At 54.2% G+C, this 115,877-nt stretch overlaps 7 protein-coding genes across 14 annotated transcripts; 4 read left to right on the top strand and 3 right to left on the bottom strand.

Annotated features, from left to right (window-relative positions):
* Window positions 1-730: 730 nt before the first annotated feature.
* Window positions 731-17,672, bottom strand: LOC117652562 (xanthine dehydrogenase-like). Its single transcript, XM_034397583.1, has 23 exons — window positions 17,197-17,672; window positions 15,958-16,015; window positions 14,193-14,289; window positions 13,668-13,903; window positions 13,085-13,323; window positions 12,552-12,785; window positions 11,265-11,406; window positions 9,186-9,359; window positions 8,695-8,771; window positions 8,051-8,439; window positions 7,626-7,739; window positions 7,148-7,277; window positions 6,763-7,059; window positions 5,881-6,000; window positions 5,305-5,657; window positions 4,783-4,957; window positions 4,296-4,450; window positions 4,001-4,183; window positions 3,409-3,715; window positions 2,767-2,894; window positions 2,052-2,421; window positions 1,397-1,564; window positions 731-1,012 (listed from the first exon to the last, which is right to left on the bottom strand). Exons 1-23 carry the CDS (start codon window positions 17,239-17,241, stop codon window positions 962-964), a joined length of 4,242 nt encoding a protein of 1,413 aa, XP_034253474.1. The 5' UTR covers window positions 17,242-17,672; the 3' UTR covers window positions 731-961.
* Window positions 17,673-19,022: 1,350 nt separating this feature from the next.
* LOC117645553 (protein amnionless-like) lies at window positions 19,023-26,015 on the top strand. The gene is made up of 13 exons (XM_034385843.1): window positions 19,023-19,271; window positions 20,045-20,204; window positions 20,346-20,464; window positions 20,571-20,779; window positions 20,980-21,126; window positions 21,562-21,746; window positions 22,258-22,408; window positions 22,756-23,102; window positions 23,505-23,592; window positions 23,629-23,727; window positions 24,152-24,437; window positions 25,804-25,908; window positions 25,983-26,015. The coding sequence occupies exons 1-11, from the start codon at window positions 19,178-19,180 to the stop codon at window positions 24,389-24,391; spliced, it is 1,839 nt and encodes a 612-aa protein (XP_034241734.1). The 5' UTR covers window positions 19,023-19,177; the 3' UTR covers window positions 24,392-24,437; window positions 25,804-25,908; window positions 25,983-26,015.
* Window positions 25,527-26,147, top strand: LOC117645545 (histidine triad nucleotide-binding protein 1-like). The gene is made up of 3 exons (XM_034385830.1): window positions 25,527-25,646; window positions 25,804-25,908; window positions 25,983-26,147. Exons 1-3 carry the CDS (start codon window positions 25,527-25,529, stop codon window positions 26,145-26,147), a joined length of 390 nt encoding a protein of 129 aa, XP_034241721.1.
* Window positions 26,148-26,324: 177 nt separating this feature from the next.
* Window positions 26,325-32,120, bottom strand: LOC117654528 (NAD kinase 2, mitochondrial). Of its 2 annotated transcripts, XM_034401222.1 has the most exons (9): window positions 31,768-32,120; window positions 30,957-31,015; window positions 29,586-29,931; window positions 29,265-29,475; window positions 29,077-29,189; window positions 28,869-28,971; window positions 28,673-28,784; window positions 28,419-28,589; window positions 26,325-28,326 (listed from the first exon to the last, which is right to left on the bottom strand). In XM_034401222.1, exons 3-9 carry the CDS (start codon window positions 29,870-29,872, stop codon window positions 28,091-28,093), a joined length of 1,233 nt encoding a protein of 410 aa, XP_034257113.1. In that variant the 5' UTR covers window positions 29,873-29,931; window positions 30,957-31,015; window positions 31,768-32,120; the 3' UTR covers window positions 26,325-28,090. The 2 variants fall into 2 exon arrangements, with proteins under 2 accessions (XP_034257113.1, XP_034257111.1); XM_034401220.1 differs by lacking the exon at window positions 30,957-31,015.
* Window positions 32,121-32,502: 382 nt separating this feature from the next.
* Window positions 32,503-81,396, top strand: LOC117654527 (CLIP-associating protein 1-A). 7 transcript variants are annotated; one of them, XM_034401215.1, is made up of 31 exons: window positions 32,503-32,653; window positions 33,398-33,751; window positions 49,147-49,252; window positions 49,746-49,917; window positions 50,353-50,529; window positions 51,253-51,329; window positions 70,382-70,416; window positions 71,112-71,205; window positions 72,074-72,139; window positions 72,379-72,536; window positions 72,611-72,720; window positions 72,848-72,974; window positions 73,051-73,304; window positions 73,390-73,604; window positions 73,718-73,843; window positions 74,308-74,457; window positions 74,638-74,649; window positions 74,811-74,897; window positions 74,984-75,230; window positions 75,317-75,434; window positions 75,582-75,716; window positions 76,268-76,330; window positions 76,683-76,850; window positions 76,955-77,118; window positions 77,206-77,563; window positions 77,648-77,940; window positions 78,077-78,272; window positions 78,363-78,468; window positions 78,543-78,901; window positions 78,990-79,196; window positions 79,294-81,396. In XM_034401215.1, exons 2-31 carry the CDS (start codon window positions 33,554-33,556, stop codon window positions 79,504-79,506), a joined length of 4,791 nt encoding a protein of 1,596 aa, XP_034257106.1. In that variant the 5' UTR covers window positions 32,503-32,653; window positions 33,398-33,553; the 3' UTR covers window positions 79,507-81,396. The 7 variants fall into 7 exon arrangements, with proteins under 7 accessions (XP_034257106.1, XP_034257104.1, XP_034257109.1 ...); XM_034401213.1 differs by having other exon boundaries at window positions 75,317-75,449; XM_034401218.1 differs by lacking the exon at window positions 72,074-72,139 and having other exon boundaries at window positions 75,317-75,449.
* A 933-nt stretch (window positions 81,397-82,329) lies between these two features.
* On the top strand, window positions 82,330-85,613 carry LOC117649155 (chymotrypsinogen 2-like). The gene is made up of 5 exons (XM_034391630.1): window positions 82,330-82,453; window positions 82,797-82,848; window positions 83,459-83,621; window positions 83,709-83,881; window positions 84,899-85,613. The coding sequence occupies exons 1-5, from the start codon at window positions 82,412-82,414 to the stop codon at window positions 85,216-85,218; spliced, it is 750 nt and encodes a 249-aa protein (XP_034247521.1). The 5' UTR covers window positions 82,330-82,411; the 3' UTR covers window positions 85,219-85,613.
* An 11,458-nt stretch (window positions 85,614-97,071) lies between these two features.
* On the bottom strand, window positions 97,072-98,599 carry LOC117645536 (homeobox protein CHOX-7-like). Its single transcript, XM_034385820.1, has 4 exons — window positions 98,545-98,599; window positions 98,030-98,096; window positions 97,792-97,936; window positions 97,072-97,473 (listed from the first exon to the last, which is right to left on the bottom strand). Exons 1-4 carry the CDS (start codon window positions 98,597-98,599, stop codon window positions 97,072-97,074), a joined length of 669 nt encoding a protein of 222 aa, XP_034241711.1.
* Window positions 98,600-115,877: the final 17,278 nt, after the last annotated feature.

The raw sequence follows: 115,877 nt of genomic DNA, 5'->3' as shown, positions 1-115,877 counted from the left end.
ATTGACTTCCCGAAGCTCCGCGGTCAAACGCATGCCGTGTGACTACTTCCCTCAAGAAAGTTTACCGCTCGCCGAATCGCTGCCATTTGTGTCCGAAAGTTGGACGGCGCACGGTGGGCCAGAAGACCGGTGAAGGCGGCCAAAATTCTAGGCGCGTTTTGCGTTCTCGAGTTGCTAAATGGGACTCGAACCGAACGTGTGACCCCACCAATAGATTCCTCGTCCGGAGAACAGTTCATTGGTGGGGTTCGAGTCCTGTTTATCGATTCAAGCTCAAAACGCGTCTAGAATTTTGGCCGCCTCCACCGGTCTTCTGACCCACTGTGCGACGGCAGAGAGCGCCTGGCGGTACGCAGCCCATCGCGCACGCGCCTCTGGTCGGTGGGCCGCCGGGCCCGCCCGCCCTTGAACTTGAGCTTGGAAGGCTGGACCACAATTGATCTATGCCATTTCGGGACCTGCCCATGCCGGGCGATTCCGAAGTTGTTTCGCCGCTCTCTCCCTCCCCATTAGTGCAACAGAGACAGAGCGACGAAACGATAACCTGAATCAAGCGGCGCGAGCAGCAAAAATCAAGAAGGCGGGAAGACAGCGTAGATAGCGCACTGTTCCAGAGGCGTGCTCAGAAATTTTCGAAGGGGTAGTCTTGCCATGTTTTTTGCCATCGACGGAATATGTTGGACTTTGTGGACTCGTGGATCTCTGCTTGTTGTTTGCTAGCACATCAAACTCGGTTTTCCAAAGTATTTTTATTTCACATATAAATAACAAAATACTGATCTTAAAATACACACACTGGACTGGACTTTGTCTAACAAACCGCTCTCTAACTCCATTAATTAATATACCTTAAAGTAACGATTTTTTTAAAATAAAACGACTACGCGACGACATCGTTTTGTCGGAGTAGTAATTAAGTGACTCCCATCATTGTTATTTCCATAGAGATGCCAGCTCCAATTTACACTCGAATGTTCCACGGAGTAAAAGTCCCCTTCGCCGGCTCTGGAAACTGTGGGAGGAAAGAAGCACAATTTAGCAGAAACAATATAAAGTTCAATAAAAAAGTCAATATATGTCAAAAAAACATTTTTTTGGTGCATGCACTGAAAATTAATGTTAACTGAGTATACACGCAAATCACTAAAGTGTGCTCTGGGTACAAGTGTGTGCTCAGTACACACTTAAGTGGACCAGAAGACCGGCGCACGCGGCCAAACCTCTATTCGCGTTTTGAGCTCCAGAGTCGCTAAACAGGACTCGAACCGAGCGTGTGACCCCACCAGTGAATTCCTCGTTTGGAGAGCAATCCATTGGTGGGGTCACACCTTCGGTTCGAGTGCCATTTGGAGACTCTGGGGCTCTCCTGGTTTCCTGGTTCACTGTGTAGCCTTACCCGTTTGGTGTAGCGGTCCTCGCAGGCCAGGCGGATGGTGGCGGCGGTGGCGGGCGCGTCCAGGTGGAACCACCCCCGCAGCCCCTCCTCCTCGCGGGCCGCGGCCACGGCCTCGCGCAGGGCGAACAGCACGGAGCAGGCCAGCAGCAGCGGGGGCTCGCCCACGGCCTGGAACACGCGTCGACAAAAAAAAACAGTCAAGCGCCGTGACGCCGCCGTCGGGAATCGAATTAGGAACGTCACTGGCACACGCCTCCACTGTCAAACCAAGTGTGGAGAACTCCTCACTTCCTGGTGCGGAGTGATTCTGCGTACTTGGGACTCGTGGAGTTTGCAGTCTCCACACTTCAAGTGTGGAGTAGCTCACATGGCATGGAGCAAATGCACAGTGGGACGAAAGACCGGTGGTGGAGGTGGCCAAAATTCTAGTGACCCCACCACTGGATTCCTCGTTCGGAGAGCAATCCATCGGTGGGGTCGAGCGCTTGGTTCGAACCCTACGTCGCGAATCTGGAGCTCAAAACGCGTCTAGAGTTTCGGCCGCCTCCACCGGTCCTCTGGCCCACTGTTAAATGTGGGGAACCCCACACCTGCGGAGACTGCAAAGTCCACGCCTCCGCATGTCAAGTACGGCGACGCGGCGTTCTTGGTGCACCTTGGACGAGTAGATGGCGTGGCGGTTGCTGCTGCCCTTGAGCAGGGCCACGTTGAACTCGGCGGGGATGTCGCCGAAGCCGGGGATCTTGTAGGCGCCGGGGCCCCTGGACAGCAGCGCGCCGTTGGCGGCCACGACGGGCTCCTCCAGGACGTAGTTGCCGTAGCCCTGCATGAAGCCGCCTTCGATCTGGCCCACGTCGATGGCCGGGTTCAGGCTCTCGCCCAGGTCCATGACGATGTCCGTGCTCAGCACCTTGTGGTCGCCCGTCAGGCAGTCGATCTCCACCTCGGAGCAGGACGCGCCGTGCGAGAGGTACGCGTAGGCGCGGCCCGTGTTCTCGCGGAAGTTGTAGTTGATTCCCTCAGTCCTGCGGAGTAAAGTTTGACACGTTTATTTTATGGCCTTCTGCTTCGAAACAGAGACCGAAAGGCATTGGGGGCACAGTGGACCAGAACACCGGTGGAGGCTTTGAACAAGGGGGAAACAACTTGAACTTTAGTGTTCGTTTCCCGTGAAAACACGTTGAAATAAAGCGAAATAATCCGCAATAACATGAAAAAACGCGAATTAAAATAACGGTGTACAAAAATTTTCGAAGTTGTTTGCCTCTTACTCGGCTCTAAACGGCTTTCGGGCCTGAGAGAGCCCCAAACGCCGGCCTCTGCTTCCAAAAGCACGGAAAATCGGGAAAGGCGCTAAACCGGCAACTTACGTGTAGTAGCCAGTGGCGGACAGGCTGACGGTCTCGAAGTACGCGGCCCGCACCCAGTCCTCCCAGCGGCCCGTGGGGTTGGCTTCGCGGAACGGCCGCAGCCGCTCCAGGATCTTCTCGCACGCTTGCTGCGCGAGCAACAATCAGCCTCAAGAACTCAGTTTACGTCGTACACGCTTTTTAGGGTGTGCGTACACTGCACAGCGTGCGGGCCACAAGACCGGTGGAGGCGGCCAAAACTGCAGACGCGTTTTGAGCTCCAGAGTCGCTAAACGGGACTGGAACCGAACCCCACCAATGGATTCCTTGTTCGAAGAGCAATCCATTGGCGGGGTCATACGTTCGGTTTGAGTCCTGTTTAGCGACTCTGGTGCTCAAAACGCGTCCGGGATTTTGACCGCCTCCACCGGTCTTCCAGCTCACTGTGCACTGCAAAGAACGGTATACATGCCACAAGTAAACGAGAAATGACAGTGTCCGTGACATTTGCACGCCAAATGTGGCAGGTAAGGGTGCGTATTATGGACACCCTAATAATCGTTCACTGTGCACACTCCACGTAATTGTCGTGTGTTATGTACCCTGATTATAGGGTGCTTTTCTCCTTGAACACTTTCCTAGAGTGCACCCCTCGAGCCCCACCTTGATGGCCATGCCGTTGAGGTCTGACGAGAAGCTGGCGGCCGTGGCGCTGGTGTTGGGCACCTTGTCCGTGGCCGTCTCAGAGATGTGGATGTTGGAGGCGTCAACGCCGAGCGCGCGGCTTGCCACCTGGATCATCTTGGTGTGCAGCCCCTGACCCATCTCGGTGCCGCCGTGCGTCAGCAGCACCGACCCGTCCGTGTACACGTGCACCAGGGCGCCGGCCTGGTTCAGGAACTTGACGGAGTAGGCCACGCCGTACGTCAGCGGCACGGCGGCCAGCCCGCGCTTCTTGTAGCGGTGCTGCCTGCGGGCAAGAGCATCGTCACGACGTTCGGTTTTCTCGGGACATTCGTGCAAGCATCGCCCAGTGGGCCAGAAAAACGGCGCAGGCAGCCATAACTCTAGACGCGTTTTGAGCTCCAGAGTCGCTAAACAGGACTCAAACCGATCGTGTGACCCACTAATGGATTCCTCGTTCGGAGAGCAATCCATTGGTGGGGTCACACGTTTGATTTGAGTCCCATTTAGCGACTCTGGAGCTCAAAACGCGTCAAGAGTTTTGGCCGCCTGCGCAGGCCCTCTGGCCCACCTGTTGAACTGCTGCACGTCGTGGAGCCTCTGGCGGTAGAGTGCCTGCTGCAGCATCTCGTCCCAACAGCGGCGAACCGTGCACTCCTCGACGCGGTGGTGGTACAGCGTCTCGTGCCCGTCGCGCAGCATGTTGAGCTCAGCCACCTGCAGCGGGTCCTTGCCTACCACATTGGCGACGTGCCTGCAAACAAGTGCACTGTTAGTGCTTCCACGGCGACCCCTATCTGCCGAACGCTACTATTTCCTGCCAACCGCTACCCTTTCCTGCCAACCACGACCTTGACGAACAGTACCTGATGATGGTCTCCGCCACGAGGATGCCCTGCGGGCCGCCGAAGCCCCTGAAGGCGGTGTTGGAGGGGAGGTTGGTCTTGCAGCAGTAGCCCGTGAGGTGCACGCTGGGGACGTAGTACGCGTTGGTGCAGTGGTGCATCGCTCTCTCCAACACCTGCAACCAGAGCCGTTCGTCTATCTCTCTCACACTCATGGGGCGTCCCGTATAGGTGCGAGAGAGACGAACTGCCGCCGCACAGAGGGCCAGACGATCGGTGGAGGCGGTCGAAGTCAAAACTCTAGACGTGTTTTTAGCTCTAGAGTCGCTCAATGGGACTGGAACCGAACTTGTGACTCCACCAATGAATTGCTCTCCGAACGAGAAATCCATTGGTGGGGTCACACGTTCGGTCCGAGCCCTGTTTATCAACTCTGGAGCTCAAAACGCGTCTAGAGTTTTGGCCGCCTCCACCGGTCTTCTGGCCCACTGTGCGGCGGGGGACTAACCGCGAACGTGAGGTCCTCAGAGCAGCCGCCGTTGGTGTACATGTGCATGCGAAGGCCGAGCAGCCGGCCCTCCTTGTCGAAGGCCACCTTGTAGCGGGTGAGGAACGGGTGCCGTTGCCCCGTGGTAGCCATGTCCTCGTCGCGGTCTAGCATGAAGCGCACGGGCCGCCGGTACCTGCCGGGCAGGGGGGCGTGAGGGGCGGGGACTGAGAGCTGAAGCGCCTGCGGGTAGCCCGCCGCCACGCAGTGCAGGGCGGGTCGGCCTACCTCGACCATCGCAGGCGCTTGGTCCAGCACACCGCAAAACGCTCAAGAGAGTCTAGCAACGACTCAAACTGAGCGTTTGACCCCACGAATGGATTCCTCTTTCGGAGAGCAATCCATTGGTGGGGGTCACACGTTTGGTTCGAGTCCCATTTGGCGACTCTGGAGCTCAAAACCCGTCCAGGACATTGACCGCCTCCTCCGGCCTTCTGGCCCACTTTGCGGCCCCTCGGAGCACGGCGGAGCACGGCGACGTACTTGTTGGCGGCGACGGCGCAGAGCGTCGCGAAGGGCACGGCGCGGACCTCCTTGCCGCCGAAGCCGCCGCCAAGTCGCTTGACTCTGACGACGACGCGGCTCTTGGGCACGCCCAGCACGCGGGCGACGGTGTCCTGCAGGCCGGTGGGGGACTGCGTGGACGCCGTCACCTCCATCTCGCCGTCCTCGCCGGGCACGGCCACGGCGGCCTGCGTCTCCAGGTAGAAGTGCTCCTGGCCGGGGCTACGGACCTCGCCGTCGGCCACGTGGTCGGCCTCGGCCTCGGCCTTGTCCACGTCACCCACCGCCAGCACCGCGGGCGGCACCAGGTACGAGTCGGCGGCGATGGCGTCCTGCGGGGGGGAGGGAAAGGACCGTTTTAAAAACCAAAACAAAAAAAACAGTGTGGATCCAGGAGAGGAGTAATAGGAGTACAAAATAGGAGCCTTGACTACTTATTAAGCCGCCTGGAAGGTAGGCATAAAGCAATGCTTCGCCACCTCCTTGCAAAACTCCTGGATCTTCGCCTGAACAAAATACTGTCGTAACGTTGAAATTAGCAGTGGAGGCACGCACCTCTATCGTGAGGACGGCGGGCAGGTCCTGGTACTCCACCTTGACGAGACCGGCCGCCCTGCGCGCCACGCTCTGCTCCGTGGCCAGCACGGCCGCAACGAGCTGTCCGTGGCACAACACCTGCAGAAAAAAGAAATAATAATGAGAAAATGGGATTGAACCAACGACTTGATGTATGCACTGGTAAAACGGAAACGGAATTGTAACTACGCTGCACATTGGGACAGAAGAGCGGTGGAGGCGGCTAAACCTCCGGATGCGTTTTGAGCTGCAGAGTCTGCAGAGTCGCTAAACCGGACTCAAACCGAACGTGTAACCCAACCAATGGGTTCCTCGTTCGGAGAGCAATCCATTGGTGGGGTCACACGTTAAGTTTGAGTCCCATTTAACGATTCTGGAGCTCAAAACGCGTCCGGGATTTTGGCCGCCTCCACCGGTCTTCTGGCCCACTGTGCGCTGCAAGAATTTACGCTTGAAGCCAAGCGCACACTTGAAGACACGCGTAAAAGTGCGCTTCACTTCTGCCAAGTCGACGCGTCCTAATAGAATAATCCTAACTGTCAGTGCTGATCCAAGACAATCCTCACTGCTCAGAGGTTTCAAAGGAGGCTAAAACTGCTCATTAGCTCTCTTCAGTCCAAGGCAGCGAATCATGATATCACTAAAATACAGCTTCCACGTTTGTATGCAAGGTTTATACTTTTTAACAAGTCCATTGCCAAGAAATTTGAAGCAGCATGTTGGCGTCACAGAATTTTTATATCTTTTTACGTCGTACAATCTGCGCTGACAGCTAGGATTGTCTTGGATCAGCACTGACAGTTGGGATTATTCTATTAGGAGGCGGAGGCGTCGAAGTGTGCTCACACTGCCGCCACTCACCTTCCCGGAAGCGAGGATCTCCTCGTCGAGGTTGATGGCGCCGAACTTGTTCTGGTTGGCGGGGAGGTCGGCGGCGGTGAGCACGCCGGCGACGCCGGGCACGGCCAGGGCGGCCGACGCGTCCACGGCCAGCACGCGGGCGTGCGCGCGCGTGCTCATGACGGGCGACAGGTAGAGCTCGCCGTCCAGGGGGCGGATGTCGTCGCAGTACACGGCCTCGCCCGTGGCCTGCTTGTAGGCGGACTGGTGCACGATGGGCTTGCCGACAAAGTCCGTTCGCGCCTGTGAGCCGGGCACCTGACGGAAACACGATCTCCATTATTTTCACCTGCTTCTGACTGAGCTGGCCGAACGGAATGTTAATAATTGCGGCTTTACTTCTTACCGTGGTGAAGTACTGCGCGCTGCTGAGCGGTTTCTCCGTGAGCGGCTCCGCCGCACTCTGGAGGCGACTGGACAGCATCGGCGAACGCGGCGTCTGGCTCGCGATGTTCAGGAAGGCCTTGACCAGCAAGCTGCCGGACAGAGAGCCAGGACCAAGGGGTTCAACACTCGCACTCCTCGCGTTTGAGTCTCTGGCAGCAGCCACATTCTCTATCCCACTGCACAGTAGGCAAGAAGACCAGTGGAGGCGGCCAAGATCCGGGACGCGTTTTGAGCTCCAGAGTCGCTCAATGGCTAAATGGGACTTGAACCGAACGCATGTGACCCCACCAATGGATTGCTCTTCGGTCGAGGAATCCATTGGTGGGGTCACACGTTTGGTTCGAGTCTCATTAGCGACTCGGGAGCTCAAAACGCGTTTGGATTTTTGGCCACCTCCACTGGTCTTCTGGCCCATTGTGCGACGCCTCAACACTGACCTGAGTGCGAGGGCCTGTCGGTAGCGCACCATGCCGCCGGGGGCGCCGGGTGGCAGAGGAAGGTCCTGCGCGAGGGCGGAGCAGGCGAGGTCCAGGGTGTCGCTGTCCAGGGACCTGCAGCAGAACGCGGAGTTGCTGTGTCACGATCAGAGACGACGAAAATGGCCTTTCCCAGGCAGGATCTAGGGTGTTCCCAAGGAGGCGGAGAAGCCGCGCCTTATGCCTACCTATAGGCACAGTAGTTGTGTGACCCCACCAATATGGACTGCTCTCCGAATGAGGAGTCCATTGGTGGGGTCACACGTTCGGTTCGGGTCCTGTTTAGCGAGTCTGAAGCTGAAAACGCGTCTACAGTTTCGGCCGCCTCCAGCCTCCACCGGTCATCTGGCCCACTGTGCTATCTAGTGCCAGCACGGCCGACTCACCCTTCAGCCAGGGCCTTGGCGGCGCCCTGCGCCAGCACGGAGGTGGGCGCCATGCCCCCCACGGCCACGGCGGCGTCCTGGATGGCCAGCCCGTCGTCGCGCAGCCGCAGCCGCAGCGCCAGGTTCACGATGGCGATGTCGTCCTCGCGACGCCGCGCCTGCTTCAGCGCGCAGAGGTACTCGGCCTCCTCGGTGAAGGGCAGCAGCACGGACACCAGCACCTCGTCGGCCAGCACGGCGTTGCGGCGGTAGCCCGTGAAGAAGCGTTGGTCCATGCGCAGCCGGCGGACGCCGCGCGAGCTGCGCAGATCCAGGACGCAGCCCGCCGCCAGGAAGATGGGGTTCAGATCGGAGATGGGGCTGCCCGTCATGATGTTGCCGCCGACGCCCTGGCGGACACAGCAGTGGTGTCATGGCACTGCTCTTCAAATTACAGTGTGTGCTTGCATGCACACTGTTCCTAAGCGTGGGCTTGTCATGCACATTGTCACAGACCGGGACAGCAATGCTGCCAAGCACACGCTCAGGAACAGTGTGCATGCAACATGCAGACATGATCAAGGTGGAGTGAGCCATGCACACGCACAGTCAAGTTTGAAGAGTGAACATTAAGGCCACACTCCTCCCACGCCCGCTATACTCACTGCGACGTTACGAATCTGGTTCCCGGCGAACCACCGCAACATGCTGCTCAGAGCCTGCAAGGTCCTCGTCTTGTGCTCTGCAGGGGACAAAAACAATGACAAGTCACCACAACAGCACTTAAATGCGGCAGTGTTGGTTGGTTGGTTGCACTGTTTTTTTTCAACGAATGTGACGAAATTCACATTCTAACGAATATGACGACGCACAGCGGGCCAGAAGAACGGTGGAGGCGACCAAAATTCTAGACGCATTTTGAGCTCCAGCGCTACATGGGACTCGAACCGATCGTGTGACCCCACCAATCCACGAGATCCGCTGGAGGAATTGATTGGTGGGGTCACACGTTCGGTTCGAGACCTGTTTCGGTACTCTGGAGCTCAAAACGCGTCTAGAGTTTTGGCCGCCTGCACCGGTCTTCTGGCCCACTGTGTGTCGTCACACTCATTGAACGACCGTGCAGGCCTGACGGCGAGCCTGACGGTGTACTCACGGGGCAGCTCCTTGATGAGCTTGCGCAGGGCCTCGTCGACCTGGGTGAGCGGGCAGGCCGCCCCCACGCGCAGCCCCTCGGCCGCCGCGTCCACGGCCACGGCCTGGAGCTCGGGCACGGCGGAGGACGAGATGAGCACCGGGTACAGGCACGCCTTGAACTTGGTCTCCACGCCTGCAAGCAGTGCAAGGAAGAGTTAGAGGTCAATTTAGCGCAGCGGTTTTCAACCTTGGGGTCGTGATAGCAAGGCGTCTCGCGAACGCCGTGCCACCGCACAGTGGTCCAGAAGACCGGCGAAGGTGGCCAAAATTCTAGACGCGTTTGCAGCACAAGAGTCACCAAACAGGGCTCGAATGACCCCACCTATGGATTCCTCGTTCGTAGAGCAATCCATTGGTGGGGTCACACGCATGGTTCGAGTCCCATTCAGCGACTCTGGAGTTCAAACCGCTAGAGTTTTGGCCGCCCACCGGTCTTCTAGCCCACTGTGAGCGGGTCCCGAAACGCAGGGCATGTCGAGCCGGGCGGCCGGCTTTCTTATTCCCGGCCCGTTTCGCAAGCCTCGGCAAGCCTGCTGCCATCGACACGTCGGCGATCCGTCCGACCCTTCCCTTCTCTGGGGCGACATGGATACGCCCAGTGGCGTGGCGCCCAGCGCTCCGGCCACTCCCACGCCGCGAACGCGTTGGAAAGAAGTTTGAAAACCCCTTGGCCCAGATCTGCGAGGAGCTAAGGTTCTGCCCGCCTCTGGAACGGCGGCCGCAGACTGATTCCGAGAGTCGTTTTCGTCGTTCTGTCTCTCTCGCACCTGCACGGGACGCCCCATGAGTGCGAGTGTGGTCTCCTTCGACCTGGTCGACGTGCAACCGGATAGGCCGGCGTGCACTCCGTTTTCACCGCTGACGTAAAGTGGAAAACATAAAAGGAAATGGGCCCACCCGCACTGCGCGCACTGCAGAGTGCAGCTGTCTGGCCTCGAACGTGACAGATGTGCCGTTCTGTGGCCGCCAAGTCGCCGCACGCTTCAAGCCAGCGGCCAGTTGAACACCTGGCTGACGACTCGATCACTGGTAAAACCTAAGTATTAGGGTCAGTTGGTGTACTTTAGGGACGGGTAAAAATGAGACAGCTGTTTCCTGGTCAAGATTTGACATATTTTAGAACCCATGCCTTACCAAATGCTATTTTCACAATAAAAGCATCGCATCTGCCGTGGCATGAAAATGAAATTGGCCGTATCCTATGTTCTCAAGCGTTATGACTTGACGCTTGAAATCGAGCATAGGCTCCTCTGCAAAGATTGCCCCAGCTAAATGCATGGGAGAGTTTCTAGTGTATGCCTCATTTCAAGCGTAACGTCTTCAAGCGTAAGTCTCGAGCATAGAGCTGCGCTTTAGTTTCACCAGCGACCGATCGACTCGCAACGCAGAGGTTCGTTTTGACTCCACCATTTTCGGACTTCATACTACTTTCGTTGCGGATCTTCGATTTCTTAAGCTAGCGTGATCCAAAAAAAGAGAACGTGAAATCCCTGAAATCTCAGGACGTTTAGATTCGTCGAGGTATTGTTTCACAGCATGGTTTTAGCGGCCGCGCGTCTTATGCACCCTGTAGCGCCTGCGAGGTAGGCCACAGGCCCGTCCTGCAACACACAGCCGTGGAGGCGGTGGCCCACCTCGCCCCTGTCGCCTTCACAGGGGCGAGGTAGGCCACCGTCTCCACATCTGTGTGTTGCAGGACGGGCCGGTGGCCTACCTCGCAGGCGCTACAAGCGAAACAGGGCATGAGCAAGCGATGCTCTCGGAGGACATGAGGGCGGCTATACTACACCCACATGATGCAACAGGGCTTGTGTGGGCACAACATTGCTCCCACAAGCAGGGACGTTCGGGACAGGGTCACAGGCCGACCGTTTAGCAGGTGGTTCCATCGATTCCATTCACCGTCGAGGCGACAGCTGACTGAAAACAAACCAACGCCGCGGGAGGATTCGAACCCTCAACCTGCGGCCCAAAGCGTCGGCGCTCCAACCCACGCGACCACGCGGCCGTTCCAACAGAGAGTCGACGTTGTCCTCACCCACTTCGGTGTTGCCCGCGATGATCCTGGCCTGCGGGTGCCGCTCCTTGAGTAGCACCAGCTGCTGCAGGCTGGTGGGCCGGAACCACGTCACCCTGGGCCCCACGATGCACAGCGCCTGCTCGTCCAGGGCGGCGCTCTTCTGCGGAGAGCCAGAGGACAGTGGGTCAGTTGCAAGCGGTTTCAGGCGGTACACAGGTAAAAGTGAGGCATAACATGGCGCCTCTCGCGAAGCCTTTCCGCGCGCCGTTCTTGAAGTGCAGAAAAGCTCATGCACTCCTTTCTTCTCATCTAAATGCATGGGATTGTCCGAGGAGGAAACTGCACTTGAATTTTGGTTTGCCTTGAAGCTAAGCCGTACGCTCTCCAAGAAGTGCACACGGTCTTCTAGCGTAATTGTACACTTGAATGAAGTGTACATCTACGCTTTAATTTCACCAGAGTCGAGAGGAATATTCCGATCTCGCACCGTTGTAGCACCGGGACGCAACTTTGTGACCACAACACAACAAACTCGAAAGTGTACATTACAACATGTTTCAGGTTGAAGCGTTGACTTTGTAGAAAATGAAGATGTCGGACTTGTTCCATTTTGGTCCCCGAACATGCGGGAGACGGTCAAACCTGTTGGCGGAGTCAAGTTCAGTGACTCCTTCGGACGCCCGACGGGGTCGGGACTTTGGGATTGCGTCCTCTGTTGCCTTTTTCGTGTTGGTCAGACGGCCGTGTTAAAGGGTACTCTAGAACTTGGTGCCCGCCTCAATCACTCTCGAAGCCTTACAAAATATGTTAGGCCTCTCAAAGAAAAGTAACTTGCCCAAACAAAAAGTTCTGATCATACCTACACTGAAAATCCACCGGCAAGTTTGCTTGCCACAAAATTGGAAAGCCTTGGCCTGAAATTTTCAACAGCTTGGCAAAATTTGGCGCTTTGGTTTGCCTGCAATGCCAAATTTTTGACAGACTTGCCAATTTTGGCCATTCGAAACGACTTGCCAATTCTGTGGCAGGCAAACTTGCCACCGGCGTTGCAGTATGCTAACAAAGACAATACATCGTAATTTACAAACTATTTCTTAGCATAACAAACTAAATAGTTTGTACCACACACATGCTCGAAGTACTTCGTGAGGTTTGAAGCGTCCCAAGGAGCACGAAACACTCACGAAGCAGTCAAAGGTTGTCAACACGAAGTCAAATTAACTCTTTTTTCGTCGAAATTTTGACTGGCCAAATTGACATCTAATGATGTCACGCTGAGCGTTTCGTGTTCTTGGGGGTGCTGACCTTGAGTTCTGGCGGAAAGATGGGCTCCTGGGAGGGGTCGTAGGGCGCGAACGTCTCCACGCTGAAGAACTTGTCGTCCGTGGAGGTCTGCTTCACGGCGCCCGGCGCGTCAACGCCGCCCTGGTCGGCAAGCACCGGCACACCGTTGACGACGCGGTCACCGGCAGGGGCGGCATGGCCGTTGGCGGTGCCATTGGTGGCACCATTGGTAGCGCCGTTCGAGACGCCGTTACACTGGTCAAACAAATACCACATCAAATAGAACAAAACTACGCCCTCAAGCAAGCCACCGCACAGTGGGCCGGAAGACCGTTGGAGGCGGCCGGAATTCTGGACGCGTTTTGAGCCCCAGAGTCGCGAAATGGGACTCGAAACGAACGTGTGACCCCAACAATGGATTGCTCCCCGAACGAGCAATCCGTTGGTGGGGTCACACGTCCTGTTTAGCAACTCTGGAGACTTTTGGCCGCCTCCCTCCACCGTTCTTCTAGGCCACTGTGCGCCGGTTTTGCAGTGTTGTGCCTCCGTTTTACCAGTGCGTCCACGCCGTTGACGGTGCCGTTGACGGTGCCGTTGGCAGGGCTGCCGCAGCCGTTGCCGCCGTTGACTTTGCAGCAGTCCTTCCCCATGGGGCAGCCGTTGGCCACACCGTTGGCCAGGCCGTTGGGGAGTCCCTGGGTGCGGCTGGCAGTCTGCAGGGCCTCGTAGTCCTCCGTGAACGTGCGGAAGCCTTCCAGGATGGGGCGGTACCCCGTGCAGCGGCAAAGGTTTCCTTGGAAAAAGTCATGCGTTCTTTCAATTTTCTCCTACATAGTGGAGCCATGGCGACAAAGAAGGGAAATGTGCCCAGGATTGAAGGCTTGCCTCCGATTCATTTGCAGCCCTTCAGCCACCCTACAGTAGCTGTTACAAAGAGCACCAGGGTTACCAACCTCAGCACGCCAAGTAGGAGACTAAACTTCTCCTTTGAGAGTGAGGCGAAGAAGGCAGGCTGAGGTTGGCAACACTGTCCCAAAGGGTTTGGCCCCAAAAGGTACGCTTAAGTCCGAAGGTACCTTAAGGTTTCATGCGCCAAAGGGCATAAACTTGATGCCGTTGGGTTGTCCAAAGTTTTACCTTGCATGGCGAGCTCCAGGTCGTGCATGGAGGGCTTGGGCAGGGTCCGCAGCAGCGCGTACATGGACATGACGATGCCGGGGGTGCAGAAGCCGCACTGCGAGCCGTGGGCCTTGGCGATGCGCTCCTGCACTGGGTGCAGCCGCGTGCGCGTTGACCCGATGCCCTCCACGGTGGTCACGGCCAGCCCGTGCATCGCGCACACGGGCGCCAGGCACGCGTTCACGGCCAGGTGCCTGCGTGGGTCAGACAGTGGACGCAAACTGCTTGGATGTCACGTGGCACAGTGGGCCAGAAGACCGGTGGAGGTGGCCAAAACTCTAGACGCGTTTTGAACTCCAGAGTCGCCAACCAGGACTCGAACCGAACGTGTGGCCCCACTAATGGTTTCCTCTTTCGAAGAGCAATCCATTGGTAGGATCACACGAACGGTTCGAGTTACATTTAGCTACTCTAGAGCTCAAAACGCGTCTAGAATTCCGGCCGCCTTCCACCGGTCCTCTGGCCCACTGTGCGTGTACTTACCGTGTCTTGCCAGTGCCCCTATCCACCCTGGACACCATGACAGTGCAGGCGCCGCAGCCGCCCTCGGCACAGCCCAGCTTGGTGCCACACAGGCGGACTGGAAAAGACAAAAGACAAAGGCTGTCATAAATGTTCAGTTTCATGACTGGTGAGACATCTCACCCTTCACACGGTGGGCCATATATCTGTTATCTGTGCTAGAATGAGGGAGCTGCTAAAATGAATGACCGCAAAATGACACGTACTTCGATGTACGAACAAAAGTGACGATCCAAATTCTCACAGTGTAGTGACGTCCCATAGCGACCAGGCCAAACGGCTCGGCATGGAGTCACATTGCGAACGGACAAGTCGAATGCCGTTGGAACACGTCGGTAAGCTGGCACCTCTGGCACCGCGTCCGCGCGTCCACTAGGCAACTGACTCTTATGTAAAATGCAAGCGGCATCCCTGCAGCATGCCTGCAGCCTGGAATAAACCTGGGTCAGAGTCCTCGCCCGGGATCACGGCTGGCGCTGGAGGCACACTGGAGGCACACTAGGCACGCTGGAAGGCCCGAGGCGACGACGCGGCTAACCAACCATTTCCCCCGATCTCTCGGACGGCCAGGTAATGAATGAAAAGATAACAAAGGGAACAAAAGTCACACCATGACGCTATCATGAATCTTCTGGGCCCCTCTGGCCGAGAACAGGTGTCCGCACTCCTCAAGTTAACTGGATTCCATTTGGAGTTTTTTTAAGGTTTTTTTTAGTACACTATTCGAAGTTTGTGAGAAGTTTCGACGGTAATTTCTTTGGCGCCTTGAAGAGGTTCATGAATGAACGGGCTGGAGGTTTCTTCTCTTAGAATAGATTGAAATTCTCAAGTTTTCGACGATTTTCAGTAATAAGTAGGTATGAAAGTTGATAAGTATTATCTGCTTAACATAGCTGTTGACGTTAGATAATTTGTACAAAGGTTGAATGAATTTTGGTGAATTTTATTAACTTTGTTTGCCATATTTCCGACAGCTCGACGGGGCGCCTGGACTTCTCTAAACTTCTCCCAGCCGAACTCCCAGGCCCAGGCTCGCAGGCCCAGCAACAACAACTGTGGCTAATTTGTGAGAAAATGCAGCCTCTCGTCGTGCCAGTGCCACCGGGCTGTGCGGCGTCACCTTACGTAAGCCGTGCGCGCTAGGGGGACCCGGCCGACTACAGCCTCCATGTGCCAAAGCCCCCCTCCCCTCCCCCCTCCCCCGTATCGGTTTGCACGACGTTCGGCGGTCACGGCCGGAAACTAATACGAGCGAAAGGAGGACAAGCCTCTCCGCAAAGATTCGGAGACTTTGGAGGTGGCCGACCACCCACGTGACACTGTGAAATCAAGTCCGAATCAATTTTAAAATCAAGTCCAAGCCGACTGGAAATCAAGTCCGAATCGAATATGGAATCAAGTTCGAATCGATTTTAAAATCAAGTCCAAGCCCACTGAAGATCAAGTCCGAATCAAGTCCGGCTTTGCTGTGGAATCAAGTCCGAATCGAATGCCTTGAGGCTGCCGACGGGACCGACCACGTGGTCGACACTGTGAAATCAAGTCCAAATCGAAGAACTGAGTCAAGCTGCTGCTTGCCTGAGTTGTCATCCTGTATCAACTCAATCATGTTTGTTTTTACTCACAAACAGCAAGGGTTAAATTGATTTCTTTTTTAAAATCGAGGAGTTTGGTATCGCAATCAGCTGTTACGTGATGAGTTGCTGGGGATCATGTTGGAACTTACGTTTGTTTCGGAGGTAGTAAAGAAGCGTCCATTCTGGGTCGACTCCACTGTCCACGACCTGGAAGATGGAATATGGAATAGAAACTACAGCGTCACGTGATCACTGCGAAGTCTGCAGCCTGCGTTGACAAACAAGTTACGGCATGACCTCCATGGTTCTTGTTTGTTTGGTCGATTCACCAAAAAAAGCTAACTTTCTTCAAATCTTTTCAAACAAGTGTCTTTCAGTTTCTTACTGCGCAAGTCACCTTTCAAAAAGGTGGCCAAAACGGTGCGCGCCACGGTAAGATTTGCCACTGTATCAGTACAGTATACTGTTTGGTACGGCAACCACGTGCATCCCGTCTTTCCTCTCTAACACAACAACACATCCATGCACCTCGCACTAACTCACTACACTTCATTTTCAGCGAGAACAAAACGACGAACTTGTTTCAGGTTCATCTGGACCGACACAGCAAAAATTTCTGCCCATTCTACATAATTCTACGTGCTGCCGTCGAACGCGACGCTACTTTTTGCGTAACGCGAGTCACTGCAGACTGATTCCAAGAGTCGTTTTAGTCGCTCTGTCTCTCGCACTCATGGGGCGTCCCGTGCGGGCGCGAGAGAGACAGCGCGACGAAAACGACTCTCGGAATCAGTCTGCAGATGCAAGTTCGCGAGGGAGCACAAACATGCGCTGGATGTGTTTGCTACCGTTGCCGACAGAAAAATAAATCAAGGTAGGCCTTCTATCTCCTTCTCTCATGCCTAGATCGGCCTTGAGTGCTTCTGGTCCACACCGCCACAGTTCATAATCACACTGTGCTTAAAAACCTTAAAGTCCTTCGGAGTGTTTCTCACGACGCATGTTTCTACGCGTCGCGCTAGCCGCTGTGCCATTTGAGTAAACAAACCCACGCGTCGGAACTGACATTAACTCAGAAGTCGTTTGAAGCAGCGTCCGCCAAGGACCCTGTTACGCTAGTTCCAGGTTCAAAACCTCCCTCCCCACAGTGGGCCAGAAGACCGGTGGAGGCGGCCAAGACTCTAGACGCGTTTTGAGCTCCAGAGTCGCTAAATGGGACTTGAACCGAACGCATGTGACCCCACCAATGGATTGCTCTTCAAACGGGGAATCCATTGATGGGGTCATACGATCGGTTCGAGTCCCATTGAGCGACTCTGGAGCTCAAAACGCGTCTGGAGTTTTGGCCGCCTCCACCGGGCTTCACTGTGCTCCTCCCTCGCGAGTACCTTCTTGCCGTTGACGAAGAACACCAGTTCCTTGCTGCCCTCCATGACCCCCGCCGAGGTCCCCGACGACGAGGACTCCACCGTGGATCGCTGGAGGACGCTCGCTGGACGAGCTGCTGGGGAAGCCGGGAGGACTCGCTGGAGTGCCCGGCGTCGCCCGCCGCTGCTGTGGTGCCCGGAGGACTCACAGGGAGAGCGAGAGAGAGGGTCAAATGGGGCAAATTTGGGCGGCGCGACGCGTGGAGCGGGACAGGCGGTCCGAGCGTAGGCGCACGCTCTCTTGACCAGCACGATCGGAAGTACGAGCTTGACTGGGCAGCCCGACGACGACGTCGCGTCTGAAGGCGTCTCACTCGCTCAGCCCCCACTCCGTACACTCCACGCCGCCCAGCGCAGCCCGTTTCACTGTCTCACTCCCACTCCTCGCGCCTCTCCACTCCGTGCCACTCCGAGCCGCGGCGTGCTGGCGTGCCCGACATTGCCGCATGCATCGCCCGGCAAGGCTGCGTGCTGCGCCACTGCGGTTCAACGGCCCTGTTCACACCGCCCCACCGAAACACTCCCCCCCCCAAGCAGCCGGACAATAAAGTCTCTCTTAGCGCCTCTCTGTCTGTAGAGAGCCCGCCTGTCTGTCTCTAGCCCTTCTGCCTCTCGTGGAAATCCTTGCTGTCTGCATTGAGCATATGTAGCTCTAGAGAGCATCTCTGTCTACTGAGAACCTCTCTGTCAGTACAGAGACTCCGCCCCGCTCTCTGTAGGGGTCATACCTGTCTCTAGCCCTTCTGTCTCTCGAGAGCTCCTCGGTCTCTTGAGAGCCTCTCTGTTATTGAGCACCTCTTACTCTCCAGAGCGTCTATGTCACTCGAGAGCCTCTCTGTCTAGCTCTGTCTACAGATCCCTTCTGTCTAGATAGAGCCTCCCTAAGTCTGAAGAGCATATCTGTCTCTGGATAGCATATCTGCGTCTAGAGATCGTGTCCACCTCTGAAGAGCCTGTCTGTCCCTGTAGCCCTTCAGTGTCCATTGAACCTGTCTGCCCCTCGCGAGCAGCCCTCTGTCCTGCACTGTCTCAGGAGAGACTCTCTGGCTCTAGCCTCCTGTCTCTCACTGTTTTTGGAGGAGCAGCAGAGGAGCCTCTCTACTGAGCGATACCTGCTGGACGAAGTCGCAATGGCGCTCGCCGAATGCGGTGCTTCGTAGCAAACCCCACGGACTCGGAGAACCTTGAGTGAGATGAGTGACGCGGAGGGACTTGTGCGACGCATTACGCCAACGTCGTTGCACTCGTTGCACTCGTTGGCGTTGTCTCTGTCGCACCTTGGTCCTAGATAACGCCGCCGTGCGTCGAGCGAGATACTGTTCCGACACACACGCATCGGGAAAAAGAAACGCAGTACTGAAAGTAGGCAGCGGCGGCCCGAAAGGGGTCGACTTGGCCGAGTGCAAATACTGCACACTGGTTCCGAGAGTCATTTCCGTCGCTCGGTCTCTATCGCACTCATGCGGCCTGCAGTAGGTACGAGAGAGACAGGGCGACGAAAACGACTCTCGGAATCAGTCTGCTGCACAGAGCCGACACCGTCACACAGTAGGCCAGAAGGCCAGAAGACCGGTGGAGGCGGCCAAAACTCTAGACGCGTTTTGGAGCTCTAGAGTCGCTAAACAGGACTTGAACTGCACGTGTGACCCCACCAATGGATTCTTCGTTCGGAGAGCAATCCATGGGTGGGGTCACGCGTTCAGTTCGAGTCCCATTTAGCGACTCTGGAGCTCAAAACGCGTCTAGAATTTTGGCCGCCTCCACTGGTCTTCTGGCCCACTGTGCGTCATGGCAGTGCCGTGCCTGGCGTTCGTCAGCCACACGCCCCCAAGTCCGGACCCGTGTCGCGTCCCTGTCAGCATGCTGTCAGTGCGCCCCTCCCGCTGTGGGCACACTGTGGGTCCCCACACTGCGGGCCCCACGCAGTCACGCAGTCAGAGACATGAGGCGGGCGTCGCTGCTGCTGCCGCTGCTGCTCGTGGTGGTTAAGCTGCCACACTCGTCCGCCGCCGAGGACCCCAACGAAAGCACGGAATGTAAGGCATTTTCTCGTCACCAACCCGACCCTCACACTGTAAAACATTTTGATGTCACTTAGCCGCAAGTGGATGACGATTTTATCACAGCTCCCATTCTTGTAGCATAGGCGTGACAACAAGGTCATCAACTGGTTCGGAAAATCGGCCTTGACATTGACATTGTCATCAAGTGACAAAAGTAAAACTAAATATTCACAGTGCACACGACAGATTATCGAATGCAAGGAGGGCTGCTCTGGTGGACGTTTCTTCGCCCGAGCTGTCCCGTCGCTCTGTCTCGCTCTCCCACCTCCCCCACGAGTGCGACAGAAACAGCAGACTGCTTCCGAGACTCGTTTTCGTCGCATCGTCTCTTTTGCACTCGTGGGGCGTCCTGCATTGGTGGCAGTGGGAGAGGGACAGCGCGACGAATCAGTCGGTATCAGTCTGCCGGCCGATTCCGAGCACAGCTTGTTGCTGTCTCTCTCGCACCTTTGCGGGACGCCTTATGAGTGCGAGAGAGACAGAGCGACGAAAGCAGTGCTCGGAATCAGCCTGCTTGCAGGGTGCCGAAAACGGGAGGCAACCTTATTCGGACACAGTGTGACAGTGTACCAGTCAAAGGGACTTCTGCCCCCACCCCTTTTTTCGGCCACTAGATAGCCGCCTGAAAGGTGGTCAAAAGGCTATACTTTGCCCCAGCAAGTTGGCAAAAACTGCTACTTTGCCACCTCCGTATTCCCCAAAAGGCCGACTCTGGATCCGCCACCGCAAGAGTGTGCTTGTTGCAGGGATCCCGGCGCTGCGGCGCAAGGTGTGGCGGCGGTACGCGCTGTCCAGCGACGCGGCCAACTGGGAGGGCGGCGTGGCGCCGTGCCAGGGGGACGCCGTCGAGTTCCCCCGGGACATGCGCGGCGCCACGGCCACCCTGCAGGACGCCGACAGGCCGAGGTGGGGAGGGCGGTGCGGAGGCGGCAAAAACCCTAGACGCGGTTTGAGCTCCGGAGTCGCTAAATGGGACTCGATCCGAACGTGTGACCCCACCAATGGATCCCTCGTTCGGAGAGCAATCCGTTTGTTTGTTGTTGGCAGTGAGCTGGTGAGGCTGCGCGCCGTGAGGCTGCCCTGGAAGGGCGTGGTCAGCCTGCCCCTGACCGGCGGCGTCGTCCTGGGCGGCGAGGACTTCCGGGGCAGCGCCTGCCCGGGCAGAGGTGACGTCGGCGTCGTTCGCGCCTTCACGCGGAGCGTTAAGAAAACAATAACAACAACAACAACGCAGTGGCGTGTCTGGAAAACAAAAGCAAAATTGTGCTGCAGACTTGCGGTGGCGCGTGCCGAAGAGCAAGCCCGCCTGGCTGGACCCCGCCAACTGGGTGACCGCCGGCGTCCTGGACGGCGACATGGAGGCCGTGCCGCACCTGCAGCGCATCCCCTGCGGCCAGGACGTCGCCGACTTCCAGCACCTCGCCGTGGACATCGCGTTCCCCGAGACCCACACCGCGGTGGGGCTGGTGCTGCTTGACGGGGTGGGTCATCGGAGTCCAGTAGCGTGTGCAGTGGGCCAGAAGCCCGGTGGAGGCGGCCAAAATTCTAGCCGCGTTTTGAGCTGCAGAGTCGCTGAATGTGACTCGAACCGCACGTGTGACCCCACCAATGGATTACTCTCCGAACGAGGAACGTTCGGTTCGAGACATTTAAGAGTGTCGCGGCGACTCGTCCGTTGCAGGCCGTGATCCGCTCCAGCATCGAGTTGGCCCTGGAGCACGTGTCCGCCTTCTCAAACCTGTTCGTCATGGACTTCCTCACGTTCAGGGCGACGTCCCTCCGCGAGGTCGCCACCCTGGAGGAGCAGTGCGGCTTGGTGCCCGGCGCGGTAAGCTCAGAGGCCGGTTTGTCTCTCTCGCACCTTTACGGAGAACCCCATCAGTGTGACAGAGACAGAGCGATGAAACGACTCTTCTGAATCGCCCCTGGAGGAGCACAGCATTACCCAGCCACCCAGCCTCTCCTTGGAAGGACCCTGGATCCGCGGCTATCCGGAGTGCGACGGCGACGCACAGTAGACCCGAAGACCAGCGTTGGCGACCACCCCACTCGCGTTTTCAGCTCCAGAGTCGCTAAACAGGGATCGAACAGAGCGTGTGACCCCGCCAATGGATTCCCCATTCGGAGAGCAATTCATTGGTGGGGTCACACGTTCGGCTCGAGTCCCATTTAGCGACTCTGGAGCTCAAGACGCGTCCAGGGTTGGCAGCCTCCGCCGGTCATCTGGCCCACTGAGTGACGCGATCCTCGTTGTCCTGTGCAGTGGACGCGCGACGCCGCGCAGGCCGCCGCGGACGACCTGCAGCACGCCGTGTGCAGCCACGTGACGTGCCCCCCGCCGGCGTGCGCGCGCCCCGTGCGGCCGCACCACCACTGCTGCCACGTCTGCGGTGGGTCCTGCATCGCCTCGTTGCTCTGTCTCTCTCGCCCCCATGGAGATCGCCTTGAGTGCGAGAGAGACAGACTGACGTAACATCCCATCATGATCAGGCCGCTCCATCAGGTGTAGTTGCCTGACCTCCTACCTGAACCGCCACTTTATGACTCCTCTACAATGAGTGAGGTCTGTGATATGCTTGGAATGCAGGAGTGGCCATGCTGGGCGCGAAATGGCAAACGATCTATTAAGGTGCAGCGTGCAGCCTTTAAAGTTCAAGTTCAGGTCCCGTTCAGGTCCTCGCTGAGAGACCGCGTCTGGACTGAGTCGTGGGTTGCCTACCGAGACGGCGCTTCGCGGGTTTAACCCGGAAGTCGGAATCGGAGTCCTCTGTTTGTAAATGGGGAAGGGGGAGGGGTAGACGCCCCCCGCCCCTCGCATTCTAGAATTTTTGCCGCCTCCATCGGTCCGTGGCCCACTGTGCGTCGCTGTGCGTTCACCCCAACCCTCTGGCCTTGCTGCAGGCACGGTGCTGGAGCTGCGGCCGGCGGGCTCGGCTCTGCCGTCGGCCTCGGCGGTGGCGGACGTGCGCCGCGTGGTGGCGTCCGAGGCCACGCGCTACGACGTCCGCTGGGGGCAGCGGCCCGCCGTGCACGTGGGCGTCGTGCCCTCCCCGCGCGGCGAGCCGGCCGTCGTGCAGGTCGTCATCCTGGGCCGCGACGCCGAGGACCTGGCCGCCGCCATCGAGGCCCGCCTCGCCAACGGTGCGCACCCCGCACAGTGGGCCAGAAGGCGGCCAAAATCCCGGACGCGTTTCGAGCTCCAGAGTCGCTAAATGGGATTCGAACCGAGCGGGTGTCACTTCACACGTTCGGTTTGAGTTCCATTTAGCGACTCTGGAGCTCAAAACGCGTCCGGGATTTTGACAGCCCGCCAGTGCTCCACCGCTGTCTCTCTGGCAACCCGACGGCGCGCCCGACGGGGAGTGAGAGAGACACGGAGGGCGTCCGGTAGAGGTGCGAGAGAGACAAAGCGACGGTGACGTTTCAAGCAGTTTGATTCCTCGTCGATGTGTCTCCCTCGCACCCTGACAGGGGGCGCCCGCTCTGTGGGTGCAAGAGAGACAGAGGGGCGTATCAGCAGGTTGTTTCCGAACAGCGCCCCGTCGCTCTGTCTCTCTCGCACTCCCATGGGACGGGGCGACGAGAGCATTGCATTGTTCCCGAGCCCGGTTCTACGTCACCGCTTGCCGCAGAGCTGTCCGGCTTGGCGGCGTCCTCGCAGCAGTCCGGCGCGGCCATGGCGCCCGCCACCGCGGCCTCGGTGCTCGGCGTGCTGCTGGGCACGCTGCTCCTGGCCGTCGTGGCCATCGCCGTGCTGCTCTACTTCCAGGACCGCAGCCTCCCCATAGCGACGCGCCTGGCAGAGTGAGCATCCGCGCAGTCAGCAGACTGATTCCGAGAGTCGTTTACGTCGCTCTGGCTTTCTCGCACTCATGGGGCGCACAGGCCAGAAGACCGGCGGAGGCGGCCAAAACTCAAGACGCGTTTTGAGCTCCAGAGTCGCTGAATGGGACTCGAACCGAACGTGTGACCCCACCAATGGATTCCTCGTTTGGAGAGCAATCCGGCGGGGTCACACGTGTGGTCCGAGTCCTGCTTAGCGACTCTGAAGCTCCAAACGCGTCAGTTTTGGCCGTCTCCACCGGTCTTCTGGCCCACGGGGCGTCCTAGCGAGACAGACAAAGCGACGAAAACGACTCTCGGAATCAGTCTGCAGCTTCCTGTAGCCCTCTGAGTCCAGCCGGCTCATGTTCTCGCTCGTGGCAGCTTGCTCGGCGAAAAGCAGTCGGCGTTCCTCTTCGCGAGGTTCGAGAACACGCCGGGCGAGGAGGACAACGGCGTCGTGGTCAACGTGGTCGGCAAGCAGGGCAAGCAGGGCAAGCAGGGCAAGCAGGGCAAGCAGCCCGCCCCCGGGGTGCGGTCGGCGCGCGGTAGCTGGTCGGCGCGCTCCTTCAGGAACCCGCTCTTCGAGGAGGAGCACCCCGACGAGGTGAGGGGCCCAAGTGCTTCGTCGCTCCGTCTCTCTCGCACTCATGGGACAACGCCCTAGGTTACGAGAGAGACAGAGTGACGCTCGGCTGATTCCGAACGGTGCTCAGTGGGCCATGAGACAATGGAGGCGGCCAAAATTCTAGACGCGTTTTGAGCTCCACAGGCTGAATGGGACACGAACCGAACGTGTGACCCCATCAATGGATTGCTCTCAGAACGAGGATTCAATTGGTGGGGTCACTTGTTCGGTTCGAGTCCCATTCGGCGACTCTAGAGCTCAAAGCGCGTCTAGAATTTTGGCTGCCTCCACCGGTTTTCTGGTCCACTGTGCGGTGGTTCGTCGATGTCTCTCTCGCATCCGCAGGGAATGCCCCATGAGTGCGAGAGAGACGGAGCAAAAATGCTGACACTGTGGTGCCCAGCAGGACGTGCTGCACCGCGAGAGGGCCGCGTCGCGCGGCGTGACGCACGAGAACCCCCTCTTCTCCGAGCTGCAGCGGCGCGCCGGCCCGGCGGGCCCTGAGGACCGCGTCGACGAGGACGGCGGCGTCCTGGAGCTCGGCGAGGAGCAGGCCGGAGGCGGCAGCACGACGGAGGCCTTGGCGGAGACTGCCCCTGCTGCGGAGGCCGCGGCGACAACCCTGGTGGACGTGACACTGTAGGCCGCAGGGCGCGGCGGCGCGACACTGCAGGGCACTGAACTGCACGGTGAGGGGCGGCAGCTCGTCGTTTGCAGGGACGTGTTGGGCCAGTTGGACAGTGTAGCACTGCGGAGCGCCTCAGAGAGCTTCGGGCTGTACGGAGATAACTGCCATACTGCCGGGCGATTCAGAAGAACGGTCTGTCTCTCTCGCACCCTTGTAGAGAGCCCTATGAGTGCGACAGGGACAGACTCACGAAACGACTCATGAGACCGCTCTCGTCGCGGTCTCTCTCGCACCCACAAGGCAAGCCCCATGAGTGCGAGAAAGACAGAGGGAAGCAGACAAGGGCTCGGAACCAGTCTGCTGCTGCAGTTATCTGCACATGCACTTTAAACTCCTATCGGCATCTCATGTCAGCGGCGAGGGCTCGACAGCGCAAAACCCCTCTAAAATGACTACAAATAAAAACATTTTTCAGAGTAAAATTTGCTTATTTAAATAGTGCTCCAGGCACGATTAAGTTTTGCTCCCTGTCGTTTGGAGTGGAGAGGATGGCGTGCCGTGCAATGTTAGAGAGCCTGCTGACTCTCCAGGGGCTGCACAGTGTAGGACTCCACCCCGGCCCATGGGCTTCTCGTGCCAACCCCCAACGTTGAAACGGCCATTTGAAACTCGCACTGAATCCAACGTCATCCGACAAGCCTGCTTGTTCGACGTTTGCTGCTGTTTCTTTTTCGGAATCGCCTTTTGGTACGAATGCAAAGGAACTTTTGAACAGGCAGTCGAGCAAGTCATCCATCACTCTTCATCCCCTCTGCCCCCAGCAGCCCCAGACCAACCCCCCACTCCCTTGAGGCTACCCCCCCCCCCCTTTCCCCGCCCGAGCCCCAGCCCCAGAGCTCTTCCCCCACCACTGGCAGTTCGCACCACCTGTTTGCGAGGCGAAGTCAAGTCGAGTCAGCGTTAACCCTTTTGCAGACACTGCGTCTAGTGGCGACTACACCCGTCCGGCCGGCGAGCGCGGCCAGCCCGGCTGTTTGTCCCAAGCAGAAGGAAAATTGGACTGGGTGCACGCACAGTCGGTTGGTCCTCTCGTCTTCGAAGTTCGTGTTGAGTGGGCGCCCATTGCACAAGATTGCACCTAACAATAACAATGTGCTTTAGATTTATGGCGAACGGCTCGCAGCAGAGAAACTTGTGTGGTGGTGACACCGTTTTCGGTGAAATTATTCGAAAAGAAGCTCCGGCTGACATCCTGTATGAAGACGAAGAGGTGACTGCCTTTGACAGCCGTCTGCTAGGTCTCGCGCGTCTCGCGCTGGTTTTGAGCCTTTTGGGAGGAGTCTGTGGAGTTTGATTGTTGACACTCCAGGTTCAGGGTTCCCTTTGTTGCTCTCTGTGTATAATGGCACCTCTCTGTGTGATTCCAGTGCATGGCCTTCAATGATATTGCACCTCAAGCCCCGGTGCACTTCTTAGTTATACCTAAGAAGCCAATTCCTTCCCTTTCTGCAGCGGAGGACAGCGATGAAAGGGTTCGTCTCTGTTCACTCTTCTCTATGATTGTTTGCAGCTCGTACATTATGTTGTCGCTTTAATTTCCTTTCAGTTGTTGGGACATCTTATGATCATTGCGAGACGCCTTGCACGCCAGATGGGTCTAGCTCAGGGCTACAGAATTGTTGTAAATAACGGGCCTCAGGCGTGCCAAAGTATATACCACCTCCATCTCCATGTTGTTGGTGGTCGTCAACTTAGGTGGCCACCATATTAATTGCCAAAATTATTTTGACTAAGCATGTCTTGTCGCTACATTATCTTTTTATATTAATGACATTTGCTCTGAACGAACTTATAATTTGTATATAACTTTAGGTCCTTGATATACATGACTTTTGCTTTTATCATGTCGTTCCAATTTTTGAAATAGTTTATAGGGACGGAAAAACAATTTCCCAAAACATGTCTTTTATTTATTATATATTCAGAAATATACATTGTACAAGTTGTACAAGAATCTGTAAATGCATCAATTTAAAAGAAAATATATGAATGATTACCAATGGCAGATCTACTGTTATAACTTAGGCTTCAGCAAACAGACATACTGCGATATGAGTTGTTAGTTGTTATGGACAGAACCATCAAAATGTTGAGCGTGTTGAAACAAAGGTTTACAAGGATAGAACATTACACGTAGACTATAACAAAATAACACCTAGATGTTCTGCTCATTCTAATGGCAAAGGTACTAAAACATCACAAATTTAAAGAGTACATAATTATTTTTAACAAAATCTCACTCAATCCAGTCAACACATTTTGGTAGATTTTATGTCTTCCTTGTGCATTTTCCTATGTAACAAGAATAAAACATAAGTCTGACAATAAATATTAATAATGTTCTTCTGAAATATTGAAACTACTTTACATTGTTCGTCATATCACAATCAACCAATGAAGGTTCAATAGAAAAATAGTCCCGTTAGACTACAAAAATACAATACCTAACAAAAAACCATGACGTAATATCAGTCATTAATCAATGGGAAGATGAGAAAAATTAATTGCATTGGACCATTCATCTACTATTTTAGGCAGTGAAAATAATTTTCAAGGTACTAGTATTTCACTCGGACAACATTGCTCAAATATCAGATTCAGTTCAAATTGTCAGGTCATGAATACAACTGGTTCTTCCGTTTACCCTGCATCCGTAACATGAAAAAAATTGTAGGACCTTCTCCAGCAATATCAGTTTGGCAATGAAATACAGGATCCTAATTTTAAAAAGACAAAACAGGGGCTGTAGAAAAGATTCGTGAATGTCAGTCTGTAAATGTAAATGTATTCAAAACCCATAATGCAGACAGGATTTATCAAAATCATATTAGCTTACATTGTTTCAAAAATATTTAACACTAGAACCTAATGATAAGATGCTGCGGAAAAACAAAGATTAAACATGGGTGTTTTGTTAACATGATTTCCTTTTCCATCACAGAACAATGGGGATGATCTGAGAGTTGATCACTGGACAGGTTAATTAGTAACTTACTGTTTACCAAGCAGATTCACACACGTTTTCTACCCACACCACCCCTTTCAGTTGATAAACGAGGGTCAGTTGAATCCAAGAGAAAAACAAAAAACAAAACTGGTGTTACAAGCGACTTAGAAAAATTTCCCATAAACACAAGACATTTTGTTCAGGAAATTCTCTAACTTAGTTACAACAAGGAGAAAAAAAATCGAAAAAACGAGAGTAGAATAGAGCAAGAACAAAAACATTGGAGCTTATCAAACTAGTCAGAATATTAAAATAAACCAGCCCCATTATAACAAACAAAAAGAACCCATTAAGGACAGTAATAAACCTAACAATAATCATGCACTTCCATGCAAAGGAGCTGTTCTACACTCGGCTGATAATAATACATATAGTAAAACAAGATAATAGAGATAATGTTAACCGAGTTTACTTAAAATTCAAAAATAGAAACCAATTGAAATTATGCAGAAAATTTAAAAAAAATGCAAGGACTTTACAAAGCAGCCTAAGAAAGTTTAATAAAATTCCAACTATTGGAGACTTAAAGACTGCCCAGAAAAGGAGCAGATAATTTATAAGCACAACACACGTAAAAATTGCCAAGACATAGGCAAATCTATGTGGTACAAAATGTGATCAAAATGTAACTTGTATAACAATATGCATTATGGCTCATTCAGATCAACTGTCCGTAGAGCATCGCTTTCGTGTATCTCAAGTATGGCAACTGTTCCATCATTAAAACGGAATGACAATCCTCCATCAACAACAAGTCCTGCATCCAAGCAGCGAGACTTGACTTCAATACGGGATGCAAACCCTCTAGGCTCAACTCCTTTTGGCTGAGGCCACACACCCGCAGATATGAGGTCTCGGATAGTGTAGCCCATCCTTGTATCTTCTGTAATGATGTGAAAAAGAAGACCAATGAGTAAGAAAGGACAGCTTTCAGTAATGGAAATGTACTTGATCAGTTAGGTCCTCATTACTAACCTGCAGAAAATACAAGGCTGCTGTTAAATTCATCAGCCAAGTCTTGTACCAATGCTGACTCATGAGTCAAAGCAGGAAGGAGTTCTGGCCTTTTCTCTTGCAAAAGACGTAGCACCTCTGATACTGATTGTTGGGTCAGTCTATTGATGCTAAGATTCCATGAAGTTGAGCCTATCCGACAGAGATTATCATCATTGTCATGATCGAATTGAAACATTATCATAAATTATACGATTTTCTAACAGCGATCTTACCAGTTCCAGTGGTTACACAAAGCCCAGAGCTTTTAATCTTAGTTCTTGGGCCATCATTCATTCGCATTTCATAATAGGATACCCTGGCAGAGAGATTCTCTCCTATAAAAACCTAAAAACACAAACGGGAAAGCTTTAAAATTGACCTAAGAAAGAAGTAAACCAAATAAAACAGAATTGTGACTTTCTGGTTTACCTCATTAAGGGCCAGCACAGGTAGTCGCCTTTGTTGCACATTTGTTTCAGCAGGACTAACAACATTGGACTCCAGGCGACTCTCAGGAACCGCACTAAAAAATCTATTGACAAAAAACATTACAATAAGCATTTTCTGAAATAAAATAAAATAAAAAAGGGAACAAGAGACAAATTTGATAAGAATATCTTAGGAAGATTGTATCAACCTTTGATTTGAACCAAGAAGTTCCTGCTCGTGCAGTTCAACAGGATCTTCATGAACGTTTTCACCGCACAATATTATCCTGATTCTATTCCTAAAGCGCCATTTGAATTCACCCTGTGAAAATGAAGAAAAGTTAAGTACAATTTCAGATGATTTTAAATGGACTGGATTAATTAAGTCTAGACCGACCTGTTTCAGCTTCCGCACCGCTTCTTCAATATTAGTTGAGTACTTTTTGTTCAGACTTAAATATCCTTCAGATCGACGGGGATCAGAATTAAAACCAATGACTGGTTTTCTATTGTCAGTGACACGACCGGCAGCTAGTAAGAATGTGCCGTCCCCCCCAACTGCACAAATCATGTCAGCCCAGTTGATTTTGTCCATAGTGTAATCAAACCTAAAAAAACAAATAATTAAAAAATGTAGGTTAATAACTAATGCAAGCAGAAAGTTATGTATGGGATTTATTATCACTGTTGTTTTGGGATAAATCAAATAAAATCTTACCTGTTCACAACTCGGGCTTCGATACCAGCATCTTCAAAAGCTTTCTTGACATTCTGCTCAAATTCTTTGTGCAGTTTGTGATTTTTGATCAAAGAATCATAATCTGCACCTCTCTTCCGCAATGCCACTTCTAATTCTGATTCCGTAAGGTCGACATGTCTGCAGCGCTCAAAGTCATAGCGAGAAAGCTTTGAGACAAGAAGTAATTTACTCAGCTTGACAGAAGTTGGGGGTTCAGATGCCATGGTTGTTTGGGTTGAGAAACATTCAGTCTTTCCTTGAAACATTGGGGAGTGCTGCTTTGTCACAGTTAAAGGTTCCCAACGGCAGAAGGTTTTGCAATAAACTGTAAAAGAAAGTAGTGCTATAGTATCATCATTCAAATGCAGACAAAAATATGAAAAAAATGATGCAAATGATTTTTACACAATGAGATGAAATAGGAAAAAAAAAAAAACCTTAGAGAACAAGCTTAGTGATGACCAATCCTATCACCAGCAACACCAATGCATCATGGGATGAGGGATCTAGCCCTATGTCAGCGTGTTTCCCCAAACACAATATAACACAAACCATTCAGGAAAAAAGCTAGACAAATGAACCATGGATGACAATTCCATTTACATGAAGTTTGACTGTTCTGGGTAAGTCACAAGCAAGGCAAGTTATTGAAAATAAAAATTGGAAGGTGGTAGATACAGTAGAAATCAGAGGGGACCATGGCAATCTGAGAAACAAGAACAGCAATGTATGAAGAGAATCCCAAGATGACAGACAACAATGGAGCGATGAAATTGTAACTCTTTTTAAAAACAGAAATATTGCCACAATTAAAACTACTGTTAAGAAGACAGGTCCACTGCCATCTGTTATGGGGCACAAACCCAGTGCTCAATATGAGTGATCACACAAAACAGTGTAAAAAAAGTAAGATTATTAATTACTGCCAACACACATACATGAAAAGTATTTGTCAGGTGCAGAAGCAGAACATTGATGATTTGATCTAAAAGTCATAATTATTTCAAACTTTTCATGCAAGTGTTTGAAGATGTTGTGAGTCAAACAGCACTGAATTACATGTTTCAGAGACATGAATTATGAGAGTACACTGTACTGACTTGTAGTACAGTGGAGTAAACGAAGGAACTCTTTTATTTTTGTTTGTGGTTGCACAATGATGAAAGCTTAATCTTATTAAAAGCTAAACAAAGAAAAAGCTTGATAGATAAAATTTTCCACCTCTCTTCCCAACCAGAAAACAACAGACATTTTGTGTAAATGTGATTTAAAACTCTCAGTCCATTCCTTTTGAACAATGAGGTGCATTAACAAATGAGAACTCAGCCTGTTAAGATGTGCGACACACACCTCTCTTCTCACCACACCTAATGTTGATAGCAGCTACCACGATTCAGTGCCGATGAAATCTGTTGGGAAATGAGAAATGATTAGCCCTGATTAGCCGTTGCCCACAGAGCATAATGAAATGCTTCTCAGTACATGTTACTGCACACATTTATCAATTTTCAACATTTTCATGAATATTTAGTGCTCTTAATTATAAAAATTCAGAAACTAATATATTAGCCATTGTATTTCATATGTTTGAATCAAAGCCAACAACTAGCATTAAAACAGACTGTAAAAGACATACAACAACATGACATGAGAAGAATTTCTCTTCTTCAGCATTACTTTCACTTCAAGTAGGCTAAGATCCACATCATCAATGGAATGTTGTCAATTCCAACAATAAAATAAGAGGTGGAGATAAAATACGAATGTTACGATAGAACTGGATCACACTCGACATCCTTAAATCTACAGAACAGTAATTCAGTGAAATATGGCTCGGTACAGAGGTCCATGTGTGTCATGACACTGACCTATGGGTTGAGAATGGTACCCCCGTACCCCACTACCCGGTGATACACGCATAAAATTGTTCCAGAGATACAACTTGAAACTATTTGATGGTTAGGAGTAAACCTTCCACAGGACAAAATATACGACGATAAAGGACACACTCCGCGCACAGACACTCACAAAGCACAAGCACGTCATGAAATTCAATGGATATTGAAATTTTTGTGATTAGAAAAAAAATTTCAGCCTGAATGGGGTTGAGCAAGACGACATGCGACGTGGATGTCAATTCCACTTTTCATTCGTTCCTTACCACGACCGACGTTTTTCAATATCAGGTGCTTGGAAGACATTTCAGACACGAACTCTGGACGGATCACGTTCTGCCAGGGACCATAGTTGTCATCTAATATGGTTGAATACTGCACAGACCGCGAGTTTAATGTTTGTGATTTTTTTTATCCGTGTTGTTTGCACAGCGCGTTTCTGCTAGCGGGCAGAGAAACTGCGGCCTCAACAATTTTTCATAACCCGGATGGAAGAGCGCGATTTTCCAAACACTTTCAAACTGGTTCGGGGAAGGAGCCCACTGGACATCGATGACGATGACGCTTCAATCAGTCAATTGATCGAAAAAGACTGTCCTGTGCTGTAGTGTGATTGACGATCCAAATACTAATGGGCTCAGGAAGCGGTAAGGAATGTGAGAGCTCCTTTTCGCGCAGTTGATGGTTTTGATAACGCAGGGTGGCCGTTTCAACACATGCCCTAGGTCATAGATTAATTAAACTGCTTCTGATCGACTTATCGCAATTACTGCAGTATGACGCAACAGGCTAATCATTTCGAGGTCCTTATCAGTCGAAAATGGAGGGAAGCTAAAGGTGGGAAATGAAGTTTGACGCGGAGTGCGTCGTTTCTCTGAGTGGTAAAGAAGCATACAGTGTAACAAAAATGGTGACACCTGTTTTGTTTGATAAAGCCGAAAAAAGAGAGAAATGAATGAAGAAGCTGGCTGAAGAAGACATGGGGCTTAAAGCTCATGGAAAGAAGAACACAGGAAAGAAAAAGAAGTGGCCGACAGTAGCGCGCCCTAGCGGCCGTAGCGGAAATTAACCTCAGTTTATCGTGATCCAAAATGGCAGTTTGCGGTGGGTGACAGTTCGGAACATAAAGTTCACCAAGTATTTGCGTTTATTGTAAGTTGAATATTATTTGTCTTCATTCAAAAGTTGCGTCGTAAAGTTGTCGAGTGGAATGTGTACTTATAGTGGGCGTACTCAGAAAACGTGATATCTTAATCGTTATTGTGTAGTCGTCCAGGAACTCCTTTGAAAATTTCGAGGGAAATAAACACCCAATGCATTCGTTTCTGAAAAAAAAACCCCAAAAATTTTAATGCAATTTTCTGAGGTATCAAAAGTTTTTGCCATTAACATTATGATTGTAAACAACATTTGCCGTGGCCTTATCTATGCCAATTGTTCCATCATATTTGGGGCACTACACTTTAGTACTCTCTGTTCTTTGTGATTATTTGTGTAGAACCCTTCCGAAGTGGTCTTTAATCCTTCACGATTGCCCTTTCATGGTATTCCGTGTCTGTAAACATATTTTCCGAGAGTTGTACTGCCCACCCCTTTCCAAGTTGCCAATGTACCAGCCCAATGCAAAGTTACCTTGCAAGTGTTTACATTTTTGGTTTGTCTGTTGCAATAGCAGAGATTTTAGTGGCACAGTACATGCTATTAATTTCATGTCAGCCCAATTTTCACTTTAGTTTTCTGAGAATGTTCTCTTCACAACATTGTCTAAATATGTCAACATGTTCTGTGTTCATGGTTATGTGGTTATGGCTCCTACCCATTTTGTGTGTGAAACTTTTCACTAATGGTCTATTTTTTAAACAAGTCCTAAGTGTTTCTTTTTGTCTTTTGTTTCAGGAATCATGGAGCCAATTATTCGATTGTGTTTTAATTATACAGTGCTGTTGTCCTGACAGTAGTGTTCTACGGGCGACAGTTCCGGAACTGTTTGTCAGACTTTTAGTGCATTTAATTAAGTGATTACATTAGTGTTGTGAAAGTGAGCCAGCAAGAATGGCACGACAACCACCACCTCCGAGGGATTTGGACGGCTTCCAGCCTCTCCTCTCGACTGCAGACACCAAGCGGAAGCTGCAGATAGGCAATGATCTCATTACCTATCTCGGAGATCCCAGCAATCACATTGACTGTTTGGATATTGGTCTCTTCATCGATGGACTGATCCCTTGGATGCATAGCAACAACTTCAAGGTAAGTTTACTCTGTCTTTACTTGTCTCCTCTAAAGAATGAAAGAAATATCTTCAAATATAACATTTTACCGCTAAGTATCTCAATGAGGTCACCCTTTAATTTTTAATTGAAGATTTTGTGATGATTGCAAAGAGAGGGGTTGCGTGATTTATTGCGCTCTTTCTACATAAATAGATCGCAATAACTGTTCGAACCCTTTGCCTGTTGAAACGGGGCCTTCCCAGTTGAAACCGCATCTGTCAAAATGTGAACCCAAAGCGACTTTGATTTTGATTGGGTATGATTTGTGTAAATTGAACCAGAGGCAGAGGGCGCTCGTCTCGTCCGCGTTGCGCTGTGCCATGCTGTGCCCGGCAGACTGATTCCGATAGTCGTTTTCGTTGCTCTGTCTCTCTCGCACTCATGGGGCGTCCCGCTTAGGTGCGAGAGAGTCAGAGCGACGAAAACGACTCTCGGATTCAGTCTGCTGTTGCACGTAGGGACGTGTGCTGAGAAACGAGATCGTGGGAGTGAACCTCCTCTCCTCCCCCGCCGCCGAGCCGCCACGCCCCTCTCCCCCTTCCCTCACCTTCCATCCCCCCCCCCTCCAGTCCGGGCGGCCTGTGTACGCCTTTCACCGCTGAGGCGAGGCGAGGCGAGGCGAGCGGGGCGAGCGGTGGTCGGGTTGAGGCTAGGACATGCTCAGCCCCCCGCCCCCCCGGCGGCCGCGGCCCCGGACCGGACATGCCTCACCAGCGCACTTATTAAAAGTACTCGCCACGACTTGCACCCTTCACCCTCGCCTAGGCACGCCTAGAGGTCTCTAGGTCTCTAGGCACGCCTCGGGGTGGTCTGATCCTACAGTGGTCAGGGGAAATCACTGTGAATTTTGGTAAGCAAACTAAATGAATATCAGTCGATATCAGTTGAATTTCTGCCAAAAACTACTGAATTTTGAGAAGAATTTGGATGAATTTCAAAGAATTTCAGAGTTTGGTGAATTTTGGTGTACAAAGTTGGCTGGAGTTGTTTCCCCTTGGTCAGTAACTTTGCGTTTGGCAAGGATGGATTCGTCATGGAGGTGCTGAGAATTTTTACTCACTCGAGGAACAGTATGAAGGAATGTAATCTTCATTCGCGTCTCGTTGCCTCCCCCTCCCCTCCCCCAAAGGTTCCACCCCTCGCGTCGTGGTCACTCACAGTCTGTGAGACGTGATGACATGGGGCGGTAGTTTCAAACATGTGCCGTGCTCAACTGCACTGTCAAGCCACCTGTTGTAAACGACTGGGCGGCTAGCTGTGCTGTGCCGGTGCCAGGAACTGCTAGGGACTGCCAGCAGACTGATGCCGAGAGTCGTTTTCGTCGCTCTCTGTCTCTCTCGCACTCATAGGGCGTCCCGTGTGACTGCTAGAGAGTCAGCGACGAAACCGACTCTCGGAATCAGTCTGCAGGGATTTGGTTGGCAGAGTACAGCCGGCCGGCCGGTGCGCGCAAAGCGCTAAGCGCGAAGCGACGCGAAGCGCAAGGGAAGGCCTTATGGAAACGCATCCTGGGGCCTGGCTGCTGGGCTGCTGGCTGCCTGGCTGCCCGGGCCCCGCTGCCTGGCTGCCCTGGGTGCCCTGGCCCCGCGCTGGCTGCCCGCGGCCGCCTCGCGATCCGAACGCGCGCTTGTCTCTCTCGCACTCGTGGCATGCTCGTGGGGCGTCCCGTAGGACCGTAGGGGTGCGAGAGAGGCAGAGCGACGACAGCGCCGTTCGCCGTCTGTCGGCCGCGGTGCTGCGCGCTGCGGTCAGGTGCGCCCGGATCAGTGATTAGGATCGCGCTGCGTTCGAACGGGACGCGATCGAAGCGGGCGAAGCGGGCCTGGCTACACCGCACTGCACCGCACAGTGGGCCAGAAGACCGGTGGAGGCGGCCAAAATTCTAGACGCGTTTTGAGCTGTAGAGTCGCTTAACAGGACTCGAACCGTACGTGCGACCGGATTCCTCGTTCGGTAGGGTCACACGTTACATCGGTCGTCACGTCGCATGGTTCGTCACGTTGCGTCGTATGTCACTTTGAATTCCTTCGTCGATTTGAATTCGTTCGTCGCGTTGCATCCGCGGCGTCCCGGCTGGCGGCGCGACGTTCGCCGCGCGGAAGGCGTGAAGCCGTGCAGGTGGGAAAGTGAAATTGGCACGGAAACGGCCAAACGGCCGTGCCGTGTGAAGGAGTTATTACTTGCCTCTCTATCCGCGTCTGGGTCGTCCTTGCAAGGACGCCAGGGCGACCGACCGGGTTGGGGTCGGGGTTGGGGTTGGGGTTGGTTGTGCCGGGAGGGGTGGGGGGCTCGGGTTGGGGTTGCTCACACTGCAGGGTTGCCGCTGGCGCGACTTTTTCGCACGCGACGCGGCTCTCGGCCTGCTGATGTCCTTCGTGACCCCCCTCCCCCTCCCGTCGCCAAGTTTACCCCCACCCCACAGTGGGCCAGGAGACCAGCGCAGCCGGCCAAAACTCGAGACGCGTTTTGAGCTCTAGGTTCGCTAAATGAGACTCGATCTGAACGTGTGACCCCACCCATGGATTGCTCTCCGAACGAGGAACCCATTGGTGGGGTCACACGTTCGGTTCGAGTCCTCCACCGGTCTCCTGGCCCACCGTGGGTGCGCACCCCTCTCCCCTCGACCATCGCCGCCTTTCCCGCGCTCGCCTCCTGGGGCGGCCGCGGAGGGCCACCCCCCGGACTGATTCCGACAAACAAAATGTTTTCGTCGCTCTGTCTCTCTCGCACCCCTACCGGGCGCCGCGCGAGTGCGAGACGGGGGTGACGAGAGCACTGCTATTCGGAAGCGAACTGCTGTGCGCGTGTGTCGCCTCGATTCGCATTCGCACGCCGGCCGAAAGTCGGTCTAGTCGCGACAATTGCTCTTTTATGCGAGTTTTCAAGTCGCAGCGGGTTTCTATTTGGCCCTCCCCCTCTCGCTTGCCTCCCTCCTCCCCACTCCCCTCCCCCCTCCCCGTGGCAGCCCTCCCCCTCCCCTCCCCTCTTCCTGCTTCGCGCACGCATTATCTTGAGGTGCAAACTTGGCGCGTGTTTGTTCCTGTACAGTGTATACCGCCGCGGCGCGGCTAGCGCGGCTATAGCGTCTCGCGGGTCGCGTCTCTCTCGCACCCCTTGCGGGGCGCGCTGTGAGTGCGAGAGAGACGGACAGAGCGCTGCCGAAAGCGCTGCTCGTCCTGCCCCGTTGGCTGACGAGGGATTCAGAAGATCGGTTCGTCGCTCTGTCTCTCTCCCACCCTTGAGCAGGACGCCATGAGTGCGACAGAGACAGCGACGTAGCACGACTCTTCCTGAATCGCTAGATTGGCGCGTCGCCGTCACGACGGAGGAGGAGTGCATCGCACAGTGGGCCAGAAGATCGGTGGAAGCGATCAAAACTCTAAACGCGTTTTGAGCTCCAGAGTCGCTAAATGGGACTCGAACCGAACGTGTGACCCCACCAATGGATTGCTCTCCGAACGAGGTATCCATTGGTGGGTTCACACGTTCGGTTCGAGTCCTGTTTAACGACCCTGGAGCTCAAAACGCGTCTTGAGTTTTGGTCGCCTGCGCCGGGCTCACTGTGCATAGTCTCGGAGGACGGTGGCCGTGCGGGCCGTGGCGCGCGCCGCGTTTGAAATGTCAGCCTCCGTTTCCGTCCCATGAACCATGGCCTACCCCTCTGCCTTGTCTAATTTGGCTCCCCCTCCCCCTTTCCCCACCTCCTTGTCCGCCCCTGTCCTCTCCCTACGGCGTTGGGCGCGATGGCCTGCCCGCTATGCCTTGCTGCGGACTGATTCCGAGAGTCGTTTTCGTCACTCTGTCTCTCTCGCACCCAAACGGGACGCCCCACGAGTGCGAGAGAGAGAGCGACGAAAACGACTTTCGGAATGAGTCTGCTGCCTTACCTCCTCCTGAGTCACTCTGCATGTATCGCTCGGGCTGGCATCTCGCGCGGCACCGCCAGGGCACCGCCCACCCCATCGCGCGCGTGCCCGCCCAAAAAAATGGGACAGAAATGAAGGAGGAAAGGCGGAGGAATAAACAATTAAAAGACGCGAGACGGAAAACGAATTGAAGGAAACCACACAGCACGCGCAGTGCGGCCGTCGCTCTGTCTCTCTCGCACCGGTGGGGAGCGCGGCGGAGCGCCTCGTGAGTGCGAGAGAGACCTCCCACTCGGTCGCTGCTGGTTTAGCAGCTGAATGGTTTGCATATTTTTAATTACTTGTCCGGCAATGCCGATCAACTCGGTAGCCGCTCACTCCGGTGAGGCGCGGGGGCTGCGGGGGCGTGGGGGAAGGGGAGGGGGAGGTGTACATGGATGGGTGTGACGCACTTTTGAGGTGGAGCAACCCGCGAGTGGCGCACGCGCGCAATTTAGGCAGAGTGCCCCGCCAGGGCCACTGCGTTCTGTGCCGAGGGTCACTTTGGAGTGTCCCACAGTGGGCCAGAAGACCGGTGGAGGCGGCCAAATCTCTAGAGTCACTAAACAGGACTCGAAACGAAACGTGTGACCTGAGGTGTGACCCCACCAATGGACCCTCGTTCGGATCCTCGTTCGGATAGCAATGTAGGGGTCACACGTTCAGTTCGAGTCCTGTGTAGCCACTCCGGAGGTCAAAACGCGACTTGAGTTTTGGCCACCTGCGGCAGTCTTCTGGTCCCCACTTTCTGGGCGGAGCGGCCAGGGAGTTCCACACATTTTGAACGGTCTTTGAGCTGGCACTGCCGCTGGGCGAGTGCCACTCTGCTCTAGGCAGCGGACTGATTCCGAGAGCCGTCTTCGTCGCTCTGTCTCTCTCGCACTCTAGGGACGTTCCGCTGGGGTGCGAGAGAGACAGAGCGACGAGAACGCTCTCGGAAGGAGTGTGCAGTGCGTCGCCCCCTCGGGGCCCGGTGCGCGTCGTTGCACGGGGCGCGGTGCACTCCTTCGGGACCTTTGAGGCGTAGAGGGCGCGCCACGCTAAACTTAGGCCAGGGTAGGGCGGCCGCAGGGCGCGTCTTTCTCTCTCTCTTTCTCACACTCTCCATCGTCGCCTCTTTCTCTCTCACTCGCTCGTCGGTTCGTCTTCTTTGACGCAACTGCATCGTCTCTCACCCTATCCGGTTTCCACGTGCACCTCTCCTCTCTCTTTCTTTCTCAAACACACTCTCCGCGGACGGTTTCCGAACTTCGTCGCTCTTCGTCTCGCTCCGTGCGATGCCCGATGAGTGCGAGAGCGAGAGAGACAGAGAGCAGCCACACTGTTCGGAATCGGCCTGCCGGCCCGGCCAGCCGACCACAGCCATAACCGGAAGTGAGTCGGACTGTCGTGCTCCTAGAGCAGCGCTCTGCCGCTGTCCCACTCATTGCCGTACTTCTGTAAAAGAGCAAACGTTCTGTCTCTGTCCCACTCATTGTCATCACCGTGCTTCTAGTGCCCTGTCTCTGTCCCACTCATTGTCATCACCGTAGTGCTCTGTCTCTGTCCCTCTCTCTTTCGCAGGCGTGCCGTGTTGCTTGGCGTTCGCGGGTATCGCGTTACATTACGAAACGCGATGGTCGTTGTCTTATTGTTTTTGTTTTTTAGTCGGGGTGGTTGTTGTTGGACCGGGCTCAGCGCGTGGTCGCCTCCACCCCCGCGGCGAGCGATTCGGCGCAGTGCTTTGGTCGCTCTGTCTCTCTCGCACCCCTACGGAGCGTCCCATGAGTGCGAGAGAGACAGAGCGGCCCGCCGAGGGGACAGGAATAAGAGCCGGGGGTTGATGAACCTGATGGACCGCCCGGCCGGCTTCCATCTCAAGGTCGGGGAAGGACGCGCAGTGGGCCAGAAGACCAGTGGAGGTGGCCTAAACCCTAGACGCGTTTGGAGCTCCAGAGTCGCTAGACGGGACTCGAACCGAACGTGTGACCCCACTAATGAATTGCTCTCCGGACGAGGAATCCATTGGTGGGGTCACACGCTCCGTTCGAGTCCTGTACAGCGACTCTGGAGCTCAAAACGCGTCCAGAGTTTTGGCTACCTCCACCGGCCTTCTGGCACACTGTGGGACGGCCGTTCCAAGGAGGCTCTGTCGCTGGAGTCTGTGCAGGTGTTTCAAGTCCCCCTTTTGGACCAAGTAGCCTGATCTGACGATGAAACGCAGGTCAACCGTCCGAAACTGAATTTTAATTTTACGCCACTCAGCGCGTGATCACTGAAAAATTTAGATGTCTCCTCAAAATGTCTTTCTTCATTTGAAGTGATAGCAAATTTTCAGAGGAATGTTCGTTGTTGCGGCTCTCAACCTGAGAGTCGTAGGACGGGGACACAGCCAGCTGGAATTTGGTGGTCGAAGTCGCGGTGGCCGCCAGCCGGGGTAGTGGCGGGCCGTGTGGATGGGCAGTGGCGTGGATTGAAGTCCAAGGCGGGGATCCGGGGGAAGCCCCCCCCCCTCTATGGGATTTATTAAACGCCTGAAAGTGAGGGAAACAGACATACTTTGCCATTCATTGTCAGTAGTTAAAAGTGCCACTTTGCCCCCCTCAAAGGCCGTCTCTGGATCCGCCACTGGCGGAGTGGAGTGGTCGGTCAAGGTGGGCTTTTGGTTATGTGGGGTCAGCCTCGGCGGCGCGGCGCGGTGGCGGCGGTGGTCGAGGTGGGGTCGGCGGAGGTTGACTGGGGACCGCGGACCGCGGCGGCGGGCTGCCCGGCGAACCGCGCGCCGCACGCCGCGGCGAACGTTACCGTGTGGGAAGCGGTCCGCGGCGGCGGGCGCGCGGCGCGGGGCGCGGCGGGGTGGGGCGGGGCGGGGTGCCGGGGCGCCCACCCGTCTGGACCGGCGCCAGTCCCGTCCGTCGCGGCTCGCGGCTCGACTAGAGCCCCAAGACTGTTGGAGCTGCCCGCCCCGCTTCGCCCCGCCCCGCCCCGCCCCGCCCCGCCCCGCCCCGCCCCGCCCCGCCCCGCCAACATTGCATGACATTTCACTTTCACCCGCCTAGGGGGACCCTTGCAGGCCTGCAGTCGATGGGGAAGGGAGAGGCGCCGTGCCGTGCCGTGCCTGGCAGACTCCCGAAATTCGCAGCCGTCTGCAGCAGCATCCTACCTTGCATCGGCTGTGACTCCCAATCGCCACAGCAGACTCATTATGAGAGTCGTTTTCGTCTCTCTCTCTCTCGCACTCATGGGGCGTTCCGTTGGGGTGCGAGAGAGACAGAGCGACAAAACGACTCTCGGAATCAGCCTGCAGAGTGCCGTTGTCGTCGTTTGCCGCGCGCACTGTAAAAGTGGCGGCAGGTCGTTGATTGGTCACCGGAAGGAAGGTGTGGCGGGGACCGCGAGGGACCGTCCCGCAGCGACGCGGCCTTGGCGGCGGCCTTGGCGGCCTTGGCGGTGTCGCGGAGGCACCGGCAGGTTAGGTTAGCCAGGGCTTCGGCCGAGGCGGGGGCTGTCCGTAAGCCACTTGGACCGGTGGAGGCGGCCAAAACTCTAGACGCGTTTTGAGCTCCAAAGTCGCTCAACATGACTCGAATCGAACGTGTGACCCCACCAATGAATTGCTCTCCGAATAAGGAATTCATCGGTGGAGTCACACGCCCGGTTTGAGTCCCAATTAGCGACGTTAGAGCTCAAAACGCGTCGAGAGTTTTGGCCGGCAGTGGCCGGTCTCGGCCGGTCTTCTGGCCCACTGTGCGATGTGTGGCCCTTGTCAAGCGGTGTCTAGGTGGCGCTGCTGCTTCTGTCGGGCGTCTGCCGGCCGACTGGCGCTTGCGTCGCGGAGTGCCTTGTCTCTCTCGCACCCCAACGGGCCCCAACGGGCCGCCCCGCGAGTGCGGGAGAGACAGAGCGACGAGGCACTCCGTCCAGCCTGATGCTAGGCCTGATGCCGGTGGCAGGCCGGATGCACGATTAGCCAAATCTAATCCCGATCCTTGAGTCGGCGGCCAGCAGGCCGGCAGCAGTCGCCCTGTCCCTCTCGCACTCGTGGGGCGTTCCGTCTGGGTGCGAGAGAGACAGAGCGACGGTGTTGGGAATGAGGCGGCTGCAGGCCCGCCCAGCCCGCCCAGCCTAATGGAGACTTGATGGCTGCCATGTCGCGCTGGTCGCGCGGCCCGAGTGAAAAAAGAAATAGAGGAAATAAAAGGCGACACGAAACCGAATTAGGTTTGGAAATTCGGCTGTGATTTGGGTGCAGCGAAGGACATGACGCGCGGTGTCCTTCGTGCCGCTTTGACGGCTGCGCCTCAACGGGGTTGCCACGCGTCTTGGAAATCAAGGAAAAGTCGTGGAAATAATGGTAAAGTCATGAGGAAAAGCCATGGAAATTGTGGAAAAGTCGTGGATATCGGTCACAGTGTGAGGGAAAATCGCAAAGAAGTGGGAGGGGCATCCTAAGGTTACGGTCTTTTACTTTTACAGCCCACCCCCATGAATGTTTCCAGAGACAGTCATGAAAAATCTCGATTTTTGTCGGTGAGATGTCATGGAAACGTCATGGAAACCGAAATTCCAAATGTTGTGGCAGCTCCGGAGTGGAACTCCGCGCGCGCCGCCGAGGTGTGGCCGCGGAGGCCTCGGCCTCGCGTCGCCGTGGCGCCGTGGCGGCGTGCATGGCAGCGCTCGCGCCTTCCGCGCCGTCGGTGAATCCACACTCTGAAAACCTTACAAACTATTTTGGGCCTTACAAAGAGAAGCAGCTTGTTATAACGAAGTACTTTGAGCATACATAAGCTTACAAAGAAAACAAGACACTTCGTAAAATACGAACTATTTCTTCGTAGAACAAAGTAAATTAGTTTGTATTATGTATGCTCAAAATAGTTTGTGAGGTTTTGAGCGTGCACCGGGTGGGACGACGCGATGCCCTGTCGTCAGTTTTTACAGTGGTGGTGCTGCCGGTGCCGCTTGAAGAGGTGCACTGGGTTAGTCCGGGTAAATCCAAGGCATAAAAAAGCGAGCCCTGTTTGAGGACAGTCGCGCACTCAACGTGTCCTAGAAAGTCATGTGCACTGTGGACTCCCCGGCGGCACGGCGGCACGGCGCGAGGTGGCGGACGCTATTGGCCTATTGGCGGCGCGGCGCGGCTATTCGCAGTTTGTTTCGCGAAAAGTGGCGATAGTGGCTGCGCGGTGCGCACGCCGCCGGCCCGGCCTGTCTCTCTGTCTCTCTCGCACCCCTACGGGACGGCCCGTGAGTGCGAGGGAGACGGAGCGACGACAGCGATGTGCGCGGAATGAGCCGGCCTGGCCCAGCCAGGCCCAGCCAGGCCCAGCCTCCCGTATATGGTCCCCGGGTAGGAGGAGACTTCCCTGCCACCTGGCCCGCGCGCCGCCCCGCGCCTCGGCCGGCGGGCTGGGGCCGAAGCGTGCTGTCCCTCTCTCTCGCACTCACGGGGCGCCCCGCAGGGGTTGCGAGAGAGAGACGGAGCAGTGTTCGGAGTCGGACTGCAGGCCCGCGCCACATGCCGCCCGAGCCATGCCGTGCCGCCACAGCGCCGCCAGACCCAAAGTCAAGTGCAAAGCTCTGATTTATACGGGACTCGCGTCGCCCGGCCACGTCACGAACCGTCTCGAACCGTCACGAAACGTCACGGAGCGACACCGTCACGAACCCCGTCACGAACCTCGTCACGACACAGAAATTCCGCAAAACGCGCATTTCGGCGTGTGCACAGCGGGTCGGCGCCTCTGGTCATGTTTTGCGCACGAATGTCCTCCTCCAACAGGACTCGAATCGAACACGTGAGGGCTCGTCGATAGACTCGTCGCTCAAAGGGCAATCCTCGAGTCCCTTCGAGTGCGTCCTATTTGAGGACTGTCGATCTGAACCTCAACACGTGCCCAGAGTTGTCGGCCGAAGCACGAAACACGTCACTGTACTGAACGGTGCCCAAAGCAAACGTGTGACCCCACCAATAGATTGCTCTCCGAACGAGGAATCCATTGGTGGAGTCGCACGGTCGGTTCGTGTCCTGTTTAGCGACTCTGGAGCTCAAAACGCGTCTAGAGTTTTGGCCGCCTCCACCAGTCTGCTGGCCCACTGTGCGGCGGGGCGGACTGGCGAATGCAGGAGATGAATGGACAGTGCCGGTGGACAGTGCATGAATGAACGCGGCGACGCGGCAGGCGCCAAGACGCGGGCCTGGCGGGGCGCGGGCGCAGGTAGGCTACGTGGGTTCTTCATTGGCGTCAGCGGCGCGCCCCACCCCATCCCGCCTCGCCCCACCCCGCCCCACCCCGCCCCGCCCCACCGCGCCTCTCACCGCCTCTCCTCGATCCGCCCCTCCGCCAGTCGTCAGTCGGTGCACGTCAGAAGGCATTTCAAATTTGGCGTCATGGCCGGCCCGGGTGTGAAGCGTGTGCGCTGTGCGACGCCCCCCGAGAGCTACCCGAAAGTGACAAGCTTAAAAAGGATGCCGTGAAAAAAGTCGTAAAAATTGCTCGATCCTTCGACGCTGCTGCGGCGTGGCGTGTCTCTGTAATCTGTGGGATTTTCATATCCTGATGGAGTTACGACGTGGCAGGTTCAAGTTTTCAGGGAAAGAAAATGTTATGTTTTGTATTTATTGACTGACTGACTCGGAAATTATGGTGCACTGTAATTGCCTCCCACCTCCCCTGCTGCACTCGGCCATATTGGTGGACTGCCAGGTGTAGCAAATTTAATTTCGGAAAGGTTGAGTCTGAGAGCGTTTAGAACACAGATTGCCAAAAGGAGCTGCGTCCAAAATATCCGAACGTCGGACCGAAGATGGTCCGTTGGCCTCGTCAGTCCTCCGGTGGAGGCGGTCAAAACGCTGGACGCGTTTTGAGCTCCAGAGTCGCTAAATAGGACTCGAACCGAACTTGTGACCCCACCAATGGATTGCTCTCCGAACGAGGAATCCATTGATGGAGTCACACGTTCGGTTCGAGTCCCATTTAGCGACTCTGGAGCTCAAAAGGCGACTAGAGTCGGCCTCCTCCACCGGTCTTCTGGCCCACTGTGCGCGGTGGGCGTTGAGGTGAGAGTGAGAGTGCCGCTGATAGGCCGGCAAAAGCGGCAAAGTCTGGCTGAAGGACGCGGTGTATCGGCCCTCGCAGTGCGCGGGCGATTCCGCTCTGTACTTCATCGCCGTCTCTCTCCGTCTCTCTCGCACCCCTGCGGCCTGCGGCACGCCACGTGAGTGCGACACAGACGGGGCGATTGGTCTTCGGAAACAGCCTGCAGGCCCCACGGTGCCGCGTGCCGCACCTCTGACGTTATCATCTGTCCAAACACCGCGAGCCGGGCCGGCGACAGTCTAGGGCTCTGCAGGCTGATTACGAAAGTGGTTTTCGTGGCTCCGTCTCTCTCGCACCTGTATGCGATGCCTTTGAGTGCGAAAGAGACAGCGATGAACGATGAAAACGACTCAGCCTGCAGGGCCTGGGGCCTCGAGGGCCGCGGGGGCGGAGCAGCAGCACGGCCAGCATGGCCAGCTCCTGCAATTAGGCGCAATGAAGCCGAAACGGCCGCCCTGCAGACGCAATGCGTGGACGACGCGGCGCTCTGGCGGACGAGGACGACGTGTGCTTGGGGGACGAGACGACGCGGTGCTTTGGGGGTCGACGACGACGTGGTGCTCTGGTGGACGACGACGCGTTGCTCGCTCTGGGGGACGACGACGCGGTGCTCTGGTGGCCGACGACGACGACGCGGTGCTCTGGTGGTCCTGGTGCCGCTGTCTTGGTTGTCGCGGTGCCTGGCGGACGACGCGCGTTGGGCGCGCGCTACAGGGTGGTGGCACGCTGCCTGCTGGGCCACGCCGAGCCCCGCCCCGCCGCGGCCCTGACCATGACAGCGGCGAAGACGGCGGCTGGCTGGCGCCGGCGGGGTGGGCGGGCGGCCACCCGGGGACCTGGCACTGGGCACAGCCGTGGCCACGCCGGGGCGCACCCCCAAACACACACTCACTCACGTCATCAGCACACACCGGCCTGGCCGAGCCGAGCCGGGCGCGCGGTCTTTCTGTCACGTCTGACGTAACAAGAGCCGTGACTTGGGCGCGCGGCCGTGACCCTCTCGGGGTTTGAGCCAGGCGGCCGGTCGCTCTGTCTCCCTCGCACCCCCTGCGGTCTGCAGGACGCCCGGCGTGACGCCCCACGAGTGCGAGAGAGACGGAGCGACGAAAGCGCTGCTCAGCCCGCCGAGGACGCGCGCGCGTGACACAGTTCTCGCGAGAACGCGTAATGCGATAACATCGCGCGAATGTCTTTTGAATTGACGCTCTCCAGCTGGTGGCGTTGTTGTTGTTGCTCCTAGGCGGGCAGTGGGCGTGGCGGGGCGCGGCGGCGCAGGCAGCCAGGAAGTGGGGGGAGGGGGGGGGGGCGCTAGGAAGGAAGTGAGGAAGGACTTACTCCGACGGACTGACCGGAGTTTGGGTGGACGACGACTGGGGAGCAGGGTGCTTGCGAAGCGTCTAGGACAGTTGCAGTGCAAGGGAAACGCTGCCGTGATTTTGGCCAATCACTTAAGCGGTGCTCGAGCAAACTGACTGCTGCAACGTCGAGCCAAAATGCGATTCCTGCGAAGAAACTGCGCCTAATTTTCACAGTGATCCAGTCCCCAGCCAATCCGGCGCGGTGCCGGGCCGTGCCGGGCCGTGCCGGGTCCTGCCCCATCTCATCTCATCTGGTCTCAACTGGACCAAACACACAACGCCCCCGCACGAGTCCCGGGGCCGCGTCGCCGCACCGCCGCGCCGCGCCATGCCGCGCCACGGTCGGCGCCCTCGCGTCCCCGCTTGACCGCCACATCCTCTCGCCTCCTCGGCATTTCAAAATTCACGCTTTTTCTTCGCAGTGTGGTTACTCCGCGCGGTTCCTCAAGGGATGGGCGAGTCCCTCCTGCCCGGGGCCCTGCCCTTGCCTGCTCATTGGACCGCGCGGTGCCGCGCCGTGCCGCGCCGTGCTCCCACTCCCCGTGTTGGCGTGGTTGCACAAAGCATGTATTGTCTTACAGGCGCCATGCGTCACGGGGCGGCAGTGGCGTGGCCGTGCCGCGGCAGTGACAGTGTTACAGTGTGGGGCGCCACGCCCTCGCCACGGCGCTACTCCGCGCCGCCGTGCCGCTGCACTGCATGGGGTATCGACGGGGCACGCCGTGGGACTGCCGGACCGATGATCGAGCAGATCGTACGCGCTGTCTCTCTCGCACTCGTGGGGCGTCCTTTCGTGGTGCGAGGTAGAGAGAGCGACAGGGACTCAGAGCGAGAAAACGGTGTGCGGAATAAGCCTGCAGCAGTGGCAAAAAAAGAAAGGTCTTCTTGAATTGATTGATGCCCACTTTTTACCACCCAACCTCCTTCCGCTCTTCCTCCTTCCCCTCCTTCCCTCCTCTCCCCCTCTTCTTCCCCTCTCTTCCTCCCCTCTCTTCGTCCCCCCTCTTCTTCCCCACCCCTCCCCCTCGCCCTGCCCCCTCTCGGTGTGCGGTACTGCCGCTACTCACAACACGCGGACAGCGCTCTTTTAGCGCCAATTGGCGCCCCGGGCGAGCGATTCAGAGGAGTCGTCTCTGTCGCACTCGTGGGGCCCTGCGTGGGGCCCTCCGTGGGGCCCTCCGTGGGGCCCTCCGTGGGGCCCTCCGTGGGGCCCTCCGTGGGGCCCTGCGTGGGGCCCTCCGTGGGGCCCTGCGTGGGGCCCTCCGTGGGGCCCTCCGTGGGGCCCTCCGTGGGGCCCTCCGTGGGGCCCTCCGTGGGGCCCTCCGTGGGGCCCTCCGTGGGGCCCTCCGTGGGGCCCTCCCTGAGGGTGCGAGGGAGACGGATGGCTGGCGGTCGGCCACTTGGTGTAGGTGCTAATCGCGCGGGGACAAATCCGAGTGCTGTATTTGCGTGTCCGTGCATGTTTGTGCACGCCACACTGCCAACAGTGCCGCGAACGTAAAGTCGTGTACTTTCGGTTTTTGATCATACGTTGGGGAAATCCAATGTGGCCATTGGCTAATACGGACACCGCCGAGATTGTTTTTTGGTAAGCGGGCGTTATTGAAGGGGTCACACAGTACTGGGTCAGAAGACCGGTGGAGGCGGTCAAAATTCTGGACGCGTTTTGAGTTCCAGAGTGGCTAAACAGGACTCGAACCGAACGTGTGAACCCACGAATGGATTGCTCTCCGAACGAGGAATACCTTGGTGGGGTCACACGTTCGGTTTAAAACCCTACCCTGTTTAGGGACGCTAGAGCTCAACACGCGTCCGGAATCTTGCCCACCTCCACCGGTCTTCTGACCCGCACTGTGGGGCGCTGAATAGGTACAAGGTGCATTTTTTTTCTTCACATCTGTAGTGTACCAATAGACGACGGGACCGTCAAGCATAGCGTCGTTCGTCGCCACGCTTGGCTGCCTGCTCGGCTGCCTGCTCGACTGCCTGCCTGCGCGGCTGTCCGGCTCCCTGGCTGCCAGCTCGGTCGGCTCGGCGCACGCTTGTCCGTGCGCGCTCTTTATCGTGTTGTCACACTCCTCGGAGGGATTTGATTGATTGGCCCTCAAAGACGAAAGGCTTTTGAAAGGCCTTGACTGAGGCTTCCGGCCGGCAGGCTGCGACGCACGGTGGGCCAGAAGACCGGCGCAGGCGGCCAAAACTCTAGACGCGTTTTGAGCTCCAGAGTCGCTGAACAGGACTAGAACCAAACGTGTGACCCCATCAACGGACTCCTCGTTAGGAGAGAAATCCTTTGGTGGGGTCACACGTTCGGTTCGAGTCCCATTTAGCGAGTCTGGAGTTAAAAACGCGTCTAGAATTTTGGCCGCCTCCACTGGTCTTCTGGCCTACTGTGCGCTGGGTTGCGATGCCTGCGTATCAGGCATTGCCTTTACGGAGGCTAGACAAGCCCCACCGAGGCCCCTACGGCATACGATCATGTGTGGTCTTGCCCGTAATGGTAATGGTAATGGTAATGCGGAGTAGGCAAAGCGGCTGATGCGAGACACGCGTGTGGAGCCGGTTGCCTACCCTGTCCGTCGCAGGCGTTCGCGGCATTGTCGACCGCTTTGCCTCATGGAGTAGTCGAAAATTCTCAACGTTCAAAGCGTTGTGAACCAAAGCCTGCCTGGGAAAAAGCCCGAGAGCAATGCTCCTGGTGCAACTTGAACTTGAGAGGCTGGACCACAAATAATGATGTGCCATTGGCTTTGTGGGAATGTTTGCCTGCTCGTGTGTGTTCTCACTGCCGGGAGGAAGAGTGACGTAGTTTCTGTTCGGAATGCCTCTTTCTTTCTCTTTTCGCAGCCCACCCCGTCAAATTTAGTCTCGAAGGCCCCTGCGAGGGTAGGCAATATCCGAGCAACAAGACACGTATGTGCGGCGGGTTGCCTACCCCGGCACTTGCAGGCGGCAGCGCGCTGCGTGGTGCGGCTGGTGCGGCTGTTGCGAGCTCGTGGACTAATTTGACACCGGTTTTGCTTGTTGCAGGTGTGCCAGAATGGACTGGACGCCATGACCTACCTCGTGGACCGCATGGGCGGCGACTTCAGGCCATATTTACAGACTGTTTTACCTCCAATCATCGATAGACTAGGTAAGTGTTGCATTTTGTTTAGGGAGGAAAAGAGGGGGGGGGGTGGAATAAAAATTGGTTAGGGTTAGATTTGACATTTTAGAAACTCACTCTTTACGAGATGTTATTTTTATTATAAATACATCACAATTGCTGTGGCATGAGGCCTAAATTGTCAAACCTGATCAAGAAAGCGCTGTCGCAATTTTATCCCGTGTCCCAAAACTACCCCATCTGACCCTAAATTTTCTAAACAACTCTTTCGTGCTGTTTTGAAAATAATAAATACGAAAACTTGTTTACTCGTTGAAAGGGGTACTGGCACGGAGTGTCTGTGGGAATGGTTCCGATTCGGGGAGATCTAGTCCCTGATAAGATAAGGTGGGAAAGAAGGGTGGCTCACCTTGCCTGAGTGAAAATGGACGCTCGGCATGCGATCTTTTCTGGGGTTGCGGAACCTTGAAAATGAAGCGAGGAAACTAATTGTTGTCTCTTTCTGTTTTTTTTTTTTCAGGCGACAGCAAGGACATGGTCCGCAGCAAAGCTCAACTTCTTTTAATGAAAATTTTAGAAAGGGATGTGGTTTCCGCCCAGCAACTGTTTGATAAGCTCACGCCCGCCTTCGCGCACAAGAACGGGAGGATCCGGGAAGAAGTGCTGACGACACTTGTCACTACCATCAATGAGTACGTACCCTGCTTCGCATAATTTCGAATATGGCTTTTTTTTTGCAAGATTAAATTTGATTCGGGATAAACCGACGTCATTGCAATGATTTCTCTAAAAGAATAAAAAAAAAACACTTGGAAACACTTTTATTACGGTGGACGTGTCGCATATCATTGCAGTAAAGCGATACGTAACTTTTCTAATCGGCAGCTGCCTGGCGGCGGTCATCGCAGCGTAACCTCTCAACCATCGTAAAATTTTCAATAAAAAAAAAATTCACTGCGCCTCCGGATGAGATAAATCGTGCGCAATCACAAACTCGTTATCGTACGATTCGCTGTCGTGGTTCTCACGGAGGAACGAGTGACACTGTCTGCTTCCGGCTGCTGTCATTTTTGTTATTGTTTTTGTGACCGTTTTTGTTCTAGATTTTGTTGTTGTTTTTGATTCAGGCACGGCATCCAGTCCCTGCTCGTGTCGCGGCTCATCCCCGCCATCGTCAAGTCCCTGAGCGACCCCATGGCGACGGTGCGCGACGCCGCCTTCAACGCCCTGGTGGACATCTACCGCCACGTCGGGGAGCGGCTGCGGCAGGACCTCAACAAGAAGCACCCGGTGCCGCCCTCCAAGTAAGCACACTCTAACTTTACTACTCCAAAAAGCCAAAGCGTGCCAACTGACTTTTTTTTTGTTGCTGTTTTTCAATTTAATAAAATAAATTTTGTTAACGCCAAGAGATGTGCTTAGGATGACTTAAATTTAAAATTCAATTTTGAATTAAAGTTGTCATAGGCATAGAACTCTTTTGTCTGTAAACATTTACGAGATGTGGGCTCCTAAAAGTCTCAATAAAAGCTAAGTTTGTGCGCCTCACGGAAACCTCTCTCACTGGTTCCATTTATGGTTCCATTCTGGCCTTCAGAAGAAAAACAGACAAAACCGTTGACAAGGCTCAAACCTCACAGTAAATTTACATTTTATTTTAGTGTATTATTTATGACTCAAGAAAAATAGTTCTGTGTGTATTTCCTTTCATGAAGTGTTCCTCAAAGACTTATTTTGACTACACTTTTTTTAAAACAACTGTTTTGTTGTATTTGGTCTTTATCATCGTACTATAATCTTATCTGTTATTTCACTATCCTTCGAAGAAACGCAGGATGAAATGAAGTTATTTTCGTAAGCAAATGGCTCTCGAGAAAAAAAAATTATATGTAGGAATTGCGTTTAGCAGTTGACCCCTTTTTTATGGGAAAACTCTAATTAAAAGCAGGTTAAGGATCATTGGTTAATAGTTGTAAAATTAGTGTTAAAAAGTACTTCATTAAATTTTTTTCCGCATCTTTCATCAGGCTGCCTGCCCTCATGTCCCGGTTCGACGAGGTTCGCGAGGAAGGTGGTCTTCTTCCCTCTGCACTCTCTGGCGATGGTGAGTCTGAGTTTCGTTTCCCCCACCTGCCGGAATGGGTTCGCCCCAGTCTCAAGTCGGCCAGAGGACCAGCGCCGGTGGCCAAAATTCTAGACATGTTTTGAGCTCCAGAGTCGCTAAATGGGACTGAAACCAAACGTGACCCCACCAATCGATTCCTCGTTTGGAGAGCAATTTATTGGTGGGGTCACACGTTTGGCTCTAGTCCCCGCGTCCGGCATTTTGACCGCCGCCACCGGTCCCCTAGCGCACTGTGTAGTCGGCCCCAGTCGGGAATGTGTTATTCGGCATCCGGAATTGGAATTGGCGTTGGTGCGTTATCAGCTGCCACCTTGCTTGCCACCTTGGCTGGGGGTTCCAGCCCGGGGTGATTGGCACCTCCCACGGCGCTGCTCGCATAGTTGCGGTGTGGCGGCGCGGAAAACCCGATAAAAATGTCAAGATAAACGAAACGGCCGACGGCAAACGGCAGTCGAGCCCCACTTTACAGCTTCTGTACCGCCCGGCGGATTTCGTCGTCTGCCCGAGTCCACTGGAGTGAAAACAAAACGCCAAACAAACTGAAATCCGGACAAAAATTTAGTCAAAAAACTGAAAGTAATAATTTTGGTCGATTTGTCGCAGTATTTTTCTACAGTGTTCGAGTCATTCGCGGGAATGATCTCCAGGCTTTATACTTTTCGTTCTGTTTTCTTTTTCTCTGGTCTTCTGGCACGGTCGTGCATTTGACGAGTGCCTGGTGGCGGTGTGGTTGCCGGTCGTGATGGGATGGCCGTGTCGTGAGGTGAGGTGAGGTGAGGTGTCGGTCGCGCCACCAGAAGCGACACTCACCCGGTTTAATTTCTGCCCGCGCGAGTCGAGTCGAGTCGCCCGTCTCGTTTCGTTCTTCTGTTTTTTGGCGCTGTGGCGAGACTCCGCGTCGACGCAGGACGTAGCCGCCGCGGCTGGCGATACTCCTCGCCGCGGCCGCGGCGCTACCCCGCTCTGGGCCGCGGTCGCGCTGCAGTTCTCGCGGGTGGGTGGAGTACCGTGCAACGTGCAAATCCAAGTGTGGCGGTGGGGCAGTGCACACTGTTTGGCGTGAACCAAAATGTCTCACACCTGGAAGCGTGAGACGCGGTCTGTCCCACACCTTTTGTCTAGGCTGCTGTCTCTGTCTCTCTCGCACTCACGGGGCGTCCCCTACAGGTGCGAGAGACAGAGCGGGGCGGCTGGGACGGTGTGTGACGTCCGTCATCAGCCGCTCTATTTTCGAGTGACGGGACGGACGTCGACTTCATCCTCCGCCGCGGCTCGGCGAGCACATTTTGGCCCTTTTCTTGGCGAGGTCTCGACATGTCGCAATGGCGAGACTGCCCTTCGAGGCGCGCGGACTCCGACGACGTCCCGACGTTCCAATCCTGATAGGTGGGCAGCAAATTGCCACACATTCAGCCTAGCAGACCCCCTATAAATTTTTTGCACACCCTACGCACTTGCCTGGACCTCATGATATGGTCCGCTGTAGCTTACTAGACAAACTGGACACTGCCTGCACTTGAGGTTTGCAGTCTCAGTCCTACGTTTGCTGTAGACGCTTACTCGAACGCCAAGGGTCTGTTGAGACCTGACAGCGCTGATAATCAATCATGATGATGCGTTCCCTCTCGTGCACATGGTTCGGCCGATTTTTCGTGCTTTTGAAGAGGAACCGAGTGAACTACCAAAACTCTTACAATGATGTTTTCGCCTGTTCGGCGTGTTCCTTCGCCAAGTTTTGGTCAGTCTGCGGGTTGCCGCCGGGTTGCCGCCGGGTTGCGCTAGGTCCTGCCCGAGTCCCGACGTGATGTCACCGCCGCGGCCTTGGCCGGCCTTGGCTGCTCCGCGTCTTTTACTGCCGCGTCGTTATCTCTCTCTCGCTCTTTGCCGCGCCGCCATTCGGCCTTACGTCTCGTCTCGTGCGGTTCCCCAAACCCGACTGACGTGGCTTTTAATCGCACTACCGGTACCCGCACGACTGTGTGTGTGTGTGTGCGTGTGTGTACGTACGTGCACCTCGCCGAGAGAGGGGGCGGGGACAAGGTTTGTTGGTTCGTCTCGGCTGCGCCTGCGGCAGACCGATTCCGAGAGTCCCTTCTCGTCGCTCTGTCTCTCTCGCACCCTGTCCGGGACGCCTCCCCCGAGAGTGCGAGAGAGACAAGAGCGACGCGAAGGAGTCTCGGAATCGGTCGGCTGGCTTGGCGCTTGGCGTTTGGCGCTTGGCTTGCGCCGCAACGCGCCGCACGCATGGTAAACAGACCAGAGGTGGTGCATCCGCATCGTCCGCATGCGGAGGCCTGGAGACGCCTGGAGGGTGACGGCCTCCTCCTTCATCCGCGGCTTGGCGCGGCTTGGCGGCGAGGTGAGGATGATTGTCATCTCAGGCACCGCCGCCGCCGTTGTTGGCGGTGCTGGCGGTTGCTGTTGTTGCTGGCGGCCTCCAAGCGTCCGCACGGAGGACACCGCCTTCTCCCGCTAGGGTAACCCGGCCTGCACTGCACGCCGTGGGCTTTCTTGTTCTCCGCGGCTTCCACCCCCGAGCCTCCCGCCGGCGCCGCCGGCCGGCCCGGCCGCCCAGCCCGATTCCCACCCCGCCACCCTGATTCCCACCCCCGCCGCCGTAACCCTCCGTCGGCGTGTGTAGTAAACACGCTGCACGCTGCGTGACTGCGACGCCGTGGCTGCAGCGCCGCGGTACGAGCCGAGTCGACGGCCGCGGAGCGCAGCCGCGCCACGCCCGGCCGCGCGTGGAGGCGGAGTCGAGCCGGGCCGGGCCGGGCCGCGGCAACACTCAGCTGATCGTGCCGGCGCTGGCGGCCTCGGCTGGGCTGGCGTTCCCCCGCGCGTCGCTCCGCGCTCCTCGCTCCGCCCCGAGCTCGCCGACGGCGGCCTCGCCGGCGCGGCACTGACGCCCCGGCCGGCCTCGCAGTATCGCCCCGCGCACCGCCACAAGCGCGCCGCGCCGCGCCGCGCCTGCCGGTCCAGGACGCCGCCGCGCCGCCAGCACCACCGCGACGACGCGCACGTCGGCGTCGACGTCGACGGGCAGCGCGGCCGCCCCTCCGCGCGCGCCTGTGCGTTTCGGAATGAGCGTTTCCGGCGCGCCGCGTGAATGTGAATGTGTATGTGTTTGTGGACGTGAATGTGTGTCCCGCAGTGTGTGCTCGTGCTAGGAAAGCCCCGGCCCCGCGCACGGTGGTGGCCGGGGGCTTCGTCGCCGAGCTCACGATCCTACCCCGTGTCCGTGGTGGTGTGTTGCACTGAGAGTGTCCGGCAGCTGGCCGCGCCCTGGAGATGATGATGACTGCAGTCGAGATCAGTGCGCTAGCCGGCTGGAATTTCGTGCCGTTGGCTCTTTACCGTAGCAGGTGTCTGCAGGTTGCGTCCGACACAGGATCCAGATGGATTTTTGATCGATGGGACATTTTTCTTTGTATTTCTGTTGCTGGGTACAGGCAGCTTCAAATGAGCTCAGCGCTAGCTGTACTTGTACACTGGGAAGGCTGTAGGGAGCTGGAAGCAGGCGTAGCGTTTTTGGACTGCGGCAGGGACAGTGTTTCCAATGTCTGCGATTTTGCGGTGGTTTGGATTGACCGAAGGGACAGGCCAAGCTGGACTTGGGCTGTAGTACACTGATTCCGAGAGTCGTTTTCGACGTCCAGTCTCTCTCGTAGTACGGGCCGCAAGAGACAGACAGAGCGACGAAAGCAGTGTGTCTGCCTGCTTGCCTTACGCAGTCCGAGCTGCGCCGCGCGGTGCGTGTTCTGAATGACGGGCTGGAAGGACCGACGGACCGATTCAGAGATTCATTTTCGTCGCTCTGTCTCTCTCGCACTCATGGGGCGTCCCCTTTAGGTGCGAGAGAGAGGAGAGAGGGAGCGACGAAAACGCCTCTCGGAATCAGTCTGCGGCACGCGAACGCCAAGCAAAGCGAGGCGAAGCGAAGCGCGAGGCCCGTTCGGGTGGTCCGGCCGCGCACCTCGCTCTGCCTCTCTCGCACCCCTAGGGACCCTACGGGACGCCCCACGAGCGCGAAGCCGCCGTGTTCGGAGGCAGGCCAAGGCAGGCCGCATAACGCCTCCTGCGCTCTTTTTAAAGTATTCCACCGCCATGACGTAGTTGGATTTGTTGTTTCTCTTTTTTGGCGCGCGTGGCGCGGCCTCCGAAAAAAAGTGTAGCAGAGATGATAGAAAGCCTCGCTTGCCGCGGGATGGTCGCGCGCGTTATCTAGCTATCAGGACTCAAGTCTGATGCCACGCGGTGTAGCTCCGTCTCTCTCGCACCCCGAAAGTGCGCCATGGGCGCGAGAGAGGCGGGGCGACGTTCTGCTAGGACTTCTAGGCCGGCTGCGCGACGACGCGCTTCGCAAATGAGTGACACTCGCGAAGCGAGGGACACCACGACCAGGACGGACACTCTCTGGAAGATTTCTCCTGCGGTCTGGAGACTGGGGTCTGGAGTCGGATTGTGAGCTCGCGTCGAAGTTTCCGCAGTCGGGCTGGAGGCGATCCGTGCCGACTTGCAGCAGGATGTGGTCGGGATGTGTCTAGCTAGTGACCGCCGCCACACAGTGGGCTAGAGAAGCCCGGTGGAGGCGGTCAAAATCCCGGACGCGTTTTGAGCTGCAGAGTCTCTAAATGGGACTCGAACCGCGAATGTGTGACCCCACCAGTGGATTCCTCGTTCGGGGAGCAATCCATTGGTGGGGCCACAGACATGGTTCGAGTCCTGTTTAGTGACTCTGGATCTCAAAACGCGTCCACAGTTTTGGCCGCCGGCGCCGGTCTTCTGGCTCACTGTGCGCCACCGCTGACATGGCGTGCACGTCGCGCCGCCCGGCGCCCCAGGACGCCGAGGACGCCGGCGGGCTGCTGGAGCGCGCCCTGGACTCGCCGCCGCTGACGAGCGAGGCGGACTGCCCCGTGTCGAGCATGGCCAGCATGGCCAGCATGGTGTGGTCGTCGTCGGCGTCCGAAGAGCCGGACAGCGGCTTCAGCGCGGGGCCCTGCTCGACGTCGTGCTCCACGTCGCGGACCCCCGACACGGAGGAGGAGCCGCCGGCCACGCCGTCGACGGCGTCCCTCAACGGGCGCAGCCGCGCCGCGTCGCTGTCGGCCTCGGAGGAGCGCACGCCCTCCATGTACGTGGGGCCGGCCGGGCCCGCCACGCCGCCGCCGCCACGCTTCCGCATCGGGTCGCTGGTCCGCGGCGCCCTGCAGACCATGTCCCTGCGCCGCCGCCGCATGGCGCCCCTGCCTAAGGGCAGCCCCGCCTCGCTCCCCGCCGACCTGGACGCCGGCGCCGACGGCCTGCCCACCACGCCCACGCGCCGGCCACGCGTGCCGCCGCCGCCCGACCCGGACCCCGCCGTCTGGGGCGAAGACATCTCGTGGATCCTGCAGTTCGACAACGTGCTCAAGCACCCCGGCGGCAAGCACCGCGGATGCCGCTGCGACGTGCACTCGCCGTCGCCGCAGCGGGACCCCCTGCGGGACCCCCTCAGGACTGGCGGTAAGAAGGAGAAGGAGCGGGGGAGGCTGCAGTGGTGGTTTTCGGAGGGGGCCGCGTCACACCTTGCCTACGTTCAGGCAAAGGCATGCACAGTGGACCAGAAGGCCGGTGGGGGTGCCAAAATTCTAGTCGTGTTTTTAGCTCCAGAGTCGCTGATTAGGACTAGGACCTGACCCCACCAATGGATTGCTCTCCGAACGAGGGGGGCCACACGCTCGATTCGAGTCCCATCTAGCGACTCTGGGGTTCAAAACGCGTCTAGAGTCCACCGGTCTTCTGGCCCACTGTGGCGTGCCCCCACCCCCTTTTCCCCCGGAACTGCAACTGTTCCCAACCCATGGGCGGATCGGCATTGACACTGTAGCCCACCAGGATTGATTATCAATGCGACATCTCCCCTCCCAGAAGCTTTCCACGGAATTGGAATCAGGATTAGCCCGTGGGGTTTAGCGGGAGGAGCGCATGGCGCGGTTTTGGCTCTGTCTCTCTCGCACCCCTAGGGCCCACGGGACGCCCCACGCGTGCGAGTGAGACAGAGAGGGAGGCCCTGGACGCCGCCCTCTTCACCAGCCGCTTCTTATTCCGTTTGAAAATGCGTCGAGGCGCCTCCGACGCCCCCATCGCTCTGTCTCTCTCGCACCCATGCGGCACTGCGGTACGCCCCGCGAGTGCGACAGAGACAGACTTAGCTCCTCCTCGGCGCGTCTGCAGCATGACGGCAGTTTGCCGAACCGCGCGCGCTGGGCTCACCGCGACTGTGTCAGAACCGTGTGCGTCAGGGTAGCTCTGTCTCTCTCGCACTCATGGGGCGTCCCGCACTGGTGAGAGAGAGGGACGATGCGGCCGCGGCGGCGGCCGTCTGGCTCGAGGGCGCAACGCGCAACGCGTAATGCGTGCATAACGAGTGCATGCTGCGTGCATAACGTGATCCCCCGGCGCCTTGCGAGTGTGTGTGTGTGTGTGTCTGTGTCTGAGAGAGGAGTGGAGAGCGAGGGAGAGAGAGAGAGGAAGAGAGCCACCGACCCCTCCACGGATGCGCCGGCACGCGCGGCGCGCTGCAGGTGCAAAAGGCGGAAACCGTTTTCGTAAACCGATATCACGCCGCCGTATTGAAATGGCGGCCGTTCCCCGCGGCAGGCTGTCGCTCTGTCTCTCTCGCACCCCGAGGGCCTGCGAGACGCCCCACGAGAGAGAGAGAGAGAGAGAGAGAGAGAGAGAGAGAGAGAGAGAGAGAGAGAGAGAGAGAGAGAGAAATGCTGTCGGCCTGCAGCAGGCGGGCGAGAGCGCCGTGGATTTGGTCCAGTCGGACAACAACGAGGACATGCAAAGTGTCTTTGTCTGGCCGAACATGGGCCGAAGTCAAGCCAAAGGCGTGGCGCGGCGTTGGTGACCCAGCCGCGAGCCGCGAGGGCCTAAATGCACGCTGTGGTGCGCGACGCGGTGCACAAACACATGGCGCGCCGCGGGTGGGGGTGTTGGAAACCGATGTCGCCACGAGACCAAAGCCCTCTCGACTGAATCTGTCTCTCCTCTCCTCGAATTGACACTTGAAATAGCTTGGACCACAAATATTCCCTCTGCTTTTCGGGTCTGTGCGGGTGCAGCCAGGTCGGGTGATGATGATGATGTAGCCCCGTGCAGGTAGGCAACCTGCCGTGGTGCAGCGCGTCGCTGCGTTACGGGCTTGCCTATCCGCGCTTTACGGGGGCCGGCCGGGGGGAGCGCCGCGTGCTGGCCTTGCCGTCGTCTCTCTCGCACAGTCGCCAAGCCCTCTTCACGTTGCCTGGAGCAGCGCTCTCTCTCTCTCTCTCTCCCTCCCTCCCTCCCTCCGTCATTTGCGGGAACCGTCTCAAAAAATAGTACGCGAAAATACGACAAATTCGGCGTGGTGTTCGGAGCTCCGCGTCGCGCGCTCGGCAATCCCGGCCGCGAGTGGTCTGTGGTTCCGAACCGCGCCGCCTGCGGGCCGCACGGGACGCCCCGTGGTTGCGAGAGAGACAGCCGCGGCAGTCCGGACGCGATGCACTTATCTCTCTCGGCTGATCCGTCCGCGGGATGAAGACGGCGGGTTTTACGATCTCCGCGATTTGAGGCGTTATTGTCGCCAGCAGGCTGCCTGCTCGGTCTGGCCGCCTGCTATGGGCTTGGCTGCCTGCTCGGTCTGGCTGCTAGGAAATGACGTCTCGATAACGAGATTGAGGCTTTTTGCGACGTTCTGCTGCATTCCGTCGCTGCATGTCGAGGTGGACGACGACGGCACATTTGTGGACACCGTATCAGGGCGTCTCGATAATGGCGGTCCTTTCTGATTGCTGTTCATTTCGCCCGGCCGGTGGCTGGGCTTAGCATCGTTTCGTCGCTCCGTCTCTCTCGCACCGCGACGCGCCACGAGTGCGAGAGAGACGCGGAGGCGCGGCCGGTGCCGGGGTGTGGCCGAAATGAAATGCTCGTCGAGGCAGGAACGATTGGAAAATAATTATGAGCCGGCCGACCGTCTGACCCGGCCGGCGGCGTGCTGCCTGTCTCTCTCGCACCCCCATGGGACGCGCCGTGAGTGCGACAGAGACGGGGTCTTGGGGTCGCGTCCTTGCCGCGGACGCGATAAGCCGTCGTGCTGCCCAGCTCGGCACAAGGCTCGGCAGCTCGGCCGAGTGCACCAGGCTGAGGCGCACCGTACTCGCTTCAGCCGCACAGAAGACCGGCGCAGGCGGCCAGAACTCTAGACGCGTTTTAAGCTGAAGAGTCGCTAAACGGGACTCGAATCGAACGTGCCACCCCACCAATCGATTCCTTTTTCGGAGAGAAATCCATTGGCGGGGTCACACGATCGGTTCGAGTCCTATTAAGCGACTCCGGAGCTCAAAACGTGTCCGGGATTTTGACCACCTCCACCGATCTTCTGGCCTACTGTGTGCCGGCCTCATAGTGGGCCAGTGTAGTGTCATCATGTGTTCGGTTCGAGCCTTGCTGGAGGAGGAGAGAGCCTGAAGCGTGCCCTGAGTCGGTGTGTTCCGCCAGCCCGCGGCCAGCCCGCTGTGTGGGCTGTCACCACCGCGCCGGCCGGCTGGCCCAGCCGAGCGGCGTGTCGCTGCTCTGTCTCTCTCGCACCCCCGTGCAAAGCTCCATGAGTGCGACAGAGACAGAGCGGCGAAACGACTGAATGGCTCGGCAGCCCCAGAGGCAGCCCTAGAGGCAGCCCGGCCCAGCTGATCCGATCGATGAATTGGTGCAGCGACGTGCGTGCCGTGCCGCCCTCCTCCCTGGGGTGCTCCTTGTTGTCCTCCCCGACAAAGGCCATTCGGGACCTGCGGACGGACGGACAGGCAGAAAGGCGAACAGACAGACAGACAGAGGGGCGGGGAGTGTGGACCTCAGCACCCTCGCCGTGCACTGCCGTGCATTGCCCAGCCCACACTGTAATAGCTGTCCCGCGGCGACGAATTTGGCCGCGACAAACACAGGCAGTGCGGCGCGGCGCGGCACTCGCGGCACCGCCTCCAGGGACTCGGCCAGTGTGCTGGAGTGGCTTTATGGGGAGACTGGACGAGAGAGACTGGTTGGGAGTGTCTGGATGAGGAGGGTGTCTGGATGAGAGTATCTGGGTGTGTCTGTATGTGAGTGTCTTAATGCTTAATGGGAGTGTCTGGATGAGAGTGGTCTGGATGGGAGTGTCTGGATGAGAGGGTACAGGTCTGGATGAGAGTGTCTGGTTGAGAGCATCTGGATGACAATCTGGATGAGAGTGTGGCTGAAAGTGTCTGGATTCGAGTGCCTCAAAGTGTCTCTGCAGTGAGAGCCTGCTGCCAGGCGAGCAGCAGGGTCGTTAGTCTCCTCCGCAGACTGCAGTGTGGGCTCGTCGAGGCTCGGAGTGCAGGGACGTTTGGCTCGCGTAGTTCACAGGCCTCCAGGCCTCGAGCCGAGCCTCGAGCACCCAACCGCTGAACTTTGCCAGCGCGCGCGCACACAGACACACACGCACGCTCTCCTTGAGCCTGCACTGCAGCCTGCCGGGTTGACTGCTCCGCTTGGCTATGCTTTTTTACGGTGGCTCCCCAGACTGCCTGTCGTCGGGGCAGTGCGCTGGCTGGTGCGCCTCGCGCCCTCTGCAGTTAGGCACGCGGGGTGCGCCAGCCAGTCTCGTGTGCGTGTGTGTGCGTGTGTGTCGTTGTGTGTGCGCGCCTGTCTGTGCGCGTGTGCGCCTCGCGGTGGGCACAGGTCCCCGTGAGCAGTGCCACTTTGGGGTCGTTAGATGTCCACTGATTGCGGCAGGATGCTGGATGCGATGCGAGGAGCCGGAGGAAACCGGCAAACCGGAAACGGACGCGGTGCGCCGGATCGGCCAATCGGGTCCTTCCCCTGCTTGCGCCGCTTGCCCCGCTTGCCCCGCTGCCGGTTTCAAAGTCCTTATCTCGCTCCCTTTCGGATGACTAGGCTGTAAGTCTGACTCCGAACACGCGCCTCTCCCTCCGGGAGGGTCCTCCGTGAGCGCGAGAGAGACAGAGTGAAGGCACTCTTGTTCGGAATGAGCGCAGCCCTGCAGTGTGGCGGCCCTGCAGTGTGGCGGCCCTGCAGGGTGGCGGCCCTGCTCCGCCAATCCGGCGCCAATCTCTATCGCAGCGGGGCCTTTGCGGACGATTTGCAGCAGACTCCCGTCCCCTCCCTTCCCCTCCCCTCCCCCGCACTTGCACCAGCGGCGTGCAGTGCAGTGGCTTGCAGTGCACCAAGCGGGTCAGGCGGGCGGGCAATGCGGCAGGCTGGGCTGCTGGCGCCGAGCGGCACCTCTCTCAAATATCACGCGGAAATGCAACGCGAGAGGGGGGGAGGGGTTTGAAGTTGCATTCCCCTTCACTGGCGCGCTGGCGGGCGGTAGCAGGTCACCCACACGACGGGGCCGGCACGCCGCGAGGGCCGCGCGAGGCAGAGGCCAAGGCGCGCCCACGGCAGAGAGAGAGAAGCGACCCGGTCCTGCTGACCCCCGCCCCGCCGCGACCCGCCACCAAATACAGGTGTCTTTTATCTCGTGAACGCTGACCGGTACACGCTTCAACCATAGAATAACGGGGAATATTATTTTCATAATGAGTCACTATATACGGGCAAAAACGCTTCGAAATCCCCGACGGTCCCCGCCGCCGCCGGCTGCTGTGGACTTTGAAGCTCGCGACGGCGAAGAGCGGCGCCATGTAGGAGGAAGACGCGGAGGCAGAGGGGCGGGGCAGCGGGCTGCCTCGGCGTCTATCTCCCTCGCACCCATCCGGGACGCCACATGAGTGCGAAAGAGAGAGAGAGAGACCCCAGCTCGGAATCTGTCCGCAGGGCAGCGCCCGCAGCGACGCGACAGGGGAACAATTACCAGCTGATTGGAAAAAGTTGTGCGGAGGTGGAGAAAGAGAGAGAGAGGGAGGGAAGGAGAGAGAGAGAGCGTCGGCACGGACGACGTCGTTGTTCGGCACGGTGGCGGTGAATTGGGCCAGTGACGTGGAACGCCGCCGAGCAGCGCCGGGCAACGACGCATCTGCATGTTATGAGGCTCCCGGGCGCCGCGGCGCTACGGCGGCGGTGCTGTGGCGGGGCACGGTTTAATGGCGCCAGCACCGCTACGTTGTGTGTGCGTGTGTGTGTCTGTGTGCTTAGTGGGCTGTGTGTAGTGTGTGCACCTTCCATAGGCGTCCTTACATCTTGCGTGACTGTACGTTGCTTCTCCACCCCGCTCGGTGTAGTGGTGCCACTGGCGCCAGGTTACACTTCACGTAGGTGCAAACCCGTGCCGTGTGAACTCCACCCCTCATTCTGGTGGCTGCCGCCCTCTGGGTGAGGAATCGAGAAGAGTGGTTCTAACTGGTCGCTCGAGACGAAAAGGCTCGTTTGGATGGGTGACGCTGGTGCGCTGCCGTGGCGCCTGTTTGGTTGTTCATCACGTTCCAAGTGGGTGTGACACTGTTGCTCCTCCTCGCGCAGCTTGACGATGTGCGGCGCCTGGGTGTCGAGGCGCACGTCAAGGTGCACGTCGAGGTGCACGTCGAGGTGCACGTCGAGGTGCACGTCGAGGTGCACGTCGAGGTGCTTCGTCGAGGTGCTCGTCGAGGTGCTCGTCGAGGTGCCGTCGAGGTGCCTCAGTCACGGAGGTGCAGCGTCGGGTGCGTCACGCGTGCAGCGTCGAGTGCGTGTGTCATCGCTGTGCGCGTCGAGGTGCACGTCAAGCTGCACCTCTAGCTGCACCTCTAGCTGCCCGTCTAGTGCACGAAGCGCCAAGCGTACCGCGAACGAGGCCATTACCAATTCATGAGTCATTACTGGGCGACGAGCCTGGCAAGCCTTGGCGAGCGTGGCGCGGCCTTTGATAAGGGCTCCGTTAGGGCACTGTAGGTGGTTGCCTGCCTTCTCTGGCCCTCGACTCTGTCGTCCGTAATTACGCAGCCAGGGCTCGGAGATTTCTTGTGGGGTCCTTGGAGATTTCTTTCAGTCCTTGTAGGGAGCATTCAGAGAGGGTCGGTTGAGTTATCCCCGGTTATTCCCCTTGAGAGTCCTCCCTGAAAGAGTCCTTTCCCCCTAGGGGGTTCTTTTCCTGAGGGTGTCTTTTTTCTAAGAGACCATATAGGTACCTCAGAGTCCGTAGAGAGTACTTATGCATGCTCATAGATACCTTTGGGCACATCTTGGAAACACCGTGTAGAGTCGCTCCATGGTATTTCGAGAGTCCTTGGAGGTTCCTTGGAGATTCCTGGGAGGTTCCTGGTAGAGACCTTGGGGAGTTCTTCGAGTGTCCTTAAAAACTGGGAGAATCCTTTGGCAGCCCTTGGAGAGTCCTTGGATATTCCTTAAGAGAGTCTGCTGTTGCAACAGAGTTCTCCTCTGCGCTGGTGGCTGGGTGCGGCGCTGATGATGTCCTGGAGAGGTCCCGGAGGTCGGAGAGCCAGGCAGGGCCCTCGCCTCGCAGGCCTAGGCCAGCCTTGGCATGCACGGCCCTTTTGTTTCCCATCGGTGCCGCGGCGTGTCTTGCCACACCTCCTCCTCCCCCCCCCCCTCCCCCCGGTCGGGCCCTGCGAAAAGGACCCGGCTAGTTTAGGGCGCAGCTGGGCGGGCCTGGGACGCCGGGCTGCACGCCACACACCACCGCGCCGCGCGGCGCCGCGCCAGCCCGGCCAGCGGACTGACTCCGAGAGTCGTCCCTCTCTCGCACTCATGGGGCGTCCGGTATAGGTGTGAGAGAGATAGAGCGACGACTCTCGGAATGAGTCTGCACTCGGTCCGGCCACGCGTGCATGCGAGATCACGCAGGCATGAAGGGGAGGGCGTGGCACGGCGTGGCACGGCGTGGCGGCACGGTGCACGGCGCCCAAAAGACTAATTGGCACGCTAAACAGCGAGAAAGCCCCCCAGCCCCCCTCCCCGCGCCACCGCGGCCCCACCTTTCCCTTTCCTCGGCGCCTCTTCCTGTTTCCTCGGTGCACTTGGCTTTATTCACAGGCACACGCAAGTGGAGCGGGCAGTCGGCCCGTCTCTCTCGCACCCCTGCGCACCCCTGCGCAACGCCCCGTGAGTGCGAGAGAGACGGAGCGGTGTTCGGAACCGGGCTGCAGAGCAGCACGCGAAGCACGCCGCGGCGCGGGCGGGACAACCCGACGGAGCCTCGCGCCCGCCAGCACCGCCGCACCCTTACCCTGCGCAAGGCCTCCGCCCCGCCCCGCCCCGCCCCGCCCCGCCACCCGATCGCCGGCGCCACCCCTGCGGCGCCGGCCGGCCTCCCTCTGCAACCCCACGCGTCGCCCTGCGGCGACTCGAGCGATTCCGAACAGACGTTGTTTCGACCTCGCTCTGTCTCTCTCGCACCCCTGGAGAGCCCCACGAGTGCGACAAGGACGGAGCGAGTCCTCGACTGCCAGGAGGAACAATGCGCAGGCGGCCCCGCCGAGGGGCGCCTCGCTTTTCGCTGATGAATGTTTGCGCTCAGCCTGCCGAGCGATCCTGAAGAGCGGTTTGTCGCTCCGTCTCTCTCCCACCCTCACGGACAGCCCCACGAGTGCGACAGAGACGGAGAGACGAACCGCTCGGCTGCAGCACCTGCACTCGAACTTCTGGCTCGGCCGCAGCCAAACCGGGGAAATGCACGCAAACATGATTTTGCGAGCAATTGCGGCCATTTGATAAAGCGAGAGACGGCGCGTCGGAGATGCATAAACATTGAGGGGGGGTAGCGACTCGTTTGTGGTCCGCTTTGCGGGTGGAGGCGCATAAAGAGCCTACAGCGAGCGCTGCTACACTACTACACGCACTCGCCGTGGACGAGGTATCGCCCCTGAAATCTGCAGTGTGGCGGCGGGGACCTGCTGGACTTGCCTCGCGGCCGGCAAGAAAGGCAAGCCGGCCGGGCCGACTGGCCGACCGGTTGTAGGTGGCGGCCTGTGGCGCTGTCTCTCTCGCACTCGCGGGCCCTGCCCAGCCCAGCCCTGCCGGCAGGCCCGTGCGCGTGCTGCGCGTGCTGCGCGTGCGAGAGAGACGGCGGCACAGCACGGCGAGGCGGTCAGGCCGTCTCGGTGGCCGTGACTTAGCGCCGTGGTGCGCGTTGCCTGGCGTTGCCTGGCGTTGCCTGTGACTCCGGGAGTCGTTTTCGTCGCTCTGTCTCTCTCGCAGCGGCACGGAGCGCCCCGCGAGTGCGAGAGAGACCGCCCACTCAGCCCACTGGCGTCGCCGCGGTGTGCTTCGACTCGATTAACTCTGGAAACGCGGTGGACGCGGTTGACTCACCGGAGCGAACCGCGCCTTGCCGCGCCTCGCCGCGCCTCGCCTTGCAACACGGCGGCTGCGTTGCGGGCGGTGCGGGCGTTGCAGCCAGATTCCGCTGCGCTGCAGCGAGGTGCCAATCGTCGGCGGGAAGGATGCTCAGTGGGCCAGAAGGCCGGTGGAAGCGGCCAAAACTTTAGACGCGTTTTGAGCTGCAGTGTCCCTAAACAGGACTCGAGCCGATCGTGTGACCCCACCAATGGATCCCTCGTGTGAAGAGCTATCCATTGGTGGGGTCACACGTTCCGTTCGAGTCCCATTTAGCAACTCTGGAGCTCAAAACGTGTCTAGAGTTATGGTCGCCTCCACCGGTATTCTGGACCACTGTGGGATGGCGGCTTGTGTGTCTGGCACTCGCGGGCTTGATGCTAAGCACTCAGGACTTCTCTTAGTTCCTCGCATAGGACTTCCCTCAGAGTCGTCAGCACTTTGCCTCAGAGTCGCCAGGTTCGGTGCTTTCCTCAAAATCTGACTCTCCAGAACCTCTCTAACTGCTTGCAACCTCGTGGCGCCTCTTGACGACCTCTCTAGTGTTCACAGGACCCTCCCAGGACCTCTCTGGTGTGCGGACCTCTTTATCCGTCGGGCTAATGCCCCTTCCTCGGGCCATCTTCATCTTGAAGGGGAACTCCCAGGAAGGGCCACACCCGCCAAATGGCCGGCCGATCTTGACTTGACTTTCCTCGAGAGAAACGCACCGCGCCGCGGACTGGCGAATGATCCCCGTCTGTCTCTCTCGCACCCTCGCGGGACGCCCCCATGAGTGCGAGAGAGACACCGTCCAGCCCCGGGAACAGTCTGCCGGTGCGGCACGCAAGCTCCTCCGTCCCGAACGAGACGGACGAACGGTCCACCGTCGCTTCATTCGTTCCGAACTTAAACGCCGTGCTTAGCGCGGAGAGTCAGGAGACTGATTCCGAGAGTCGTTTTCGTCGCTCTGTCTCTCTCGCAGCTATGCGCGACGCATCATGAGTGCGAGAGAGACAGAGCGACGCAAACGACCGTCGGAATCAGTCTGCAGGGCGTCGCGGAGCCCCGCCGTGGCGTATCGTCACGCCAGCCCGCGCCAGCCCCTCCGCCCGTCGTCGCCCCGTCTCTCTCGCACTCGTGGGGCGTCCCGCGAGGGGTGCGAGAGAGACAGCGGCAATCAGGATCGGACTCCTGGCAGTAGGCCAGCAGCGTCTCCACTCCAGGACATTCTGCGGGCCTCCCTCCAGTGTCCTCCCCTGTCTCTCTCGCACCCCCACACGACGCCCCATGGGTGCGAGAGAGACAGCGCGAGGCCACGGTTCGCAAACGGGCCGGAAAGCGCCCGCACCTTCGGTACCTTGGCGTGCGTCCCCTTTCAGCAAAACACAATTGCGCTTTTTCGGCGCGCTCCGGATGTTGGAAACTCCCGCCCCGGCCGGTGCGTGCCAGCCTGGCTGCAGACTGATCTCGGGAGTCCTTTTCGTCGCTCTGACTCTCTCGCGCCGATACGGGACGCCCCATGAGTGCGAGAGAGACAGCGACGAAAGCGACTCTCGGGATCAGTCTGCCGGCCCAGCCTCGCGCGCCTCTATTGAGCTGTTTGGAATGCCGGGTCATGAGGCACCTGCCTCCATGGCGTGGCCGGGCCGGGGCCGGGCCGGGGCCCATGGCGAGGTTTACGTCATGCTTCGCAAACAGAGACACGCCATGGGCTCTCGCCACACAGCCTCGCACTTCGCACGCCCGCGCTGCCACCACTATTCTTGTTAGTGCCCATTCTCTGTCCTTTTTTTCGAGGTTTGTTTCAAGGCGCGCGAAAAAGCACACATGAATGGTCGGGAGAGACGACGCCGCGGCAAAGGTTCTGTTTGCCGTCCGCGACTCGTCGGGCGAGCCGGCCGACTCTGGAACTGCCGTGCCGTGCCGTGAGGTGGCCATCGCCATGCCATGCCATGAGACGGACTTGCCCTTGTGCTCTTGCCTTTGGACTTCCCTTTCGACTTTTCTCTACACTTCCCTTTGCACTGGCACTTCCCCCTGGACTTTTCCCTGAACTTTTCCCTGGACTTGGACTAAGCCTTGCGCACTTCCCTTCGCACTTCCCTTTGAACTTCCCTTTGCACTTCCCCGTGGACTCAACCTGATTCATTCAATGGACGGTCGAAGGGGTCTGGGTCTGGCTACACCGTGGTGCAATGGTGCCTCCATGGTGCTCGCTCTCATGGTGTGCTTCCATGGTGCCACCATGAGAGTGCCGGTCCGTCGCGGCGCGGCCAGACGTGCGTTGCCACCAGGCGACCTTGGAGCACGGCGACGGGGGAACGGGAACGGGAATCTAATTGACAGAACGGACGGGGAGGGGGAGCGGAGACCCCCGTGAACTGTAAACTCTACTGTGCGCGTCGCCGGCGGGGAGAAGCGAGGAGGACTGACTGACCCTGTCGCCGGCGGCGTCGCTACCCCGCGCGCCGAACCGCACAGTGGGCCAGAAGACCGGCTCAGGCGGCAAAACTCTAGACGCGTTTTGATCACCAGAGTCGCGAAACAGGACCCAAACCGAACGTGTGACCCCACCAATCGATATCTCGTTCCGAGAGCAATCCATTGTTGGGATCACACGTTCGGTTCGAAGCCCCATTTAGCGACTCTGGAGCTCAAAACGCGTCCGGGATTTTGACCGCCTCCACCGGACCTGTGGCCCACTGCGCGCCGGTCCTTTGAGATTGGCAGCGAGCGTGGAGCGCGGGGTACCGCGGCATCGCGGCTGGCGGCGCGTGCAGTGGAGTGGCGAGTGGACACAGTTGCGTCTAAACCTTTCTCCTTTTTGTCGGGCGGTCTGGCGCAGTCTGGGCGAGTCATTGCACTGCACTGCCGACTGATCCCCAGAGTCGTTTTCGTCGCTCTGCCCCTCTCGCACCCGTTTGGCGCCCCATGCAGGCGCGACAGAGACAGGGCGATGAAAACGGCTCTCGGAATCAGTGTGCTGCACGCACGGCGGGGTAATTTGCGCGCGTGCTGCACAGGCTTGCTGCCCTCTGGCGGGGATCGCTGCAACTGGCACCGCAGTGCCGTGGCAGTGCTGCGGCAGTGCGCTGTGACTCCGTTGCGTAGGGCTCTCCTCCGGCGAACGAAAGTGTGAAGCAATCACAAACGGCAAGACTGATTCCGAGAGTCGTTTTCGCCACTCTGTCTCCCTCGCACTCATGGGGCGTCCCCTGTAGGCCCGAGAGAGACAGAGCGACGATGACTTCTCTCGGAATCAATCTGCAGTGTGACAGCCGCGTTGCTGGTCCACTGGTCCTCTGTCTCGCTCGCACCCCAGCGGCACGCCCCGTGAGTGCGAGAGAGACGGTCGAGATCGGCCGTCGGCAAGTCAAGCCAACTGCAGGCGAAAACAGTAACGCGAGATGACGGTGAAGACATTGCGGCCCCGGGGGATCACGGCACGGCAGCCTGCCGGCCTGCCGGGCCCCGTCGCGAGGCTAGAGGCGCGGCGGCGTCGCCGCAGTGGTTCGCCGCGCTCTGTCTCTCTCGCACCCGCGGGGCGTTGCGTAGGGGTGCGAGAGAGACAGAGCGCTGTCCGGAATCAGCCCGCGGCGGCGCTGTTCTAGTCGCTCGACGCACAATTGGATGAGTTTCCGGCCTTTGTTGTCGCCGTGGCGGATAGCGGCGAGTACGGCCACGCCAAGGGCCACGCCCATGTCTTGACTCACCCTCATTAGTCCTCCGAGTCCTTTGCGATCCTCGCTGAAAGTCCTGGAGGATCTCGTGGACTTATTGAGGACCTAGTCTTGCTAACGGTCCTGAGGATTAATCCTGCTGGAGGCCCTTTTGGGTTATTCAAAGCTGCTCGAGGTCCTTCTTAATGATTCAGTCCCGCTGAAGGTCCTTTTGGGTGATTCAATACTGCTGAAAGGTCCTTCTGGGTGATTCAATCCTGGAGGTCCTTCTAAATGATTCAGTCCCGCTGATGGTCCTTTTGGGTGATTTACTCGATTTAGTCCTGCTGAAAGGTCCTTCTTGGCGATTCAGTCCTGCTGAAAAGTCCTTCTTGGCGATTCAGTCCTGCTGAAAAGTCCTTTTGGGCGATTCAGTCGGGCTGAAGGTCCTTCTTGTTCGATCCATTCCTGCTGAAGGTCTTGAGGCTTCAGTCCTATTGGAGCTCCTCGGATACTAAGTAGGCCGCCTGGAAGATAGGCAAGTAACGCGCTGGAGAATCCTGGATCCGTTCCTGGTCCCACAGAGACCAGCGCACTGATTCCGGGAGTCGTTTTCGTCGCTCCGTCTCTCTCGCACCGGTACTGGACGCCCCTCGAGTGCGGGAGAGACGGAGCGACGAAAACGGCTCTCGGAATGAGTCTGCCGGCCTCGTGAAAGTGAAAAGGAGCAGCGGATGGCGATCGGGTGCAGATGGCGGTGTGGTCTTCCCTTCCGCCTGGCCGGCAGGCGGGGCAGGCGCCATGGCAAGGCGGCAAGGCGATATCCATCTGTGCGGTCTGAGCTTGATCCGTGATCTGCGCCGTGCGATTCGGGATTGAATTTCACCCGAAATGGCGCGCTTCGTCCTGGTCTGCGGTGGCGGTGACCCACTGGCAGTCTTACACTGTATACTAGGATGGTTATTTTAAGTTTTCGGAACATTCGACTGCCGGCCTTTGGCCCTTCTCTCAATGTGTTGCGTTGTCCCGCCACTGGCTGTGTTACACTGTAAGATGTTAACTTTTTTTTTTGGAACATTTGACTGACGTTTTGTCCTTCTCTCTGTGTTGCAGCGATGCGTGACGAGGACGAGGTGGACAGAGCAGTCGTAAGTAGAACTCTTCGGAGCCGGTGGCGTGCGGCGGCGCGCTTCTGGAGGGCGTGCGGCACAGTGCTTTGTCGCTCTGTCTTCCTCGCGCCCGTCCGGAACGCCCCATGAGAATGAGTGCGAGAGACAGAGCGACGGAACTAATGGTCGAGGCGCCCCGCAGCACGCCGAAAGACCGGTGGAGGCGGCCATAACTCGAGACGCGTTTTGAGCTCCAGAGTCGCTAAATGGGACTCGAACCGAGCGTGTGACCGCCCCTATGGATTGCTGTCCAAACGAGGAATCCATGGGTGGGGTCACACGTTCGGTTCGAGTCCTGTTTAGCGACTTTTGAGCTCAAAACGCGTTTAGAGTTTTGGCGTCCTCCGCCGGTCTTCTGGCTCACTGTGGGCGTGTGATGCGGCGCTCCTGGAGGACGGTTCTGCACACTGTTTAGTCGCTCTGTCTTTCTCGCACCCGCCCGGAACGCACTATGAGTGCGAGAGAGACAGAGCGTCCCGCTCGAGGTCCCGCTCTTGGATCGCACCGAGTGGAACTCGCGTCCGCCGCGTCCGCCGCGTCGCGGGGTCTCCCTCTATTTCGAGCGCAGCGGTGCAATGGCACTGCCACGCCACGCCACGGCATGCACCGCCAAAACCACGCTTTGGAAAGGGGCTCCTCTTCAAAGTCTTGGACGGATTTGATTTTTGTTTCAGAAAATGTCTGCCAAGAAGGTGACCGGCGCCCCGCCCATCGCGGTCAAGAGGAACCTACTGACGGCTGCCAAACCCGCGCCCGCGTCCGTGCCAGGTCGGTCCTTGTCTGCCTGTCGGTCTTTTGGCCCAAGTCAGATGGTCGCTTGAACCCCGCTGTCCCACGCCCCCCCCCCCTCCCCCTCCCCAACCAGGGGGGCAGGTCCTGCTGCAGACCCCTTTCGAGCCAAACCCAGTGAGCTTTCAGTCGGGTTCTGCTGAAATTCTGTGCATAGTTAGTGGTGCCGCTTGTTTCTTCGCGTCGTGTCCCTCCACCCGTAGTTTACAGTGGGATTTTTATCCATTGCTGCCCTGTCACTTTGATTCGGTGTGAATTTAAGATTCACCCATCCTTGCTGGGGAAGTGTTAGAAGTGGTGCTTCAAGATGAAGAAAGCACTCAGGGCTCAAAGTATTGCCCATGGCAAGATGAAAGCCACCAAGGCTTCTGCGCCTGCAGGGAAAGGCCCAGGTTTGTGTCCCTATTGCGTGTTACTGTGCAATGCCGCATTGGAAGTTTTGCAGCAAGCAAGGAGAAAGAAATGAAAAATTCCCTGCATGACTCTTATCCATTTATGCCCCCGATGTATGTTAATGTGTTTCAAAACCTGTGAAACTCCCTTTGTATTAATATGAGCCAAACAAACGCAGCTTGCCCTCTCCTGATTTTCTCCATTGTAAATTATTATAGCACTACCTTTGGCACAAAGCAAACTTTCATGCATGCCTCATGCCGTACTGATAATCCAATTTATGTCAAGCTAGCTTGTAACTTTGAACAACTTAATATGCTTTCATTGGAAAAGAATATACTCCTCCCTTAATTCAATAGCCCTTATAGCATGTATCCCTCTATCCTGTTCAGTTATGTATGTATGTCTGTTTGTCTGTGAATTACACTAACGCTTGGCGCTTGTACGCATGCAGGCATTCCACTATCGTCAACCTCGCTCAAGAGAGTTTCTTCTCTAAAGCGAACTCCATCTGCAGCAGGTAAGAGCTTTTTAAAACTTTATGTACTCTGAATTAAACCTGTGTTTGACATGCTTTGTTGTACAGCGCATGGCTGCATTTTGTTCATAAACGATGTAACAAAACATTTATTACTGTTTACTTCTGAGGCTGGCCAACAGTCGTCAATTCACAAAATTGTAGAGAAATGCACCAGATAGATAGATGTTAAAATTCATTTCACTTTTCAACTATTTAACATTTGTGTTGCTTGTTTCTAGGTCAAGCAGGGGCTATGGATGAAGAACAATTCATGCGCCTGTTTGAGGACTGTCCTCAAGTGCAGCTATTTTCTGCCCGGGAACTAGAAGATCATCTGAATCAGATTAGAGAGACGATAGCAGATCAAACCAAAGACTGGAGCAAAAGGGTGGATGCTGTAAGTTTCTCATAATGTCACATTACGTTACAGTTTGTGGTGTACATGTCTTCTTATCCACTATTTTCTTTCAGCTCAAAAAAATCCGCTCTTTACTAGTGGCTGGGGCAGCAAATTTTGAAGAATTGTATGTTCATTTGAGGCTACTTGAACACCCATTTCAAGCGTCAATAAAGGATTTAAGGTATTCATATTTCAATTTGTACTTTGAACCTTCTTTGTTGATTGTTCAGAGGGATACTGATACTTCAATTGCTCCCATAATACTTCTTAGCATTTAATTAATCCTTTTTAATTTCTTTCTGCCACAGGTCTTTGGTTGTAAGAGAAGCCTGTATTTCAGTAGCATATTTGTCACATCAACTGAAGCAGAAGATGGACCATTTCGCTGAGCAGGTCTTACCTAATCTTATCCATCTTATTCAGAACTCCGCTAAGGTATTTTGTTTTCCAAGAACTTTATGTAATTTTCCCAGAAAACTTGTGTCACTAATATCTTCTATCCTTCATCTAGGTTGTTGCCTCTGCAGGTGTAGTCACAATTCGCTTCATACTTCAGTACACTCATGCTCCTCGACTTGTGCCAATTATTGTATCAAATATAAGCAATAAGTCTCGAGACATTCGGCGTGCCTGCTGTGAATTCCTGGACCAACTACTTCACACTTGGTCACGATACTCTTTAGAAAAGCACATCCCACTCTTGCAAGAAGCTATCAAAAAGGGTATTTCTGATGCTGATGCTGAAGCTAGACTGACATCCCGCAAGTATGTATTAGGAGTCATTCAATTTCTTAGAGATGATTGGGTCATGGTCAATATCACTCTTATCTGATAAAATATTCTATTTCAGAGCATATTGGGGCTTCAAGGATCACTTTCCTGAGCAGGCTGATGCATTGTTGAACACCTTAGATAGTTCCTACAAACGGGCTTTGTTTGGTGAACTCAGCTTATCCAACTCAAGCTCCAACTCTTCTCTTCATCATCAAGCATCTTTACCTCCCAGTCGCTACGGTCAGATCTCCACCCCAACTTCTCGCAGTCGGCCTATAGGAAGCGCACAAGGTACACTTCATAGTTAAATAATTCTTTAATACCTGTTTACTAACTGGATACTGGAACTCAACTTGGGGTACTAAACATGTCTCTTCCGCGACCTTTTCCCCGTGGCGATTCAGGAAGTACAGAAAATTTATACCAACAACATTCACAAACTCTGTACCGTCATTCGTCTATTCGCGGGCACCGATCAGGAATTCCTGTACCCAAGCCACAGTCGGCTGGACCTAAATCTATTGACGCAGGTACACTGTCCTAGTCGTCAGCCGTTTTTACCAGATTAATTTTAATTTTGAGTCTCTTTGAGATTTTCAAGCAGTATTAGTATGAGTAGGACAGATTTTTGCCATTTCTGAAAGTATTACTTTTGTTTGCTTCTTTTTATATTTAGTTGCAATCTAGAATCGTTACATTTATTGATAGATAGTGTAATCAGATTTGATTTTGAGTTCCATTTCTTTTGTATACAATGTTTCATTTTTACTTCAGTTCTTAGAGCCTCTCATAGTTTTGAATTCCTTGTGTATGTTGCCACACCGTTTTTTGTTGTTTTTTTTTTTTTTTTTTTTTCATATATATAAATTTTAGTTCCAGTGGGTTGTTTTTTGTTTAATTTTCAGTCTCTTATTTCATCATTGTATTTTGCATGTGTAGTTTGAAGCTCGCACAAGCTAAAACATTGCTTATTTTGCCACTATTTGTCCTGCAGATGGCTTGCGGCGTGGTATGGTTTCACCTTCACCATCTTCAATGATGCGCTCAAACTCAGCTATTGATGCAGCTGCAGCCCAAAGAGCTAAAGTTCGTGCCCAGTATGCAGCTTTATCCAGACAGAAAGTGGGATCTGGCACTTCCTTGCGTAAGTCTACAGAATTTTTAAAAATCTTTTGGAACTTAACAATTTTGTGCTTTTGCTGTTTGATGGTGCAATCATTGCATATGAACACAAGATGGTTTTTATTTATATTAATTGGACCGAAACAAAAGATAGCATTAATGTTTTACTTTCTGTGTGTGACTTGTTTCATGCTGCCAATAGATGATGAGGATGGTAAGTCCTCTGTAGATAGGGCTTTAGTAACCTAGTGCTCAAAAGTATTCATATATGAAAAACTTAAATTGGTGTTACATTGAAGATACACTCGTGTAAGGATATTTTGCGGAAAGCATTTGAAGCTTGGCATTAGTTCATTTGGTTTCTCAATTTTTCAGCACGTGCACGTAAGTCTCCCATGGTAACTTCACCAGAACGCACGAGTCGGACAAGAACAAGAGTTGCTGGAGTGTCTCAATCCCAACGTAAGTAATCTCAAATTGGTCAGCACAAAAAGCTTTTAAACTAAATTAGGTTTTATGTCGTAACAAATATCTTTAACCATCACCAGCAACAAGTCGATCTGGTTCCCCATCATCACGGTTAAGCTACGTGACCTACGGGTACAACAGGGGTGAAGGAGACGCAACTGATGGCTCCCCCTCCTATCTGGGAACACTGGGCCGCCCCAGGCGGCTGGCCTCTGGCATCCCCCGCTCCACACAAGGCAGCAGGGACGCTTCGCGGGAAACGAGTCCCAACAGATTCGGTGCATTAGGTGGCCATCTTTATGACCGATCATTTGGTTCCAAGCTTCGGTAAGAAATGCTATGCGCTTTCCCTCCCTCCATCGCCTTCCAGTCAGTGTTGCAGTGTTTTAACCATTTGACTTTGCAATTTGCAGGGGCAGGCATGGAATGTCACCTTCTGACAGGCCTCCTATATCAACTGGCCGCCCAGTCATGGCACAGAAGATTTTACAGCAGAGTAGAGAAGCAGAGTCAGCTTTGGCGGATGCTCTGGTGAGCAGAGGACATGTACGAATGATCTCATTTCTTTTTTCACATGGATATGTTGTGTGCTTCAATTTTCATTATACCACGCCATACTACTCTGTAACAATCTTGTACTGCTGTTAACATTTTGTATTCTTGGTTCTCTTTTTACAGTCAATAGAAAGCCCTGAGTATACTAGGGGATCTCCGAGGAAATCATACCGATCTTTTGATGATCATTCTGATGAGAGTGAAACTTCGAGTGTGTGCTCAGAACGCTCATTTGAATCATTCCGAAGACCATCTGATGTAAGTTAAACAATTCTGAACGCAAGGTGTTTTCCTTCTTTTTTTTTTTGTTGTTGTTGTTGTTGTAAAAACCTGCTTATTGAAGGAATTGAGATGATTCTGGTTAAGTTGCTTGTACATACTGATCTTGTTGAGAGAGTTTGTATATTTATTAGTGCCAGTTAAGTGAATGATCCAATACGTCAGTAATGGCTTTGTCAGAGTGATGATTTGCATGTGTTCATGTTGTGTGTCTTGGCAATATGGTGGGGGATATTTCAATCTTATTGTGGCAAGACTAACTAATCCATATCATGTCACAGTAAAATGCATGCTATGAGGATTATCATAATATACGATTGCACTTTCTCTGTATTCTGGGTTACATTCTAATTAGGTGTAGGGCCATCCCATCCTGTATTGGGACTGGAAAACTTAATTCTTTGAACCCCTGTAAAGAAGTGGGTCTTGCCTCATTATCCCAATATTTCCAAAAAATTCATGTCATTTGTGTCAATTATCACCATGATATGTGTCTGACATTTTTGTAATGTTGCTGCTTGCGCTTGCAGTCATACTCATGGAGCGGCTCACAACAGCGATTGTATCGTGATGTGTGGGAACCCTCTCCTAAGGTAAGATATCGTAGCTTTGGGTGGACATTTGACTGTTATGCAACATCAACATCCTTTCTGGCACTGTATGAATGGCACTTGGCTTTTTGGTGCATGTGAAAAATCTGCATGGTCATACAACTATTTTGTATGGAGATTTTGTGTTATTTGTCATCTCAGCATACTCATAATTCAGTTTTGAGTTTAAATTGATGTGCCACTTACCAAGATTTATTTTGTCAACATCCTGTGCAGTATTTGCTTGTGAAATGAAGCATTTGCATCATTGTCCTCTGCAATTTGTCTGATATTAATATTTTTATTTTGTTCATCAACTATACTAACTTTAACAATAAAACGTTTCTCATTGCAGGACATTGCCGCTATAATTGATAACTGTGCCAGTACTCTTTGGAGTGATCGTAAGGAAGGCCTGCTTGGGCTTCAAGCTTATTTTCAGGCAGGCAACATTCTTAGTGCCTCTGAACTTCGCTGTGTTACTGATATCTTCACAAAAATGTTCATGGACTCTCACACCAAGGTATGTTTATGGAGCATTCTCAATTTATTTGGTTTTGGCTCTAAATTTTGTTTTAGGCATTTAATTTACTTTATTTCCTCTTTTGTTTCTCAAAACCATCACAGGTTTTTAGTTTGTTTCTGGATACACTTCATGAACTAATTGTAAGCCATCATGCTGATCTGAATGATTGGCTTTATGTTCTGCTGACAAGACTTCTGAATAAATCTGGTGCTGATTTGCTAGTGAGCCAACAGACTAAAATCAATAAAGTTGTAGAGGTGGTTCGGTAAGCCATTCACACCACAATGTTTGTGTTACTCTGAAATCAAAGTAAGATGGTTGGGATTTATTTATATTTTTTTTGTTCTTCCAGGGACATGTTTCCACTTGAACTGCAATTGAGTGCTCTAATGCGCTTCCTCACGGATCCTGCACAAACACCGAATCTCAAAGTGAAGGTGGCCACTCTAAGGTACCTCACTCAACTGGCTGCAATGATGGATCCTGGTGGCCTTGCTGCAGCAGCATCCAACCCTTCCCCAGGAGGTGGCAGCGACCAGTTTGCCAATGCCTTGGCCAAAATTATCAGCTGGACTCAAACAGAACTGTCAATGTTAGGCGGCAAGGGTGGTGACATCAGAAAAGCAGCACAACAGGCTCTCATAACATTATTCAACCTTAATACCCCATTAGTTACTATGAAACTTGCCTCTTTACCAAAAGATTACCAGGTAGCCACTTTGTTTGTGTCAGTTTCATTGTAGTTTAAAATATCTTTCAGTTGTTGTAATCCATTTTCCTGATTTGCCTTTCAGGAAGCTGCTCATAGTTTGGTGCAAAGCGATCTTCGGAGAAGCAGTAGTGGAGGTGGTAGTGATGGACAGAGTCACAGCAATGGTGTTTCATCAACTTTAAGCTCTCCTCCATCCTCTGCTGTATCCACTCCTCCTCAACTGCAGTCCCCCAGAACTCCTACCCCCACTGGAGCAAGGTCTTCACCACTGCGCACGCTGAATCTCCACTATGGTGGGCATCATGCGTCGAATATTCCGCAGCACCATCTGCACCACTTAGATGATGAGAACTTGAATCCAGAAGAAGTTCACAGGTCAGTTTGTTTCCTAATGCGTGCAAGGCTGTGTTCATCCAATAGATGTCACTCCAACATAGCAGCTCTACTTGAACACATGATTGCCTTTGATCTGCCAGCGGAAAACTTATGTGTACTTCATGCATGATTACAGGTCATTGCGGAGAACAACTGCTGAAATTCAGAGTTACAGCTTTGAACCTCTCAATTCAGGAAAGATATTGGACCGTGAACGTGATAGGGACACAACATCGCAGGATTCTGGCATTAGTCAAATGTCTGTCGGTCCAGGAGATAAGATGGAAGCATTGGAAGAGAGAATGGAAGATCTTAATTTATCAACCAACTCGGTAAAAAACATTTTATTATGAAAACTTTTTTTTTTCTTTTTTTTTTTTACTTTTGCTTTCTTTACACTCTTTTGTTTGTAATTTTTGCAGGGTCGAGCCTCCTCTCTGCCATCACCCACACACAAGTATAATGGTCTACTTGACAAAAATATTTCAGTGGACTCAAATGACAGTGAAAATGGTTTTATTTCAAAAGGTAACCACATCATTCCCTCCATTGTTTTGTACGACTGTATATGTGGTGGCTTATCCAACCTCTCTGCTTTTCAGGGGAAGATGCTTATCAGGAGGATAAAGAAGCTATTCAGAAAATTGTACAAACACTGAGAGCTGAGGAAGAAGCACCTGATGCCCCTGCATCAGAGAGAGTTGATGCCTTGAAGCGCCTGGAGTCCCTTGTAAAGGATGGCTCCACTCAGGCTATTATGGACAACTTCAAATCATTGCTAAGAGTGTTAATGCACCAAATATTTAAACCAGAACGCAATGTTCGTTGTCTTGTTTTGAGTGTTTTGACCGAAATGGTTAAAAAGCCCTCATTAGTTCCTTGCTTCTCAATGTTTGTGGAACTTTTAGTCTTAAAGGTGTTACAGTCCCATGGGGATGTGAAGGAAGTGAGTAGGGATGAAGTACGTATTCTTTCTGATTTTCTTTTATGTTATTATTATTTTGAACTTGGAATAGAATGAAGATTTAACCGTAGCAATTTCATTTCAGGTTTTAAGGGCTTCTGAAACTTGTGCTTCGGCAATGGCAGAGCACTTACCGTCTGATGTAATTGTTCATGTTCTGATTCCCCTTATTGTTACTGGTGAATTCCCTGTCAATCAGAGCTCTATTAAAATGCTGACCAAGCTTGTTGACCATCATGGTGCAACTAGTATTGAACCTCGGTTATCAGATCTTATGCCAGGCATTATGAAGGTAAGTTAGTTTCCTTTTTGTTTCTTCAACAGATTCAAAAACTGAAATGCTTTATTCCTTATATGCTCATTATATTGATGATCAATTTTTGTTTCAGGCTTATGAAAATGAGGTAAGCTCTGTACGCAAAGCAGCAGTATTCTGCATGGTGGCACTGCATGTGGCACTTGGTGAGGATGTTCTCGCTCCATATTTAGAAAAACTCACTGGTCCCAAGCTCAAATTGTTAGACTTGTACATTAAACGCGCCGCCCAAAAGGGTTGCACTGGTGCATCATTACCCACTTCGCCCAAAAATGTACCGATGTGAGGTAGTGACTCTGTTACTGTTTTTTGACTGTTGTTTAAGGATTTCTTAAGCTTTATTGTCATGTGGTAAGACCTAGTCGTAACAGAGCTAACTCGCTGACTGGAAGTTGGTATTTATGGCCATTCATAGAATGTTTTAATTTTTAAAAAATGTCAGAAAACAAAATAAAAGAATTAAAAGTATTATTATATGACTTTTATTTTCCCATTAAAGCCTCTGCTAATATTTTAATCATGATGTTTTAAATTTACATTTTGTGATAACTATGGCCATGTGCGCAGATAACTGCTGAAAATCATAACCATTCCTTTTTACTTGACTCTTAACTTACGTAATCATGTTTCTGACAGCCTTTTTGTTCTTTCATGTCTTGGGATCGTATTTCAATTATGTCAACAGGGTAACAGTCATAATTTATTCAGAGAGTTGTTGAAAACTGTACATGGTGAGGCACTAAGTTTGGCTGCCTCGTTCGCAGGTGCTGGTTGCTTACTGTCGCTCCATACGCTGACTTGCCTTGAGCGGCTGTGCAGCAAGTGTCTGTGGACGAGTGCTTAGGCAGCCAAACGGACAGTATCTTTTAAAAAATATTCAGCAGAGGGAACAAACTTGACTGCTGTGCAGGGTTTGACTGAAACAGTTCTTCCTCTCCTGCACTTAAAGTAATTGTACTTTCTCTAAATAAACCCTGCTGTGTTGATTTGAGATACAATGTATCATTCCTTGTTGAGTCAGATTTGCTCCTTCAATTATCTCAGCCACTTGTAATATTGAGAAGAAAGCCTCACCTCAAAATGAACTTCCAGAGGCAATTTATAGTCCATTAATGGATCTGGTTGAGTATTTTTCTATCCTGTTCTTTACCTCATTCATTATCTTCAGAAGTCAAACAGTTTTTATGATATGTTTGCTTGCTTTTAATTGTACATGTCAGTTTGTTCTGAATGAGTTTTTTTTAAATAGTAGTATTCCATGGCAGCTCTTTTGTACTGGATTTATTTTGTGTGGCATATGTTCTAGAACATAATTAGATATGCTACAGGTTGGATTGTGATTGAAATATGTAATTATTGTTAAATATATAACTTATTTTATTAGATTTATAATGTTTTCAAACTGATGAGTAGGTTTCTAGCGCTATGAAGTGTCATTGTGAGGCTTTAATGGGTTCTTGTGCTTTTTCCTATTTGGATTTTCTGCTATACTATTTTCCATCAATAAAAGATTTTTGTGGCAGCTAAAGCAATATGATTTTGAGACTGTATTTGTGGCACTCTTTATGTCCTTTTGATTTTTCTGTAATGCACCGTTATTTTAAAATGTATTTACTTGTTGTAAATGACTTTTCATGGTCTCATAATGCCAATGTTATTTAAAAGAATTGTTGCTGTTTTTTTTTCTCTTAAGCATGCTGTGTTGCTACTATGTATGAATTTGTCTTGACAAGATACAAAAACTTTGAAAGAAGGTAGTACTGGTGAACAATGTCAAGTGTAAATATGTGAATGTTATCATGTCCAAAGAATAACTTGCTTTGTAAAGATGATTAATATTCTTTTTTTTTTCTGTTTTTTTAAGTGTAAGAACTGTCAATGTAATCCTATGAACTTCATGAAACATGTGCCTGTAGAAGCACATGCACTGCATCATGTGATCAGCATTTTATAAATCATCCCAAAACTGCGACTTAGGTGTAACTTTTGGAATGATAAATATTAGTCATTTGTATCCAGCTTCAAGATTGACCCTCGTTTTGTACCATTTTATTTCCACATGGTGTAACAATGTTGCATGTTGCCTTCTCACTCGTTCTTAACCATGCATTGTACTGGAATGTTAAGGTTGGTGATCCTAGAAGTGCTCTGTTCTTAATAAAGTTTCCAATATTGACTCTGTTTTTTTTTTCGTTAATGACCATTTATTCTTTGGACTGTAACAACGAGACAGGTCTATCAGCGTTAGAAGGGACCTGGGAATAATGCCTGGAGCCACTGCGAGGTGCTCCACCACACCACACACAATTTACTTTTGGCATTTAAAAAAAAAATTTGACAGAAAATGGTAAAATTATAAAAACATGCTCTTTTTACCAACTTTTTAGTGCCAAATTGGCTTGAATCGGCAAAAGATCATTCCTGGTCCAGCCAGCCTATCATGTTCATGCTGTGAAAAGCATAGCAGTGTCCAACACTACAAAAATAAATAGGCGTGGAAATGGTTCAAGTTCGGATTCGAGGTCGAGGCCGGTGTACGATGTACATCTCCGGCGCTCACTCAAATGTGCGGAAAACACGCGTTTCGGGTCTCGGAGACCTTGTTCGGCGTGGTCGCTAATAAGGGAGAGGGAGGCTTGAGGGAGGGGAGGGGTCGTTTCCAAAGGGGTCCCAAGTAGAATCCAAAGCGAAGACACCGGGGAAGTTGTCGGCGCGCGTCCTCGCCATGTAGCTTCGCTGTATTGTCTGCAGCGGCTGAATCGCCCAAAAAAGTTCTGTCCGCCGGGTCCCCGAAACCAACTGAGACTTGATCGTCAGTGTCTGCCGCACAGTGGGCCAGAAGACCGGTGGATGCGGCCAAAATCCCGGACGCGTTTTGAGCTCCAGAGTCGATCAATGGGACTCGAACCGAACGTGTGACCCCGCCAATGGATTGCTCTCCTAACGAGGAATCCATTGGTAGGGTCACACGTTCGGTTCGAGTCCCATTTAGCGACTCTAGAGCTCAAAACCCGTCCGGGGTTTTGACCACCTGCACCGGTCTTCTGGCCCATTGAGTGCCGGCCGGGCATCTAATCTATTTGTTTTCCATGCGCGCTTCGATCTTCGATTCGATCTTCGATAACGGTCGCGTGGTCCGGCAGTGCTGCAGTGCTGCAGTGCGGCCCGGCCCGCCTTCCACCGCGACCAGGATGAGGCCGCTGCCGCTGCTCGGGGTGCTCGTCCTTCTCCAGGTCGGACTACTGACCGATTCCGAACAGTGTTTTCTCTCTCGCACTCGTGCGGCATCCCGTGAGGCATCCCGTGAGGGTGCGAGAGAGACAGACCGACGAGTCCGGACGAGTCAGTACGCTGTGTGCCAAGAAGAGAGTGCTGGAATTAGGGGAAGTAGAATCGATGGATCTTTCGATTCAACGTCGTTTCGAACCCCTTATTCTGACTGAGGGCGTGCTCTGAATCTACTGTCCCCGTGTCTGAGACGACCAACCCGCCTGAGTTACCGATGTGGAGGCAACCCAAGGCTGCGAGTTGGAACCCCCAACTTGAATGTTAACTTAGTTGGAGTTTCCGCCGTAGGTCTACACAGGGAGTCGAGCCGGTGTCGTCTCGACCAGACACCACCAGCTAGGTATGTGTGCAAAACGGTCCCTCTCCCCCTGCAAATCCATCGGGAAGTTTACCTGCCACTTCCAGTGGTGCTCCGTTTTCAACGCCAAAATATGTCCTTCTGGCCCGGGAGCACCTTCAGAGGGTGCCCAAATTTAGTACTCCCGCTGCCTTGCCTGGGTTGCCAAGTGTTGGCATTCTCAGAAGGCATTCCGGGCCAGGAGGCAAAATTGTGGCGTTCAAAACGGAGCGCCGCTCATGGAGTGGCAAACAAACTTACCAAAGGATTTGCGGTGTCGTCAGTTTCGCTGCAAAAGACGCAAAAGAGGCCTCCGGACTTTCTCAAAACAAGTTTCTGGCGCACTGTGGGCCAGAAGACCGGCGCCGACGGCCGAACCTCTAGACGCGTTTTGAGCTCCAGAGTTGCTAAACAGGACTCGAACCGAACGTGTGACCCCACCAATGGATTCCTCATTCGGAGAGCAATCCATTGGTGGGGTCACCCGTTCGGTTCTAGTCCCATTGAGCGATGATGGAGCTCAAAATCCATCCGGGACCTCGACCGCCGCCACCGGTCTGGCCCACTGTGTGACGTGTGACGCTTGTGGTGACGCATGCCCTGCGCCCTGCAGGGGAGGAGGATGGCGCGGCGGCCGTGTCCGTCCACAACGGCGCCAAGGCGGCGCTGGGCCAGTTCCCCTGGATGCTGGCCGTGGTCGCCGACGGGGCGGCCTTCTGTGGCGGCGCCATCATCGCCGAGGACTGGGCGCTGACGAGCGGTCACTGCGTGGACGGGTAACAACAGCACTGGTAAAACAAATGAAGGCTTATAAGGCAGCATTAACCATTTGTACTAAGTGAGCGTCTCGGTTCGGCCGTCAGGATGCACTCGTTCTGGGTCACGGCGGGTTCGCTCCTCAGCCAGGACGGCGACGAACCGTCCCGCCAGCAGTTCTACACCACGACGTCCTTCAGGCACCCCACCTACAACGCCAGGTTCAAGGACAACGACATCGGGCTCATCCACCTCAACGCGGCTTTTACCTACGACCACTGTAAGATGCTGTACAGTGGGCCCGAAGACCGGCCCAGCCGGCCAAAACTCTAGACGCGTTTTGAGCTCCAGAGTGGCGAAACAGGACTCGATCGGAACTTGTGACCCCACCAATGGTTTCCTCGTTAGCGAGCAATCCATTGGTGGGGTCACACGTTCGGTTCGAGTCCTATTTAGCGATTCAGCCATCCCCACCTTTCCAATACTTTGGCGGGGATCCCTGCTAAAAAAGTCGCCATGTTTCTCGAGGCACTGTCGCTAACCAGCCAAACTCCGAATCCTGTTGGCGGGTGAAGCCGAAACAGGCGCGCAATCTCACCGCGAGGCTTTAGTAATCTCACGATAATCCCCTCTCTCAGGCGCCACATCACTTGATTCCGTAGGGTGCGTAAATTATGTCGCCATGTTTCTGCCGAGGCACTTGTCGCTACCAGGCATACTCCTCCTGTTGATCGTGTGGCCAACCGCGCAATCTCCTGCGGGTTTTGTAATCTCCTTTCCCTTGCAGGCGCCACATCACGCCTGGTGCGAAACTCATGCGTTCGCCGGAGGACTGTTCCCGCACCGGCAGCTGTGACGTGGCACCCTCCAGCGGCTGGCGGAATGTACTCCAGCGCACTGCAGACGGTAGGCCATACCCTGCTCGTCACACTCCATGGCCGGAGGCTGAAGGGCATGGTCTGCCTCCGCACCAGGCGCCGTGGCCCCTGCAAGGACAGGGTAGGCAATCCCGTAACACAGGGGAGTGGTGCGGGACTGCCTCCCTCCAGGCGCCGTGGCCCCTGCAAGGACAGGCTAGGCAATCCCGTAACGCAGGGGAGTGGTGCGGGACTGCCTACCCTCCAGGCGCCGTGGTTACGTGTCAGGGCCGTGTCAACACTTCAAGCCCCTGGGGGAAAAGCCACATTTCTCCTCTGCAAGTGGGAGATCGTGCTACTTTGCTCCCCCCCTTCCACCACGCGAAGGCCGCCTCTGGATCCGTCACTGACCATGCACGTGGACGATGTTTACATTGCAGGCGACCCGGACGTCTCCCCCGACCTCATGTTCGCCGAGCTGCAGGTGAGCCCGGGCCGCGTGTGCTACGACTTCTACGGCAGCGCGTGGCTGCTCAACAAGCTGTGCGTCGCCACGGGCGGGGACGGCAAGAGCAGCTGCAGGGGCGACGGCGGCAGCCCCCTGGCGCTGCGGGAGGCCGACGGCAACTGGACCGTCGTGGGGGTGGCGTCGTTCGGCGCGGCGGACGGCTGCACCCTCGGCCTGCCCGTCGTCTTCACGCGCGTCGCCTCCTTCCTGGCCTTCGTCGAGGAGGTCACCGCCATCGAGGCGCGCAACTAGCGCGACTAGCGCGCGACTACCGCGCCCAGGCCCGCAGTGGGCCAGAAGAACGGTGGAGGCGGTCGAAACCCCGGACGCGTTTTGAGCTCCAGAGTCGCCAAATGGGACTGGAACCGCACGTGTGACCCCACCAATGGATTGCTCGCTCTCCGTACGAGGAGTCCATTGGTGGGGTCACACGTTCAGTTCCAGTCCTGTTTAGCGACTCTAGAGCGACCACGGTCACCAGATGAAGGTGCCAACTCCGGCCAACTCTAAAAGTCTTATGTTGAAGATTCTCCCTATTATACTGGCATGATAGTGGTATAGCCGACTGTGTACTTTACCTTGCGAAATCGAATTGAGTAAACATTTATTTGGCCTTCATTTGTTCATTAAAGAAAAACTTATGGCTATGTGTTTCTTTTTATTCAGTCTTTTTAGACAAATAAAGATGTATACTTGGTATGATTGTGCCTCATCCGGCGTTTTGAGCTCCAGAGTCGCTAAATGGAACTGAATCCGAAGGTATGACCCCACCTAGGTCACCTCCTGACAGGGGCAAAGTGCGGATTCTTTTTCCTACCTTTCTGGTGGCTATTTAGGAGCCAAGGGGAGGTCAATTTTCCTTCTCCCCCCTCCCGCCCCTCAAAATCCATGCCTGGATTCGGACTTTGTGCCGCCAAGCTCGCCGACTGCATTCCAAGCAGACAGCCTTGCCGGCGTGGAGGCGAAGCCGGCGAAGACCGTCAGTGAGGACGGCAGGAAACCTCGGCTATATAAAGTTGACGATATCTCGATATGAATCGGTCGTCCGTGGGCCGCGACGCGCCGCAACGTGGCTCCACCGTGCGTCTACTCGGGGGACTGCCGCCGAACGGGTACACTGCCCACTCACTCATCACCCACTCACTCACTCACTCACCCACTCACTCACCCACTCACTCACTCACTCACTCACTCACTCACTCACTCACTCACTCACTCACTCACTCACTCACTCACTCACTCACTCACTCACTCACTCACTCACTCACTCACTCACTCACTCACTCACTCACTCACTCACTCACTCACTCACTCACTCACTCACTCACTCACTCACTCACCCATTCACTCTCTCACCCAAATTGGGGGACAATACGTTTAATGGTTCAGTGGTTTAAGGTTAACAATTGACACCCTTACTCTCATCATCCTAAACCTTCCGTTCCCGAAAATCGGGTCATCGATAAACTAATCCTTCGCCAAAATTTCGGCGATGAAGCCCCACCTTCTTTTCCAAAATATGGTTCTGACTGAGCACGACGACTCTCCGTCGTTCCAGGTGGAGACGTTTGGGCGTCTGGCGGTGTACTGTCCGTCCGCGGTCCGTCCGCACGCTGTCACCGACTGCACGTACCCCGCTGATGGGTCCTACGTGGTCTGATGCGCAGGCAATGCACTGCTAGACACAGAGACGCCCACGCGTGCCCTCATGCGCGCACACTCACACACACATACCACACACACACACGCGCGCGCACACACACACACACACACACACACACACACACACACGACATGCGCCTGACACACGCTTACACATTCGCACTTGAACGCAGGCACCCCCTCCCCCCGCCCCACACACACACACATACTCACTTTAATGAATACACACTCACCTCTCTCTCTCTCACACACACACTCTCACACTTTGAATTCTTTGTGCACGTCGCAGGGAGTGTTTATGCAGGGAATTTCCTCCCGCTGCAGCGGTGCATCTTGCTGTCAACACGGTCGGACGGGACGGGACGGACGCGGCGGGACGGCGCAGGGAATTCTTTCGCATACGCCCAACATTAGCGACGCGTGCCTTCCTCTCCCGAGTCTGGACTGACTGTCTGGACACGGGATGCCGCGGTAGCTCAGTCCTACTCGGTCCTGCTGCAGTGCGATGAGTGTAGTGGTAGTTCAAAACCTTGATTCTGACTTAAAAAAATGAAACAACAACGTTTAAACAAATCTTTATTTAATTTCGGTTTAAAAATTTAAACTGCGATCACTGAGGTCAGAGCGTTTAAACCTAAAACTCGCCTAAATTAGAGCAAGAACGCACCATTTCGAATCCATTTCCCTAGTTAATTTGCGAGGCTTTTCTATTTTTTTTCTCCAAGTGACTCTCCCCGAATCGATCACGTAGGTATTTTTTCCCGCCCCCGCGTCCTGCGTCTGCCTGGCGCTGTCGGGTTCGGCCCCTCTGTCGGGCCGGCGGGGCGCGGCGGGGCGCGCAAAGGAACCGACAGGAACCAGTGACTGCGGCGACACCTATGCCCCCCCCCCCCTGTCTGGGCGGCACGCACGCGCCACTGGGCTTTCTTTTGTTCTCGTCGTACGAAAAGGCAAAAGCAAAGAGAAGGCCCTCCGCCGGAAAGGGGGAGGGGGAAGGCGGGGGGGGGGAATATGTGCGTGGCCGGATTACCGAATTATTGGCATCGATGGCAATTCGGCAAACAATCGTCTGCGTGGCGGCGTCTGGTGCGAGGGGAGTTGGGAACCGGGGGGGGGGGGGGGGGGGGGGGGCACCTTGGCACACTTTTACAGGTTCATATTTTTACTATTTTCTATTTTTCTATTTCATTTTTTTAAATGCTTTTTAATGAAATTAATTTTTTTTTCGCAAAAAAGTAATACAGTTAAACAAGTGGTGATGGGAATGGCTGCTCTTCAACAACAATAATTCGAGACACCAAACTTCATGAAAAATCAGGGTTTTACTGTATACGCATTCTTTTTTTTTTTTTTTAAAGAATGATGATGATGCTCCGTGATGCAAAGAGATGTTTCACTGAGACGAGTGCAGCGCAGCGGCGTGCAGCTTGAGAGGTCGTTTCGCCCGTTTGGCCGTTCGGCCTTCGAGAGAGGCGGCGCCCTCCCCTCCCCTCCTCCGGCTCTCTCGTCTTGTACGAAATGACCTCTCCCGACCCTGGATCCGCCCCTGCGCCATGCTGGCTGGGCCACTGCCTCGCCTCGCCGCGAGCCATTCCGAAAAGTCGCTGCTCTGCCTCTCTCGCACCCCTACGGAGCGCCCCGTGAGTGCGACAGAGACGGAGCGAGCAAGCAGCGACTGTGGCGCTGCCTTCGGCTGACTCAGGGCGGCAAGGACATAGCGACTCCTTCGACGAAAGAAGAGGACGCGGAGGGAAAAAAAGGGAGAGGGAATTGGTCAAAGCTGAAGGGGATGTCGGCGCGAAGAGGCGCGCCCCGAGTGTGGCTGACGACACGGCGACACACTGCAAAAAATTGAGAAGAGCGGTCTGTGGGACTTCCCTGCCTCTGCACTCAGAAAAGCACAAACATTTCGTGAAATAAGAAGATTTTCTCAGAATGAGGCATATTGTCCTTGGAACAAGGATACTTTCACCAAGCCATGATGCTTGCCAAAACACGGATCACAGTGAGCCAGAAGACAGAGGGAGGCGGTCAAAATCCCGGACGGCTCCAGAGTCGCTAAATGGGATTAGAACCGAACGTGTGACCCCCACCAATGGATTGCTTTCCGAATGAGGATAATCAATTGGTGGGGTCACACGTTCGGTTCGCGTCTCAAAACGCGTCTAGAGTCTTGGCCCGGCCGCCTCGACGGTCTTCTGGCCCACTGAGTCGTCCTTTGAGGGCATCGATTCTCAACAAGCCCACCGCGGCCTGCTGGCCCGGCGTGGAAGGGTGAAGGCTCGAGTTTGGGACGGCTTGGTCGTGAAATAGTGATTCGACGGAACACGCCATCGGCCCATCATCGACGCGGCTGGCTCTGCCAGGGCTCTGCAGTTGCGCGCTCTCGCTCGCTCGCACTCCCACTCCCATGAGTGCGAGAGAGACAGAGCGACGAAGGCGCTCTTCGAGCTGCGGTAGGAGGCATCGTCGAGTGTCTGGTATGGGCACCACATGCTAAGCTGCCCAAACGAAACTAACAGTCGTCAGTGGGCAATCACGCACGCGCGCGCGCGCGTGGGATGGGCACTCTAAAATCAAAACGCAAAGGACGGACGCTCTAAAATCAAATGGTCAGACGAGAAAGCAAAATCTCTTGATATACTTAAGCCGAACTTACTACATTGATTTTTAAGAAAATTGCCGTAGTTTCTTTAAAAAAATATTATAATTTAGTTTATTTAAGTTATTTTTCTCGCTGCTCTTAACCTTCTGTAGACAGCACACGCAGCATCGCGAAGCAAGATACGCACGCAGAAAGACACACGCGTTCCTCCCCTCAATGCACGGCCATTAAGTGTTTTTTCCTTATATACCATTTGGACTTGAAGGCGTCACGGAGCGTCGTCTGTTGCGATCGATTAGCGACGTGTCTCGCCCCGCCCCGCCCCGCCCCGCACACGTGGTGCTGCTGCGGATTAATAAGGTGGAAAATTACGCCCTCCTTTTGTTGCCGGGTCGGTCCTTGATACGGGGGATGGATTGCCGCATCAAGACTCTGCTGCAACTACAGGGCAAAAAAAAAATTAAAAAATAAAAAAAAATATAAAAGATGCAGCGATGATGCCCGAGAGTGGCGCACTCTTGAAAATGATCGACGACCTTTGTCCTCGCAGTCTTGACCCTTTCGGCGGAAATCGACGAGGAAATCGATCATCGTCTGCTGAGCCGCTTCACGGCCGTTGGACGGTGTCACCACACTGGAGATGGATTGATTCTCGCGCGAAATGATTGGCCTGGCTCGCGTCTTCGCTTGGTAACTGTTTGTTTCGTCGACACCGGGAAACGAAAATTGGGTACGAACACCTGATGACTCTGGCTAACTCAACAATTTTTACAACCTTAAAAAGACAGTTCCAGAGTGAAACAAATTCCCATTCCCAAAGTTCTGCTTGATCGCGCTCTTGCGAGATGGCGCGGAGTGTTTTGCATAAAAGCCTTCATTTCTGTGGTCGTAGTCACGGAGATTTGCATAAGTAATAAAACCGCAAGACCGCAAGCATTTTTTTTCCGAAGTTTCGAAACGTTCAAACTGAAGTGTTTACATAGTACACTCTTATTAGAGCATGTCCAGGTACACTCTTATTTACAGTATACTTGCTAGGCACACGCCAAAATAGAGAGTACATTGCATTTACACGCTAAATAAGAGTGTACCTGGCAAGTACACTTAAACTGGCCCATACTTTTAGATAGGACTAATCGAGTGTATTTTAGCGTGTACTTACAAGGTACACACTTATTTAGCGTGTACTTGCCAGGTACACTCTATTTAAGCGTGTGCCTAGCAAGTATGCTGTAAATAAGAGTGTACTTGGAAGCATAGAGTGTACTATGTACACACTTCAGTTTGCAGAGCATGCAAATATTTTGAATATTTGTGGATTTTGAAGGGTCTGTGTTGTTGAACATCAGCTCCAGTCCTACACCGCCTAGTTCCGCCCAATTTGGCTCAGTGTCCCCAGACGTTTCCCGGACTTGAGAAACGCCTTCCGTGTTTGGACAAGCGACAGAAGCCTTACAAAACCGCAACAAAGAGCCCCGACCTGAGTCCTAATACATGTCCCGCGCGCCAAAGTCAGTCGCCCTTCTCGATGAATGGCTCTCTGTCTCTCTCGCACCCTTACGGAACGCGAGTGCGACAAAGACGGAGGCTGAGCGAGGTGTGAATGTGGCTCGCCGTTTAGCGCGCAGGAGGGGGCATCAACAAGCATGGAAATCGCCGCACCTTTGTCATCCCCGGTAGGTGTCGTGCGGCCCCACGGATCGTTCTCTGTCTCTCTCGCACCCCTACGGGATGCCCCATGAGTGCGACAGAGACGGGGCGACGAAACGACTCTGAGGAATCACCCCGCCAGCTCTCACAAGGGCCGTGAAATTGTTGTCGCGCATCCCGTTTGTCAACAACAACCACCGTGCTGCTCTGGACTTCCCCCGCCATGTCTGTCCGCCTGTCTCACGACCCTTGCGCCTGTCTGCGGTACGAGTTTTAACTAAGCCCACTTTCAATTTCAACTTACTTACTTTTAAACTGCTGAAAGTACAGCAGTTTGAAAGTAATAAGTTGAAATAGGGCACGCGCAGTGGGCTAGAGGATCGGTACAGGCGGCCAAAAGTCGAGACGCGTTTTTAGCTCCAAAGTGGCTAAATGGGACTCGAATGGAACCTGTGACCCCCACCGATGGATTCCTCGTTCGAAGAGTAATCCATTGGTGGGGTCATACGTGCGGTTCGAGTTCGATTTAGCGACTCTGGAGATCAAAACGGCTGAAGAGTTTCGACCGCCCCCACCGGTCTTCTGGCCCACTGTGCCACGGGTAAGGCATATGCCAGCTGGGCGAAGAGCGCGAATTTTACTGGCCCCCCTTCCCACGCGCTCCGGAAGAATCCACGTCCGCTTGCGGTCATTGTGTGGGTGCTGGCCTCGGTGTTGGCCGTGCTGGCCCATCCCCTCCCTCTTCGCCCGGAAGGAAGTCAATGCGATTTAGTTCGAATGTGACCCTCGCTCTCCGAGCCACCCCACTGTGCAAACACGCCGAGAGGAGGAGTCAAGGCCTGCCGACTGGTCGGATCGACTTTATTTGATCCGACGTGATATTCATCGCTTGAACGTCAGTTTGAGAATCAATAATTCATACACAGAGTCTTGCACAGAGTTATCAACCATTTTTCCTGTTCTTTCCTGATAATTTTTAGGGAGTGACATAAAATCTGCGAGTCGCTCTCCTCGGCCGCCTGACTGCCATAATGAAGACAATGACATATACATTCCATGAGAAACGGTCGTCGTGGTTCAGCCTTTCTTGTCGTTAGTGCTGCCATATTCCCCAGATGCACCAGTGTCGAAAGGGTTCCCAACCTCAGCTTGCCTAGGATTTACCGTTCAGAAATTTTTGAAGCCGAGGTTGGCAACGCTATCGACACCGGTGCATTGTGGGCAAGTTTTGCTTCGTATGGTGGCAACAACCGCCCGTTCAGCCTGTTGACGGCACACCGGCTAGAAGGCCGGTGGAGGAGACCAAAACTCTGGACGTGTTTTGAGTTCCAGAGTCGCTAAATGGGACTCGAACCTAACGTGTGACCCCACCAATGAATTGCTCGTTGGGAGAGCAATCCATTGACGGGGTCACAAGTTCGGTTCGAGTCCTGCTTAGCTACTCTGGGGCTCAAAACGCGTCAAGAGTTTTAGGCGCGTCCACCGGCCTTCTGGCCCACTGCGCGGCGGAGCGATTTGCTTCTTGCCAAGCCATCGTGTGGACTAAGGGACTGCATGGCACTGCAGCGCCTGCAGCCACTGTGCGCTGCATGCGAGAGCCTGACCACGGGGGCGGCCCGGCGCGGCCCGGCGCGGCCGCTGAGGAGGGACGGGTGTGCGTTTTGTCGCTGAAACTATTTCCACTACTGCAAAATGTGCATGCACGGCGGCTCGGTGATGATAGCTATCAAATTTCTAGCTGTCCCTCCTCTTGTGTATATCTTCAATGGAATAGGCTTGAACGAAAAATAATTACAGCAAGCGTCCACATGAACAAACTTGGAAAAATAATAATATAAAACAAATTGAAAAGTGACACTTAAATAAGAGCAAAAGTGCTGAGCAAATCTTCTTCCGGCGCTATTTTCACGATCATCTCGAACTTGCGGAGCGAGGAGGGTCGATCTGAGAACGGCAGAAGGGCGAACAGGACACACATCGCAGCCGAAAGCGACGCGTAAAAAGAAGAAAAAGAGGATCGTGAAAAAAGAAACGTGAAAAAAGAGAGAGAGAGAGCTCCTATTTGTTGCGACCTCGCCACAATAAACTGCGGGGCGAGTGAGAACACGACATGTGCGAGGAAGAGGGAGAGGGGAGGGTGGGCGTGGCCACCATTAATTATCGCCAACCCAAATATACATTACATAAAAGGACGTATCGTCTGTCACAGTTGTAACGAAGCGTTTAGGGGTGGCTGCAGGCCGAGCGTCGTCTGTCTCTCTCGCACTCATGGGGTGTTCCGTGCTGGAGCGATAGAGACAGAGCGACGACCCTCGGAATCAGTGTGCCGGTCGTGGCCGTCGTGGCCCGTGCTGGGGCGAGGCCTTTGTACTGGGTCGCGTTCAGTGGGTGCCTCCGAGTCTGGCATTCCACGGGCCATTCAGAATTCGCCTTGAGGATTAGCAGGCGGTGAATGGTAAGGCGATGATGAAACATATTTCGATAAACTTGGACTGTCCCGAGAGAAGGACGGTATAGGTCTTCCTCCACGCACTTCCTAAAGAAGGCTCCTTTTGAACCTGAGATTATTTACTTGGAACCAGTCACTCCAACACTGAAAAACCAAACGTGGTATAATTGATCACACCACTGGTGTGGTCCGCATTTTGACCGCATCAGTTGGTGGTTGTCTAGACCACGTTTGGCCACGTTTGGTGTGGTCTAGACTTCGTTTGGTGTGGTCTTTCCATGCAATAACCACACCAAATGCACCAAACGTGGTCTAGACCACACCAACTGATGCGGTCAAAATGGCACCCATTTGACCACACCAATTGGTGTCGTGGCCTCGACCACGTTTGCATTTTCAGTGAACTTGCTAGTACAACACGCTTAAAACCTTAGGAATTATTTTGAGCATATACATAGTACAAACTAATTTACTTTGTTATACGAAGAAATAGTTCTACAAAGTATTTTCTTTGGAAGCTTATGTTTGCTCAAAATACTTTGTTATAACAAGCTGCTTTTCTTTGTAAGGCCTGAAATGGTTTTAAGGTTTTCAGGTTTTCAGGTTTAAGGTTTTCGCCCTACTTTTACTAGTGTATATCCTGGAATGTTCCCTCTGGTTCCCACTGCACGACAAAAGTGATGATTGGCGGACGGGCCCGCCGGAATCCCGATTCGACTATCGAAATCCTTCGATAAGGCGAAAGGAAAGGACATGCGGCGCAGTTCGTACTCTGCATGTGAGAAACATGTGCGCCTTGTGTTTCGCGCTGCTCACTTCCCAGCCAGTTCGCCCCCTTTCCCCTCCCCTCCCCCCCTTTCCCCCGTCGACTTCCTCTCCCCTCTTTCTAAATAACCCCCTTGGAGCTCCCCAATGTCGATTGTGCGGTTCGTCACGCCCACTCCAGCTGTTCTGTCGCTTTTAACGTGTCCTGCCGTGACGTACCTGGAGCCAGTGTGCGTGTCTCTCTCTCTCTCCCCCCCCCTCTCTCTCTCTCTCTCTCTCTCTCTCTCTCTCTCTCTCTCTCTCTCTCTCTCTCTCTCTCTCTCTCTCTGTGACATTAAGCTCGATGTCAATATCGTTCATAACCGACAATTCATACAACTTTTCTCGAGGCTTCCGCTGTGGGTATGGAACATGAAAATCCCAGCGAGCGAGTCAATTATTTGAAAGCTGGACTCACGCGTTGTTCTTATTTTGAGCGTTTTGCACCAGATTAAACAGAGAGTTGTAACCCTCATGGGTGGCTGCGCTGGTCAAATCAATTGACACCGTAGTCTGCGCTGTGCCATGGCTGTGCCCCCTGGGAGACGCGACGTGGCTCCTGTTGTCCGCGTTTGGCCGGGACCGCAAGGACCCTAGGGAGGGACGCACAGTGGGCCAGAAGACCGGCGGAGGCGGTCAGAATTCCGGACGGGTTTTGAGCTCCAGAGTCGCTAAATGGGACTCGAAACGAACGTGTGACCGAACTTACCAACGGATTTCTGTCCGAACGAGGAATGCATTGGTGTGGTCACACGTTTGGTTCGAGTCCTGTTTAGCGACTCAGTAGCTCAAAACGGGTGTAGAGTTTGGCCGCCCCCACCCGTCTTCTGGCCCACTGTGTAGTAGACGGACAAACCGCGGTTACTCGGTGGGTCACGTGTCAGGGCGAAGGACGAAGAACGGAAAGGTCCCGAGAGAACCCCTCTCGAGAATCACGAATCACGCTGGAATCACGCCGACATTTTTTCAGGTCCCATGAAACCCCTCGAAACGACACGAAAACACAAAATTATTTGTTGAGGTGACCGACTTTGTTCGAGAGGCTAAATTAAATTCGATAGCCGTTAACGAAAATCCGGTTCCCAACCAAAACCTGGTGCGTAGTTGAACATTCGTGCGGCCGGAGTGTGCGCTATGTTATCTTTTGGTTGTAGGTATCGGATTGCCGATCGATTTCGGCTTACAGACGATCACCCCGACAAAAAGTCTTTGCCCACGAAGCGCGGCCGAAACTGCGTACCAAAACTAAACGTTTACCAATTTCAATGAACGACACTTTGTTTTCTGTTAGGTTTCCGTGTACGAATGCCCGGAGATTTGTCGTCACCCCTTCTCCGTCTGCGATCGCTTATGTCGCTCAGCGAAACGAGAAAAATGTTAATCGCTCTGGCAAATGACATGGGCCAGCAGACTGACTCCGAGAGTCGTCGCTCTGTCTCTCTCGCTCGCACCTATACGGGACGCCCCATGAGTGTGAGAGAGACAGAGTGACGAAAACGACTCTCGGAAATGAGTCTGCAGACCGATTACACCAAAGCGTCTTGTGATTTGGACGAATAAGTAAAGGAGGGGCTCACTCGCAACCTGCTGCTTACTTTCGATAGTCGTTTTATTTAAACGAGTCTCTATGTACAAGGCCTACAAATACACATCACAATAGCACATCATTATGTATAATTGAATATACATGGATCCGAGCAGAACGCGTTGCGGCGGTCCACGGGGATGAGACTGGGGAGGGGGAAAAGGGGGGGGGGGAATGCAACGCGCAAAAGGCCAGCGCCGTTTGAGTCGACTTATTGCCCCCGGGGACGCCTGCTTTTGTGCATTCACGCGCTTCATCGTTTGGGGATGAAAAAGGGGGAGGGGGAGGAAAGCGATCCGGGCAGGGGAGGGTTCAACGTGCGCCACACACACACAAACGCTCGCATGCACTCACCTCTCTCTCTCTCTCTCTCTCTCTCTCTCTCTCTCTCTCTCTCTCTCTCTCTCTCTCTCTCTCTCTCTCCACACACACACACACACACACGCACACGCGCGCGGCAATAATGTATAACACGACGGAGGTGTGAAAACGTGGCCGGCGATGAAACTGGCGGAGTCGGTCGGTCGGCAGTTAATGGGGAAACATTAGTACATAAATTTGACGGTTTGTGTGTGACTGTGCGGCGGGCACGCCGTGGGGTCTACACTGCGAGTCGTCGAGGAGCTCCAGACCCACAGTGGGCCAGAAGACCGTCGCAGGCGGTCAAAACGCTGCATGCGTTTTGTGCTCCAGCGTTGCTAAACGGGACTCGAACCGACCGTGTCACCCACCAATGGATTGCTCCTCTGGAGAGCAGTCCATTGATGGGTCACATGTTCGGTTCGTGTCCCACTTAGCGACTCTGGAACTCAAAACGCGTCCGGGGTTTTGACCGCCCCCACCGGTCTTCTGGCCCACTGTAGGGCAGCGATTGGTCGCAGAGAGACTCCAGCACAGCCCATACACACACACACAGACACACACTCATACGTTGGTAACAGGTCTACGAATTAAAGATTACAACAGGTCTTATGGCATCACATTTTTACAAATTTACACATTTACATCAGGGAGGAAGACCCAGTGAAACCCACACGAATCCTCTACGTAGTCGATGGACACTTTTCGTCAGTGATATGCACTTATTTTAGGGGCTGCTCGAGAGGAGAAAAACCTGAATACACGTTGCAAACTGGTTCCGTGTCACTCTCAGCAAAGCGGAAAGTCCTTTTCTCGAAGTTTCACTCTGTTTCCACCCGGTAGCTCTTCACACTCGGTAACAATATCACAGTAATCGGTCCGCAGTCCACGCTGCGACCGGCGTAAAACCGGAGCCCCAGCGGGCGGCGGCGGGCGTCGAACGCGCGAACTCGCGGCGCGTGCGCGTGCGGCCACGGTGGCGCCGCGCTATCACAGGAAGGGCTGCGGTTGCTGGGCCAGGGGCGGGGCCAGGGGCGTTCCCATGGGCGTTCCCAGGGGCGGGGCGTGCTTGGTGCTCTCGGGGCGTACCCAAGCCTCGCTGGGCGCGCCGAGGGACGCCTGGGCGCCGCTGAGGGTGCCCAAGCCGTTGGCGGGCACGGGCATCCCCCGCAGGCTGGACAGCCGGGCCAGCCCCGGGCCGCACCGCTCCAGCTGCTGGTGCTGACTCCGCACCGCGAACCGGTTCACGTGCACCGGGATGGGCACCACGATCTTGGGCGCCGACGACGACGAGCCGGAACCGGACGAGCCGCGCGCCCCCGCACCGGAACCGGAGTGGCCCGCCTTGACGCGCTTCCACTTGGCTCGCCGGTTCTGGAACCAAATCTTGACCTGCAATGCGGAGGCAGGCGTCAGCACGTGGACATGGTTTGGAGTGAGCAGCCTGGTGGAACGAGACACAGTGGGCCAGAAGACCGGTCCAAAGCTCCAGAGTCACTCAATGGGACTCGAATCAAAGTGTGACCCCACCAGGATTGCTCTCCGAACAAGGAATCCATAGGTGGGATCACAACTACAGATCGAGTCCTCTTTAGCGATTCTGGAGCTCAAAACGCGTCCAGAGTTTTGACCGCCTCCATCGGTCCTCTGGCACACTGCGCATGCTCCGTCAAAAGCACAATATTTTTTACAGTGGCTTATGCAAATTACCTGCACTTCGCTGAGCTTGAGGGCGGCGGCGATCTGGGAGCGCTCCGTCAGCGAGAGGTACTTCTTGGCCTGGAACTCGCGCTCCAGCTCCAGAAGCTGCTCGGACGTGAAGGCGGTGCGCCGGCGCCGCGTCTTGCTGGGCCCGCCCCCCGCCCCGCCCGTCGCCGAGGCCCCGCCCCCAGAGGCGCCACCCGCGGCCGCGCCGCCCCCACCACCGGCCTCGAGGTCCGCGATGTCGTCGTCGTCCTCTTCGCCGCTGTCCACGCCCCTGCTGCTGCCGCCGGGGCTCCGGCCGGGACTCCGGCCTGCGGGAACAAGCACATTCCTGTTTGATGCTCAGCAAAAGAGTCGTCACAATAACGTCATGTCAACAACAAACATCGACACACTGATAAAACTAAAGCATAGTATTACCCTCTGTTTTCAAGCGTAAGCAGTTTACGCTTGAAAATCAGGCGTAACAGGCTCATCCGTCAAGATGTCACGTATCTTAATGCATGGGGGAATAATTATTAGTCTTTGCTTCATTTCAAGCGTAACGCTAGCAAGCGTAACTCCATGCTTGACTCGAGGATAGAGTTACGCTGTAGTTTTACCAGTGCACGAGAACAATTCAACTCTGTTTCAATGTGACTTTATTGCAAAATACTGTACTATAAAAGTGGTGTGACGCGACACACTTAGCAAAATATTTCAATTAAAGAGAGAAAAACAAGAGTTTAAGAAAGTGTGAATAAACCTACAAAAATTGACTTAGGTCCCCAGTTTCATTGAATTCACATTCAATGGAAGCGTTTTCTGCAACCATGCTTACATAAACTACGTACTTCAAAACTGGGAACAACACCGTGTGCACTGAGTACTCACTTAATTTTTCAGTGCATATTTTGTCAGAACATGAAAATCTGAAACTTTGCGCCCAACTACACATTATTCCTGAGCCGTATCCCACTTCCGTCACTCATGGAACACGACTCAGGGGAGCTAAGTCAGCAAAGCAGAACCCAATCGGGCCGCCACTTCCCTCTGCTTTCCCCTCCTCGGCCTTCCCCTCCCCCCTCCCCCTTTCCTCAACCCTTCACTGTCGACACGCCGTCTTAATGCATCGACTAGCTCGAACTCGCTCGATGTCTCGATGCCTGCAGACGTCAAGGCCTAAAGTGCCGCGTGCGACAGAATGAATACAATAGACAGGCTTTTATTAAAGTGACTGTCGGCAAAATGGCCGTTCGATGTCGTCTGGAGGCGGAGCACGGCGTTAAATGCGTCAATGAGTTAATTCTATAACAAACAGAGAGGCCGTCAAAGAGTCAAAGGCCTGCCAGCGACTGCCTCGCCGTAATGCAGGAAAGCCCCGTGGAACTTTATAGTTGCAGCCTGTCTGCTTAGGGAAACGTGCCTATCACACGCACACACTCGAGCTGAAAACGCAACAACACTGGTGGGAGAATGTGCAGAAAGTCCGAAACAAGTCTAGTCAACAATTTTTCTGGACCGTCCGTACCTGTCTTCGGTACCTTTTTTCTGTAACCCGATTACATGATTTCGGAACAAGCACGCGGACGTGCCGTGCTTTTCCCCAAGTATATTATTTTGAGCATTTTCTGTACAAAATTACGGCATTTTTACAGATAGTTTTCGTTACGAAAGTCTCAGGTGAAGAAACGTTTTTAACTCGAAATTTATTCTGCTACCGAACAAACAAAAATATTGGAATTTGTTCGACATTTTCAAGCTCAAATTATTCAACTGGCTTTCAGCAAAGGCTTGCTGTTTGAAATCACCTAGGTCTTGCTTTATTGATAGCTATTTCGAAATATCTAATTTTCTGATTTTCACACAGTTTCAGATGGGGCTTTCTCACGGTGTGCTTAAGGGGTTGATCGATCAACGAAGTCACCAACCGGCTCATTAGGAAAGTTTCGATTATTCACGTGTTTGTCCACTGAGGCGGCAAAAGAGCGATGAAAAAATTATGGCGGGGCACCATCGACCCCTCTTTTGACCTCTACCTGAAAATGTGTCAAGCCAGCGATCACACCACGACCCTCAAAACAATGGTTTTTGGCTTTCCCTAGTTTTACGTGCTTCATATAGTTTCCAGACCAAAAATTACGCCAATCTTGACGCTGATGAGTTTTTTTAAATTGATAATTCGTTTAATTTTGTAACGGTCGAAGGCGATCTTGCAATGTACACGCAACGGTCAAACTTCATTATCAAATAGTTCACTGAGAATGAGTCATTATCAGAACTGAACTTTTGAGTGAGGTATCAGTGCTTTATCACCGAAAATTGTTTGAGGATTTTTATATTGTGCACAACACGCACACACACACACACCTTTCATCGCCCTAATTTGGGTGAGGAAATCGTGGCAATCTTCTTCAGCCAAATTTGGGCGATAAAGCATCCTAAACCCATCTTTGGGTGATAAAGTGTACCTCACCCGAAATTTGGTGGCATATCAAGACTCTTCCGTTTTCAGTGTAAGTGCGGCATATCAGTTTGGTTCCAAAACGATCCGTTTGGCGGCGCTTGTGCGTGGAATAGAAATCGGAATGATGAACGATGGACTTTGGTGGCTTGGCTGGCCCCTCTGTGGCCGGCAAGCCCGGCAAGCCCGCACCCGCAGGCGGCAGGCCCTCGCCCTTATTGACATTCTACAGGTGGAGGAGGACGACGCGGCCACGGCAGCCACGGCACCGCGGGCCGCCTGCGGTGTTGGCTTTGAAAGAGAGCTGCAGGGGAGACCACGGCGGACGGACGGACGGACAGGAGACAGACAGACAGACAGACAAGCCAGACACACAGACAGGGACAGACGCACAGGCGTTTTCTTGGACTTTTTGTTAGACAAATGCCTGCAACTGGTAAAAAAGTATGGGTATTGAGTGGAAACTCACTACCTTCAAACTCACTCTAGTCAGTGGCACTCTAGTCATGGGGCGCCCCATAAAGGTGCGAGAGAGAGACAGCGAGCGACGACTCTGCTGAACGGCAGTTTTACGCGGCGAGGACGGAGGAAACGCGGGGGCGTACACTAGCGTCCCAGGTGGGCTCTGTCGACACGCGCGTCGCTCACAAAGGGCGGATTCACATTGATATTCACATTATCCCGTTGAAAGCCCCGCCGTGTATTCGATTTGTTGGCAGTATGGGCGTTTTTACGGTGCAGGTCTCGTCCGTCCGAGGAATAGGGGGAGGGGGGAGGGGCCCCTTTGTGGGCGGAGGAGGAGGAGGAGGAGTAGGAAGGGACTTCCCTCTTCTCTGGTCCAGCCCAGCCTGGCGGAATGTCCCCGTAGATTTATGATGTTTGCTTCTCACTGGCTGGCTACTGATGTGTGACCACCAACAAACTCGCTACCTCCCCCCCTCCCTTCCCCGCCCTCCCTTAGCCAAGACGATTGTTCGGCGCCCCTCCCCCGTCGCCTCGCCCCTCCCGCCCCTCTTCCGCGCGTCTGATCCAACTCTTTCCGCCCCTTTCGCTTCCCGACCCTCGAGAGGAGCCCTTTGTACGCACCAATTGATGTGTAAACACATGTTACACACTCTCGCCGGACACAAGAAATCGGTCAAGCTGCTCGTCGGGCCTCAAAAGATATTTCTGGCCGGCATTCCTCGTGACACAGTTTTTGTACAAAATTTCCCCCACTTATTAAAAAAAAAGAATTGCATGCAAACCCCTTTTATATAAAACGTACTCGCACAAACGAACACACTGGTACTAAATACCATGGGACATTTTTTTTACCTTCAAGCCAGTGATGTCTAGTCATTTTTTGTTTTCACATTGAACTTTTCATGATGGGAATTTGCGCGTGGGTTCTCGGCAAAAACGGTTCCTGCTTTTCCTAGGAGCTTCCTGGTAATTGCCCTTGACTTAGCTGCAAGCTACCTGGAAAAACCGGGACCCGTTTTTGCCGTGTTTGAAGTAAATTACTTGAATTACTTGATTGCTAGTCAAATTTCTTGACTCAAGAAACGGTCTTTTAGGGGCAGGATACCTATCCTGCTCTGCCTACATCCTTTCGAAACCACAAAGTTGACTGTCCGCAACAGAAGCTGTGCCTACTCACCTTTGGACAGGTCTTGCACGGGGGAGCCCGGGCCGCTAGACAGCGACTCGTCGCCGGAGAGCGCGGGGCTGGCCAGCGACGCGGGCACGGGCCCCAGGCCGTGGCCATGGTGGTGGCCATGGTGGTGGCTGTCGCCGGGGGCCGCGCCGGGCCTGAGCGCCGCGAAGGGCCCCAGCCCCGCGTAGGGCGAGAAGGGGTGCTGCTGCTGGTCCAGGAAGGACAGCGGCAGCCAGGAGTGGTACAGCAGCGCCAGCGGCAGGCCGCCGGGGCCCAAGCCGCCGGGCAGCCCGCCCTGCAGCCCGCCCTGCAGCCCGCCCTGCAGCCCCACTGGCGGCGCGGGCAGGCCGGGAGGCGCGTGGCCCAGCAGCAGCGGGTGCTGCAGGTTGTTGTTGTTGTTGGCCAGCTTCCTGCTGTAGTCCATCAGGAAGGGGTTGCTCTTGGCGTCCTCCTCGTCGTCGTCGCCGCGGTCGCCGACTAGGTCCAGGGGCCGGCTGTCGGCGGCGTCCCGGTCGTCCTGGCTGACGCCCTGGCTGACGCCCAGCCGGCACAGCACGCTCACCTGGTGCGCGTCGTGCTCGCGGTCGCGGAGGCTGGTGGACGCAATGAGGGACTCGATGGAGAAGGGCCGGTGCTTCGGCGGCGGCGACCTCGTCGTCGTCCTGGCCGGACTCAGGCTCCGGCACGGCGGCGACGACGGCGCCGAGGCCGGCGGCGGCGTGGCGGGGGCCGCGGGGGCGGCGGCCGTCAGGGCCATGGCGGGCGCCAGCGCGGAGCGGGCGGGGCGGGCGCACCCCGGCACGGCGGGCACGGCGGGGCCTGGGCGGCCTGGGGGGTCGACGCTCAGCGCATCCATAGCATGGCAGCCACTGCGGACGAAGGACGAAACAGTATGAAACATTGACCAGCTATAGATTCACTCTCATTCCAGGAACGTGACATCACGTTGAAACGAACGTGACAAAATGTCACGTTCGTTTTTGAGCATTGTGTCACATTCGTTTCGGTGTGAATTGGCCAAAAATCAGCTTGTTCGCTTTCAAACGAACGTGACACAATGCTCAAATTAACGAACGTGACATTTCATCACGTTCGTTTCGACGCGATGTCACGTTCCTGGAATGAGAGAGTTGACTTTTCGAAAAGACCCAACCAGGTTGTAAATGCTCCGAACGCAAGAACTACTACGTTCAGTTTGACTTCCAACGCCGTCTCTCTCGCTTCCTTCCGGAACGCCTCATGAGTGCGAGAGAGACAGAGCATCGAGAGCAGTGCTCGGAATCAACCTGCCGCTTGCGAACCAATCACACGACCGCTTTCCCGCGATTACAGTGTGGTTGGCGGCGCCAGCCGAAGCGCATCTTCATCGCCCCGTCCGCGGGGTGTGGCGGGGCGGGGCGGGGAGGGGTGCGGTGGGGTGCGGCGGGGGTGTAATGGTGCGCGGTGTTTCGCGGCGGCGCGAGGCAACGGCTCGTGACCCGACCAAGTGTAGCAGAAAGACACCTGCGCCGCGCGTGCGTCACACAGTGTAGCGGCACCGCCACCTCACCGAGAAAACCGCCCGAGCGATTCCGAACAGTCATCTCGTCGCTCTGTCTCTCTCGCACCCCGACGGAAGGCCCCACGAGTGCGGCAGGGACAGAGCGCGACGAAACGCATCGTCGGAATCAGTCGGCCGAAAGCACTCCATGCATGTCCTGGGGAAGTACATCGATTATCTCACAGCGTCCAAACTGCTTGGGACAGTTTAGAACGTCGTCATCATGAAAACCCTTTTCCTGGAAATCCAGGAATGTGACCTCAGTTTTGGATCACTTCCATTCGTTTGAACGAATGTCAGATTTTGTTGAAATAAAATTTTGTTTCCACTCGTTTTAATGGCATCTTTGCAGAGAAAATGATGTCATTCTCATATTATCAGCCTTGAAATTGTTATCCAATGACTACCAAAATCTTCACAGTTGACCAGACGTGTTCCGTTGTGTCCTTTTTTTGTCTACCAGTGTCTACTGGGTGGCGTGGCGCGTCTCTCTTTTCCGCCTCGGTGGGCCGCGGCCTTCGACGCCCCGGTGGGGCCGGTGGGGCTCGGGGCCCCGAGGGGCACGCTCGGCACGCTTCGTTTGGGGCGGACGGACGGGGCGGCGGACCGACGGCGACACTTCCGCGTGAGACGGCGCGGCCGGCACACTGAGAGTCACCTCCATCGCTGTGTCTCTGTCGCACCCGTAGGAACGGCCCATGGGAGCGAGAGAGACAGAGCGACGAAAACAACTCTCGGAATCAGTCTGCGGCGGCACCAGCCGAGTGATTCGGAAGAGCGACGGTTTGTCGCCCTGTCTCTCTCGCACCTCTCGCGCCCTTCACTGTCAAAATTTAGGTTGTCGCTTGATGACAATGTTAAGGCTATTTTTCATGGCCGAGTTTCATGACGAGTTGATGACATTGTTGTCAATCCTATTAGAACAGGAGCTTTGATGAAAATGCCATCTTAATTGTGATGAAACGGTAATTATTATTTGAAAGTGATGAAAATGTTACCCACTGCGATGCTTGGCATCGAGACAACGCATGCTGCTCAAATTTACACGAGTGCACCGCTGTTTGACTTTGCGACGTGCTGCCCCATCAAGTCTTCCCGCCCTCCGGAAACAATCATGGCCGAGGCTTGAAATTCCGCTCGCTTTCGCCTAATTTGCTGTGGCCGCTTTTTTGGCGCTTCCTCCTCTTTGAGTCGCCGGGGCCGCTGCGGCAAGGACTGCGGCCCGCGCCGCGTCGCGCTCTGACGCCGAGGCTGCCGAGGGGCTGCGACGCTCTGCAGACTGAGAGTCGCTTTCGTCGCTCTGTCTCTCTCGCACCTGTAAGGAACGACCCATGACTGCGAGAGACAGAGCGCCGAAAACGACTCTCGGAATCAGTCTGCTGGGAGGGGCCAGGCCCGTCGGGGGCATGAGTCGGAGAGCGTCAAAGGGGCGCCGACGCCAGCGCCGCGCGTTCCGAAAGGGCAGAGAGGGCAGAGTGTGTGTGTGTGTGTGGGGGGGGGGGGGGGGGCATGCGTGCGCACTTGTGAGTTGCGTGTTCGTGCGCGTGTAAGTAAGGACACTACATGCCCATCCTGACCCCTTGTCGACAAGAATAATTCCCTACTTGCAAGTGCATTCAGAGGTGCATAGGAAAGGAAGAGGATTACTAGTACGTTACGTTAGCTCGGCTAGTGAAGAACACACTTCTGAGTAGTTGTAAGCATTAGCGTAGTATTTACAGGTGTGTACCAGGTAGACAGTAAGGTAGGTAAGTAAGCAAGTAGGCAAAATCAAGTAAGCAAAAGCAAGTAAGCAAAAGCAAGTAAGCAAAAGCAAGTAGGCAAAAGCAAGTAAGCAAAAGCAAGTAAGTAAGCAAAGTAAGTAAGTAAGCAAGCAAGCAAGTAAGTAATTAAGCAAGTGAATCAGCAAGTTAGTTAAAGTGTAAGTTGTAAAGACGTGGAGAGAGGGCCAGCTGGCTCGTTAATACGACAATTGGCGAGTCCAAAAGTTTTTTTGCCGATGATTGACAATTGGTTAATAATTCAAGACCACCACCGTCCTCTTTAGTGGCCTCAATCGGACGAGGTTGAGCTGAGAAGTCCAAAGTGAAGTGCGTGATCAGCTCGTAGCTCTTAGACTGGTAGGCAGGTACCCCATTGCTCTGTCTCGCACCAGCCACTCTCAGCAGGGCAACGCAGTCAGGGTGTGGCAGTGGCGTGCGCAAGGGAGGGGGGGGGGGTCAGGGGGGCCATGACCCCCCCCTTTGGCCACTAGACAGCCGCCTGGAAGGTAGGCAAATTGCGTCACTTTCCCCCTGTAAGTAGGCAAAAAGCATGGCCTGACCCCCCCTTTCAAAATTTCTGCGCACGCCACTGGGGTGTGGGGGCGTCTGCCTCGTGGCACTCAGCCAGCGCGACGTTCGAGGGGAGGGGGAAGCGGCGGGCCGTTTGAACGCCGAGGACATGGGAGATGACAAATTTGACAGCATTAATAATGGCATGAAACATTTGGGAAGAGCGCCTCAGCACCTCCCTCAGGCCCTCATGAGTTCCGTTGTCGTTTCTTTCAGAGCCTATTAGTGAAACGGAGCAGCTTTTGTAGCTCGGTGCACTACAAAAAAAAGTCATTTCATGGGAGCCTGGCATGGCAAGCTCCGCTTTCTCCTACGAAAGAAATATTTAACTTTCGCTGCTCTGCAGTAGTCTACAAGGCCAGGAGACCAGATCTCTACACAAAGTAGATATCTAAAATCTTTTCCGAAAAAATTTTAATGAATGGCAAAAAATTGTTTTAAGTTAGAAAAATGTCATTAACGGAACCGACCGTTATTCAGCTTGAACCTTAAACTATGCGTGATAAAAAATAACCGAAAATCATAGGGCCTGCACCCTTGTATTCCCGCTGAGAAATGCTGCTCATTCTTAAATAAGCTATTAGTATTGCTCAGTACTGTACGATACAAATCGACGCATCATTATACTGAGAAATTTGCTCATAATATAAAGAAACTGGTCACAAGTTCCTCAGCACACCAGGCGTACAAACCATGGTACAGATAATTTAGAACCGAAAAAGATCATCACTCCATAGTGTGTCAGAAGACCGGTGGTGGAGGCGGTCAAAATCCCGGATGCATTTCGAGCTCCAGAGGCACTAAATGGGACTGGAACCAAACGTGTGAGCAACGGATTGCTTCACGAACGAGGAATCTATTAGTGGGGACACACGTTCGGTTCGAGTCCCATTTAGCGTCGAGAGCTCAAAACGCGTCTAGAAGTTTTGGCCGCCTCCACCGGTCACCACTGCGCGGTCGCCGAGCTATGAATAATGCCAAAGCTCCGAAGGGGTACACTGTGTAGTGTCGGCGCTGTTTAGCCTAATTGATCGTCGTTTATCGACTAGCCTCCTCAATATTTCAGCCACTGCGCCGCAAAGCGTGCCGGCGTGGCTGCCGCGTGGCTGGCTCGGTGCGCCACGTCGGCCAGAGGCCGTGGCCGTGGCAGTGGCGCCGAACCCCTTTCCTTTCTGCCCGAGCGAAGGGCGTACCGGCCATTGGCACCTCCTCATGTTGAGCTGACGCACAGTGAGGTTTTTCTTCGTGGTACGAAGAAAAATTAGAGTACAATATTGTGACAGCACAGCGAGGGTAGTAACCTATGGTGAAGGATTTTCAGTATGACTTGTGACCGGTTTCTTTGTGTGACGATCAAAATTTCTAAGGATTATGATGAATTTGTCGTACAATACTGGGAGAGACCTTCAATTTCCTACAGAGAGATGACTGCTCAGCATTTCTTAGTAGGAAAAATGGGGGTGCAGGCTGCTGGGCTAAAATATGCAAGTAGTAAAACCGTGAGTACGCTTAGTAAAATCCCGGCATACGAAGAAGGCCGGCTACGACGTCACTACGATGATCTTAGACCAAGTGGCTTTTATCGTACAACTGCCACTGCAATTAAGTAACTGTCTAGCTATCGAGAGGACACTCTTTTGGGCTCGCAAAAGCGTATCCTCACAGCAAGAATGTCATGTTGTTACCCAGAAATTTGTACTTTATGAATAGAGTGATTCCTTTGCACGACAATCTAAGCCCGTCCTTTGAATAGGTTAACAGGGCAGATTTTTTCGTGCCTTCACCCACAACACACCCACACACTAACACACAGTCAGACATTCACGCGCGCAGACCGATAGAGACACTCACACTCGCTCCTCCTCCCCCCCCCCCCACCACCACCACAAAACACACACACACACACACACACACACACTTGCACACACACACAAAATCACCCCACACGCGTGTTCCAAGATTCAGGCACTCTTGACCGCGAAGAAAAACTTCTCGATAACTTTCCCAAAATGCGTGTCACGACACGCGACGTGAGCCCCGTTCCTTCCGCCGCCAGAGCTCCCACGAAATTCTGCAAGAGAATCGAAATGTGGAAAGGGAACGTCATTGAATCGTCTGAGGCGCTTTCTCGGAATGCGGCATTCCTCGGGCATGCATGGCATGTCGGTGAGCGCTGGTCGCGGGAGACCTAAATACAGGGCGAGCTGGGCGCGTCCGCCCCTGCCAGCCACCCATCACACGAGACAACACGACACTCGCATTCTCTATCAGGAATTGATTCTTGGTTCATTCATTCATCGCCATTTGACTCGACATCGACGAATCGGCCCGAAATTGTCTTGCTGTCGTTCCCACGAACACTCTCAGAATCCAACTCAGCTTTTTCTTCGCAATACGAACAAAAAACTTAGTATTATGACCAGCGGAGGTGATAACCTAGAGCGAAAGGTTCACAGTAACTTGACCAGTTCCTACATTTTACGACCAAATTTTTCAGTTTGTATCGCACAGTACTGAGAAAAAAAAAGGTTGCATTTTGACTGCACAACATTTTGCAGTAAAGCCGAGCTGGTCGACGTTAAATTGACTATAAGAATTTGCCCTCCGCTGTATCATGCAACGGGGAGTGACCGCTGTTTCGAGCCTCAGTATTGAGGGAAGTTGAGTCATTTTGAGTCGACTTCCAACCAAACGTGATTCAGGAGTGTGCACGCCTTCATGAAATATAGGATTCTGGTATTTTAAACCGTTAGGTCTCACAGACTAAACTTACTGACCCTGTCCTCTGTCTACAGGCTGTTGAGATATATAATTGATCTCGCCATGCCGTGCGATCTATAATGACTGATCCATCTATCAAAAGAATAATAAATTTCTTCGCATATCAAGACAATGATCGTTAGTTACCGAAAACGATTGTGTGCAGTCGTCAGACCAAGCTTTCTGTTTGTATTACGAGGAAAGATTCGCAGTGGAAACTTAACTAAGGCTGCAGTGCATTGAAAATTCCTCATTTTTTCACGATGTTTACGACGGCCCCACTTCGTTGACGGAAACTCAAGTGCTCCCTCCCCCCAGAAAATTGGGATATTGTCGTGACAATTCTTTAGTTCGTGCTGAAGTAACAAAAGGGGGTCATGCTTGATTGAGCCGTTTGTTTATAGTCCAGCTTTGAACGTTCAATCTTGCGTTACGAATATTTTGATTGTCACGATGTTGATCTTTGGATGTCAGCAAGAGCATCTTTCTGGATAAGGTCGTGCAGGAGTAGGTCGGGGAACAAAAGCACGAATACAACCTTTTGGAAAATCTTGACTTCGATCCATCCCTCAACGAAGTTTTTTCAACTTAACATGAAAATCTGCGTACAAGATCCCTGTCAATAACCAGCGCCTACAATACAGTACACTACAGCACAGTAAACTTCTTTTCTTGCCCCGAACTTCTCTGTTCTAAATCCAGCCTTGAGCCTAACCTTGAACTGGGCACTCACCTAGTGCTGCCTTGGCCGTGGCGAGGCGCCGCTCGCGCTCCTCCGCGACGTCCTGAAGGCTTCCATCGCGGAGCGAGGCACGAAGTGTATCCCTGTGTCTCCAGCAGCAGCACACACACTCACACTCACTCACTTCGCGCACCGACTCGCGGGATACAGTGGCGCGCTGACACGGCACTGCACTCACACACCAGGACTTTGTATGCGGGGCTGGCGGCGCGGTATGCGTCCTCGGAGAGCTCACGGAACACAGTGGCAGGCACGCCAACAGGCGCAGCGTAGCGCAGCGCCCGCCGCGACACCCTCCCCACCCTTTTGTCCCCGCACCCCACCCCACCCCGCCCCGCCCCTCCCTCCTCCCCATCACGCACCCTACCAGCCGCATCAATTATTGAAATATAGCTCCCGGACCACCCGGCAGGGATGTTTGGGCTGCGAGCGATTACGGTTTGGATTAAGAGCGGTCTTTAAGCGCATTAGGCTAGGCCGTGGGAGAGAGATAGATGGACAGAGAGCGAAGGTGATGAGTTCGCGCGCGAACTACATACGGTGGAGTTCGACTTCCCCACGCGATCAAACGTTCAAAGCAAGTAACAGCGTACGAAATCACAAACAAATAATTTGCAACCAGATTAACAAGTGCTGTGGGACATCCTATGCCTAAGCTACGTTGCGCACGATTCGAACCTTGCAAAGTATTTTGAGCACAAGATACAAAAAACTGAGTTTGCCTCACGAACAATAATAGCCTTGAAAATTACGAAGTATTAGTACAACTTTTGTAAGTTTTTCCATGCTCAAAAAATACTTATTGGAACAACATTCTATTGCCTGTAAGGCCTAAGAAGGTCACGACTGCGTTTTCCGAGTGTCTAAACCTGTCAAGGATGAATCAGATCGTAAACAAAACCAATTCAAGTAGGTTTCCCGGATTCCCATTTCGCACTGAACAGGAAGCAAAATTTGTCGATTTTTGTAGTTTTTCGAGAATCCTCGCAAGTGGCAAACTTCCCCACACACGCAATCCTATAAAACGCGATCGTGAATTATTATTGTCCTGAATTTATGTTTTCCTTGTTCCAGACACGGTCGACTCTGCGTGAGTGCCGCTGCCGGCGTGACCACCATTCGACACGCCCCTCGTTTACCCGCGGGGACCGTCCGGGACCCACGCGCGCCATCTGGATCATTTCGAAACGAGATGTGGCGGTGTTTGGATGTGTGTGTGTGTGTGTGTGTGTGTACGCGCGCGCGTGTATGTGTGTGAGTGTGCTGGAGTGTGTGTGTGTGTGTGTGTGTAAGCGTATCGAGACCATCGATACCATTCGTTCGTTCGCATAAGTTGCGATTCTCCATTGGAAAATTAAACAATGCGGGCATGGTCATTCATTAATTTATCATTCATCAGTGCATTCATTCATTCATCAGTGTATTCATTTATCATTCATCAGTGATTCATTCACCAGATCGTTCCCCCATTCATCAGTGCATTAATTCACCAGATCATTCCCCCATTCATCAGTGCATTAATTCACCAGATCATTCCCCCATTTATCAGCTCATTGACACTAGTTCATCCGTGTTTTAATGATTCAGGCATTCCTTCATTCAAACATGCATACATTCAAGCAGCTATTGATTTGAACATTTGCTCACTCGTGAATTTACTTGTTAGTTCAATAGTTCATTCATTCATTCATTTATTCATTCATTATATTCATTCATTCATTCATTCATATTCATTCATTCATTCATTCATTCATTCATTCATTCATTCATTCATTCATTCATTCATTCATTATTCATTCATTCATTCATTCATTCATTCATTCATTCATTCATTCATTCATTCATTCATTCATTCATTCATTCATTCATCCTTTTGCTTAGTGAAAATCTTGGGTTCGCCGCACCCTGCTATCGTCGTCGTTGAAGCACTTTGTGGGCGTAAGCGAGCGAGAAAATGACCCTCAAGGGAGGGCGTGGTTTGGCCATGGAGTGGCACGGCAGGGCATGGCGTGGTGGTGGGCCCTCCTAATTGTGTTTAGTGCGTTTAGACCGTCCGTAATGTACCGCAAACGCAGGGTTACAACCTTCCCCTGCACCAATCTGTGCTGCCCTGCCGAAAACGACCCGCCGAGGTTTCGCGCAATTGGCGTGGGCATTTGAAGGTTTTCCGAACACTGATTATCTGTCCGAGTTGAATACAAGTAGTTTCAGTTACATGTTACATGCAGCAATTTTCCGCCTGTAGTTTGGAGCTTTCCTTGCTCAATTCCTGTAAAATGTGGCCCATTCCTGTAAAATATGGTCAAGGCCTGTAAAAGCAGTTCCGTATGTCACTCACGAGTCTGCCGCTATTCTACGTACGCAGCGAACGGCGAATCTTTGTTCCGACGGTAAGAGAGATACAGAACCAGGGCGCCGAGATCACAGAAATTATCGCGCACTTACGCCCCCCTAATAGGACTGCTGTCTCTGCTCTCGCCACGCTCCCCGGGGCGCTTCGCCGCGCTGCGCTCCTCGGGTTCCCGAATCGTTTCATCCCCTCCTAACAGCCCCCCTCCCCATCGCGGAGAATCACCCAGGCGCCCCTGATAATCATCCGACTGTAACCACCGTCCAATGCCCCGCTCCCCCTCCCTGGCCACGTGGCCCCCTCCCCTCCCCCTCATTTATGCCTCATCATCTCATCTGGGCGCGTGCGGCGCGATGGGCGGGGTCTGAGCTGCCATTGGACCAGCCGGCAGCCAATGGCGAGCCGCCTCCCCCTCCCCCTCCCCTGGCCGGCACCCACGGCGGCGACGGCAGGACGTCCGGGATGCCGCGGCGTTTGGCCGAGCCGGTCAAAAGCGGGAAGCGGAGTCAGCGACAGCTGGACGTCACTTCTTGGACTCCGTTTGGAGCGAGTTTTGAGCTCCGCAGCCCACGGATAAAACTAGCCTTGAACATATGAGGTTCCTAATGTATTGCCCTTTGAATATTAGAAATTAAAAATAAGGGTAGATAAGACGCATGTGGTCATGGTCGCATCAACATCTGTTTCCACTTTTTGGTGGGTAAAATTCACCATTCAGAGAAACGGTAATTTACCCCTTTCAAGGATGGGGGTGAGAGTAGGTGGTGAAACACCTTGAGAGTGAACTTAGGCCCTAAGCACATGGAGAATTTGCAGGTATTTTTTTTAATATTTTTAAGAGCGAACGAGGTATTTGTTGGTACTGTCACATGTTTCACTCGTGCCTATAGTTATTCGACGACTGAAGAGCTGGAAAAGCCTCCAGGGTTGTGTTTGTCTTCATTCAGCGGATACCACACAAGCTCGCCCTCTTTTTTAGAGCAAAGAGAGGCAACAATACGCTGCATGGGAACGATGCAGTTTTACCAGCGGGAAAATGAAGCAGTTTCATAATCATTGCCCTGCAGGGCTATGCAGTGGTTTTACCAAACGTTACCCTGCATGGAAATGTTTGAAAAACCACATATCATTTTCATGAAGGAAAATCCTACACGGTAAAAACGGTACCTGGTTTTCCCAGGAAGCCTATGGTATAGACATAGGCGATTTTCAGGGAGTTCCTGAGAAAACCAGGTTCCATTTTTACCGTGTAATGAGAAAGGTTGGCTCCACGAAACTCAGCCCGTCCGCGAGCACGCTTTCCCAAACAACCGGGCGGGGGCTCGTCAAAAGCATACTCGAGTGTGGGTTGCGCCTCCCCGGCCAATTTGACGCCACTGTCGGCGACACTGTCAACGACGTCGTCAACCCAATTATCCCAGGTCGGTTTGACTGCTGCGGCCCTCTGGCCGGGCCCGCCGTGTGCTGCTTCCGAACGCCGTCGCTCTGTCTCTCTCGCGGCCCTTCGGGGCGTCGCACGGGTACGAGAGAGACAGAATGAGAGAATGCGGCGGCTGGCATTCCTGCGCTGCCAACTGCGGCCAACGCATTAGGCATCTAATTTGCTCGCTTGTTAGGCAAAAGGTCAGATGCCGACGCGTCTTCTCCCCCTTTTCCCCCTCCCTCCCCCTATTTGATTCCCCTACCAGGTCCCCCTTACCACCTGCCCCTTACCGCCTACCCCTTACCACCTTACCCCCTTTCCCCTCGTTTCGAGTGAGAAAAGAATCATCAGTTGGATACGTCGATAGCTAGTCAGCGCGCTAGTCCCGCGGGACCCTTCAATGAATATTCCTTTCCGCGCCGAGAAACATGAGGTAGAAAACAAGTTCGAAAAAGTTTGTTTCGACTTTATGTCAAGTACACTATATTTCAATTAACTTTGAGTTTTTCAACATATCAGGGACAAGTTCATCTTGCCGTATTTCGAGTTGGCTCCCCATCGGGCATCGATTGTCAACATGGATATAAGTAAAGCAAAGCAAACAAAGAACGCTACACGATTGGTTAAAATTTAGACGGTCAATTCTTCAGGCTGTACCCTCGCATATTCTTCCCAGTAAATCTCGCTGAAACGTACGGGTTTCACCCCCGCCCTCTTGTGCTGGGAGGTGTTTGTGCCAGGCGTTGGTCGCTAAATTGGCATCCCGAGAAGTAATTGCAGCGGGTGGCACTCTGCATTGTTGAGTGCAACGACGAGACTAATTAGAATGTACGTCGTTACCAAAAGTGACTGCACTCTATTTTAAAACACTTTTGAGGTAATCTGTGTACAAGAGCCACAAAAAGTCCTTTCGAACTCAAATATACACCCTTACCCTACCCTCCAAAAAATGTCCAAATGTCCCTCCAAAAAGAGGACTGAACCTCAGTACTTGACTGATACAATTTCAAGTGGGTACGGAAAACAAGTACGGAAGTTCCGTGGTTGGCGAGTGCAGACACATCCAGGACCGACCGACCAGAATAGTTCTGAACCTTTTCCTGCTATTTTTTCCTCCCAGTGTATGTTACTCCTTAGTTTTACCAGTGTACGTGGCCGCGATAGATTAGCCTGTTTGGCGCGCTTTTTCGGACGGGGCGGCGCGAGGTTTACAGTCATTTGGCTGCCAGCCAGATGCCGCGTTAAATTCCGTAATCCACTTCAAAGGCACCGATCCGCGACGGCTTGGCGACGCAACGCGCTAAATTCTGCGAGGCAGAAAACCGTTTTGCAGGAAAGCCAGTCGTTTGGGCCGTTGTCCAAAGTACACGCAGTCTGGGCGGCACGTCGCGCGGAACGGCATTCATGAGACTTTGCGAAGAAACAAGAGGCTGTAAAAAAGGCGCTTGGACGATAATGAGCGGTTTTGCACCTATTTTAAATAAAAAATGGTACAGGGTCAGCTAGGATAAGTTTGGGACACGGGGTGCAAATGGGCCAGATGTTTCTTGATCAAGATTGGACGATTTAGACCTCACGCCACAGCAAACGTGATGTTTTTATTGTACAAGCAACATTTGGTGAGGAATGAGTTTCTAAAATGTCAAATCTTGACCAGGGAACAGCTCTTCCATTTTCACCCCAAGTTATTCATGTGAACGAAATCAACTATGGGAAAGAGTGCACAAAGTTCAGAGTTATCAAAGACGGCAGACAAATAATCACAACCACCTGCTTTCATCATTACAAATGTCAATTTTAATTGATAATACACGTATAAGTACTACGTACATTACTTACTTATCAATAAAATCAAGGTGTCTCCGAGGTCCAGTGACTCGAGGCGGAGCGGACGATTTCCAGCAACAATGTTGCCTACTAACGGTGGCATTCGTTGGGCGTCGCCTACCAAGAGGCGTTTTGGGGGTCCGATTTCCGGGGAGAGATTTACCCGTGCAGGGCCCTCGCACTGGAAGCCACCTCCGGTATCAGCCCGGTAATAGACAAATCTCTACATCGTGTGGGGTTCAGGATGGCGTGTTCGAAAGTGATTCGAAAGTGAAAGGTGTGGCTGAACCTGCAAGGCAGTAGTTGTCATCCTCCGCCCTCCCCCTTCCCCTTTCCCTGGCCGTGGCGCCGAAGTGCGACGATCTATTAGACAAGGACCGACCGGACGAGTGTTAAATATGTTGTCGGGGCGTGGTGGCGCGGCGGACTAGGGCTCCACCACAAGGCTTGGCCCGGGGCCAGCGAGGGGAATGCGCACTGCACCTCTCTCTCTCTCTCTCTCTCTCTCTCTCTCTCTCTCTCTCTCTCTCTCTCTCTCTCTCTCTCTCTCCCTCTCTCTCTCCTCTCTCTCAATGGGCGTGAAACCAGACGGGCATACTGAGAGGAGCCTGTGCCGTGTGCCACGCAAACGATCAATCAGTATTGCCGCCGTAAGGCTGTGGGGGCACAGAGGGCCAGAAGACCGGCGCCGGCGGTCAAAACTCTAGACGCGTTTTGAGCTCCGGGAGCGCTGAACAAGACTCGGACCGAGCGTGTGACCCCCACCAATGGAATCTTCGTTCGGAGAGCAATCCTGGTGGGGTGAGACGTTTAGTTCGTAACGTTGTAGAGACGACAAGGACGACGAGGACAAGACGATGCACGCCATCCATGGAAGTGGGGAGGGGGAAAACGACCTTTGAAAGGCAAAACGCAACACTGCCCCTGCGAAAATAGATACTTTTTCCCCTCCCCCCTCCCCCCCCCTCTTTAGGCCGACTCTGGATCCACCGCTGAGGCGATGACGACGACGATCACCACGTGACCACTGGGGGA

This window comes from Thrips palmi, unplaced genomic scaffold (assembly GCF_012932325.1).
Source record: "Thrips palmi isolate BJ-2018 unplaced genomic scaffold, TpBJ-2018v1 HiC_scaffold_10, whole genome shotgun sequence".
NCBI lineage: Eukaryota > Metazoa > Arthropoda > Insecta > Thysanoptera > Thripidae > Thrips > Thrips palmi.
This window is presented reverse-complemented; position numbering and strand designations above follow the sequence as displayed.

Excerpts from the sequence above, each read along its gene's own strand:
- LOC117654528 (XM_034401220.1), bottom strand. The coding sequence starts at position 31,807 with ATGTCTTCCAAGCACCTGATATTGAAAAACGTCGGTCGTG. Across the intron at positions 29,190-29,264 it reads CGGTGCGGAAGCTGAAACAG|GGTGAATTCAAATGGCGCTT; the intron begins GTCGGTCTAGAC and ends TCATTTTCACAG. Across the intron at positions 28,972-29,076 it reads CTTCTTGGTTCAAATCAAAG|ATTTTTTAGTGCGGTTCCTG; the intron begins GTTGATACAATC and ends TTTTGTCAATAG.
- LOC117645553 (XM_034385843.1), top strand. The coding sequence starts at position 19,178 with ATGAGGCGGGCGTCGCTGCTGCTGCCGCTGCTGCTCGTGGTGGTTAAG. Across the intron at positions 19,272-20,044 it reads CCCCAACGAAAGCACGGAAT|GGATCCCGGCGCTGCGGCGC; the intron begins GTAAGGCATTTT and ends TGCTTGTTGCAG. Across the intron at positions 23,728-24,151 it reads AGGAGGAGCACCCCGACGAG|CAGGACGTGCTGCACCGCGA; the intron begins GTGAGGGGCCCA and ends TGTGGTGCCCAG.
- LOC117645545 (XM_034385830.1), top strand. The coding sequence starts at position 25,527 with ATGTGCTTTAGATTTATGGCGAACGGCTCGCAGCAGAGAAACTTGTGT. Across the intron at positions 25,647-25,803 it reads TCCTGTATGAAGACGAAGAG|TGCATGGCCTTCAATGATAT; the intron begins GTGACTGCCTTT and ends GTGTGATTCCAG. Across the intron at positions 25,909-25,982 it reads CGGAGGACAGCGATGAAAGG|TTGTTGGGACATCTTATGAT; the intron begins GTTCGTCTCTGT and ends ATTTCCTTTCAG.
- LOC117645536 (XM_034385820.1), bottom strand. The coding sequence starts at position 98,599 with ATGGTTGCAGAAAACGCTTCCATTGAATGTGAATTCAATGAAACTGGG. Across the intron at positions 97,937-98,029 it reads AGCGGCGAAGAGGACGACGA|CGGGCCCAGCAAGACGCGGC; the intron begins CGACATCGCGGA and ends CGGGGCGGGGGG. Across the intron at positions 97,474-97,791 it reads TCAAGCTCAGCGAAGTGCAG|GTCAAGATTTGGTTCCAGAA; the intron begins GTAATTTGCATA and ends TCCGCATTGCAG.
- LOC117649155 (XM_034391630.1), top strand. The coding sequence starts at position 82,412 with ATGAGGCCGCTGCCGCTGCTCGGGGTGCTCGTCCTTCTCCAG. Across the intron at positions 82,454-82,796 it reads GGGTGCTCGTCCTTCTCCAG|GTCTACACAGGGAGTCGAGC; the intron begins GTCGGACTACTG and ends TTTCCGCCGTAG. Across the intron at positions 83,622-83,708 it reads AGCGGTCACTGCGTGGACGG|GATGCACTCGTTCTGGGTCA; the intron begins GTAACAACAGCA and ends TTCGGCCGTCAG.
- LOC117654527 (XM_034401213.1), top strand. The coding sequence starts at position 33,554 with ATGGCACGACAACCACCACCTCCGAGGGATTTGGACGGCTTCCAGCCT. Across the intron at positions 72,721-72,847 it reads GCGTCAATAAAGGATTTAAG|GTCTTTGGTTGTAAGAGAAG; the intron begins GTATTCATATTT and ends TTTCTGCCACAG. Across the intron at positions 76,331-76,682 it reads TGTGGGAACCCTCTCCTAAG|GACATTGCCGCTATAATTGA; the intron begins GTAAGATATCGT and ends TTCTCATTGCAG.
- LOC117652562 (XM_034397583.1), bottom strand. The coding sequence starts at position 17,241 with ATGGAGGGCAGCAAGGAACTGGTGTTCTTCGTCAACGGCAAGAAG. Across the intron at positions 16,016-17,196 it reads TCTTCGTCAACGGCAAGAAG|GTCGTGGACAGTGGAGTCGA; the intron begins GTACTCGCGAGG and ends TCCATCTTCCAG. Across the intron at positions 6,001-6,762 it reads AGATCCTCGCTTCCGGGAAG|GTGTTGTGCCACGGACAGCT; the intron begins GTGAGTGGCGGC and ends TTTTTTCTGCAG.